Raw genomic sequence first — 139,258 nt, 5'->3', positions numbered from 1 at the left:
TTTTCTTCAGGGGACACTCAGAGGAGCCCATTCCTGCTGGGCTGTTTGCCTGTGGCTAAACAGAAATGTTCCCCGCTGTTAGCCACAGGGAGGGGGGAAGGTTGAGGGGGTAGTCACGCGGTGGGAGGAGGCAAAATGCGACCTTGTAACGAAAGCACATGTGCTATGTATGTAATGTTAACAGCAAGGTTTACCCTGAAAGAGTATAGCCACGGTTTTATAAAATGTGTCTTTTTAAATACCGCTGTCCCTTTTTTTTTCTCCACCAGCTGCATGTGTTTCAATGATCACAGGATCTTCTCCTTCCCAGAGGCTAGTGAAGCTTAGAAAGAAAAAAAAACGCACTCGCGATGAAATGTTCTCCGAGCTCATGCTGTCCTCCCACACTGACAGAGCACAGACGAATGCGTGGAGGCAAATAATGTCAGAGTGCAGGAAAGCACAAAATGACCGGGAGGAGAGGTGGCGGGCTGAAGAGAGTAAGTGGCGGGCTGAAGAGAGTAAGTGGCGGGCTGAAGACAGGGCTGAAGCTCAAATGTGGCGGCAGCGTGAGGAGAGGAGGCAGGATTCAATGCTGAGGCTGCTGCAGGACCAAACCAGTATGCTCCAGTGTATGGTTGAGCTGCAGCAAAGGCAGCTGGAGCACAGACTGCCACTGCAGCCCCTGTGTAACCAACCGCCCTCCTCCCCAAGTTCCATAGCCTCCACACCCAGATGCCCAAGAATGCGGTGGGGGGGCCTCCGGCCAACCAGCCACTCCACCACAGAGGATTGCCCAAAACAAAGAAGGCTGGCATTCAATAAATTTTAAAGTTGTAAACTTTTAAAGTGCTGTGCTTAAAGTGCTGTGTGGCATTTTCCTTCCCTCCTCCACCACCCCTCCTGGGCTACCTTGGTACTCATCCCCCTATTTGTGTGATGAATGAATAAAGAATGCATGAATGTGAAGCAACAATGACTTTATTGCCTCTGCAAGCGGTGATTGAAGGGAGGAGGGGCGGGTGGTTAGCTTACAGGGAAGTAGAGTGAACCAAGGGGCGGGGAGTTTCAGCAAGGAGAAACAAACAGAACTTTCACACCGTAGCCTGGCCAGTCATGAAACTGGTTTTCAAAGCTTCTCTGATGCGTACCGCGCCCTCCTGTGCTTTTCTAACCGCCCTGGTGTCTGGCTGCGCGTAACCAGCAGCCAGGCGATTTGCCTCAACCTCCCACCCCGCCATAAACGTCTCCCCCTTACTCTCACAGATATTGTGGAGCACACAGCAAGCAGTAAGAACAGTGGGAATATTGGTTTCGCTGAGGTCTAAGCGAGTCAGTAAACTGCGCCGGCGTGCCTTTAAACGTCCAAATGCACATTCTACCACCATTCTGCACTTGCTCAGCCTGTAGTTGAACAGCTCCTGACTACTGTCCAGGCTGCCTGTGTACGTCTTCATGAGCCATGGCATTAAGGGGTAGGCTGGGTCCCCAAGGATACATATAGGCATTTCAACATCCCCAACAGTTATTTTCTGGTCTGGGAATAAAGTCCCTTCCTGCAGCTTTTGAAACAGACCAGAGTTCCTGAAGATGCGAGCGTCATGTACCTTTCCCGGCCATCCCACGTTGATGTTGGTGAAACGTCCCTTGTGATCCACCAGAGCTTGCAGCACTATCGAAAAGTACCCCTTGCGGTTTATGTACTCGGCGGCTTGGTGCTCCGGTGCCAAGATAGGGATATGAGTTCTGTCTATGGCCCCACCACAGTTAGGGAATCCCATTGCAGCAAAGCCATCCACTATGACCTGCACATTTCCCAGGGTCACTGCCCTTGATATCAGCAGATCTTTGATTGCGTGGGCTACTTGCATCACAGCAGCCCCCACGGTAGATTTGCCCACTCCAAATTGATTCCCAACTGACTGGTAGCTGTCTGGCGTTGCAAGCTTCCACAGGGCTATCGCCACTCGCTTCTCAACTGTGAGTGCTGCTCTCATCTTGGTATTCATGCGCCTCAGGGCAGGGGAAAGCAAGTCACAAAGTTCCATGAAAGTGCCCTTACGCATGCGAAAGTTTCGCAGCCACTGGGAATCGTCCCAGACCCGCAACACTATGCGGTCCCACCAGTCTGTGCTTGTTTCCTGTGCCCAGAATCGGCGTTCCACAGCATGAACCTGCCCCATTAGCACCATGATGCATGCATTGGCAGGGCCCATGCTTTCAGAGAAATCTGTGTCCATGTTCTGATCACTCACGTGACCGCGCTGACGTCGCCTCCTCGCCCGGTATCTTTCTGCCAGGTTCTGGTGCTGCATATACTGCTGGATAATGCGTGTGGTGTTTAATGTGCTCCTAATTGCCAAAGTGAGCTGAGCGGCCTCCATGCTTGCCTTGGTATGGTGTCTGCACAGAAAAAAGGCGCGGAACGATTGTCTGCCGTTGCTCTGACGGGGGGAGGGGCGACTGACGACACGGCTTACAGGGTTGGCTTCAGGGAGCTAAAATCAACAAAGGGGGTGTCTGTACATCAAGGAGTATTTCAGGCAGGACTTCACAGAGGGTTCCAATAAGAAATGGTGCACCTAAGTTATCGTTCTTATTGGAACAAGGAGGTTAGCCTGGCCTCTGATTGATACATGGCTAGATTTACCTCGCTGCACCTTCTCTGTGAGTGACTGCAGTGTGACCTAGAGGAATGAGTCCCCTAGACAGGGGAGGAGGCAAATGAGTACAAAACAAATCTGGTCTATTTCTTGTTTTGATCCACTCCATCTATCTTTTACATCTTTGGCTGGCAGCAGACGGTGCAGAAGGACTGCATGCCATCCACATCTCATGGCTGCTCAGCAGAAGATGGTACAGTACGACTTCTAGCCATCCTCATCTCTTGCCTGCCTGGCAGAAGATGGTACAGTACGACTGCTAGCAATCCGTATCGCCTGCCCGCTCACCATAAGACGGTTCAATAGGACTGACTGCAGGACTAAAGAGAATGACCTGGTCATGTCACTCCAAATTTAGTCCCTGCGCCCATGTCTGCCCAGGCGCTCCCAGCCGACGTGGCCAGGAGCACCTCGGACACGACGAGGACGACTACCAGTCGTATTGCACCATCTGCTGCCAGAAGGCAATGGGTTGCTGCTACTGTGCAGCAAAGCCGTACCGCGTCTGCCAGCACCCAGGAGACATAGGGTGACGGTTACCTGAGCGGGCTCCATGCTTGCCGTGGTATGGCGTCTGCACAGGTAACTCAGGAAAAAAGGCGCGAAATGATTGTCTGCCCTTGCTTTCACGGAGGGAGGGAGGGAACGGGGGCCTGACGATACGTACCCAGAACCACCCGCGACAATGTTTTAGCCCCATCAGAGTGCTCCATTGTGACTGCTCTGGACAGCACTCTCAGATGCCCGATTGTTTGCCGTTGCTCTGACGCCGGGAGGGGCGACTGAGGACACGGCTTACAGGGTTGGCTTCAGGGAGCTAAAATCAACAAAGGGGGTGGCTTTACATCAAGGAGTATTTCAGGCAGGACTTCACGGAGGGTTCCAATAAGAAATGGTGCACCTAAGTTATTGTCCTTATTGGAACAAGGTTAGCCTGGCCTCTGATTGATACATGGCTAGATTTACCTCGCTGCACCTTCTCTGTGAGTGACTGCAGTGTGACCTAGAAGAATGAGTCCCCTAGACAGGGGAGGGGGGGGAAGCAAATGAGTACAAAACAAATCTGGTCTATTTCTTGTTTTGATCCACTCCATCTATCTTTTACATCTTTGGCTGGCAGCAGACGGTGCAGAAGGACTGCATGCCATCCACATCTCATGGCTGCTCGGCAGAAGATGGTACAGTACGACTGCTAGCAGTCCGTATCGCCTGCCCGCTCACCATAAGACGGTTCAATAGGACTGACTGCAGGACTAAAGAGAATGACCTGGTCAAGTCACTCCAAATTTAGTCCCTGCGCCCATGTCTGCCCAGGCGCTCCCAGCCGACGTGGCCAGGAGCACCTCGGACATGACGATGACGGCTACCAGTCGTACTGTACCGTCTGCTGCCACAAGGCAAGGGGTTGCTGCTACTGTGTAGCAATGCCGTACCGCGTCTGCCAGCACCCAGGAGACATAGGGTGACGGTTACCTGAGCGGGCTCCATGCTTGCCGTGGTATGGCGTCTGCACAGGTAACTCAGGAAAAAAGGCGCGAAATGATTGTCTGCCCTTGCTTTCACGGAGGGAGAGAGGGAACGGGGGCCTGACGATATGTACCCAGAACCACCCGCGACAATGTTTTAGCCCCATCAGGCATTGGGATCTCAACCCAGAATTCCAATGGGCAGCGGAGACTGTGGGAACTGTGGGATAGCTACCCACAGTGCAACGCTCCGGAAGTCGACTCTAGCCTCGGTACTGTGGAAGCGCTCCGCCGAGTTAATGCACTTAATGCACTTAGAGCATTTTCTGTGGGGACACACACACTCGAATATATAAAACCGATTTCTAAAAAACCAACTTCTATAAATTCGACCTTATTCCGTAGTGTAGACATACCCTTAGAGACTAACACATTTATTTGGGCATAAGCTTTCGTGGGCTAGAACCTACTTCATCAGATGCATCTAGCTAGAGTTTCTTTTATTGTACATCACCACAGATTCTACAAGCCACACAAGTAACTGAAGTGCAAAGTGTTGTCCAGTTGGATGTCACAGTGAATGCTGCTCCCCACCTCTCCTTGGGAGGTTATCTAGAGCAGTTGAGTTTGTTTGTTTTTTTTATTCCCCTCCCACAGACATTCTCTTTCCTCGCCCCATGTTAATGTTTGTCTGTCTTCATTTATAGCTGTATGGCTTTGGTAAACAGATGGGTCTTGCAGTGTGTTTTGAAGGTAGACAAGCCTTGATGTAGTCTCACGTCGTCCTCGTCCCGTAGCTCTTCCAAAGCCAGGTACCCTTGAAAGAGACCCATTATTAAAGAACAACACCCTGACTCAGTTCCCCCGTGTCTTCAGTAGAATTACAGCAGGGATGAATTCAGGCCCCTTGTCATAAATATAAAGGGAATGGTAACCACCTTTCTGTATACAATGCTATAAAATCCCTCCTGGCCAGAGGCAAAATCCTTTTACCTGTAAAGGGTTAAGAAGCTAAGGTAACCTCGCTGGCACCTGACCCAAAATGACCAGTGAGGGGCAAGATACTTTCAAATCTGGAGCGGGGGGAGAAAGGTTTTTGTCTGTCTGTCTGATACCTTTGCTGGGAATAGATCAAGGATGCAAGCCCTTCAACTCCTGTAAAGTTAGTAAGTAATCTAGCTCGAAAATGCACTAGGTTTTCTTTGTTTGGCTTGTAAATTCGCTGTGCTGGGGGGAATGTGTATTCCTGGTTTTGTGTCTTTTTGTAACTTAAGGTTTTGCCTAGAGGGATTCTCTATGTTTTGAATCTGATTACCCTGTAAAGTATTTACCATGCTGATTTTATAGAGGTGATTCTTTTACCTTTTCTTTAAATAAAATTGTTCTTTTAAGAACCTGATTGATTTTTCATTGTTCTTAATATCCAAGGGTTTGGGTCTGTGTTCACCTGTACCAATTGGTGAGGATATTATTATCAAGCCTTCCCCAGGGAAGGGGGTGTAGGGCTTGGGGGGATATTTTGGGGGAATAGGACTCCAAGTGGTCCTTTCCCTGTTCTTTGTTAAAGCACTTGGTGGTGGCAGCATACTGTTCAAGGCCAAGGCAAAGTTTGTACCTTGGGGAAGTTTTTAACCTAAGCTGGTAAGAATAAGCTAAGGGGGTCTTTCATGCGGGACCCCACATCTGTACCCTAGAGTTCAGAGTGGGGAGGGAACCCTGACACCCCTTAACAAGAATGTAGTTTTTAATCACTAACAGAACCAGGCTGCATGCTCTTTTCATCTCCTTTATTTATGAACACTTCAGTCAAAGAACATGTGCAATACAATAATAAACCAGAGACAATTTAGGTTTGCTTAAAGGAAAGCACCCCCAAGATTGGACTTTCCCTTACAGGATGAGAGCAGGAGAGGGAAACAAATGACTAACTTCCATCTGCGGGGCACCATGATTTTATATTTCAGAATTCATTGGGTCAAATTCCTTCCTCAAACACACGCACCCAACTCCTACTGACGTCAACAGACACTGTCCATGCTTGTCTCAGTCTGCGATATTGACTTTAACTGCAAAGATGCACCAACTAGTGTAATAAACGGGTGTGCCATTTTCTTGTTTCTAGAAACCTGGGTTCAAATCCTGACTCAGCTCTTGAGGGATGAGGATTTGGTCTTGTCCTCTGGGCACATTTTCTTAAAGTTGCATTCAATTCAGCGTGCTTCCCAGCCTCTTTTCCAGACAGGCTTAAGCACTGGAACCATGGGAGTTTGTAAGGGTCAGGACTGAGGGGCACTGGCAGAGCTGCGTGGGGCCCAGGACTGGAATAGTGGAGGGTATTTCAGGTTAGGTCTAAGGTTTATTGACAGAGGTGTGAGGGCAAACCCACTTAAACCACTGGTATCCCCGACTTTCACAGGCTCTTAGTTCATCCCCATCGATGTGACGGGACAGAAACGAGTGATAAAAATGAGCCCCTGAAAACACCTAAGGCAAATGCACGTTTGGAGAACATCCAAAACCTGAAACACTGTGGAAAGGGACAGCAACCTCGGAACCGGACTGGGGCTCATGGTGCCTAAACAGCAAAAGATCAGCGGGGTGCAGAGAAGGACGGAAGGCAGGTGATGCATTTGAGACCTGGACTCAGTCCAGCAACACCTTCCTCCAGCAAGGCTAGGAGGCACTGCTCTCCACCCGCCTCTGTCTCTCTTGGAAATATCGCCGCTGTTCCTGTATTGCCTGCTCCAGCAAGGGCAGATTCATCCCTTCCACGCACGTCAGCACCCGAGCCTTCAGCACAGGCCCCTCACCTGCAAATATAAAATAACAAATGCAGCTTCTCAAGAGGAGAAGTGTTACATAGCATCTTTTGCAAAGACTGAACCCCCACTGATACATACTATGACTTGAAAGAGAAATTGAGAGAGAGGCAGGAGAGAATAAGGCCTTCAGCTGAACTTCAAAAATAGGCGGAGAGCGACTGAAGCAGAGAGTTAGGGGGAGATTGTTCCATAGAGCAGGAGCTGTGGCAGGCCAGGAGTCCTGCGTTCTGAAACTAGCCCTGTCGCTGACTAGCTGCGTGACTTTCTGGTCTTAGTCCCGTTTCATTGCCTCACCCGCAAAATGGGAACAATTCCCTGTGGTGCTGTGAGACTGAAATCATTCATGTTTAGCCTGTGCTTGGAGACAGTCAGCTGGAAGGCAATCCAGAAGGGCACGGTGTTAGAAAGCATGTCTGTAACAAGTCTCAAACTAATTAAGAATTCCAATCATTGATCATTATGATTACAAGGTGTTGCCTGGGACAAAGCCGCTCAGCTTCACTTGGCAGTCGTAAAGCCAAGCCAAGATTTGCTTTTTACATCTTATAATGCAAATGAAATGATCCTCAGGGCACCAGAGCAAATTATATATGCTGCCCTTCATCACCGAGCTTGTCGGATTGCTTTAACTCCTCACATTCCATGCCTTGGAGTGAGGATGTATTTGTGATGCTCTGAGGGAAGGAGAAGAGACACAAAGATTTCTAAGCTGTGGCTCAAGGTAAACAGCTTGTTGCAATATAGTGAGTTAAATGTGTTTGCAAAATACAAAATACAGACAAGGAAAGGCAATTACAGGCTATTGAAAATTTATTGAAAATTATTGAAAATTTAGAGTTGGGATAGAAAGATGGGGTGTGTGTGTGTGGACTTATCCTTAATTTCCCTAGGGTACATGTGCAGATACACATCCCTGCTGCTTTAGCTGTGTGGAAACTGCACCTTGCTCACTGTGTTGGCTGCTCAATGCACAAGCATTGGGTCTTGTTTGTGGAGCTATGTGAATCCCAAATGATGAGGACAGAAAATATTAATTTGTCTCTGTGGCACTTTTCCTCAGAGGATCTCTAAGCACTTTATATGCTAATCAGTCCTCACAACAACACTGTTAGCCTAATAATTATCCTCCTCATTTTACAGGTGGGCAAACTGAGGCACGGGGCGGGTGTAGCCAGACAGCCAGCCCCCCCCTCTCAGACCAGCATTGCTGGAAACACAGGAGGAAGCTGGAACAGGGCACTTAACATATATTCCAGCACAGCCCTTGAAGCTGTGAAAGCACAGGTGTGCTGCTACAATGTGCCTCTGGGAACAGATACACGATTAAGCTCACAGCAGGCAGAGGCCCTGTGACAGACATGGCTCTTAGTCCCTACTAAATAGCGTGATGCACACACACCAACATCCTAGGTGGGAAAATATTTACCCTGATAAAAGAAATGTCCAGTAGTCGAAACTTATTGTTTCTCTCCCTTGCAAGTGTAAACTACTCTTGCGAAAGCTGGTGTCACCCAGACAGACCAGCCTCAATTTGGCATAAGAAAGGAGAAAGAGAATAAAGGAGTACAGAGGTATAAGTAGGGGACCTACAGCACCATGATTTTTGAGTGCTTTTCACTATCTATCTGCTGGTCAGATAAGTGACAGCCTCCCAAGGCTTCTGCAGCTAAGAGGGTCCCTACGCCTTGTCCCTTATTCGTCTTTCCGCGGAATTGAGTGACCGATCCTGGCTTGGCACCGCTGGAATCGAGAGATGCAAGGAGGGTAAGAAGCACCCACACCTGATCTCCTACCTTTAGTGTACACATATTTTGAAATAGAGCTCTATACTTTGTTTTCTTTCTTTGGGATTGTGGCTTCAGTTTTGTAACTTGTTTGTGTGTGTAACATCTCTACATTTAAATAAGTAGGCACTAGCAATTTTGTAACCACATGATTAGAATCGAGCTTAATAAATTTTGGTAACCATTTATACATAAGCCTGACTTGTTTTCTCTGGTTTACTGTAAAGCAGCCAACACAATTAAAGAACCTCAGCCGTTTTGGCTCTAAAGTCTGGCCATTAGGTGAGAGTACTAAGAGCCTAGCGTTGAGTTGTGCCGCCTCCACGGGGCAAACTCTTGGGGCACCTGTCAGTCAATCCTGGCTGCCCGCTGCGAAGGAGCTCTGAGCTCTAGCAGTTAAAGTCACGGGTGTGGAGAGGCTCTTAGTGCTGCCATTGGGGCACCTGTCAGTCAGTATTGACTGCCCGCTGCGAAGGAGCTCTGAGCTCTAGCAGTTAAAGTCACGGGTGGTTAGGACCTTGGGGCATCCGTCAGCCTAGCCCGGGCTGCCCGCCGCGAAGGGACAGTGCGTCCTAGCGGTTAAAGTCACGGATGGTATAAACGGGCATAGCTGGCACCTCACCAAACATCCTTGGCCGTCGGCTAACAGCGGGGCACGACTTTCCCAAGGTCACATAATGAGTCAATGACAGAGTCAGAAATAGAACCCAGATCTCCTGACTTTCAGTCCTGTACTTTAAAACCAACCTTCCTCCCTATAACATGAGTTCACCGCAATTCATTTCAGCTAAAACATTCATTTTAAAATACACTCGTTGGTTTTAACACCTATGCTTTAAATGAGTGAAATGATATCACTCCAAGATCAAATGTGTCTTCTAATGTTGCCACTTCCTAAGCCTTTGAAACACAAACACACTGAGCTGCACTTGGCCATCCCAAGCCTCCACCGAGTATACCAGTTTTCCTGTAACCAACTGATTAACTGCATAGCACGATCAAAGAGCAGCAATCATAGGGTTCAGAGATAAGGCTATCTTATAGAGAGGAAATGTCCTTTATCATAACCACAAAAGTAATAATATTTGGCATTTCTATAGCATCTTTCACACGCCAATCTCAAAGTACTTTATGAAGGTGGATAAGGATATTCTACATGGGGAAACCGAGGCATGGGGCGGTGGCGTGATTTGCCCAAGGTCACACAGGAAGTCAGTGGCAGAGTTGGGAATAGAATCTGTTCTAACCATAAAACATGCTGTGTCTCACAATGAGTTTGAATGATTTTCTTCACCTAATACAACAGTTGCTTTGGGTGGAGATGGAGAGCAAAGGAGGCCAGAGGCCTAACCGGTGCATGGTTTTTTCCTTTCTCCACCCCGCCACAGACAAACAGACAGCTCCTCCTTTCACATAAGGAGAAAACAAAGAGGCACTTACCATCCCTCTGCTCAGTCTCTCCCAGAGCCACATACAGGGATCCAAGCTGGGCTTGGAATGGTTCCACAAACTTGGTGCAAACACAGACCTGGTGCTGGACTGAGCTGCGCAGGGCTGTCAGGATGGCTTCAGACTGGACCGTGTCGTAACAGTATAACCTGAAACACAATCGATTCAGTGAACTCAGCATCAGGGACCCTAAAAAGTGAGTTGGGAGGCTGCAAGGAAGAAAAAAGGAGAAACAGACGTGATAGAGACACTGTTGAAAGTAGTGTTGGCCTGAAAAAAGCTGCTCTCACCTGCCAAATGTTCGCAGTGTCTCCCCATCTGCGACTGATCCAGAGTTAATCTCCCAAGGAAAATAAAAAACACCAGGACTGGGCAGCATCTTGCACGTTCCACAAGACGACACAATTCTGGCCAGGTATTTAAAGGGATGTTAGTCAACCTTCATAGGCCACAAAATGTACCTACAAAAAACCCAATGGATGCGTTAAGGCCTTATGTATAAATAGATTTTCTCTCGATTGAGAGATTTAACAATAATCGCTAAGTACTATCTTTAAAGTGCCACACAAACTTTAATTCTCACAACAGCTCTGAGACAGGAACAGACTTACCCCATTTCACAGATGGGGGTAAATTGAAGCGCAGAGAGAATAAGATGTGCCACACGGTGGGTGAGCAAAAAAGCTGGGATTAAAGGATTTGGGAGCTTCTTGCTCCCAGCCTTGAGATCAAACCACTAGATTACACTGCCTCTCTGAATATTCCTTGGGTCCTGAAGAGCCTACACAGAGGTGATTGTGGTAGAGTGTGTACACAACACTGTAACCTCCACAATAACTAAGGCCCCAAAATTGAGTTAGTGCTATTTAATACCCAGGCAAGTATTAAAACCTTTTAGTAAAGACAGAGCAGAGAGCTGACAGACGAAAAGCCCAAGGTCTAACAGCGAGATTTACCCCATAGTCTGCAGAAACCCGGCGTGGCTCCAGCCTTTCACAAAGCTCAAGAGACTTGCGCTTTTTCCCTGTGAACTAATGGACTGAAAATCAATCGCAGAATATCAAACCCTGATAGCACAGGATGTGCCACGTATAGCTGTAAAATGGGGGACCGGATGGATCCTAAGATTCTAATTTAAAATGGGTACAACAGGCAGTCCTCGAGTACAAAGGAAGTCAACTGTAAGTAATACAGCTTTGGGCAAAATACTGTAAACTTTAGGAACAGGATTTGTGTCATGGGAAAGAAAGAGGTTGAATTCCTATTGGTTTATTTTAGTTAAAGTAATAAAGTAAAGCAGTAAGGCTAAATAAGCATGCTTATGCTATCAAGTTGTGAAATACACCTGTGCTAAAAAAAAAAAAGGCAGTAAATAAAAAGAAACAAGTCAAACAGTGTGTTTATAATTATCAGGACGGTTGATCACCCAGTGGAATAATCCAAAATGTAACTGTTTGGTTAATAATGCACAGACTCCGCTCAGCCATACATGCTGAGGTCCAACCATTGTTGTTAAAACAAGGAGAACAGAAATAGAAGATGGATATGCTGTTCTGGCCTGCTGGAGAACCACAGTTCTTGAAGTGACTTTGCACTGCGTAATGGATTGCTAAAACAACCTTAAAGAGCATCAAAGAATATGGAAGGTCTTTGTATAAATTGTATGAACTTTAAACTGGACTTTTCAGCAGCTAGCAGAGTGTTGACGGAGAAACTGCAACTTGAGCAAGCATAACTGCAAAACTGGCCAAAAGTATGCACCCCAGATGGAAAGCAACTTAGAGAGAGTGTTCAAGGTATGTCCCAAGGTGGCTGTACCAATAGTTCTGGTTACCTTGTCTTACACAAGCTGGTCTGACAAGATGCGTTGCACAAAGGGACTGGAAAAATTCCAGTTCCAGCTGCAAGAACACAAAAGCTCGTATTTTGTTCCCTGGCTGGGTTGTGAGAGAGCGTGACTCACTTTGAGCTAATATTTCAAAACTTCAGAAGGATGGGTCACCAAATGATTAGTCCATGGCAATACTTCCAAGAGGAACCAAGGTGGACCACACAGCAAAAATAGGCCTGTCTCCTTCAACACATAGCTTCCCGAAAGCTGAGGACACTGAGAAGGGAGAAGACTGAGGTCCTGGGCCAGCCATGTGGAAGCTCTCTGACATCAAGTACTTATCTCAGATAGGCACTTCTAACTGTCTTTCTATTTTCCAGGCATTTCCAGCCATATTGGGTGTGTGTGTGTGATAAGATCTGGTGATAAGTAATGTGACAGACTGACTATATCCTGGACAAACCTTATGGAATTAAGCTAAACTTTACTGAATTAAACATTATTGAATTAGGTTGAATATCTTTTGGTTCTATTGTATTATTTAAAATGCAATTGTGGTGTTGTAGGATTGTATGTATCTTTTCTGGGGACTTGACTAATGTAAATGTTAGGAATGTCAAAGGACTTTTTGGGACAGTGCGTAGAAAGAGGATTTCCTAGGAAATACCTGGGCAGTGAGGGGCATGCAAGTGACCCACTTCAAATCCATTCTTCTGAAGCTATGACCTGGGGAGAGAAGCTAATGGTCTGCTATTTTACCAGCTCCTGAGATCAAAGACCCCTGAGCTATACAAAAGGTGGACTAAACATGTCACGAGTGTGCCAGTTCTGAGCTGAGGCTGTTAGGAACTTGACAACAAGAGACCCCATTGGAGTCTGAACGACTTGTTTGCCAGTTGTCACTAGTCACTTGTTGGAGACAGCAGGGGGGTGATCTCTAGTAAGCTTATTAGCATGCGTGTAGGTTCTTTTATTGGTTTTAATGTTTCCTCTGTAGTGCTTTTTACCTTAAGAATAAAGTAAGCTTGCATAGGAAATCTTGTGTGGCATCTTATAACTGTAGTCATTAAGCCTGTTAAACATCTTTGAAGAGAAACCAAGCAGGCCTGTTTAAGCAGACTGGCTTTTCTGGGAATAACACTGTGAAGGCAGGGTACAGTTCAGCTTGGACGTACCCTGATCAGAAGGCAGTGAGACGTGGGTTTCCACCCATCGGAGGTGATTGCCAGGGGAGCTGAAAGCCTGAGAGTGAGTGAAAACAGGTGCATCTACCCTGAATCTGACAAGTAACACACAGACTTTTTCTTGGGTGATGACCCAAATCAGTCGGTTGACCACATCCTGAAGCTAAGTACCTATTAGTAAGAAAGCATACGTGCTTGTGTATGTGTTTTAAAGACCATCACAGACGTGTGGGTGTCTTTTTTTTTGTAACAGGTTCCAATCAAGATTGCTGCAGAATAGTTTTAAAACGGAACAAGTTACTTTTGTTAACTGGGATTATAGAACACGGTGCATATATCTACCACAGTTAATGGTTTCACCCAGCCTTTCAAGTTCTAGGTGTATACAGACATAAGACACAGTGTGCAAGCTTTCTGAACTGCACTCAGTCTGTCTCAAACATAGTCAATTATCTTAGGTCGTTAGAAGGGTTAGTCACATCCTTCAACGAAAATAATTCATTGGGAAATAGGCTAAAAGGGTTGCCTAATGTAGATCTATTGGGAAGAAGACCTTGGTGATTTGGCATGTAAGTAACTTACCAAATTTGTTTTGTGATCTAGCGGTGGATGGTTTTTCCTCTGAGTTAGCAGCACTAGAGTTGATAACCAAATGGCATGAGTAAGGCCCTATCCTGAGAGACTCTGTCAAAAATCTAAACAAAGTCACCTTTCAAAATCAGTGATTAGTAATGTTTTCTACTGTGGCTGTGTAACTTGATTCTGAAATCTGAAGGGCTGTACTGACTAATTTTCTAACTTAGTAGTAAACAGAAAATAAATGGAGTTAGACCTACCTACACCCAGTCTGAATTTGACCTATAGGTTCTACAAATGAAGGAGTCCTGGTCAAGATTGTTCCCTGTTGTACATTTACCTCTGTATTGAATCAAATGGGCTTCATGCACTTTCCTTGAGAAATTTAGTAGCTCTCACTGTCATGTTACAGAAAACTTGATTCAGAAGTAGCAGACAGGAAAATCGCACCTTACTATTCTCACCTCTGGCATGTTTGGATCAGGCTATTTAGGGTTTACTATAGGAAATAAAGTTTCATTGTAAAGCCACCTTCCTGGGTGGAGCCTGTATCACCTCAGCTATAATAATACTTTACACTAATGTTGCCTTCCATAAAGGGATCTCAAAGTCTTTTGCAAACATTAATTAAGAGTCTCCCAACACCACTCTAGGGACAAAAATATTTAACCTCAATTTCCCCATGTGTAAATGAGAGAGGTAAAGGACCTGCCCATGTTTATACAGCAGATAAGTGGTAGGTATTTTTATCCTAGAAACCGAACACAGGAGTCTGAACTCTCGGTCTTGTTCTGCAGCCATACGACCTTCTTTCCTCCTGTGACAGACTCTGTCAAAAAGTGGCAAGAACTTCTGGAACATTTGTGAGATCAGCAATCTCCTGCTGCTTCTGTATATGTATATGGGAGTTAGGCTCCTTAACTCCATTTTAAGGGCTTTCATACGAAAAGATCTCTCCCTACAGGCCTAGTCCAAAATCAATGGAAGCTCACTAGTTGGCTTCACTAGATCCCAGGAGCCGAGCACACGGAGTAGTAATTTCTCCTTTCAAACTACACTTCCTGATGCCCTCAGTGGCGTATGTGCAATGTGCCAGCCATTTAAGGGTGTCATCATCAGCCAAGTGGAGAACCAGAAGCCCGCTGTCAAAATAAATCAGTGATGCTCTCAAAGTAGCTCACAGGACCTCCCCCAACACCCTGAGTCACCACCTCTTGCTTAGAGACTAAAACATACCCCTGTCCAAAGTTTCCCCCATGCCACACTTTGCACACCCACACCTCCTGCTGGCAGGGCCCCCGCAGTACGCCAGCCTGTTGTGCACAGGAGCTCCTTCCCCAGGAGACAGTGGGAAGCAGGAGTGAAGCTCCTCATAGCCAGGAGAAAAAGGGAGCAAAGATTCCATCACCCCACCCCATTCCCGATCAGCTTCTTCTCCCCAGGCCTGAAGGGTACATAAGGTCTCTGCATCCCACGCAGCCCCTCTAGGCCTTGGTGAGGAGACAAAGATTGCGGCAGCTGGATCCATTGAAAAGGCTACAGGGCAGCACTAACGAATTTTGGCAGAGAGGCACAAACTGATTTGGAGAGCGGGAAGCAGCATTAGGGTTGCCAGGCGTACGGTTTTCAACCGGAACGTCCAGTCAAAAAGGGACCCTGGCAGCTCTGGTCAGCACCACCGACCGGGCTATTAAAAGTCCAGTCGGCGGCGCAGCAGGGCTAAGGCAGGCTCCCTGCCTCCCCTGGCTCCACGCTCTCCCAGAAGCAGCCGGCATATCTGGGCCCTACACACAGGGGTGATCAGGCATGCTGCCACCGCCCCCAACACCGGCTCCACAGCTCCCATTGGCCGGGAACTGTGACCAATGGGAGCTGTGGAGGGGGTGGCTGCACCTGCAGGCACCGTGCAGAACCGCTTGGCTCCTCTGCCTAGGGGCGGGACACGCCGGCCACTTCCTGGAGCAGTACGGAGCCAGGGCAGGCTGGGAGCCTGCCTTAGCCCCGCTGTGCCGCCGACCGGGAGCCACCTGAGGTAAGCACTGGCCAGAGACTGGGCCCCAATCCCTTTCCCGATCCCCTTCCATCATCCTGATCCCCTGCCCAAGGTCAGAACCCCCCCTTGCACTCAAACTCCCTCCCAGAGCCCACACCCCAACCCCCTACCCCAGCCCTAAGCCCCCTCCTGAACTCCAAACCCCTCATCCCCAGCCCAACCACAGAGCCCACACCCCCAGATGGAGCCCTCACCCCCTCCTGTATCCCTGCCCCAGCCCGGAGCCCCCTTCTCCACCCCAAACCCCTCACCCCCTCCCACATCCCTGCCCCCGCCCAGAGCCCCCTCCTGCACCCTGAACACCTCATTTCTGGCCCCACCCTGGAGCCTGCACCCTCAGCTGGAGCCCTCACCCCCTCCCACACTCCAATGCCCTGCCCCAGCCCAGTGAAAATGAGGGAGGAGGGCTGAAGTGAGTGGGGCGGGCAGGGCCTTACAGAAGGGACTGGGCAGGTGTGGGGCCAGGGTGTTCAGTTTTGTGCAATTAGAAAGTTGGCAGCCCTAAGCAGCAGCAATTGACTGGGGGAGGAGGGAAGCAAAGAGTGAGAGATGGAAGGAGGAGAATGTGAAGGGGGGAACTGGAGGGTATGGGGGAAGTCAGTGAGGGAAAGGACAGCTGGAAAGAGTTCAGGAGAGGGTGTATAGTGGGATCAAGGGGTTTGTGCTCAGACACTACAGGAACAGTGTCTCTCCTCCCCAAAACCTGGTGACCACCTCATGCTCAGGGCTATAGAGCATTAGCCATTTACCTCCTGGGGCTCAGTCACTTATGCTAAGGGGAGCTTAACTCACCATGCAACCTGGCAGGGCTGCTTCTCTCACATTTTGTGTCACGTGTCTGTTTCCTTCCACAGGGTTCCCCTTAGCTCACAGCTGGGGTATGGGGCACCCTATCCCCCACCTTTTTGCCTCCGATTTCTCTTTCAGGGTCTTTGGGGCTTGCTCTGTGGGTTTTTTGACCGTCCTTCATTCTCTTGGGACCCTTGGGGGAGAGGTCATACAATGCACTGTCCCTCGGGTGACCAGACATCCCAATATTATCGGGACAGTCCTGATTTTAGGGGACTTGTCCCGCGTCCCGACCTTACATTGGACGGGACACACTTTGTCCCGATATCGGGACCGTCTGGTGGAGAAGAATCGCAGGCTGCCACCGGCGCCGCTCACCGCTTCTTCCTGGGGCAGCTCCTGGCACCCGCCCGCCGGCAGGAGCCTGCAGTGCAGCCCAGGCACAGAGGTGGCGAGGGGGTCTCTGCTGCGTGCTGCAGGGGTGGGGCTTGCAGGCAGTGGCAGCAGGCAGAGAACCCCCCCGACCCGTGACCCTCGGAGCCAGAGGGACCTGCCTGCCAGATGCTTCCCAGGACTGAAGCCATCCCAGGTAAGCACCACTGGGACTCCCCTCCTCGCCCCCTGGCAGGTCCCTCTGACTTTGGGGGGGAGGGGTCCTGCATGCTGCTGGCACCTACAAGCCCCGCTCCGCGGCTCCAGCAGCTTCCATTGGTGCTTTTCCCGGAGCTCGTGCTTGTGGCGGGCGCAGCACGTGGAGAGTCTGGAGCCTCCCCTCGCCGCTCTGACCCTAGGATCCAGAGACCTCCCAACAGGGCTGGTGAGTACGGCCAGGGAAGGTGGCAGGGTGTGATGGTGAGTGTCAGGGAGGTGTGTGGGGGGTGCTGGGCAGTGGGGGAGGTTTGTGTGTGTCAGGGCACTGGGGGTCTGTGTGGGGCATTGTTTAGTTGTGGTGGTGGGGCTGTGGGGAAGGGCACTGGGAGGGCGGAAGGGGAAATCTGTGTGTACTGGGAAACTAGAAAGGGGGGGTTCTGTGTGGGGTGCTGGGCAGCTGTGGTGGGGCTGTGGGCAGGGGGCGCTGGGCAGGGTGTGTGTGTGCGCACAGCACTCTGAATTTGTGGTGGAAGGGTTGTAGGGGGGCTCTGGACATAGTGGATCCAGGGGGCGCTGGGCAGGGGAGCTGTGTGGCACAGCATGGGCCCACTTCCAACAGGAAGGGGCACGTTGGTAGCACAGGGCCAGGCGGACCAGTGTGCCTCTGGCTCCGGTCGGGGCTGTGCACCTGTGTCTGTCTCTTCCTCTTCCCCTCCCCACTCCCCCTTCCCCTCCCCACTCACCCAATGTGTCCTGATATTTCACTCTTTGCGATCTGGTCACCCTAACTGTCCCTTACCTCTCTCCCTGGGACGTTTGCTTACACACAGACACCAGGAACTTGGAAGCTAGGGAGAGCTCTGCACTAAATCTCCTCCCCCTGGCTTCCCACGTGGTCAGGCGCCTGGCCACATGATTAGAAGAAAGAGCTTAGCCCAGTCTTCCCTTGCTGGTGGCAGCTGCAAAGCCCTGCAGAGGAGCTTATGCCAGTGAATGTGCGTAGGAGCGGGTTCTCGCAGCTATTTAAAGACTGGTTTCAGAGTAACAGCCCTGTTAGTCTGTATTCGCAAAAAGAAAAGGAGTACTTGTGGCACCTTAGAGACTAACCAATTTATTTGAGCATGAGCTTTCGTAAGCTACAGCTCACTTCATCTGTCTCCCTTAATTACTCCCTCTGCTTTGTGCCAATGATATGTTGCAACCCAAAGTTTTAACAGTTACTGGCTCCTTCCCACATATTTCTGAAAATTTTATTACACAGGTGCATAAGACAGGGGGCAATCACAGTTCCTGAAGGTAGGAGACTAGATATGCATCTAAAATGGAGAAATCTAGGCTAGTAATTTATGTTTAGTACCTATACGATGTTATGAAGCTAATGGGCTGCACTTCGTCCGTTTCACCAGATATATTTTATTTGTGTTGATTTTAAAATTAAATTGTGAAATAATCTTCGTGGAGAGGTACCAGTTTGGTGGATAGGGCAGGGGTCTGGGAACGCCACCTGGATTATATTTCCAGCTGTGATGCTACTGGCAGTGGACTAATTTATGGTCAGTTTGAATGCCCATTTATCTAATTTAGTTTGAAAATTGATTTAGTTAAATCGATGCAGTTTTTGGTGTGAACACTCTTAAATCAGCTTAAGAATGCTTTCGATCAAATTAGTTTATTTGGTTTTGTAACTGCATTGCAGTGCCTAGCATAATAGCGCCCAGACCTATTTGCAATATCTTAAATAACAAATGTGCAATTAATAATAGAATGCTATAGCTGTGGTGCAATAAAGCCCTGCATGTTTCTGTTTCTGTTTTGATTTACTGCTGTGCCTCTCAAGGTGTGCATGGGATCTCCAGTAGTATCCTGCTGTCATTGCACAGCTAATGCCCTGCTAAATTGTCACTGTTCTTTGCAATTAATTAACCTGACTGCAGGAACTGCATCACAGAGCCCTGAAATAGTTACTTGTTGCACTGCATTTAGTTCCACCCGTTTTATATGCAGTGTGGGACTGATTGTGATTTCAACAACAACAAAAAGTTGCATGACACATTATGCAACTGATACCAAAGTTCAAAAACACAAGAACCTCAGGGGCCTTTTGGAGGTATATCCAGCAATCTGATCAGGCTGTAGCTCTGTACGTCACTTGTGTCTATTTGTCACTGCTATCCATTCCTGCCATGGCAGCTAGTTCCTTCACAATGTAGATGATCAGATTTAGGGTCTGGTTTTTTCCCCTTGTGTTTTAAGACACAGCCTCTTAACCTGTTGATCTTCCCCCTCCTGAGCACAGTGGCTCCCCGCCTCAACCTTTCCCGGATCTGTAGTGTTCCCCTCAAGGGTTGTCACCTCCTAGGCGTGGGCCCCCAGTTCCAGTCCTTAATTTGTAATGAAAGAGGTGCCGCAGCTCAAGCAATGTTTTTTACTTTCATAACTCACACAGCAAACCCAGGGCCGGGGCCCAGGCCTGGCACACATTTAGCACCCCCTGACTGGCTACTTGGCCAGCGCCCACTCCCCCTTTGCAGCTTGCGCCCGGGGGCAGGAACCGCTGGGGCAGATCACACCCCTGACGGTGGCGGCGCCAGGGAATGAACCCCGGCCCCGCCCCCTGCAAAGCGCTGGGCTGCAACGCAGCCACCGAGCCCCAACACAGGCCCATGCGCATGCGCGCGCCTGACGCAGGGCGGAGGGGGAAGTGGCTTGTCTGGGGTGAGTGACGGAGCCGCGCGCCAATCGCTTTCTCTCCGGGTCGCCGCCCTCCCATGTCGCACGCTAGTGGGCGGGGGCGGGAGCGCGGCTCGCTGCTGGCCGGCAGTTGTCGGCGTTGCTGCTCAGTCACGCTGTGCGAGACCGGGGAGGGGGGGTCGGGGAGTCGCCGCCGCCATCGCCATGAATAAGGATCTGCGCAAGGAGCGTGACTCGGCCTCCTTCAACCCCGAGCTCCTCACCCACATTCTGGATGGGGGCGCCGAGCGGACCCGGCGCCGCAGGGAGATCGGTGAGAGCCTGAGCCCGCCACGGGCTCTGAGGGGACCCCCCCTCCTCCTCCTCCTCACGGGACGGAGCCCCTCGCCCACGGGCTCTGAGGGGACCCCCCCTCCTCCTCCTCCTCACGGGACGGAGCCCCTCGCCCACGGGCTCTGAGGGGACCCCCCCCCTCCTCCTCCTCACGGGACGGAGCCCCTCGCCCACGGGCTCTGAGGGGACCCCCCCCTCCTCACGTTGGGGTGCTTCCCCTGTGCCCACTCTGAGACCCCCGCTGGATCCTGGGCAGCTCCCATTCCTGTGTGTGTGCTATCCCGGGGAGCTCAACTGGCGGGTCGGTAGTATTGCCCTTCTCCCCGCCGGGTAAGTTGGACACCACATATGGGGAAATTCTCCAGCTTCTGTCCCTAGATAAGGGAGGGCTCTCATAAGTATGTGCTTGATATTGCTTCCCGTCCCCCGCCTTATACCTAGGGGCCCCATATGGGACTGTGGGAAAGGATAGTCCAGTGGTTAGGGCACTAGCTTAGGCATGGGTTTGTTTCCTTGTTCTGCCACAGACTTCATGCGTGAGCTTGAGCAAGATATTTAGCCTCTCTGTGCCTCAGTTCCCCACTTGTAAAATGTGGCTAATGTAGCACGTCTCTACCTAACAGGGGTGTTACAAGGCTAGATACACTAAAGATTGGAAGGCACTCAGTACTATAATAATGGGAACCATATGAGTACCTTTGTGCCCAGTGGTGCCATACCAGTGAATTACTGACTAAAAGGTGCTTGAACATACACTTAATGTGAAAATGATCCACGGCAAGAAGTATTTTGACTAGCAAATGCACCTGAACTTGCTTCAGATTTTAGTATTTCAGGGCTGGGCATAACAATCCTTATAGTTTTACCCTTCCTCATGGGATGACTGTCTTGCTCTCTTGACCCTTAATTCCTTTTCTGTTCTTCCATTGTGCCTTCAGAAGCCTTAGTTCTGAATGATCCAGACTTCCAGCATGAGGATTTGAATTTCCTCTCCCGCAGCAAGCGCTATGAGATGGCCATCAGGAAGAGTGCCCTGATGGTGATGAAGCTAAGAGAGTATGGGATTGCAGATCCTGATGAAATCTACTGGTTTAAAAGGTACCTGACTCTGATGCAAAGCAGATTGTAGAAGAAAATTCTTCTGCATCATCAATGAAATCAGATCCTTTTTTTTTTCCCTTCAGTTTTGTAAAGCAAACTAAGAACCTGAGCCAAAGCCCCCATGTCTTGACTTCAGTGATCTTTGACGCAAACCCTAATTCTCTAGGGATCAAATCTATTGACTACAGTGTCCATTTCATCAGACTGCTTTATTATAAACCTAGCAATGATAAAATCTTCTGTAGTGCCAAAGATAGTAAAAATTTCCCTTAAGCTGAAAATGTGGCTCTTAGTCATTCTAAATTAACCATAAGGAATTAACTATTTTGACTGTTTTAATTAATGGGGTAAATGAGACCACTGTCTTTAATGTACTTCTATGAAGCTGATTACTTCACTTTAAATAGAGCCGGGGTGAAAGTGAGCCGGTATGGGCCGGTACTGTGTATCGGTAAGAACCCGCACCGGCCCATACCCACGGCAGCGCTTTATTGTCCCTGCCTCCCCTGTCGGCGGCCGTGCTGGTAGGGTCCATACCAGCAGGGCCACCGATGGGGCGGGGGAAGGAGCAGCAAGGATTCTCAAAGTGCTGCTGCGGCAAACGACTGTTCTTAAAGTGCTGCCAGAGCAACACTTTAATGTTGCTGCCCCTTCCCCCCCCACCATTGGCGGGGCCGCCGATGCGGGGGGGGCGCAGCAATGTTAAGACACTGCCGCAGCAAAGGACCCTGCAGCAGTTTAACGTCCCTGCCCCTTTTGCCCTCCTGGCCATCGACGTGGGTGGGGGGAACAAAGGGAGCAGCTGCCCTGGGACTGGCGATTTAAAAGGGCCCAGGGCTCCAGACACCGCTGCTGCTACTGCAGCAGTGGTGTCCGGAGCCCCGGGCCCGATAAATCAACACAGGAGCCATGGGCAGCGCGGGCCAGGCAGCCTGGAAGGGCTGGCTGGGGGATGCTGACCCCCCCCAGCCCCGCTCCTTCCGGGGGCCAGAGCCACCCCGGCTGCGTACTGGTAAGTGTCCTCAGTTACTTTCACCCCTGAATAGAGCTATTGTATTGTCATTGTTGAAGAGGTTCTAAGACAATTTTCAGACAAAACAACCTTTGGGTTTGAAATGTTTCCCTTTAGCCCAAAGAATTAGTCTGACCTTTCGTTTAGCTGATCTCTTATATTTTTTGCATTAACCAAAGTTGGGGGGAAAAAGTCTTTGAAAACTGAATTAGACAGAGTCTAACTTGCCATGAACTTAGCCCTGAATATGGTTAAGCACCTTTGACACAGTTTAAGAAATTTAGTTGAGAAATCAATTAACTTTCAGTTAACTCCTTCAAATAGTGACTGCAAAGCTGGATACCTAGGTGCAAAGGCATGAGGGTACCTGGAGATGTAATCATTTAAATAAACAAGTATGCATCTGATTGTACCCACTAAAGGCTCAGTCCAACTCCTATTGAAATCCATGGAAATGCTGGATTGGACAGATAGGCCAAATTCGTTAAGATTCACTGTCCCATCAAAAATGGTTGTAGTTCCCAAGATACATCAGGGGACTCTAAATCTCTTGACATAGCTGTTCTGGAAAGTGATTCTTTTGGAAGTGCTCTTTCAACACTGAATATATCTTTTTTTATGTATATTCAATTTCATTGTTGATTAGAAAATTACGGATACTGTATGGCAAACTCTAATTCACTTGTCTTTTTTTTTTTTTTTTTTTGGAGAAGTAAAATACTATCACTTCTCAATTATTCTGATGGAAAAAATAGGCAAGTAGATCTTGTGCCCTTTGGTAACAAATTTTCATGATTTTTTGCAGTGTAAATACTGTATATTGGGAACAGCTGATAAAACTATTTTTACAGTAATTGAAGGAGTGTTCTCAGCTACATGTGTAACAGGATACATTTGATCTTTAATGTACAGACTTGGAGTTATAGATGTATTTGGGGTCCAGTGAATTACTCGAACATAAATGAATAAGAGTATTTAGTATTTTATATATGGAATATAATTCAGATATTTGTACATACTAGTTCCTATCTTCTCTCTTGTTAGGAAGCCCTCTTTGTATATTTTCTGAATTGTACAAAACATTATAATTCTTCTAATGAGGAAATTCAGAGTGGTGGTGGTGTTTGCACTAACAGTCCTATGTTGTTGCAGTGTTATGGATGACAATGTAGGACCGGATCTAAATTCCATTGAAGTCAGTAGGCCATAAATTCAAATGGGTTGCGGATCAGTCTCTAACTGCAAAATTCAGGAAGTCCAAAGTTGTTGTTCTAGCAACAGCCTTAGCTTCTTCATATGTCACACATAATTAATGCAGAAAACTTAGCATATGCAGTAACAAAGTACAATACTATATTTATGTGTATATGAAGTAGGGATTTATGTGGAAACTGTAACTGAGTTTCCAGATACTCTTAGCATTTAAATTGTTTAACATAATATTCTACTAATATACAGGAGGATTTTGGCATTAAGTTAATATACAGAAGAAATTAAGGGGACGATTTCACTTGCTTTACAACTGACAAAATGGGAGCAGATGCTGAAATTTGTGCTGAGCAAAAGTCGTTGTCTCCTCCTCCCTCCCCCTCCACCTCCGTAATCAAAGATAATATGTAACTATACTTGAGGCAAAATATAACAAAGTCCAGTAATTGCTCAGCTGATTTCTGGCTAGAGTTCAGTGTTTGTTTTTGAGTATCCTCCATTTGTCATGTACCTAAGTTATGTACAAGGGCTAGTATCATAAGACTCTGTTACTGAATTGCTACATAACTTTGGGCTACTTTTCACTTGTTACTTCATTTTCCTTATCTGTCAAATGGGAATAATACTTCAACAGGGGTATTATGAGGCTTCACTAACATTCGGGAAATAGTTTGTGGTCTTTTATCTAAGGGATTATCCACGCAGGGAGTTAGTGAAATAGCTGTGGTGCTTTCAGTTCACACCTTAACTTATTTTGTAAGAGCTTCCCCACATAGACAAAAGCTAAGTGCAAAGTTTTTACTATGGTTACTAGTCAGACTCTCAGTTATGGAAGTTGAAATATTTTTGTAACAAACCTTGTTTTCACACACTAAATGTTCTAAAAAAAATTCAGCTTTTTGGTTGAAATTTTCAGTTTACAGGGGAATTGTCTTTAAAAATTTGAGCAAATTCCTTTCAGTAGCTTATGTATCCTTCAGGAACTTTTTAAAAAACAAAAAAATGGCAGAACTTTGAACTTGGGAGTTTGGTGTGTGACTACCCCTTGTTGAACTACCTTTATCATCACGCTGGGAAGGTGGGAAGAACTGATAGGCTAACAATCAATTGGAAAATACTTCTAAACATGCTTAATGAACATCCGTTAAGTCTTAAAGAGTATTAAACCCCTTTGGGGAATCGGAGAATGGAGAGTGCATTTCCAGACCTGTATAGTGTGTCTGGATATTCTGGGACCAACATGGCTACAACTACACTGCATACGTTCAATATGGAGAGTGAGACCAGGTTTAGGAATCAAACTTGAATGCCCAGGATTAGTGGAATTGAGTCAGCTGCCCTGTGTTAGGGAACCCTGGGCTTGAGTGTTTACATTGTATTTTAACCCTACGTTAAGACTTTTCTAACCCAGGTTTGAACCTAGAGCTCTGGCATCCACACTGCAGTGTGCAGACCCAAGTCAAAGTAACCATATCCCAGCATCCCTAGCTTCCCCCACCCCCAGAAATGTGGCTGCTCTAGCTCTGGGGTGGTAGCGCACTGTGGGAAAACTTTACTCCCCTCTCTGCACATTGCCAGGAAGCAGCTGGCTTTGCACAAGGTTTGATGGTTCTCTCTCCATTGCAAACCCAGGAGGCTCACTGATAGTGTGCTTGCAGATCGGTGATCAGAAGAGACTGGGTTAACGCTGACCTGAGCCGTTTACAGAGCAGGATGGCTTCCATTTTCAATCTGGATTCCAGATTGTTGAGATAGAGGATTAAGGAAGTTATTCCATGGAATTGTGGGATACTTCCAGCCGACTCCCGGGACCCGAGTCAAGCAGTGTGGCGTCTATGCTGCAAAGCAATAGGGCTCATATCCTGGGTCCCACCTTAACTTGAGCTCGCACCCTCCAGCCCTGCAGGGTCCTGGGACCCTAGTTCTGAGCCCTGGGTTAGCACGATTATAGTGTAGATGCAAGGGGAGGGGGGGCTTAGGCTTAAACCCAGGCTAAAGCACAGGCTTACATTGCAGTGTAGGCATACGCATAGAACCAGGTGCATTGATTGGAAAAAAAATAATTTCATCCAGTTTATTCATGATTTAGATCAGCAAGCAGGAAACCTTGATTTAAATTGTTTTTTGCGCTTATAGATTTTAGTTATTTTCCTAGAGAACGGTTGACTTTTATTGTTTGGTAACCACTGACAGGGTAACAAGCCTTGTTACTGAGGAGGAAGTGGTAGATGTGGTATTATCCTGACTTTAGTAAGGCTTTTGATACTGTGTCTCATGACTTTCTCATAAACAAACTAGGGAAAATTAGCCTATATGGAGCTACTATAAGGTGGGTGCATAACTGGCTGGAAAACCATTCCCAAAGAGTAGTTATCAGTGGTTCACAGTCAAGCTGGAAGAGCATATTGAGTGGGGTCCGGTTCTGTTCAATGTCTTCTTAAATGGTTTGGATAATGACATAGAGAATACACTTATAAAGTTTGCAGATGTTCCCAAGCTTGGAGGGAATGCAAGTGCTTTGGAGGATACGATTGAAATTCAAAATGATCTGGACAAATTGGATAAATGGTGTGATGTAAATAGAATGAAATTCAATAAGGACAAATACAAAGTACTCCACTTAAGAAGGAACAATCAGTTGCATGCATAGAAAAAGGAAAATGACTGCTTAGGAAGGAGTACTGCAGAAAAGGATCTGGGGCGTTATAGTGCATCGATAGGTAAATATGAGTCAACAGTGTAACACCGTTGCAAAAAAAGTAAACATCATTCTGGGATGCATCAGCAGGAGTGTTTTAAGCGACACAGGAGAAGTAATTCTTCCACTCTACTCTGTGCTGATAAGGCCTCAGCTCGAGTATTGTGTCCAGTTCTGGATATCACATTTCTGAAAAGATTTGACTTTCTCCAATTTGTCCGCAAGGAGAGCAACAAAAATGATTAAAGGTCTAGAAAACATGACCTATGAGAGTAAAAAATTGTTCTAATTAACCTCTGAGAATAGGACAAGAAGCAATGGGTTTAAATTGCAGCAAGGGAGGTTTGAGTTGTACATTAGGAAAAACTTCCTAAGTGTCAGGGTAGTTAAACACTGGAACAAATTGCCTAGGGAGGTTGTGGAATCTCTGTCATTGGCAGTTTTTAAGAACAGGTTAGACAAACGCCTGTCAAGTTATGGTCTAATTATTGGTGCTGCCTTGAGTGCAGGGGAGTAGACTAGATGACTTCTCGAGGTCCCTTCCAGGTCTACTCTTCTGATTCAGTGTTGACTTGCAAATAAATATAGTCTTTGCACTAAATTTGGTAGGTGTGGGGTTTGGGTTTTTTTTTTTTTTTAAACTAACCAGGAAGGTTCACTATATCTATAGACATTTATTTAAGCAATTATATAAGTTATCATACATTTATTCAGAATCTGAATTTGTACAATTTTATTATTTTAGAAAATGGTAAATCATGTATTTCTTATTTACTAGATTAATTTTTGCTTATTTGTATGAAGCTCTGTTTGGATGGAAATTCAAATTCGCTTAAATATACAAAAAACATTTTAAAGTTTTAGTTTTCTTTAACGAAGCTTTCTGATAAGGATAAAAATTTTATCAAAGCATGTTTTGCATTTAAAATTAACTTTCTTTAATAAATCAGTATTATCTGTAGTTGGTGAAATGAACAGATTGCTTCTAATCGCTGTGTCCTTTGAGATTTTTCGAACTAGATCTCTTCTTTCCACCTAGCTTTTATTAATACATTGGAAGAGGGAAAACAAGTTTTCCTGCTTTTTCAACTCTATGATTCCTTAATTTTGACTGAACTAGTCATTGAACCAAACTAGTTGAATTATCTAAATGAAGAAAATATTTTCTCTGCATCTGCAGATGAGGCTACTGCTTTCAAAAGGAAGTTTAGTGCTTCAACAAACTCTGATTGCAGTTACTTAGCCAGCGACTTCCACCAGTTCAGTGGTTTGACTTTCTTTATAACTCAGCAACAAATATGCACTGCTTAGTATTTTTCAAATTAATTAAAATTATTTTAATAGATTGAGTAAGTTTAGGCCTTAATATAGGTTGTCCTAATTTAAATTTAAATTTGTTTTTAAATAAACCTGTTTTTAATTTAAATTTAAAAAATGATTTTTATTGTTTTTAATCTACCCTGCATAGAGAAATGGAAAAGTATTGAACATATTTTAAAACTGTCTAGAATTTCCATTAGGATGTACAGAATGTCTTGATTAAGAGTTTACTGAACTCAGTGCTGAGATTGTTTTTCTCCTTTCTCCTCCCATTATTATCGTTACACTATTTTACATAATACTATCTGTATCTGATCCTGTACAATAAGTAATGCATGTCTAACAAATGATTTGTTGTCCTGAAGCACTTACACCGAAGGGACAAGTCTGTACCACCCAGAGGAGGTGTGTTCGTGATTGCTGGAATGCTTAACAGAACAAATGAATACTGGAGAGCTTTTAGAAAAGAAGGTGCCTTGCAGATCCAAATTAGAGGCCATTTAATCTTGATGACATGCAGGAAACTGGGAGTGGGTGAATGAAGACAACAAGAACAGTTGGGAGAAACTTATCCAGAGTGGAAAAGGAGACCGGGGTAGGGGTTGTGTGTGCACGCGCTCACGCTCGCTCTCTGGTGTCTTGTCTCTGCATGCATCATGCTTACAATTAAGATTCAGAACATTTTGCATCATACAGAACCTCAATACTGTGGCAAGGCCCTCCAATTACCATGCATAGTAGTGTCCCAGTGTCCACCACTGTATTCAGCAATGGTGGATAGGTACATCACTTAGATTTTTCTGTTACTATTCTTTGCAAAACAGTTCATTGCAACAGTTCATTCATTAAATTTCAGAATTAACATCATACTGAGCTCAATGGAAGCAGCTCAGACCTCAGTCCTATCGCTTCAAGCTGTTTGTAGGCTGAGGAAGTCACTAAACTAAGTCATTCGGAGGGTTATCTCAACAATCCAAAAGGCTAGAAAAGATTTTTTTAAAAGCCTATAAGCAAGTTCTGCAGTGGCGATAGGAGGATGGATTTCACTGGCTGTGGAATCTCAGAAAACACAGGGCCTTGTTTGTAACATACTTTGTTCCCAGATATGGAGATTAATAAGTTGTGGTAAGATACCAAGATCATGTATTTTACTGTGGCGGTTGTCACTGGTTGCTTTGAAATTTGAAAAATCTACATTACCAAACAGTGGGATAGAACTTACCTTACTTGTCTTCCTCCCATCCTGCCTTCTGGGGGCTCTAACAAAGAGTCTTGTCTTCATTTTCAGCCCATGATGTTCAAGCAAAAAGCTCTAGTGTATTATCCGTGTTCTCACTTTTATGGGTAGAATTTAAGATGTTTTCTATATACAGCAACATTTTTCTTTGTGAAAGGAGTTGGAGGTGGCATTCACTTCCAGCAAGAAAATAAGTCCTGTCATCTAAGCAGTGTCCATGTTGCTCATTTTGGTTACTCTCTCCTTTCTGGGCCACGAAATCGTGGGTTCAGGTTCCACAGCTGGACTTCAGCTTGTATGTCACACAGATCAGTACTGTACTAGAAGTTGGGGTGGGCTTTAAGCTAAAGTTTTGACTACTTTGTCTGTGATAGTTCCATCTATTTTGTTATGATTTTCATCACAAATTGTCATCAGAGTAGGCCAATTCTTAATAAATAGGTCAACTAATGAATTCTGTCATACATCTTGGGGGATGTATGATGGATCCTCCTGCTCTTTTCAGTGAAACTGAAGCAAAGTGGTGGTTATGGAATTATTTTTCAATTTCAGTAACGTTTTCCTTTATTTGTGGAGTTATACTTAAGTCTTTGGCTAAAAGATGCATCAAATGAGCACTGCACCCATATGTTGCAAGTTTCAGGTTCTTTTCCTTATCTCTATGTATCTTCTCACCTTTGCTGCACTTGCTGCATTGTCAATGACAAAGATATATACTTGACTCTTGAATATTTGTTCAGTTTGTTATAGCTTTTACTGCTGCTACTTTTAAGTATTCTGCTGTATCAATTGTTTTTGTAAGCTAGACAACACCATCTCCTATTGTGACACAAGCACATATTACGGGAGCACTGCCACGCATCATGACTCAGATTAATGAATTTTCCATCAGTGTTTTTTGCACACTGTTCAATTTCCCCCTCAGAAACTTTCTCCAGCAATGTCTGCTCGGCGGGTGGAGTGTAGCCTTGTGGTAATGATTGAACTACGTCAATGAAATGTTAGTTCTGAACAAGACAAAAGGGAGAACTTGTTGCACAAATCAAGGAATCAATATTTTCGTCTATGGAATCTTGCTGGAATTTGCTGGTCCTGACTACAAACTAATCCACGGTTTTAATGAGTGATAAAGACTTTTTTATATATATATACAGGTAATTTACTGTCTGACACATGTTTAGTTGCAGCACTAGTGGTGGAACCAGCAGGTGACTGTAAGGCTGTAGATATTGCAGATGGTGGACATTCATAACCCCTTATGTCTGAGCTTGACCCTGAAAAAAAAGGCTTTTAATTATGAAGCTTCCTGGGTTGCATGGTGTGTAGGTATGTAAAGTCCTGTCCAGCTCCTCAAAAAATACAGGTTACATGTCACCTGCCAGATTTTTTTTTTCCTGTTGTCCCTCGTTTTAATAAAGTGCAAACAGCTCAGGAAACAGCTCAAGGAAAGTGTGGGCCCCTTACTGAATGAGGGAGGCAACCTAGTGACAGAGGATGTGGAAAAAGCTAATGTACTCAATGCTTTTTTTGCCTCTGTTTTCACTAACAAGGTCAGCTCCCAGACTGCTGCGCTGGGCATCACAAAATGGGGAAGAGATGGCCAGCCCTCTGTGGAGATAGAGGTGGTTAGGGACTATTTAGAAAAGCTGGACGTGCACAAGTCCATGGGGCCGGACGAGTTGCATCCGAGAGTGCTGAAGGAATTGGCGGCTGTGATTGCAGAGCCATTGGCCATTATCTTTGAAAACTCGTGGCGAACGGGGGAAGTCCCGGATGACTGGAAAAAGGCTAATGTAGTGCCAATCTTTAAAAAAGGGAAGAAGGAGGATCCAGGGAACTACAGGCCAGTCAGCCTCACCTCAGTCCCTGGAAAAATCATGGAGCAGGTCCTCAAAGAATCAATCCTGAAGCACTTGCATGAGAGGAAAGTGATCAGGAACAGCCAGCATGGATTCACCAAGGGAAGGTCATGCCTGACTAATCTAATCGCCTTTTATGATGAGATTACTGGTTCTGTGGATGAAGGGAAAGCAGTGGATGTATTGTTTCTTGACTTTAGCAAAGCTTTTGACACGGTCTCCCACAGTATTCTTGTCAGCAAGTTAAGGAAGTATGGGCTGGATGAATGCACTACAAGGTGGGTAGAAAGCTGGCTAGATTGTCGGGCTCAACGGGTAGTGATCAATGGCTCCATGTCTAGTTGGCAGCCGGTATCAAGTGGAGTGCCCCAAGGGTCGGTCCTGGGGCCGGTTTTGTTCAATATCTTCATAAATGATCTGGAGGATGGTGTGGATTGCACTCTCAGCAAATTTGCGGATGATACTAAACTGGGAGGAGTGGTAGATACGCTGGAGGGGAGGGATAGGATACAGAAGGACCTAGACAAATTGGAGGATTGGGCCAAAAGAAATCTGATGAGGTTCAATAAGGATAAGTGCAGAGTCCTGCACTTAGGACGGAAGAATCCCATGCACAGCTACAGACTAGGGACCGAATGGCTAGGCAGCAGTTCTGCGGAAAAGGACCTAGGGGTGACAGTGGACGAGAAGCTGGATATGAGTCAGCAGTGTGCCCTTGTTGCCAAGAAGGCCAATGGCATTTTGGGATGTATAAGTAGGGGCATAGCGAGCAGATCGAGGGATGTGATCGTTCCCCTCTATTCGACATTGGTGAGGCCTCATCTGGAGTACTGTGTCCAGTTTTGGGCCCCACACTACAAGAAGGATGTGGATAAATTGGAGAGAGTCCAGCGAAGGGCAACAAAAATGATTAGGGGTCTAGAACACATGACTTATGAGGAGAGGCTGAGGGAGCTGGGATTGTTTAGCCTGCAGAAGAGAAGAATGAGGGGGGATTTGATAGCTGCTATCAACTACCTGAAAGGGGGTTCCAAAGAGGATGGCTCTAGACTGTTCTCAATGGTAGCAGATGACAGAACGAGAAGTAATGGTCTCAAGTTGCAGTGGGGGAGGTTTAGATTGGATATTAGGAAAAACTTTTTCACTAAGAGGGTGGTGAAACCCTGGAATGCGTTACCTAGGGAGGTGGTAGAATCTCCTTCCTTAGAGGTTTTTAAGGTCAGGCTTGACAAAGCCCTGGCTGGGATGATTTAACTGGGAATTGGTCCTGCTTTGAGCAGGGGGTTGGACTAGATGACCTTCTGGGGTCCCTTCCAACCCTGATATTCTATGATCTGGTAGTGTTACGCATTCTGGTTATGGCCCTTCACAGACATCTGCCTAACAATGTCCGTAAAAAGGTCTTTATTCCAGTGGTTGGCCACAAGAGTTTCCCGCACCAAAGCTTCTCCCCAGATGACAATAAAATCCAGTGTCTCAGTGTGGCTCCAAGCAGCTGCTCAAGGCATGTTGTAGGGTTTCTGGAGTATTATCACGGCTGTTCTTATAAACTGGAATCCAGAAGTGAATGGATAATATCTGGCTATGTGCCAGCTTATAAACAGGGAAGGGAACATCCAGTCAACTTGACCGAAGAGGAGGGGAAGGCACACAGGTAAATGGGTCAGTAACGGTCTCCCACAAAGCTGTCTGGGATAGCCATTTGGAAGACTGTCAAAGTAGTTTGCTGCAGCATTGCATGCACATGAACAGAAGACCAGACTAACTTACTTTGCAACAAAGTTAGTTCACTTTGAAAGAGAACTTCAGAGTTTGCAATACATGCAGAATCCGTGCTCTACAATGAATTGCATTGCATGTGTGAAAGCATTTTTGAAGAAGATTAACTCAAAAAAGCTGTGGATTAAACCCCTTGTATAGACAAGCCCTAAGTGAGAAAGAGACTATTTACTTCACTGATATGAAAATGAAACTAACATCAAAATGAAATCTGTCAGGGTCCAAGTAGTTTTTCCCATTCCAGGGGTGTGTGTGTGTGTGTATTTTCTGGTCACTGGTTGGGACAAATGAGAGTGCTCTGTGTTTCTGCTTGTCCTGGACATTCCAGTTTTAGAGGATTAACTGATCAGATACTGATGTGATCAAGAAATGAAAAGAGCACTTAATAAACGTAAGTTCTACAAAATGTCAAAGGGAAAGTAGCCACCTTACAATCCGTATAAATTCTGGACTAACACTTTTCAGCATGTTGTTTGTCCTGTCTGAATTAATTCTGCATGTTAGTATGTAATGTACTCTTGCCTCTCTCTTTAATAGTAATATGTCTGCATTGTCTTCGCTCCAGACCAGTTATTTCTCAAATACTATTCTGTTCAGTTTAGTGAAATAATACCTTGCATTTTGAGTGAAGATGTCTATTCACAATGTCCAACTTTAGAATTCCCTCAAACCCCTCATAATTGGAATGGTATGATTGAAACTGAAGAGCAGCTGTAATGATAAAAGTTCATGATCTTGTCACTGGTGCAAGCAGACAAAGATAACACAATCAGAGCACTTGTACTGAAAGAAGCATGAACCATTCATTAAGAAGCTTCTTCCTTCCTAATCCCTGAATGCTCCTAATTGATAGTGGCCTTTTTAGAATGGCTGCACTTCCTTAAAGCAAACCCCATGCTGGAACGAGACACCCATGCCTCACCACTGTTCCAATTACCAGCTCTATTGGGCTTTGAGTCAGGAAAGCTACATGTTTTCAGTCAAAGCCAGATATCTGAATTTCAGCTGAACTTATTAAAACTAATGGTATGCCCCTCATTTTAAGGGTCCTCAATTCCAGGCTTCCACTGAGTCCAAGAAGTAGAGCAAGATTTTTGTGATTAATATAATAGGAGCCAAAAATTGCAGGAAGAAGGAACTGTTCAGAAGGTATTGGTTCATTCCCCATTAGTACTGCTTATGATTTCTACATGTCTAAGGTTTACTATTGAGACTTTTAAGTGCACAAACACCAAAAGTATAAGTGAGTCTACTGTGTACAGCTGCTGGAGATGGAGGAAAGCTGTTTCAGGAGCACACTTAAAGTAAGGCTGAGACCTTGATCCTTCTTTTTCTCTCCTGCAGAACCTGCCAGGGCTCTTTTGTTCCACCTTTAGGTCTCCACTTCAGCATGTTTACATACACCTTACAGAACCAATGCACTGTTGCTCAGCAAGACAAATGGCTACCTGCAACCTATGGACTCCAGATAATTGGAACCTATGCCCAGACTGAGATGGGCCACGGTTAGTTCCTTTTGGAAACCAGTGGGTAACCTCTGTGCTGTGACTCCAGCTAATAAATTGGTGGTGATGCTCTGTAGTTAAAATCTAAAGGGTGAAAGATACAATAAATAAAAATTTAACAATACCAAAAAAACCCCACACCCCAAAGGCCAGTTGACCATTAAGGCCACAGTAGAGTTCTTCTACCGGTTAACAACACAGTGTCTCACTCACAAATGGCTTTAATTATGACTTTTTTTTAAAAATGCACCTCCTGCTTGCTCACTAACTTAATAGTTGTTAAAACAAAGATTAAAAGATGAGGTTTTTGCCCATAGGAGCTTGAACATTTTGCTGATTATGGTGCCAAGGACAGACAGGAGTCAGCAGTAGCTCTATTTGTGCCTGAATTTATGGTATGTAAGTTGCAAAGTTAGGCTAATGCATTGATGAGCAGCCTAAATAACTCAGCCATATGTCTTTAGGTATAATGTAGCTTGATGAAGTTGTGCATCACATGTTTGTGAAAGACTGGTTATTGCTATGCTCTGTCCCAAGCACTGTTTGTTCTAGGTGTAGCTGCATTTAGTTATATATCTTCATGGAAAGTTCCTGTTTTATAGGGAAAAAGCCCTGTTCCTACTTTCTGAATTTATCAAAACACAAGAACTGATCATGGACCCAGGGAATCCTATTCCCTAAGCAGCACAGTGCCCAAGACTGCAAATTATACAAGTCCCAGCAAGAGAAGTTTCAGTGGCTGAGAAAATGAAATGGTTCTCTTTTTACACTTCCTGAATTCAAACCTGGAATGTTCCCAACATACGGTAATTTGCCAGACCAGATGGCAAAACCCATGGCTTAGATCTCAGTTACTTTGGTTACTACTACATATGCCAGCTGAAAATGCAAAGAAGAGTTACCTGATGGAATTTTTCACATCACTCTGTTAAATCAACAGGCTCCAACTCTAAACCAAACTAGCTAAAGACCAGAAGTTGTGAAACAAGTGGATGATATCCTGTGAATAAACAATTGCTTGCTGATTTTGTTTCCTTTCCCCAACAAGTTTTAAATCAAATCTGTCTTTCTACAAAAGTGATTTGGTTTTGCATGCTTTGTCATTGACCTATCCCTCGGTGACTTTCTTCCCTGGGTGTGGGTCACTTTGCTTGTAATGTTCATCATGTTCTGTGACCAGCATATTGATTGAATGATATACCTAACACAGCTAGTGAGAGTGATGGTATATTGGAGCAACTCACAATTTCAGTGTCAAAAACTGATTCTTAACATGTCTGTAAGGCATTTCTGCTGTGCATGTTGGATAATTACTATATTATTGCACAGGCTGCATTGATGATAACTGGCTTCTAGTTAATATATTTTTTTAGCGTGATGTTTATAGTGGCTTCGGTGATTCATGATAGGTAATTGGATAGGAGTCTTTATCCAGTCCAGAATGGCAGTGATTAATAGGTGTTGGTATCAGGTTCAGTAGCCTACATGAAATGAGTTGGTTTTCAGTCCATTTTATCATGAATAGGTGTTCATTTAAAACACCATATTTGGGGGCAATTGTCAGTCTGGAATGGCACATGGAAGCCTTTTCTCCCCTCCAAAATGGTCCTCTCTAGCACATGGTTGAGGCTCATTGATGAAGTGGAGTTGAGGGACTATTGTATTGTCACCACCTGTACTGTATCTGTCGTGTTGTTTAAATAAGGATTTCAGTCTTCATTACTAGGGCCTTACCAAATTCATGGTCCGTTTTGGTCAATTTCACGGTCATAGGATTTTAAAAATAATAAATTTCATGATTTCAGCTATTTAAATCTGAAACTTCACAGTGTTGTAATTGTAGGGGTCCTGACCCAAAGAGGAGTGGGGGGGGTCACAAAGTTATTGTGTGTGGGAGGGGTGGGGTATGGTACTGCTACCCTTACTTCTGCGCTGCTGCTGGCAGCAGCTCTGCCTTCAGAGCTGGGCTGCTGACTGGGAGCCCAGCTCTGATGACAGAGCCACCACCATCAGCACAGAAGTAAGGATGACAGGGTATGGTATTGCCACCCTTACTTTGGCGCTGCTGGCTGCAGAGCTGGGCCGTCAGTCAGCAGCCACCACTCTCCAGCTGCCCAGCTCTGAAGGCAGCAGCACAGAAGTAAGGGTGGCCTGGTATGGTATTGCTACCCTTACTAATGCACTGCTGCTGGCAGGGCGCTGCCTTCAGAGCTGGGTGTCCAGCCAACAGCCGCCGCTCTCTGGCTGCCCAGCTCTGAATACAGCACGGAAGTAAGGGTGGCAATACTGTGCCCCCCCACCCCTTAAAATAACCTTGTGACCACCACCACCACACCCTCCCCGCAACTCTTTTGGGTCAGGACTCCCAATTTGAGAAATGCTGGTCTCTCCCCATGAAAACTGTAGCGTATAGGGTAAAAGCACACAAAAGACCAGATTTCACTGGGGGAGACCAGATTTCACAGTCCATGATGCATTTTTCATGGCCGTGAATTTGGTAGGGCCCTATTCATGACAGTCACCTGAGCACCTTTCACAGCACTAAACTCACTTAAAAGCCTGATGTTTCTAATGTTAAAGTGACCATTAAGTCTAACCCAGCTGGGTTACTATATAAGGCATGGGGCGTTACAAAATATTGCTGTCTAACAATTTCTTTTGGATCTTCACTATAACAAGCCCAGAAATTGGGGTTGCCAGCCCTCTGGGATTGGCCTGTAGTCTCCAGGAATTAAAGATGAATCTTTAATTAAAGATTGTCATGTGATTAAAATCTCCAGGAATATATCCAACCAAAATTGGCAACCCTACCAGAAATGCCAAAGTAGAAAGAATTGCTGTTACCAGGAAACTCTATGTGTAAAAGAACATACCAGTGTATAGTAAAGTGCATCTATATCTAGTACAGAGAATACTCTAATCCATTCTGTCAAGTATTCCAGACCTTTAAGCGTCTACATTGAGACCAGTGCTTTTTCAGGAACCCAAATCTGTCACCTGAAAAATAGGTTCATTCTATGAATGACTTGGCAAAAAACTACATATTTGTAGAGTGTAAAATATAGGTACCGGACATGTTGTCTTTAGAGGATCAACACTTCTGCAATATCTGCATCCCAGCCACTCTAGTGCTTTTCCCTCTTCACTATGTGCTGGTGTCAGCAGTTGAGAAATAATCCTACCCTCTCACTACTACTTTCCAACAGATGAGGAAATGTTTTTCACCAAAGTATCCAAAATGTCCTTTTGTGAAACCTCTTACAAGAAGTTCCAATTGGATGAATTATCTTGTGAGACTTCAAAACAAAGAAACAATCTTAGGTTATCACAGCTGGGAGATTTGGCGGTCAAAGAGAAACAGTTCTCCAAGTAGTTGAAGGTATCAAAATTATTAAGGGTTGTTAATAATAATACATTACATTTTCTGGTGTCCAAAGACTTCTGGACTCTAGAACTAAAAATAACCTGATAACCAGTATCTGAGAGAATTTGGAGTCGGCTAGATGAAGTGGGAGGTACACATTATAATAAAGCATGTTTGATTGGGGGCAGGGGCTCTGTTCTGGTGATGCCTTGACTGATAAATGTTTTTTCACACACAGCTGCAGTTGCGGTCACTAGCTTTGACTGATTGCTTATGCAGAGCACTGTCCTTTTTTGTTTGAAGTTTTCTAAAGAGCAGACAAAATTTAACAAAAGAGGCTGTGTTGGAGGATGGAGGAGATCATAGTTGGAACTCAAGTCCATATATGCTACATATGTCTAATTTGCAAGTCCAAAGCAAAATCTAAAACATTGATAGCTATGACAAGTTTAAGAAATCTAGATGGAAGCATTGCTCTTTCTGCTGAAACAAGTGGGATTTCGAGTGGTAAGGGGTTTGAGTACTTCCTGGAACCCCATTCAAACCATGAAGATGTGTAGACTTGCCTCAGTTCCAAAATAATCCAGTCAAACTTCATCCAACCAGCTCTGTCTTAAACTAAAACACAACCTGACTCATGCCAGCCTTTTATCCATTTTAAATTCAAATGTGTACTTGCTTCCAGAATCTTCTTTCTCACTGGTTTGTATTAACTCTCTATACTAGCCAATATGATACATCAGAAATAGATTTTCCTCTTTAAACTGGAGCCAAAGCTAAAAAGGGGAGTGTTGCAAATGCTGCCCTGCTTAGCAAAGAGGAAAATGCACTGCAGTGTGGTTGAGTATGCAAGATTTCTTTATAATACAGACCAGGACAGTGCTTTGGTTTTCTGAAATTTGCATGCTAAATTCTTAACACAATTCTTTTTTTTTTTCCCCCTCAATCTTCACCTTCAACATCATGCTTGCTTCCTTCCCATAATATTCCCTTCACATTCCCACCCCTCGGCATTTTGGCACAGTTCTATTCATCGTGGACGGCCTGAGCCTCTGGACCTCCACCTGGGCATGTTCTTGCCCACCCTCCTCACCCAGGCAACCCTGGAACAGCAGGACCGATTCTTCATGCCTGCCTGGAATCTGGAGATCATTGGCACTTATGCTCAAACCGAGATGGGTCACGGTACAGTACATTCGCTCAAGTATATTCACAAAGGTGTTTTCTGTACAGAGGATGTTTATCTGCATGGGGAAAATATCATGCGCTTTCCAGAATCTCTGCAGGTGCAGTTCTGGTCATGGGGAAAAGTGTACACTCTCTGGAATTTTAAATAGTTCACATGTCTATGCATAGTACCACTCTGTTTAATGTTTGATCTCTAAGAGTTTCTGATGTGCCCATCACTGTGGTATCTGGGTGTATTTGATATTCACTTGTCACTCAAATGAGGGAGACTGTGACTAATGAAAATACCCTATTTGTATGGGTGTGTTGATAAGAGCATATTGCAGCTTCTAGACCCACGTGAATTTCCAGAATGACTTCTGCCTCTTCCTGATCAGTTTGGTTGCTCTACTTGGCACTCAGCTGGAAGGCAGGAGTGCAGACCTTTACAGAGCCTGAAAGAGATACTAAAATAATAAGTTAGTTTTCAATTGCGGCTGACCATAGTTTGGAGATCACCTGGGTAAGCCCAGTATCTGCACCCACATTTCTCTTTTAAGTTCCCTCTTTTTCTTCCTACCATGGCATGTTCTTTTCATCATCAAGAATTGAATGGTTTTTCTCCTTTGTCCATCCACTTCTCACTCAGTTTTACAGGTGCCTTTCCTCTGCTTACAGGCTTAGGGAGAGGTGACAGATACTCAATGTTTTCTCATCATCTTTTTTTTTTTCCCCAACCAAATTTCAATGTCCCTGGCAATGACCCAGTTTCCTAGCCCTAGGCACAAGTGAGCATTTGCTGAAGTCTTGCAAGATCAGTGGGGACCATGTGTATGTGTCACACAACTTCACAACACATAAGCATGTTCTACCTGGGAGACGTTTGTTTTCGAAACTTGTCAGTAGGAAAATGTTTTGAATCGTGAGCTTGGATCCATCCTTCACCGACAGTGAGACATCAAGTGACAAAGAAGACTGACTTGCAGATATTTTAGTAGTAAAAGCACAGTCATTTGAAATGAGAAGCGTATGTACAATCAGGTTTGAAGCTTATGATGGTGGGGGTGGCCTGGCAATTCAGTAAGGGAGTATTAAGTTGTCTATGGAGACACCAGAGTTAGATCTACAAACTTTGGAAATTGGTGCATGGACACATCATGGTAGGGTCAGGCCTCTTGATGAAATACGCATGTAGTGTCAATGGTTCTGTAATGGTCTGCCACTTTGGAGCATCAAGTCAGTCCACAGCTGGTCATCTACATCTAGATTTAAATTGACTGGACACCAGTGCAGGGAATGTCATCTGTCAGATATAGCTGCCTTCAGTTTGCGTGAAGTGAGGACTTGGGACGAGGGGAGTGGAAGCAGTTAATGGAACTGTTACCTTCAGCCTATTGTAGGTGCCCGAAAAATCTTCGGTAATCTAGCGTATATGTGCTCTTGTGTTCTCACGTGGATTTGGGAGAAACCGCTCTATCAGATGAGTGGTATACAAGCCCATTGGAGAGGGAATAATGATGGTAGCACTTCTGAGACCATGTTTTGTTAAATGCATGTGACTTTGTTTTGCAACTAATCAGATTCCAGTGTCAGTGTAATCAGGCTAAGATATGACATTGTAGATATGACATTGTAGATCATTTCTTGATCATATGCTTCTTGATGCAAAACAAGCAAAGGGTCAAGGTGGAGGTGCTTGAAAACTAAAGGGCCTAATTTTGGAACAACCTGGATACTGGCACTTGTATCATTTGAAATAATTTTACATTTCTGGCTTGGTGCCCAGGCTGTCAGATTAATAACTCCCATACTTCTAAAATGCCGTGCTCTTAAGTGTACACTGTGGTGTGCCCTCTCTGCCTTTTGGGTTATATCGTTTGTTGCATCACTGCTGGAGTTCATCAATTCATTGTTCAGTTCTGTTTCTGTTGTCATCTGTGACTGTTAAAATATAATGTGCTAACTACCCATAGGAACTCACCTTCGAGGCTTGGAAACTACTGCCACCTATGACCCCGCTACCCAGGAATTCATTCTCAACAGCCCCACTGTGACTTCCATTAAGTGGTGGCCAGGTGGACGTAAGTGAATCACTGTGCATTTGAACTTGGAAGCTAAAGGAGGCACTCTCCTGTCTGTAGGAGGTGGTGATTCATATCCATGTTAGGACTGCTGCATCTGGAAGGTAGTGACTGGAAATGGGTACAGAAGGAAGTTGTGTGTAGAGCTAAATCATTCTTCAGCCAAGTAGGAAACTTATCAAAGTTCAGCTGTAATCTTGGATCACCAAATTTCTTTGGGCATTTTTTTTGAGTTGTTACACAACATGAGTTTAGGATGACTTTAATCTGAAGTTTTATCCCCTGTGTATTTGAAGCCCCTCCTTCATTTCTGTTGTAGGCAGAGCCCCTTTGACTTCAGTAGGAGTCTTGCCAAGGAATTGTTTAGTACTGAATGTGATTCTTGAGAGTCATGAAGCTGCTTCACACACAACATAAGTGACTTTAATGAGAGTTTCATTTGTGAGCCAGCTATGGGATCAGACCCTTAATTAGCATTGAAGAGCTAATATATAGTAGAGCTCATCAAATCTCAGATGGTGTTTTATCGAAGAGAGAGTATTAAAATGATATTTTTTTTCTCTGCTCTTGCAGTTGGAAAGACCTCAAACCATGCCATAGTTCTGGCTCAGCTCTACACCCAGGGCCAATGCAAAGGGCTGCATGCCTTCATTGTACCCATACGGCAGCTGGGCACCCATGAGCCCTTGCCAGGTAAGAGTCTACATTGGGGTTTAGCACTGTTGGGAAACAAAGGGTCAACACATTGTCAGGCCATATAGCTTTGCAAGTATTGTTAACATACATGGCTTATCTTTCAGACTGAACTCAGATAGGAAGTGCATTGCAGAACTATAACACTTCAGCACAAGTGTGTGGATAGATCTTGTGTGGCTCTAGAAGCCTGAGGGCTTTTACCTTAAGACTTAAAATGACAAGGCCAATCTAGTGGTTTAGTGGTAACCGAAAGTGGAGGTTAGTTTGGGATATCACCATGTTGCTGTACTCCCAAGCTGGAAGTGCTGTGGAGACCACATGCTCCTCTCCCCAAGAGAGAAGGAATTCCTTGCATTGTTCTCTAGCCAGGAGTGGCACTGACAAATTTTGGAGAGCGTTCCCCCAATCCCTGTATTATAGGACGGGATGTGGAGTATGAAGATCCTTGTGGGTTTTCATCCACACTCTTGCAATAAGAGGACAGGATAATGTTAAGTCTGCTTATCTGCTGCCATTCATATCAGAATGCCAAGAGCTCCCAGAAATCTAGACTGCCTGCTTATTGAAGGGTTAGGTCTTTCACCTGTTGTTAATTCTGACTCCTTCCCACTGTTCTATGGCAGGTATTACTGTGGGTGACATTGGGCCAAAATTTGGTTATGATGAAATGGATAATGGCTACTTAAAAATGGACAAGTTCCGCATTCCCCGGGAGAACATGCTGATGAAGTACGCCAAGGTAAAGGAGTGAGCTCTGGAGCCAGTCATTAACAGCTCTTTTGTAGTGAGCTGGCACAGAGTTTTCAACATACTTTAACTCTTCCCTCTCTGGGTTAAATCTGTCCCCATTGCTTACCTGTGGGTTCTCTGTGGAATCCTCTGACCATGAGGATCCCCTTATTTTTCGTTTTCCACCCTGAAAATCCTACATCACAGCTATCATCTTTGCTGTCTAGAGAAGCAAACTTGCCTCCTTTAGGACCCTGTCAAAGTCAACCCTTAACTAGCCAGAGGGGTTGCTACTGAGCTATGCGTGGAAGAAATTATACTCTTGTATTGTCCTAGGATCTCCACAGGTCTTCCAGCCCTCTATTATAAAGCCAGGAGCAAGAAGGGTTTGTTTCTTAACCTCCAGAACTTCCTCCAACTCTGACTAAATGGATCTTATTACTAAGGCTATGTTTTAATCACGGGTATTTTTAGTAAAAGTCATGAACAGGTCACAGTCAGTAAACAAAAATTCACATGACCTGTCCATAACTTTTACTCTATACCCCGACTAAAACTTGGGTGGGAGGACAGGGATGGCCTGTGCGGGGTGCCACTGGGGTTGGGGGCACAGCCTGCGGGGCTCCAGGGGTGCTGGGGAGGGGTTGGTAGGGCTGGGGCAGGGTCCATACCCAGCACCTGAGAAGCGGCGACCCCAGCTCCTAGCTCAGAGAACTCAAACTGAAATCACCATGAGGGCCACATGAGGACTAGTACATTGGCCTGAGGGCCGCATCACTGAAACCTTCCATGAGGCCCTGCGTCTGCCCCACCTCTTCCCACCCTTCCCCACCCACATTCCAGCCCCTTCCCCAAATCCCCGCCCTGGCCCCACCTCTTCTCCGCCTCCTCTCCTGAGTGCGCCATGTCCCTGCTCCTCCCATCTCCCTCCTGGAAAGTGCTAAGCACCGCCAAACAGCTGTTTGGCGGCGGGAAAGCACTGGGAGGTAGGGGAAGACTGCCCCAGTGGCAACCAGTGCAACTGGACCAGGGGTTGCCCGAGCTGCTCAGGCGGCTCCTGGGCCAGCCACACCTGGCTGCTGCAGAAGTCACGGAGGTCATGGAATCCGTGACCTCCATGACAAACACGGAGCCTTACTTATTGCTAAGGTTTAACTGACAGTTGATCCCTGTGCAACACTTTGTTTCGAATAACCCCCTTCACTTCACATCCTATGGTTCCCATGAGCAAGTTCAGTATATTTCATTTCTGTAGCTGCTCTTAATCCCAAATCACTCTGAACTATTCACAATCACTTCGCACAACAGGGGTGGATGTGGCAGCTGTTTAACACACACCACCGCCACCATACAATAAGCTTGCTTAGGAAGTGAGGAAGAATACTGCATCCATCAGAAACTAAAGAAGGAATTTAGAGGCAGAATGGAATTGTCCAAATTGGAATATGACCAGCTATGGCCATTAACAGCTCTTCCATTAGGAGAAGTGCATGAGATCTTTAATGACCACTTTAGGACTCATCCAAAAGGCAACTCCTCAGGCAAGCACCCTGTGACTGTAATTAATTACTGACTCAGAGGGAAGAGTGCCATCCACTGAATTATTAGCACTTCCTGTAGAGCCGTGGGTTTATCTTTAGGAGTTTCTCATGCAAGTATTGCTAAGGAGTAGATGATCTCTTTAGGTCCCTTCAACCCCACTTTTCTATGATTCTAAGACCTGTGCCTTATTAAATGTGACTTGATGTGGTTAGAGACCAATCTGATATAGCTGAAGACCATCGAATTATTGCTTGCACAGGACTCTCTAGAATAGTAACTCTGCTCTCTATGATGCACCGAGAAAAATGTCAAAACATTTAGAACAGTAGACATAAGTTTGATCACTTTTACAAGAACGTCTGTTGGTTTGCCTTTTTCTTGAATGTGCAAGGAACTTGAGAGAAACATGTCACTGTCTCTGCAGCCCTCATCCTTTTGCTTGCAGCTACTACAGTGAGAACCATGCTAAAACTCTTCAAGTGAGGTAGGGGACATTACACTCGTGTCATGGTGTTCTTTGACAGAGGCTTGTGAAGGCTAGATGCCACTTGGTAGGTGTGCTCATGTACATTCTGTTCCACAGCAAGGTGGCAGCTGCTGCTGGAATTTAGAAGGCAGGAAACCCCTTGGGTCACCATCCTGTCTTTCTGTTAGGTTGAACCAGATGGCACATATGTGAAACCACTCAGTGACAAGCTGACTTATGGGACCATGGTGTTCATCCGATCCCTCATTGTGGGGGATTCTGCTCGCTCGTTGTCCAGGGCTTGTACCATTGCCATCCGCTACAGTTCAGTGAGGCACCAGTCTGAGCTAAAGCCAGGGTAAGTGTAGTGGCTGCAGTGAAATGAAGGGCCTGCCTGTGTCATAAGTTGAAATGCCAAAAATAAATGGATGTTAGACAAAAGGCAAGCATTTTGGGGAGAGCTGGGGATGCAGATTGTGGATGATGCAATTTACCGTGGCAATTGAAAGAGAAGTACAGATGCCTCCTCACTCCTAGCTGGAGCTGACTGAAATGCAGGATTTCCGGTTTGCAGAAAACGTTGTGGTTTGTAAATGTGATATCATTCCAAATGGGAATGAAATTAAATGTATTTGAAATTTTCATGAACCCAAAATTCTCGGGGGGTGAAAATTCTCATACAATGCATTGTGTTTCCAAAAAGAAATCTACTCCAGGGACCGGGACAGCTGCTGAGTGAAATTGACCTCCTTGTCTTTTTCACCCCTGTTATTAATGGTTAAAATGAAATAATTAATCTGCAGCTGTCTAGGCCTCACCACACGCTTGACTGGCATTGTAGGGAGCCAGCAGGAATCTCTGGGGATCCCCACATACTGGCTGCTGGAGAAGGTGACTGCAGGTCTGGGAGTGGAGCTGGTTGAAGGTTTTTCAGCAGAAAATCAAAGTGACAGTTCTATGGCTCCTTGCGTGGAATGCTCTTGTCAATTCCACTTTCCTGGAGTACTGCCAAGGCAGAGAAGGCCCCATGATGCCCTGCCTCCAAATCTCTGGGAGCCACTGAGGCAGAGAAACCCACCATTCCAGAGCTTCCAGATTACTTGTTGTGGGAAACACGAGTCTGAAAGCTCTGGCTCTAATAGAGCCTTGAGTCTTGACTCTGCAGCAACCAACCTGGAAGCCCTGAGAACTCTGCCTTGAACTGGGACTGTCAGGACTTCCAAGCTCCCTGGCACAGAGCCAGGGTCTGCAGCTCTGGGGCACTAGAATTTACAACCCTCATTATGGACTCCAGTATGTGTAGGTAAGCTCTTACTGTTGTACAGGATGTCTGCAGAAACTTGGCAGCAGTCACAGTAATGACTCTCATGTATTGCTATAGGGAACCGGAGCCCCAGATCTTGGACTATCAAACCCAACAATACAAACTCTTTCCTCTCCTGGCAACTGCCTTTGCCTTTCACTTTGTTGGAGCCTACATGAAAAAGACCTATCAGCGCATCACTGGTGACATCAACCAGGGAGACCTGAGCGAGCTGCCAGAGGTAATTATCCTGTCTGAAAACTGGAGGGTGATTCTGATACTTTATGTAAAAGCTGCTGTGGCCTGCGAGCTAATGGTCCCCAGTCCTCTTGGGCAAGCAATAGAGGCTTTGAGATTTTCAAATCCAGAGGTTCTAGATTCAATCCCTGCTGATAATTCACCCAGAGGCATCATTCCATTTGCATCTATATACTGCACTGCACCTTTAAAAAATGTGAGTTAGTGACTCACCCAAGATCACCCAGAACGAGGCTTTGCTGAGCTGGGAATGAAACCCAGCAGTCTTGACTTCAAGTCCTCTATGGTAGCCACTGGACCATGCTTCCAATGAACCAGGGAAGAACTGCTGTTAATCAAAGATATTGGCAGAACTAAGAACTTTGTGAGAGTGGGGTTGTAAGGTGCAATCACTTAGTGGGTGGCCGAAGGAATACGGTGAAATGACAATATGCAATGGAAACCCATCTTTGTCTTGTAGACTAGACAAAGCATTGGAGTATACACTGTAAAGATTATGGCATAGGTAGAGAGAAATGAGCTGTATGACCTAATAAGTATTTTCTAGCACTAACTTCTGATATTATAACTGAGGTCAACAAAAGGTAAAGATTGAATAACACTATGATAAGCAGCAGGTAGATGGTGCTGATTGTACAGTATAATCATTCTGTTGGCTGCCACTGAAGCCCATTGTGCTTGTGAGCTAATAGTGGAAATGCAAACTGGGTGGCATCTGTGGTAAATCAGTGACCTAATGCAATAGACTTGGCAGCTACCAGTTCTGCTTTTCTCCCTTAGCTCCACGCGTTGTCTGCAGGGCTAAAGGCATTCACTTCATGGACAGCCAACGCTGGCATTGAAGAATGTCGAATGGCATGTGGTGGGCATGGCTACTCTCGTTGCAGTGGCCTTCCTGATATCTATGTTAATTTCACCCCATCCTGCACCTACGAGGGAGAAAACACTGTCATGATGTTGCAGACTGCTAGGTGAGGTGACTTCTTTCAAGAGATCTCCCTACTTAGTCGTTAGTTGCCTGGAGAGATGGTCAGAAGGGCACAGAGACCACCTGTCCACTACCACCTAACTTGCAATATTCCTTCTCTTGGATCTATATATTTCTGTCCCCTTCTCTGGCTTCTGCTATAACTGCAAGTATATGCAACTCCTATATATTGGCTAGTAGTTCTACAGACTAAACCCCAAAAGTTAATCTGTCTATTCTGTATCCAAATGAATGGGGCAATGCAATCTTTCTTTCTTTTTTTTTTTATTCAGGTTCCTGATCAAAAGTTACACCCAGGTTAGTTCAGGTCACCTGGTTAGTGGCATGGTGTCTTACCTTAACGACCTCTCAGGACAACACATCCAGCCACAGCAGGTGGCTGCTAGGCCTACAACGGTGCACATCAATGATCCAGCCAGCTTGATGGAGGTGTATAAACTGCGGGCATCAAGGTGAGTTCACACTTAATGCAAAGAACTATGCATTAATAAAATGCTGTAAAGTGTTTATGTTAGTGAGAAATGTGATAGAGCTAAGCAATTCTGTTAATGCAGCAGCATGCAACGTATGGTCTGCAGACCGCGTCTGTCCAAGTGAAATATCTTTTTAATCTCCAAGAAGTGATGCTTTCTGCTAGGTGTAACCTAATCCCAGCTACTTAAAGTTTCAAAAAACTCTTGACCATCTAAATGCAACACAATTTAAGCACTTGAGCTCCCTGTGCAGCTGGTTTGAGGGTTTTTTGGTGTAAATTCAAACTTGCAGATGCCAAAATTAATCAAACTGCAGTTACCTTCCTGGAGAGGTTAAAATAGTGGTGACTACAGACCTGGTGGGGAGGAGAGTCAGTATAAAGCCCTACATCTGGGAAGGGGAAAAATAAATAGCACAGGTACTAAATGGGGACATGAGGCTGCTTGAGTATTTCCATCTCATTAAAATGAGGTTTATTTTTATCCTGTTTCCTTAAAGCTGTCCTAATACTACTCTGATGTAGCCATGCCATCCTAGTTGCACGAATGAACATGTGGGTTCTGGAACAGCAAATGTTGGGATGGGGTGAGAATTGAGCTCCTTAGTGCCTAATGCATCAGTAAGACATCAGCCAGTTTCTGTGAATTTTCTGTAGTTGGTATGAGGTCACTTTGCAGACTCTGTTTCTCTCTTCACCCACCCTCCCCACACACCTTGTGTAAAACAGACTTGTTGAAGCGGCAGCAAAGAACTTGAAAGCTGAGCTGAACCGCAGGAAGAGCCAGGAAGATGCCTGGAACCGAACCTCTGTTGACCTGGTGCGAGCATCTGAGGTCAGTAATGTCACTAAATAAGCACATTTTGGAAGCATCTCAACTCTACATTCTCCTGTCTTCGGCTTCTGACCTTGAATTCCCTACTGTTGGGTGTTTTTTTTTTATACCACTTTTGCAGGCACACTGTCACTATGTGGTGGTGAAGCTTTTCACAGCACAGCTCTCAGGAATTAATGATGCAGCTGTCCATGCTGTGATGAACAATCTGTGTCTCCTGTATGCACTCTATGGAATCAGTAAGCACACAGGGGATTTCCTGCAGGTCAGTATCACAGTTTAGTATCGGAGCTCAGACCAAGTGTAAGTAGTCTCTTGGTGTATTAAAGGCTATGATTAAGTGTCTTGATGTGTTTGGTCTTTTGGCCCCGAGATGAAAGCCTTGTCTGTGTCTCTTGGACACTGAAGTGCAAACTTTATCTTTTAAGTTATATCTGTTCTTATCAGTTTAATATCCCAGATCTCAAGGGCCACAGTGCTCTGGTCTGAAGTTACCATGAGATGAAAGACAACTGCCATTGCCTGGAGTGTTCAGGCTTGTGAGCTCCAGTGGTAAGCCTGGCATAAGGCAGAACTATTTCAGAGGGGGTGCTAGAATTAGCTTCCTTTTGCAGCCCTCCAAAGGCAGAGTTGGATGGCCATTAGGATATGGTCAAAGATTCATCTCTTTAGACCGGCTTCTTGTTTTCAGGTCGGTGACTGGTAGATTGCGTAGTATCAAGCAGGGAGATAATATGAGATGGATATCATGCACATGTGGTGATGCCAGTAATTGTTTACACACCCCAGCATGGGCGGTACCCATTTGTAAATAAGCACAGAAGAAAAGGGTTTGGCCTTCAAAACCTTTCATCTAGATCAGTCTCCTATCTGAGTATCCAAGTGGTCTGATCCAAGCTACTTCTCTCTCTCTCAACTCCTATGGTGCTGGAGCATACTTTTACAAACAGTGGTATTTGTAAGTTCATGCTGACATAAGTATGGTCTCTCATTGCCACTTCCTCCATTTACAAAACATAGTTATGAAAACAGGAAGGATTTCATATAATGCAGGTGCTAAGAGAACTTCTGATTTTGGGGTTTAAAATACAGGCATTTTCATTCTTTGGAGTCACCTCACTAAGAGGAAATAGGCTGAAGGGATGGTTGTCTTCCTCCTGTCTAGAAGACCAATGCAATTACTTAGCATTTTACTATCTCTAATATTTTGACATACTGGCCTTCCCTGTAGGGGAGAGTTGACCTGCAAAGAACTCTCTCTAGTCTCTCACAAAGAACCATGAGAGTTTGTGCGTGTAATTAGATTCTGTTCTGATAAGTCTCTTGGCTTTTGTCCCAGGCGGGCATTTTGACAGATGCACAGGTTACTCAGGTGTACCAGCGTGTGAAGGAGCTTCTGGCTGCAATCCGTCTCAATGCTGTAGCACTGGTTGATGCCTTTGATTTTCATGATGATCACCTTGGATCTGTGCTTGGCCGATATGATGGCAACATCTACGAGAATATGTTTGAATGGGCAAAGAAATCCCCACTAAACAAAACAGAGGTAAGGATGAACCCTTATTTCTCCCTCCTAGTTCCTACTCCACTTGTCATGGAGCCAAATGATTCAGCACAAAGCAATTGCAGCTACAAAAGCCCTGCTGGAAGATTCTGCAAAAAACAAATGCCTTTACAAAGTGTGACTATTTTTAATGAGGAAAGAAACTGACAGTTGCCCTCTAGGTTTCTGAGAATATCTGCTGCATTTCTGAATCTGTTTGTAGCTGCTGTAGTCAAAAACCAGAGACCTATACAGTAATGTGCCAGGGACAGATCTCCATCTTGGAAAACAGGATTGACTACAGTACCCTGCCAATATACTGTAGCTTTCTTTTGCCTTGTTTAGGTCCATAGTTGATTAGGTATCTTGAACCTGAGGCTAAGCCAGACTTGTAAACACTGCTAGGAATCCCAACAGGGTCAATCAGCCCTTTGTTCTCTCAGGATCAACTGGGAGCATGCAGTTTCCTGTGGGAATTTAATGTTTTTTAAACAGACTTGTCCACTCTCCATGGACATTAAAGATTCCAATGCCCTTCTTGTGAGGAATAGTTGGGGAAGGCAGTTTGTTCCTGTGTTCTGGCCAGATTTCCCCCTTTTTGACTGCTACCAGCATACTGCAGAGGTGGCTGTTTAACTGGTTCTCTATTTGTATAGATACGTTTTGATCCTGCAGGAAATGTGTTTAAAAATAAAAACATAACAAGAAAATTATTTTTATCTAATTTCCCTTTTTTCCCCCCTACAGGTTCATGAGTCTTTCCAGAAGCATCTGAAGCCAATGCAAGCCAAGCTGTGAAAATGTTTTTTAAAAACACGCTATTGTCCAGCTCTCTAAATTGGATGTCATTGCTTTCCGTCAGGCACCTGAATCAAATCTTTGAAATCCCAATAACTGTAGGACAGTAAATAATTGTAGCCTCTCTTTCCATTTTTATATATTGACAGGGTGGGATGGGGGAAATTAGAGAAATTGTATAAGAAGGGGGGTGTGTTTTTTTTAAAGTGCAATTATAATCCTTGAGAAATGTACCTTTTTAAGCATTGGGGAAAGTTGTACAGATTCATGTAAGGCTTCCATTTGTGAAGCTGCTAACTGCAAAGGTCATTCATCTGGAAAGCATAGTAGGATTTTACTACTAAGTAGTTAACTGCATTCAGGCAATAGCTGCTGACGAACAGCTATGTCTTGTTAAAAACACTTTTAACTCAGCAACACCCTTCTGCCAACATGGTGTACCCCTACGTACACACGCAGCTGCTGTCAGAATCCTCCTGCATCTTGCTATGCACAGTGACACCTACATGAACTAGTCAGGATCCAAGGGTTTACACAGGGAGTTGTTGGGTCTTAATCAAAGCTCTGTGATAGTCTCCATTTTAATCCATCTCTCTCCCAGTTTCTTATTACTGTCTCCCTGGGCACAGCACTGTCCTTCCAGCAGGGGTGCCTGAACCTCCCTCCCTGCAGCAGGACCTTCCAGATGCAGTTTGGAATTATATCCCCTTTTTTTCTCTGGAGCTCAGCCTCAATCAAATCATCCACTGAGCTTTCTCCATGGTATTCCATTCCATCCTTTCTTCCTTCAACCTGCAAACACCCTCTTTACACCCCCATATCCCATGTCCATCACTGGCACCCTCCCCTCTTTGAGGCTCTCAGCTAATAGCAGCTTTGGAGAGAAAAGAGCCAGGAGCAAGTTAATGGGAGTTCTGCCATCTTTTTAATCTTTAGCATTTCTACAATACTTCACATCTGCAAAGCACTTAACAAATACTAATATATAGGTGTGGTGTCAAAAGCCAGATTTGCTGGTGGGAAATTGCAAACCTGACCAGTTGTGCAACTAGTGCTTGCCAGTATTTGAAAGCAAAAGTTGGCTGGATTGGGGTCTTTTACCCCCATTGGTCTTGCTCTGTGATGTACTGTATCCAAACGTGTGTTGCATGGAAACTCTCAGCAGTCTCTCCTAGAGCAGTGGTTCTCAAACTTATTTGATCAGGCCCTCCTTTGTGTCTGTAACTCTTTATGCCCCCCAGTATATATACCACCAGCCAGCTCTGAAGGCAATGCCGTGCCAGCAGCAGCACTGAAGTAAGGGTTGCAATGCCCCAGTGACACCCTTCTTGCTTCTATGCTGCTGCTTCAACCCCAGGGCTGACAGCCAGAGCCCTGTCACCTCTAGGTGAGGGTTTGAGCAACAGGGGGAAGGAAAGTCTGAGACCACATGGTGTGGCTCCAGCTGCCCCCTTTATTCCTGCCTCTTGTGTGTGCACAGCCCTTCTGCATGAGCCCCAGCCACCCGGGGCTAACAGCCAGCGCTCTTTTAAAAAAACAAAAACAAAACAAAAAAACCTTGACAGATTCCTGCACCTCCCTTGGGAAGCCCACCCCATAGTTTGAGAACTGCTGTCCTGGTGGAACATCTGTCATCTTTTCCCCATTAACTTCCAATGAGCTTTCTCTGAAATGTTTTAAAATGTCCCTTTTTAGTACTGAAGTGAGACTTACACAATTGCTTTCTGTATTAACGGATTAAAGACTTAGCTTTTAACTACTCCTCTGTGAAATTTTATCTGTCACTAAAACCAGAAAACGGTTTCTTAAGTTTGTCCTTTTACAAAAATCTTTTTTCCAAAACAAGTGAAGAACAGCAACTTTGAGTTTAAAGAGCTCCCTTTAGGATAAACCATAATCCTCTGGTCCCGAGATGAGACTAAACCTCTGGAGAAGGTGGGTCTCTCAGGTTTTGGCACCCTGTTGTGAAAGTGTCTAGCTTTGGACAACATTTCCACAAAGGCATTTTTGCACTAATCTCTTCAACTAGAAAGGGTAGCTCAGTGTATTAAACCTGGACTGAAATACATAATAAAAAAAATCAAAACTTTTTGCTGCTGAACCTTCCAGGTCAAATGTATCTTCTGTGCTGTTCAGTATAATAAGTGTGCCCTTGCCTTCCATTTAATTCAGTGGAACGCTGTTGACAAGGGGCATTGGAGAATCAGCAGGGGAAGGGTTAAAGATTGATAAAGAGAACATCACTAGCAGAATATATGTACAGACTTAAACTACAGAAACTCATTTTCAAACAAAACAGTTGCAAATTCTTTCATTTTCTAACTCTTGTGCATATGTCTGCATTGATTCTTCTAACACATTGAAGTAGAATAGTCTATTAAACTGATAAGATTGGAGCCAAACTGGGCTTTTTTTTGGTAGGGACAGGTTCTAGAGCTGCTGTTATCAACCAGTAGTGTAAGAAATCAGATGACTTCATCTTTCAGCCCAACTTTATTACTAAACTTCCCAAAACAGTCTGTCAAATAAGTTTGTTTTCAATTAACTTAATTTTTAATGTGACCTTCTACTTAGATTGTCAGCGCACTCTAGAACAGTAAACACAATATAGCATGGTACTAATGATAGAGTAAAGGTAGCTAGAAACTTCCTCATTGAGCAGCAGCCTTTTTAAAAAAAAATTGCCAACACAAATATCACCTCATTTAAAAAATAAAAAAGGGCAAAACTATCATAATTGTTAGCAAATGGCGTCTGCTTTGTTTATTTCTAATGAGCTACGACAATTTTAATGATTCACCCAATCTTTTCTGAATTGATTGCTAGTTAATCCTCTTAAAAACGAAATATTACCACTTGGCAGAAATGATAAATTGTAATATTGATAATGGCTGAAGCATGTCAGTTTATAGCTTGTCATGGTGCTCTACCATGTTAACTCATCGCTCTTGCACAACAAAGTTAAATCAAATTGTTTCCTGAAGTGTAATACTATCTGTTTATCTTAAGCAAGTGACTGTTAGGGCCTGGTCTACACTAGAAAATTAGATCTGTTTAACTGTTGATCAGGAGTGTGAAAAATCTGCATCCCTGAGCAGAGCTGTTAAGCTGACATCAGTCCCTGTGTAGATAGCACTGGGTCAATGGAAGAATTCTACCGTCAACGTAGCTACCATCTTTCATGGAGCTGTATAACCTAGGCTGATGGGAGAACCCCTTCCATCAGCTAAGGTAGCATCTATGCCGAAGCACTACAGCAAGGCAATTGTGCCAGTGTAGTATTTTAAATGTAGACAAAGGCTAAGTCAAATAATTACATTGCTTGTCAAAATATATGCTGCTCATAATCATGCAATTTATAAGCTACTGACTTGGGTTTCATTGAACACAAGATCTCTGAGATTTTGCTATTTTAATTAGGGGATGCTTCTCAGCAAAGACTGAAAGTCATCCAACGAAAGCAGCTGCACCACTCTCTCTCCAGACATTTTAGATGACTGGAAAAGCATTAGAAAAACATAGTGAAGGGAACAATTATGTACTTGCCTCAGAAGCTGGACTAGATAGGAAAGACATTAGCTATCTCTTAATTTCTGTTCAATGCTAGTTTGAAGGTAATCCTGTGTTCACGTGAGCTCTGTCATGCTTGTTAAAATGCTGCTTCCAGCAGTTGCAATCAAGTTTGGGGCAGAGATAGGTGGCTTGAACTACTTTTGGCAAACTATATGTCTTGCCCTTTAGATTTGATCACTCTCAACCTGTCTGGTATGAAATTTCTGTTGGAGTGATTGTTTAAGAAATGGATACTGTTTCTTGTAAAAACAGTGCAACATTTAAATGTTGCACTGTTCACAAAAAACATACATTTGCAATTTTTCTATGGTTTTGTGGTAAAGATTTCCCCCATCTGCCATGTGTGTCAGTTCAAGTTGTTCCTCTGCTACATTTGCAAAAGCAGTAAGTACAAAGACTGTATCTTAAGACCCATATACACTTGAGAGCTTTGGCTCATGTAGGGCTGCTTCAAATACCTGATAAATACCTGGTAAAGCCTCCTATCTACTACACAAGTGTTTGTATTGGTTCCCAAGTGTTCATGAGCTAGGCAAGTCTAACTGCTCCCATCAGCACTGGTTCAGTCTAAACTGTTGGTACAGGAAATGGGCAGTGCTGGCCTTACTGCCACCCTGCTTCAAAGGCTCCTGGCTCCTGTACTCAAATAAAGGCCTTGCCTACACTTCCATAACCACTCTGCATCAGTTACATCTGCAAGTTCTATTCACTGTGTGAGGCATTCTATGGGATAACTTTAAGAAGACACTTCCCTGTAATCCCTTATACGTCAAGATAGTTACAGGCAAAATTGACTGCAAAGAGTTACAATAGAGATTTCACAAAACTGGGTGACTGGGCAACAAAAGGGCAGATAAAATTCAATGTTGTGAAGTGCAAAGTAATGCTCATTGGGAAAAAATCCTAACTGTACAAACAAAATGATGGGGTCTAAATGAGCTGTTACCACTCAAGAAAGAGATCTTGGAGTCGTCCTGGATAGTTCCCTGAAAACAGCTTTTGTGACTGCTGTTGCACATTGATCAGATAACAGAAGGTTGGGAACCATTTGGACAAAGGTAATAACAGAAAGTATGGTGTCACTGTATAAATCCATGGTATGCCTGCCCATTGAATCCTGCTTGTAGTTCTGGTCACCTCCTCTCACAAAAGATGTGTTAAAATGGGGAAAGTTGCGGAGAAGGACAATGAAAATGATTAGGGGTGTGGAACAGCTTCCATCTGAGGAGAGATGGAAAAATACTAGGGCTCTTCCGCTTGAAAAAGAGATGAGGGGGGTGGGGAAATACAGCACAGGTCTATAAAACCACCCATGGAGTGGAGCAAATGAATAGGGAAGGGTTAGTTATCTGCCCCCTTTACAGAGCAGAGGGCCACTAGATGAAATTAAGATCAAGTTTAAAACAAAAGGAAGTACCTCACACAATGCACGGTCAACCAGTGGGACTCCGTGCCAGGGGATGTTGTGAAGGCTAAAAGTATAATGGGGTTCAAAAAAGAATTAGATCAGTTCATGAAGGGCAGGTCCATCAATGACTATTAGCCAAGAGGGGCAGGGATGCAGCCCCATGCTCCAACCGTCAGAAGGTGGGACTGGCCAACAAGGCAACACTTAAATTGCCATGTTCTATTCATTCCCTCAGGAGTATCTGATGCTGGCCACCATCTGAGGCAGGATACTGGCCTAGTGGACCATTGATCTGACCCAGTGTGACTATGTTCAATTAATATACTTTCTCCCTAGCATCTGTTTCTGAGTGAGCTCACTGTGTTCTTAAGTAGGCTTCCCCTTTTCTACTTACTGGAGATTAGAGGAGGGCATCTATTCAGGAGTTAATCTAGGTGCTTCTGAACTAAAGCAGACACCAAAGCCCTTGGTGGGCATCTGCATTAATGAACTCCATCACCCAGCTTAGCGTATACCTAGAATTCTTAAATGTGTGTCCTCATCTTCCATCTGGAAAGCCTGCTTTGGGCTCTACCAATACTTGCATCACCATGGCGTAGTGTCCTTTTCAGCTGCCATTTGCTTGTGTGAGCACAGAGTGGACTTAGGTACCAGCTACAGCCTAGCACTTAAGAGAAACCCAATGTCTGAAACTCTTCAATCTGAGGTTTCAGAGTAGCAGACATGTTAGTCTGTATCTGCAAAAAGAAAAGGAGGACTTGTGGCACCTTAGAGACGAACAAATTTATTTGAGCATAAGCTTTCGTGCGCTACAGCTCACTTCATCGGATGCATTCAGTGTCTGTGTGTGGTCATGGCCTCAACTCAATAAAGTTCCTCAGCCAGTAGATACCTGATCAGTTCTGAGAAATCTGTCCACCAGCTCGGCCTATCCTGCCATTTGAGCAAGCCACTTGCAAATACCATTTCCCCAACCCTGGCTCAGTGAGCACTTAGCCGCTGGGAGTCTGCAGCCTTCTTTCTTACTCTGCTCCCAGCTACATACTATTCCACTACCTGGGCACCACCACCACTCCCCAGGCTTGTTTCCCTTCTACCTTGGATGTGCTCCCCAGCCACCTGGTCCTATTCTCGACCTGCTTCCTCTTTCCCTGCTCCCCTTGACATTCCTTTCCCACTGGTGATCTCTCTTCCTTAGGTTAACCTTCCTGAGGTTAACTCCAGTTTCTTTGTCTGCTCCCAGCTTAAAGACCACTGGCGGCTCCGGTCAGCACCGCCGACTGGGCCATTAAAAGTCTGGTCGGTGGTGCCGCGGGTCTAAGGCAGGCTAGTCCCTACCTGTTCTGGCACCGTGCTGCACCCCAAAAGCGGCCAGCAGGTCTGGCTCCTAGATGGGGTCTCCGTGGCTCCCTGTGCTGCCCCCACCGTGAGCACTGGCTCTGCACTCCCATTGGCCAGGAACTGCAGCCAATGGGAGTTGGGGGAGGCAGTGACTGAGGGTGAGAGCAGTGCGCAGAGCCTCCTGCCCCCAATCTAGGAGCCAGACCTAGTGGCCATTTCTGGGGCACAGTGCAGTGTGAGGACAGGCAGGGATCCTGCCTTAGCCCTGCCTGGGAGCCACCCAAGATAAGCTCACACTCCAACCCGAGCCCCTGCCCCAGTCCTGAGCCTGCCCCCCTAAACCCAGAGCCCCCTCCTGCATCCCAAACCCCTCATCCCCAGCTCCACCCCAGAGGCTGCACCCCCAGCCAGAGCCCTCACTCCCCCACCCCACTCTCCCATCCCAGAGCCCCCTCCCACACCCTGAACCCCTCATCCCCAGCCCCACCCTAGAGCCTGTACCCCCAGCCCAGAGCCTGTACCCCTTCTGCACCTCAATCCCCACCTCAACCCGCAACCCCCTCCCACACTCTGAATCTCTCTGCCCTACCCCCTAGCCTGGAGCCCCCTTCTGCACCCCAAACCCCTCAAGCAGGCACCCACAGCCTATACCCCCTCCCACACCCCAACCCCCTTCCTCAACCTGCAGCCCCTTCCCACGTTCTGAATCCCTTGGCCCCACTCCCCAGCCTGGAGCCCCCTCCTGCCCCTCAAGGCCCTCACCCCCAGCCCAGAGCCCCCTCCCACAACTGAACCCACTCCCACTTCTGCCCGAGTCCCCCAGGCAGCCGCAGACCCTGCAGTTAGGTGCTTCTCTCTTCCAGGCCATGGCCTTAAATACCTGAGAGGCCCACCCCCTGCAGCAGGGCCCCCCATTTCCTATGCACCTCTCAGCTAGCAGATATTCATGCAGAAGGTGCAGCCAGGATGATTTCGGAGGCTGGGGCGCCAGAAGTCCCCCAGTCCCTGAGCAGCAGCTCTCCACTCTCCCCCGCCCCAATGAGGGTCTCATCAGCCCGGGCAGCTTCTCCACTCCCTCCCCCTCCCTTTCCTGTTGATAACCCCAAAGGAATGCTGGGAGATGTAGTTCCTTTCCTGCTCCAGAGCCGACCCTCCCGGCAGGGAGCTGGCCAAGGAACTACAACTCCCGGGGTCCCCTGGGCTCCCGGAGTCCCGGGCAGGATCCCTGCGGCCAGAGGGTGAGAGCTGGAGCGTTGTTGCCTGTCTGCGGGCGCCGGGGGTGGCTACAATGTACCAGGACCCTGGATACAATGTATCATATCCGGGGCGGTCTGCGCGTCCCCGGGGCTGGCCGGGCCTGGGGGGGCTGTTCTCTGGGACTGGAGGCTGGGCGCTATGGTAACCAGGGTGCTCCGCCGCCGCGCTGCGGGCGTTATCCAGGGCGGGCCGGGGCTGGGCCATGGAGCCAGAGCCGTGGGGGTGCAGTGACAGAGACCCCCTGCTAGCCAGGGGCAGGGCTGGGGGCGCTCTGAGGCCATCAGATTAGCTGCTGGGGGGCGTCACCTTCTGTACCAGCCCCTAGCTAGTCGGTCGGTGTCTGAGCCCCTGGAAACCCTCCAGCCCTTCCTGCCGCTGGAAGGCGCTTTTCTCTCTGTTCCCCTCCTCCCGCCTGCTGCTCTTCCCTCTCCGCCCCCCATAGCTCCTCTCCCTCTGCTGCTGCTCAGAGCTTTCCCCCGGAGCAGCTGGGTGAGTGACACCCCTGTCAGCAGCGTCAGTTTCATTGCTGCCCAGGGGGTTCTGAAAAGCCCTGGTGGAAATGGACGCGACTGGAAGGTGGAGGGCCCTGAGCAGTAACCGGGGCAATGGAACTGTCTGTCTGCAGACTCAGGAAGAGATCGCTGATCCGGCGCGCAGAACTACCAGGGCTAGAAACACTCCTGAAAGTTTGCACAAGCTGCTAAACCAGATTCCTCCATTCGCTAGGGAAAGTTGCTACTCACTACTGGCAAGTGGACAGTGGGTTTTAACTCCTGTAGGAGGCACTTGCCTCCAGTCGGGATGGCAGCGATAATGACTCGAATGAAGTGTGACCTAAATGCCGTCTGCAGGGCCTGTGTTTACTAAAGAGGACACAGGTCACAGACAAGACCAAGGCCCAGCATTCAGGGTGCCACCCTGAGCCAAGCTGTATGCGGACGTATCAGGTCCCAGCATGCGGTGCTCCATCTTGATGCAAGCGGTAGATGCATGTTGCGCTCGGGAACTTGAAGCCCGCATCCCTACTTCAGGGGTTACTGTTGCTGCAGGTTGTGTTCTGTGTGTTTAAGGGCTGCTTGGCTCAAGGAGCATCACATGGTGGAACTGCAGTCTTTTAAGTCCACATCAGTGTATTACTGGACCGATCAGATCAAGAGCATCTTTGCATGCTGGGATCTGGAGTCTCTGTGGGCCATACCTCTTTAAATCAAATCAAGGGTGATTATAATCTGCTCCATTTTACACAAATTGAGTGTGACCTTCCCAATCCTGGCAAGGTGCTTAATTTAATGTGAGAGGAAGGATACTCTGGGGTTTTGGGCACAGCAGAAGATGTGGATTATATTCCCAGCCTTGCCCGTGGCTTGCCATTTGACTTGATTTACTTACCACACTAATATCTGGGTGCTATTTGACAAGCAATCCAGAAAGATAAGCAGACAGACAAATCACTGATACTCTCTCAGTGCCTAAATTTACATGTATGAAACAGGGATAATCACATTTACCAACAACACAGGTGTATTTCAAGGCTTAATTAACTTGTTAATGTCTTTGAAGCATTTTATGGTTTTCCTAAGGAAATCATGTTATTCTAATGAGTGAGTGAGTTTAAGAAAGCAGAGAGGTGGAAAACTTGACATGTCTCAATTGCAAAAGGAATTCCATTTCACAAAGCTCCTGTTGAACATGAAGGTGAATCAGGAAATTTTAACTCTCCCTTTCACTTAGGTGAGGCTCAAGTACATACGAGCGCTGTACTAAAGGATTCTACAGTATGTGAAGGTGAAGACTGAAGGGCTGTATAAACTGAATCACTGGTGAGGGAGAAGTGTTGGAAGCCATGAGATGGTAAGGATAAAGTAAACACTATTGGATAGCAGTCTCCTGTCCTCTAGAACAGAATCACTTTGATTTCATTTCTGTGACATGCACTGGCTCAGGTGTGCTGGTAGGTTTTGATGGCAAATCCTGTCTGCTCAGAAGGAACTATGCTAGTTGCAGTCTCCTGTAGTAATCTTTGTTCATTACCTGGTGCAGACTCGACTGAGGAGGATTTCTAGTGTTGTTTGGGTTGTGTGGAGGAGTCTGACTTCCTATATGGACAAGTCAGAGTTCACTGTGGTGATCGTGACATGTCAGATGTGGGATGAATCTGGCCCATGAATTATCTGAGCTGCAGTTCTGTGATGCAGAGAATTAACGTCTTGCATGAAAAGCCCAAGTTAGACGACCAGTCTTACTTTCAGTGCTTTTATTCTTGTAACGAGGGAACTTTTCTTTTCCTGTTAGGCTGCAAAACCCAAGAAAGGTTTAAAAGGTATGTGCACTCGTATGTTTCTCACTACGATACCCTTTGGGCTGTTTGAGAAGAGGTGGGGTAGAGGTAAGCCCACACTAAGGTGTCACTGACACACCCACAGGTACAAGGGGAATCCTGGCTACTGGCTTCAGGTTCCTTGTCGCCAAGATATGAACATGCAAAGTGTTAGTATTGTTTGTGTTAAGGCATTGCTGAATCAGCAGTGAAAATCAGCTTCCTCTTAAATCAGGCAACCTTGCACATAGGGACATGTTTCCCCTCCCATGGGGACTTATGCAGATCCAGTGGAGACTATAACTTTATCAAACTCAACTTGTTCTTTCCCTCCCATCAGCCTCAGTTGATATGGCAGAAGCTGTCTCTCCCCGTTGTATGCTGCCACAGTACAGAACAACTTCTGGCTTTCTAAGCCTCTGTGGGTCCTTCGCATATTTTAGGATGAGAGCCTCGTTAGATTACTTTAATCTCTCCATGTGCCAGCGACTGAGTAATGGGGAGCATCTTGCAAATCTAGTAAATAAAGAAATCCCCTACTTTGGCCAGGTGAGGGCAAACTTCTCTATCAAGAGCCCCACCTGGGCCACACTTTCTTATGTTCAGAATATATCGGCTGAAAACTTGGCCCTGCTGAAGTCAGTGGAAGTTTTGCCATCAACTTCAATGGGGCCAGCATTTCACCCATCATCTTTAGGCTGACCAGGAGGAACCCCAGACCTTACGCTGGTGATGCGTATGACCAAATGTTTGTCCTTGAGATTGGAGGCTTTCAATTAGACCAAGTGCTCTCTGAATGTATGAAAAAACTGCTTTTATTCCACATGTTGCCCAGCTCCCCTAATGAGATGGCCTTGCTTTGTTTCATTCTAGGTTCCATCCAGGACGTGTTCAGTGACCTCCTGGGAGATGATGGTAAATGCTCTTTCACTGACATTGAGAAGGAAGCCTCCCTCCGCCCGCCCGCCCCCTCCGCTGGATGTAGAGCTGGTGAGATGTGCTGGCTTGGCAGCCTTGGAGAATGAAGCCTTCCATTTATTCATAGAGCAGCTACAGCATTGGCTGTGGAAGCACGAGCTTCCCCTGCCACTGTGCATCAACCCTGTCCTCTAGGGACCCCCTCTGGGTAAATGGGATGTTCAACTTCCATGAAGTCCGTTCCGTCCTTGGCTCCTCAGCTGACCTGGACATCAATTGAGGGGGAGGGGTCAGTAGTGGACGTGGTACTTGATATGCAGCTTTTGGAGCAAAGGTCTGGATCAAGTTCCATATTCTCCATGATTTGTTTCTAGATGAAATCCCCATTAAATCCAACAAGCCTTCCCAGCACTCTGGGGGCAGTGGAAGGAGATCCAGGGAAATTGTCTCCAAAGCCAGCAAAAAGTGAGTACGTCTGAATCACGCTATTAAATAAGAGATTGAAGAGGGAAACTTTGCTGTTTGCTGGTGTCCCAGCACCCCATGAGCTCCTCAGCCATGTCCTGTGTTTCATGTCTTGCTACTTGTCATTTATTTTTGGACTCTACAGTTATTGCTTTAGGGGGAGATATTTCAAGGCACAGCTAGGGAGTTTGGTGCCCAAACCCCTCTCAAATTTCCATCCCTCTGACTGGTGTATTCTTCCCTCCATTACACCTGCACCAGGCTACTGGAATAATAGGACCCCATTTAATAAGGTTGTGCAGGTGGTGCTGAGGGCAGCGTTTAGCTCTGTCTGAAGAAATAGCCATCCTAGCACTAGTATAACTCCACCTAAACTCCTCTTGTACGAGTCAGAATAACTCCCGTTCTGCAGGGCCGTCTCCCAGTCTTCTCTCCCTGTCAGTGAGACATGTCCCACCTTCAGACCGCAGATGGCTGCTGCAGTAAGCTCCCACCAGACCTCCTTTCTTGGGATTGTGTGCCGCGAGTCGCAGGGCAGTTCCTAATTCTCCTGCTTCTGTTGCAGGTCTGGTTTGGAGGATGGTGTCTTCAGCAAGATGGCTGCAGAGGACGGTGCAGAAGCAGAGGTGAACCAAGGCCTGGGGGGGCTGAGAAGGGGGAGAGTGTGTGTGTGTGTGAGTGAGATGAGGTTCCTAATGAACACACAACCAAATTCAGCCCTGCTGTAATTTCACTGAAGCCAGCTGAGTTCCCGTAGGGATTCCTTTAATTCTAGGAGTCCCATTGACTGCAGATCTTATTTGGACATCCCTCTAGTTGTTGCAAAATGAGGACGGATGCTTGCATGGACGGTGAGAGAATGAGAAGCAAACATCCTAGTTGGTGCTGAGCCCTGGTGGGTGACTTACACTGGAATACAATTAATGCCTGTATCACATAGCACTATTTGGTGGTAAGCAAAGCAAAGCAAGAATCCAGATTGTCTTCCTGGTGTAGTGTCGCTTCCACCAATCACTGTCCAATGACACCAAGGAAACAAAGTTCCTTGGTTCCAGGGTTTCCCAAACACGCATGTTCTCCTAAGGAACTGAAAAATTTCCAGGTCTCAGAAGACATAATGCAAGGATCTCAAAGCACTGTACAAACAGGACTCAAATATGCCTTATAGTGCTCCTGGGAGTTGCGTGTGTATTATTACCCCTGTATTACACATGAGGAAAGCTGAGGTGCAGAGAGTTGAAGTGACTTGCCCAGGATCACAGTGAATCCATGGTAGAGTCAGGAACAGAACCCAGAAGTCGTGACTCCTAGGCTCCTTGTGTAACTGCTGTAGACACGCTACCTCCACTGTAACCTGGTCAATCTGAGTCCCTGGTGCTTTATTTTAAATGCAGACAGGACAGCCTGTCTGATTTACTTACTGGCTCATTTCCACGTTGGACTAGATATAGAATAGATGGCATTTCACAATGAATGCAGAGTGTGCCAAGGCAAGTGAAAATACTTAAGCAAAATAAAAACATTTTATGTGTATTGGGCTTTCTTGAGCCTCCTCTGGTGCTACATGCGTCAGACTGCATGTTAGTGCGATCTCATCTCTCCTGACTTTGCATGCAGGGATCTGACCTCTCAGATGTAGACCCACAAGCTTTGCTGGAGACCCTGAAGGTAAGTGAATAAAACATTACTAGTCTTCGAACTGCACTGAACGTGGCTGTGACATGCTAGACCTAACCTCAGACTTCTCCCTCCTGGGGTACGTCTACGCTGCAGTCTGAGAGGTGACTGCAGCACGCGTAGATGAACCAAGGCTAGCTTTGACCTATCTAGCTCGAATAATGATAGCAGTGAAGCTGCGGCAAGGCGGGCTAACGGCTTGAGTACACCCACAGGAACCCGGGCAGGCTTGTGCTGTCCCTGTTGCCACCTGTGCCCCCACTTCACTGCTGTGGTTACGCGAGCTAGCTAGGTCAAAGCTAGCTTGGGTATATCTGTCTAGGCTGCAGTCACACCTCTGATTGCTGTATAGACGCCCTTGGTCTGCATCCCAGTGTCTCTGAATCAGTGTTTAATTGTAACCTCTTCCTCCAAGAGCTTTTCTTCGTAGAAACCCATGTTTCTGAGACCCGGCAATGAACTTGATGTGCGTGCAGAAGGCTTGCAGCGTCAGGCCTCCATTTATTTTTCCTCCTTAAGTATTTCCCAGCCACATCCAGTTACAAACCTCCCCACTGCTGAGTATTGGAAAATAGGGAGGCCAGCACATTTGCTGGCGTTGACATGTGCTTTCTGTGGCAGTCTTTGTCACTCCCTGTGGGCCCCCACCCCAGGTGAAGAATGCAGGCTGGGTGGGTCTGCTGCCCTTGCTTCTCTGGGGAGTGATTTGGATTAGAGCTGGACTGGGAACCAGGTCGGGGATGAAGGTCCACTGGCCACCCTGTGGATAAACCCTTCCAGAGCAGATAGGAGGGCCCTGAGAACACCATCCCTGGCCAGCAGATAAGAAAGGCAGCATATGTTTTAGTTTAAATGTCCATATTCACGTGTTCAGGAATATCCTGTCAAAACAGGGCGTCTCCACCTGCTCTGCTGCCTGAGCACCAGGGCATCAGCTCAGTTCTTCGTGCTCCCATGTATGTTCTTTTTATTCCCAGGAGATGGATGACATGGAAGCTGATCTCCTAGGCATAAAGAAGTCTGGTTCTGGGGCTGGGAGGACAACAGCAAAGGGTTTCGAGAACCTTGAATCCTCAGGTGACCTGGCAAAAACTGCAGGGAAGCTAACGACTGTTGAGAAAGGTGAGTGCGATGAGCTAACCCTCTGCTAGCGCTTCTTTTATACCTGGCCTGGCCGATTGCGAAAGGGCTTTGAATGAAGCTGTTGCCCTCTGGGGCTTTGAATCTTTGATTCTAGAATATCCTCAGGGACAGGGACTGTCCCATGACCAAAGCTGGATTTTATCTGTTTTACACCAGATCCGGGGCCTAAAAATATGTTCAGTGGCTCGCGTTCGTAAACATTAAAAACATAGAGTTTTGTTTGTGTTTGTACAGCGCCTAGCACAATGGGGTCCTGGGCCATGGCTGGGGCTGCTCGGCACTACAATGTTATAATAAAAGAGTGATGGTTCCCTACCTAGAACCAGCCCTTGCTACTCTCTTACGTGCAGTGATAAACCTAGGGGCACCCAGACTTTGCCCAGCCAAGGGCCACACAGGCTCCTTGCCCAGAGTCTGTGGATTGCACCTTATTCTCATGCCATGAAGCAGACTGTAGCTGTCATCCTCTTCAGACACAGGTGCTGCACCAGGAAACTACAGGTCCCAGTATGCAGTGATCTCTGCCTGGATCCAATCAGACAGGCTTCCCGGGGGAGATGGAGCACAGCTCCCTGAGACCTGTAGGCTGTGTGGCACTGTACACCTGCGTTAAAGATGAATGTGGCTCTGGATCACATTGTAGCACTATAGGTGGCATATGACCTGCTGGCATGCATTAGCCGTGCCTGGAAACACTTATAATAAAGCTCCATGAACAGTGATATCCAGCCTCTTAGGGTGGGGCAGCTCCCAAACAGATCGTGTTCAAAGTGGACTTGACGTGGGTCCTTTCTGAGCAGTGTGGCTTGAACCTACTGTAGAAGACAGTTGGAGGCACAGATTATAATGAGAGACAAAATGGAGCTGCAGCATTCAGACCCACAGCAGAACATTGCACAAGTTGGTGGCTAGGTTTTCGGCCTCACTGGTCTATAAAGGGTCCATCTACCAACTAAGGGTCAGGATCAGAACACCACCAGAGGGGAGCTGTTTGCATGAGGAGCCCTCACCAAAGATATTCCAACCCTTGAATCCCTTGGGGGAATTGTGGGTTGTTATATGTACTCTGCAGCAACCTGAGAGAGTAAAATAGGCTCCTAGCTGGAAATAACACCCTGTATTTACTCTGAATAGATTATTTCCATACGTGGGGAGAGGGTGGAGCATGCACAGTGAAGAGGCTCTGCCTGTCTGTCTGCAAACCCCCCTATCTGATGTTTTTTACAGGAGAGTCTGCCACTGGAATTGAAAAGAAACCCCTCTCCACTCCCACCACCCCCCAGCGGCAGTACAAGAAGTTTTCCTTTGAAGGTAGGATTTGGGCGGGTACAGTTGTGGGCACTCAGCTCTCACAGTTTGACTCTCACCTTTAATTTACGGGGAAACTAGTAGATCTTCATCTCCTTTAAGGATAAGTTTGCTGGAAGAGTCGCCAGGTAACAGGGCACAGACAGAGTCTTTCTCCTTTAGATCACCAGTTTAAACCTCCTCCACCTCAAAGTACCACGAGGGTGACGTGTGGGAAATGATCTCCTACTGCGGTTCCTAATGTGTCCATAGCACAAAAATCATCTGTCGGATTGGTAGAGTCCAAGGACTACATGGGCCATGAACACCGAGTGCCTTCTCGTGCCCAACAGCGCCCTCTGTAGGTTGGAGCTGAGGCAAACTGGGCTCATGGGGCGCTGTGAGAATCCGATACATGTTCTCTAGGCACCACTCTCCAGCACTAAATTCACATAAATCTTGCTGCCAAAGGTATATGAGAGGAACATACGGTAGAAAAAACTCTACAGCAGTTTGTCATGGTAACGTGAGAAAACCATGCCTTAGAGATAAAGGACTGTGGGGGTGTGAATTTGACTTCAGTTCATTACTCTGCCCTGCATCTTCTTCCCTCCCATTTCTCTTTACTCAATAAATGATGAGGATGAGTCTAAAAAACAACCACATAAGAGAATAGGGAGCCTGGCTTAAAAAATATCCTATAGTGGGGTGTGTGGGTGGGCTCTGGTCTCTGGATGGGATTCCTGGGAGTACTATATTTAGGATTATATTGTCACATGTCTTTTTAAATGATAATCGATGTAACACACTGAGATCTTTGTATAGAACGTTTTATAGAGATATAGTGCTTGACAAGCATTAATAGTTTAAATGCCCCCTCCGCTGTGAGGTGTTACAGATGATGAAACTTTATAGATGGTGAAACTGAGGCGCAGCACCTGGAAATAGAATCCACGTCTCCTGCTTTTCCAGTCCTATGCTTTAACTAGGAGTCTATGCTCCCTGTTCTAGGGCCTACTGAAATCAGTGGAAAGAATCCCAGTGACTTCACTCGGCTTTGGATCAGGCCAATAGACGGCTATCTATGGGGCTGAGATAATGTGAGAACTGGCCTTCTCGTGGCATTTCCATACTTGGACAGGGCAAGTGCGAAGAGAGGGCCCGATCTCAAGTGATTGCTGCCCCATAAATGATCCCTTAAGGGAAGACAATAGGGTAGAAAATCATGAACATATATAGAACTCTTGAGATACTGGACGTCACCCAAATCCAGAGAGATTCAAGTGTAACGGGTTCCTTGCAGAATCTGAATTCACAGCTGTGTTTTATCACTAGTGGAAGTTGCCATCCAAGGAACAGGCATTTTGAGACTGTCCAGATTCACATGGCACCGACGTTGAGGCCATAGGAGAGATCCAAGACTTTATGGCAAAAATAGGCTAAACTGTCTTTCCCAATGACAATATAGCTCAACTTCCAACTCCAGGTACCCCTAGGAGGAGTTTGCTCCCAAGCACTAATACTGACCCAAGGACCCACTGAATTTTGCCAGTAACTCCAACAGGAGCAAGATCTGGCTAATGCAGAATCCCCAGTTCTAGATGATGGTCTCAATATTTAGCTCTTCGCAGATAGTCCAGCTCCAAGAAGACAATTTCCAAAGGCCAATTGTTTTTTCTTCTTTTATTCCCATGGGGCGATTGCTAGATTTAGACGATCCTTTGGCAGGGCTTTTATCAGATGAGGAGGAAGATGCTGCTAAGAAGTTACCTCCAACAGGCACCAAAAGTAGCCCTGAAAGACATACTGGACCAGCCAAAGGTATGGAGTCACGCTAGAATTATACCCTATCCACAGAACTAGTTTGGGCTGCTCCATAATTTGCTTCAGTAGCATGAACACCCAGCTTTTTCCACCTTTTAAATCATTGACCTGTCAATTTTACTGGGGCTCCCTGGGTATTAGACATTCTCACTATCGACAAGTGGAACAGTAGATTAATGAACTCACCTTTCGCCTCTGTGGACTTGGGTTCAAATCCTAGCTTTAGTCTCACCCCTAATGGATTTTTAATCAAGGCATATTTAGTATCTCTGGGGTGGCTCTGGATTGGGATAGTGAGGGCACTGCAGGTCAAGCTGAGGTTCTGGTGGTAGAGCGGCTGGGAAAGAGGGGAACATCCAGGACTAGTATCGCGGGAAGTGCTGCAATTCAGGACTGCGGTGGGAGTGCGAAAGGAAAGTCTGGAGTAGCCGGGGCTGCTGTAGTCTGAGATGCATTGGTAGAGCTGGGGGCAGACTGAGATAGCAGGAATCCTACAAAGCAGGATTGAGAGCCTGCAACATCCCCAGTGCTAACAAGTGCTAAATAACGTCTCCTTGTTAATGGTCACCAAATTCATCAAAAGATGCAATTTACAAAAGAGCGAGAGAGCATGCCGCAAAGCAGCGCGCTAATGCTTTGTCACTTCCCAGTGATTTGTTCTTTGGCTTCAAAAGAACAATTTACGGGAGACTGTGTCAAAGATCCCAACCCTGGGACGAGCGTTATGTGTCATTTAAACTAGCGCCGTAGACCCAGTGGTCTCTGCTAAGAAAGATCTTCCTTCCATTATACAGGGACGTCTCTCTCCTCGGCTCCTGGCCATGCTGTTGCTCCCGTGCGGAGGAGGGAGGAGCTGACATTTGAAGATGATGGGGATGACCTGATGGACGCGCTGGGGTTTGGCGAGGGTCCGAGGGGAGAGCTGAAGCAGGAGAGGAAAGGAGAAGAGTAAGGATTGCTAGGAAATACAGAGTGACTCATGAGATAGTCACACTGGGTTTCAATCATTAAGGGCCTTGGATTGAAAAAGTGCAGAAGAATATTACACGTACTTTGTTACCCCAGATCTACGTGGGCATGAAAGGCATGAATCACCTGAGCAGACTCACTGCGATGACTATTCTGTATCACTGCAGTGGTCTCAAAGGCCGGGTCTGCACTTAAAAATTAGATCGGCCTAGCGATGTCCCTCGGGGCTATGAAAAATTTCTCCCCCTGAGCACCGTAGTTAGGTTGACCTAACCCCTACTGGAGGCACGGCTAGATTGGCAAAAGACCTGGTGACCACCTCTCAGAGAGGTGGATTAGCTACATTGACAGAAAGCCCCTTCCCTCAGTGCAGGCAACGTCTGTGCTGAAGAGGTGTAGTTGCAGAGGTGTAGTTAACTTTGAAACTTTGAAATAGTTAACTTTGGTCCCATTTAAACTGTTGTGATTTTTAATAATTTGTATTGCAGTTGCACCTAGCAACCGCACTCATGGAGGCCCAGGTCCCCATTGTGCCAGGCGCTGTACAAAAACAGCACAAAAGGACGGTCCCTACCCCAAAGAACTTCCAGTCTAAGTAACACCCTGTTGAGATGAACAGGAGCAAATCTCACCCTTCAGCGCTATTGTTTCAGGCTAGCTGGCTGCAGACTCATTCAGGCTGTCCTGCAATGGGTCAGGGTTGGAAATATTTCCTTGCAACTGTAAGGGCTAGAAATTTAATTTCATAGATATATATATATATAGGTGTATTTAAAAAAAAGAAGAACCAGAAGCAGCTCAGACTGTGAGAGACGTGCTAGAAGGTCATGCCAGCCACTCCCACGTCAGCTCTTGAGCGCAGCCTCATTTGCCCGCAGAGGGAAACAGACAGTGCTTCAATGATTTCCACCCCCGCCTAGACGCTTGTAATTCTTTTTGCCCTCTGGCAGGGAAGAGCCCCGCCCTGCCCGCTCGAAGCTGGAGGAGTTGTTGGGAAGTGGGACCGCAGCCAAACTTCTGGAGCAACCGACCACAGGAGAACGCAAGGAGTTCAAACTGGATACAAAATACCAACAGCAACCTGGTGAGTAAAGCCAGAACCTTGCCGGTTTAGCAACACTGTGGAGGGTGGCAATTTTTTGCTATGTTGCTATACTGGTAAAAGCGCTAGCATAGACAGTTATACCAGCATAAAAGTGCTTTTGCGGGCATAGGGTATTTTGCTCGGGGAACTAGTATAAGCTATACCAGCAAAAGCACTTTCATGACTGTCGGTCTGCATTCACACTGGGAGGGTGTGACATACCCAGGGTATAATCTAGACTAATGAATAGCTGTGTCACCCCTGCTCTCTTACCTGGCGTGCCCTTCACATTGCTTTGCTGCTGTCACTTCCAGTCTGGAGTGCTCCCAAACAGCCTCCAGCATGTAAATTACTCCCAGCTACATCTGCCGGTGAGTAACTGCAGCCAAACAGCCACGCCTGGGCTCATACCAGCTCTGGGTGTAGTACAGGATGACCCCAACTCACTCCCAGTTAGATAAAACAGTAAAACAAAGGCATTAACTACAAAGAGAGAAAAGGAGTACTTGTGGCACCTTAGAGACTAACCAATTTATTTGAGCATAAGCTTTCGTGAGCTACATATGCATCCGATGAAGTGAGCTGTAGCTCACGAAAGCTCATGCTCAAATAAATTGGTTAGTCTCTAAGGTGCCACAAGTACTCCTTTTCTTTTTGCGAATACTGACTAACACGGCTGTTACTCTGAAACCTACAAAGAAAGAGATTTTCAGTGAATAAAGCAATGAGGCGTAGAAGCCAGAAATGGTTACATGAAAAGTAAAGTTAAAATGTAACCAGTGCCTAACCAAGCAACCTATGTTAAATTCGAAGCAAAGTTTTTCTCGCCACATGCGCTCAAGTCTTACTGGCCAAACTTCTTAGGCCTGGACCCCTTCTTCGGTTTAATGGCTGCTTCCTTTGTCTCTTCTTGTGCGGTGAATCAATGAGCAGAGAGGAGAGGGTACCTTGGGGGGCTTATTCCTCCTTTTTATAGTGTCAGTCCCTCTCTTGGAAAACATTTCCTGCTGAGATTCAGGAGACAGAGTGTCTGCATGTAAGGATGTTTCCTGCTGGTTTTCCCCACCTGTTTGAACTCCCTTTGTCTCTCTTCCTGCTTGATGACTCTGTTTACTGCTTAAAGGCAAATGAAGCAGAGCACACATTCCTTTGTTTGAGACAGACCGGTTTGCTAACCTCAGTTTGGAACATATGTTAATAACAGCTTACAGGGAAATCTGATAACTTCACATACAATGTTGCCACACATATTTTATCAAGTCAATATTGACCAGCAAATTATGAGTCTTCAAATGACACCTTACAAGACGTACCTTGTACAAAGATAGTTACAGTAGGGTGTGGGCATGGGGTACATTCTGTGGGGGTTTGCCAGCATAGCAAGACCAATATAGCTAGACAAGCCAACTTTTGTAGTTTAGGCAGGGCCTAAGCAAATTACAATGAAACTCCCATACAACAGACCAAAAGCGAGAGCATGTGAGTGTGTACTGATGCAGCCTGCTTGCCTACTGCAGACTGACTTTAGTCTCCACTTGTCTAAACAGATAAGGAAAACATTTGGGACAATGAGGATTTCACCTTCGGAGCCTACCAGCCCACCCTGGCCTCCACACCCGAGGGCCGGAGGTCAAGACGACAATCTGTCAGGTATGTGTTTTATATCTGATGCCTGCCTGTGTCTGCCGCACTAACCACTGGCCCATGTTGCCTCCCAGCAGGGAGCTGCCGAAGTCCTAGCACACTCAGCTTTGTGTGTTCATCTCTCTCTTCCGTTGCAGGTTTTCAGCAGAGAATATCAATGAACTGAAAATGGACCAAAGGTCCAAACCAACCACTCCAGCCATCACGAGCCCCATGCGAGGCAGTAAGACTGGCGCTGACTGGCTGGGCTTGAAAGATGAGGACTTTATCGATTTGGACCCTCCATCTCTAGCCAAGGACGCCGCCAAAGGTAGTCCTGCGGCAGCCCCTTTGAACAAGCCATCCAGCTCCTCAGCCACCAAGCAGCCCAGCCCAGCCAGCCAGCTCCTTCCTGGGACAAAGCCAGCTGCAGAGGAAGCAGCAGCTAAACCCAGACCACTTGAGGAGGAGGATGATAGCTGGCTGAATAACGCCTTGTCTCGAAAAAAATCCCAGGTGCAGGGGAAGGTCCAGGAGAAAAGGGCTGGGGCCTCGGGCTCCCTGAGACAGGACGACGAGGTGGACCCCATTACTGTTACCAGGTAAAGACATGCCAGTGGGCTGCTTTTCAGAGGTCTAGAGCTCCTGCAGCTCCCACTGGCTTCACTGGGAGGTCGCTAGTGCTCAGCACCTCTGAAAATCTGGGCCATTTTTAAGGGCCTAACTTTAGGCACCCAAGTGTGACTATTTTTGCCTACAGAAATAGAGCTGGGATAAGAACGTAGGATTTCCTAGCTTCCAGGTCAATTTGGAGTCCAGACCGTGCTGCCTTTCATTTCAGCTGCAATGGACATTATGCAGGCTGCCATTGTAACTGTGTGAAGGCTACAGTGATTTACTTTGGGAAGCCTGGGACAATGATCCAGAAGCCACCAAAAATTCAAACCAATTTTGTTTTCTGCCTTTTCCATGATTCAATAACTCTTGCCCTTAACTTGTAACTTACAAGCAAAGTCCCTCCACCCTTCTTCAGTTATATGATCCTAGTCGCTATGATAATATAAATAATAATAATAACAATGAGCATGAAAAAATTATAAGAAAACTAAGGAAATTCCCAGGCAAAATCTTCGTGAACATAGAGTTAAGGCTGAGAACAAATTGGCTATGGCTTGTGCTTCCCAAAGCAGGACTGATGAGTATAATTAGGAAGAGCCTGTCAGACAAAAGTGAGGTATCTTGGTAGCTTATAGTCACAGTTTACTGTTGTGTGCATTTGCTCCTTCAGCCTTTGAAATTAAGGACAAATCTACACTGCAAAATTAAATTGATTTAATTTACGTTGACGTAGAGCCACCGCAGTAATTAAATTGTTTTTGTATGTCCACGCTAACTCCTTCTGTTAGTGGTGTGTGTCCTCACCAGGAGCGCTTGCTCCGGCTGTCAGTGTGGGGCACTGACAGCCGGAACAGTCTGATGTAAGCAACACAGTGTCTAAACTGACACTGCATCGACCTAAGCGCTGCTGCTCTCACAGAGGTGGAGTTATTAAGTTGGTGTAGTGGGCAACTGACATCGGCGGGAGCAACATTGTAGTGTAGACGCTTACAGAGTTAGGTCAATATAAGCTGCCTTACATCAACCTAACTCTGTAGTGTAGGTCAGGCCTAAATGTTTCAAACCAAGTGAATGCTGAATACTTCCATAGCTCTGTTAGGAGGAAGAGATTGCTTTTGACAGAAGGGAGACCTTCACTGTCTTTGAGGTTGCAAGATACAGTTGTAGCTGACACTGGAGGATTGTGGCCCCCATCACTGTCAATTTATATTAAGATTCTTTGCTCTTTCATATAAGTGACTCTTGTTTTCAGCCAACAAGCTCCCTCTGTGAGAGAGCCTCAGCGGTCTGCTGTCCCAGAAGATAAGTCCACCAGGATGGAAGACTCAGGGTATGTCTTCACTATAGCTATACCTGCTAATCTGCCTTTTCAACAGGAACTGCTGAAATGAATTAAAACGGTGTCAGACGTGAGAGTGTTGGGGGTTGAAATGTGGTAAATAAAAAACAATTATTTAAAAAAAATTTAAAATAGTTTTTTTATTTAAATCGGATTTTTAAACTTAAATCAGATGTTTTTGATTTACGTTAAATGCATATTTTTTAAAATAAACCTATTCAAAATTAAATGTGAAACTGATCATTTATGTTAATTCCTAAACTTCTTATAATTTATTAAAATCATTTAAATTAAATACAGACATAATTAAGCAGTACATGTGTGTTGTCAAATTTTAAAGAAAGATCACTGAACCGGTGGAAGTCACTGGCTAAGAGCATGGAACCAGAGTTTGTTGAAGTGCTAAACCAGCTTTTGACAGCAGTGTAGCCTCTTCTGCATGTGCAGAGAGAATATTTTCTTCATTTCAGATTATTCAACTAGTTTAGTTCAATGACTGGTTCATTCAAAGTTAAGAAACTTTCAACTTTTTGGAGTTGAAAAAACAGAAAACTTGCTTTCCTCTTTCAATGTGGGAATAAAAACTAGGTGTTGAGACTATGATATCTACTAGTTCTAAAATCTTGCAGGACATGGTGACCAGAAACAATCTCAAAATACAGATATTACTTGCTTTGTTTCATAAATTAGTTAGTTTGAAATGCAAACTGTTGTGATAAACTTTTTTTCTTATGTATCCAACACATTTAAGGTCATTTTATTAAATTAAAACCAATTAAAATTTCTGGTTTTGTACATTTTTAATTAAATTTAAATTTTCATCCAAACAGAGCTTGACACAAATCACAAGTAAAAAATTAATCATCAGCTAATAAATAAGTAATGCCTCATTCACCATTTTCTAACATAATAAAGAAATGTAAAAATTAAGACTCTCTGAATAAATGGAAGTTTAAGCTGTATAATTGCTTAACTAAATATGTACAGATATAGTGCATCCTCCTGCGTGGCAAAAAGAAGCACCAAATTCAGAGTCAAGTCTATACAATTCAATATGTTTTAATGGTTACCAACCAATGAGAATCAACTTCTCTTTAGGAAAATAATGAAAAATTACAAATGTAAAACATAATTAAAATCAATTATTTAAATCAAAGTTTCCTGCGTGCTCTGATATAAATGGATGATTTAAATTACTTTGATTTTCTGGTTACTTATCTAAATCATTTTGATTTAAGTCAGTCCATGACTGCCTGAGGGTAGGCAGGAAGAGAACTTTGTGGTGGCTTTTGATTGTTATAAATCCGTGATGTGCGTGAACAGTGAGATCGGGTGCAGTATGTTTTAAAGAAAAATCACCTTGGATTGACAACTCCAACTTTTGACCTTTGAACACCCTCCCCCTTTGTGACTCCACGTGCAGGAATCCATACGCCTGGTGCTGTACAAAACTGCTGACCGGATGTTTTGTGAAACACTCTTCTTACAAAAGCTATGCATGTTAACTGGAAAATACCTCTTTAATCTCTCTTTCCCCATACGCCCTGCAATGAGGCTATATAATAGCATTCCTAGTTACTTATCTACTCTATGCATCCCACAGGTATCCTGGTCCATGGCTAACCACTCAGAAACAAGCCTCATCTCTTACATCTGAGTCCAGGAAAGGGGCACCTCCTGGAGACACCAGTCACGCCGGTATGTTTCACATCCCAAATCGTCCCAGCTACTGGGGAGGCAACACGCACTGTTGACGCACCTAGCTGAGTGATCAGGAGCCAGAGAGAGACATTGTGTAACCTGGAGGATTCCCAAATTCTACTCTCTCTCCCAGGATGAGAAATACAAAGTTGTATCTTTTAAAGTGAAATGATCTCTGCATCATTGCCCTTGAAGGTGAGATGAAAATGGGGAAAAGATGGGCCTAGCAAGGTTTCCAGGTCGTGTATCAAAAAGGTTTCATTACGAATTCTGAAAAGTCCAAACATATTTGCTGTGATGTCTGTAGGGACCCTTGAGGCTTGCCCACAATTGAATGGTAGACGAATGTGTGGTTGATCACATGTTCGTATTCTCTCTCTGTCAGCTGGAAGGGGTCAGATCCCCACAGGTCTCAGCCCCCTGCCATCCCCACACTCTCTGAGTGTGGACAAAGTCCTCTCCAATTACAGCCCCTGGATGCTAGTTTAGTGTCTGGCATTGCTTCTTTCCATCACCCCTCTAGTCTTGAGGAAGGGCCAGACCTGAGCAGCCATGCTTTCCTTGACACGCTAGCAGTAGGATAACTAGTCCTCAGCCTTCCTCAGTCACCTCTGCTCTTCATCCTCCTCTTCCACAATCCTCTCACCTCCTTGGATTACCCTACCTAAACATTCAACCTCATCCCTTCACTGCTTTGTATCCCAGTGTTAGCCCATTAGGGTATGTCTACACAGCAAAGAAAAACCCACAGCTGTCCTGTGCCAGCCGACTCAGGCTCACGGGGCTTGGGCTGCAGGGCTGTGTCAATGCTGTGTAGACACCTGGGCTCTGGCTGGAGTCCAGGCTCTAGGACCCTGCAATGAAACAGCCCCACAGCCTTAGCTGAGTTGGCTGGCACGGGCCAACCGCGGGTGTCTAGTTGCTGTGAAGACATACCCTCGTTGTCCTACGCACCCCCAGTCCAAGGATGCGGGGACATGGGTAACCGTCAGCCATCTGCAGCCACTACCTGTTATTCCCATCTCAGTTCCAGCTGTTACAGAGCACTGCCCCCTGTTGGCGCATATGTGTAACTTTTTGTCCATTAAATATACAGTAGAACCTCAGCGTTACGAACACCTCGGAAATGGAGGTTGTTCGTAACTCTGAAATGTTCATAACTGTGAACAAAACATTATGATTCTTTCAAAAGTTTACAACTGAGCATTGACTTAACACAGCTTTGAAACTTTACTATGCAGAAAAAAATGCTGCTTTTAACCATCTTAATTTAAATGAAATAAGCACAAGAAACAGTTTCCTTACTTTGCCAAATCTTTTTTTAAACTTTCCCTTTATTTTTTTAGTAGTTTACATTTAACACAGTACTGTACAGTATTTGTGTTCTGGGTTTTTTTTGTCTCTGCTGGTGCCCAATTATGTACTTCCAGCTCCAAATGAGGTGTGTGGTTGACCGGTCAGTTGGTAACCCTGGTGTTCGTGATGCTGAGGTACTACTGTATTAAAAGAGATTGGACATTATGCAGTCGGGAGGTAGCAGACAGTGGCCTCAGTGGTGTGTCAAAGGGATGACATCAAAGCCAATGGGGGTGGGAGACAATTAGGTGTCCAGGTGGTGTTGGGTTGGAGCCTGGAAAGAGCACATAACATGAAGGGTTCAAAGCAAATGCATGTGGTTAGTTGTGTGACTTAAGGGTAGCTGTGCAGGCTGTGGGAGGCAGATGCTGGTGGGAGCCAGATGCCCCTTTCTCTTGCTACTGGCGGAGGGCTGGCACGTCACAGAGGAAACGCACTGGGCTTGCGCGTGGAGGGTGATGATGTCCTCTCTTTCCAGCTGGTTGTCTCACATGAGGTCAATAATCTGCCTCCTGTTTGGAGGGTGAGCACCATGATGAGGCTGGCCAAGCAGGAAGGAATTCGAGGGGGGTGCAGAAATGGTGGCCCTTGGGTTAGAAGGAAAGAGCTTGCTGACCGGGCCAGGACCTGCACTACATGCCTGGGTCCCTGGGAGCAAGTAGTATGGCCTGATTTCCTAGAGGTGCTGAGCACTTGCGGGTCTTAGTGATTTTGGTGTGGGATGTGAATGAAAATCAGGCCAGTGCTGCATATCAAGCACCTGCCATGTGTCAGTCCATATGCACGGAGTAGAAATCTGTCCCAGTCAGCTCCTTGGCAGGGATGTAGCAAGGCAGGTGAAGGGACGAATGCACATAAAGCATTCAAGGAGGCACTTGTGGGGTCCAAGGGTTTCATTAAAGATGCATCTTTCTTTAGTGCCCAGAGGACCTTCCAGCCCCTCAAGGCTCCACTCTGCCCATGTGGTCTGGAGTACCTGCCCCCCACTGCTTCAGTGGCTGGAGCGTTTATGACACTAGCATGTCCTCATCATGCTGAAGCAGCACACTTATGGAAGGGCTTCATTTATTTCTGCCAGGCTTCCAATGCTACTGTCTCCCTGAAAATGCCTAAGTCCACTGCCATGTCTGAGTGTTAAATGTGTTGAATTTTCTCCACCTGCAGCTTCTCTCCAAGGACATCCAGAGGGTCTGGGGTTTTCCACACTAACTCCGGTAGGTGTGAGATGCTACAACACCGATCATGGTGTATTGGGGATAATACACCCCTACCTGTACAGTCATTTTTCAGTGGCTAAAATGCAGGAATTGGGAATGGGAAGTGGGAATCGGGAAGTGGGAATCGGGAGTCTGTGTTCTGCTCCCTGCTGTCTCACTGATTAGCTAATGTGACCTAGGTCAAGTCACTTCTATTTCCCCATGCCTCAGTTTCTTCAGCAGTAGAAGGGGTGAAATAACACTCCCTTACTTCCTTTCCAGAGGTCCTGTGAGGTTTTAAGTAGGGTTTACAAAATGCTATGAGGCCCTTCACTAGAAGTGCTCAGAATACATTTGTGAGTGTAGTAATTAATAATGAGACTTGAATTCTAGCTAATTATTGGGTTTTACATTGCCAGGTTTTCTTAGTTTTGAGGTGAAAGGACTGTGTGTGTGTGTGTGTGTGCAATTGAAGGGGGAAAATTATCAAAGCTTTTAAAAAGGAGTGTGTCCTGGAATCCTTACTTAGCTTTCAAGACCTCACTGAGAAGCCGAAGCTGGACCTTCTGGGTCCTTTTCATTTCCTGCCCTTCATTATGGGGGGTTGGGGGGTGTATGTTTTAATTAAAAAGAATTGATCCTATTACTCCTGAGTCTATCTCCAGCAATAAGACCGAACTAAACTCCGAGTCTGTTCCATTGCCTGCTCTGGGGCAGGTTGGAAGTCTCCTGTCCTGTCCATGCTGCCTTCTGGGGCAGGACCCTTTGGAGGTTTCATAGAGAGGTATTCTTCTGGAAGAAAGGATCCAGATTTGCAGTGGGGTAAGATCAGAGAAGGACTGGCAAGCCTGGAGGAGGGGCGCAAAGTAGGACCAGAATTAATGGCAGCCATTGTAGGGGTTTCCCAGGCTCAGTAGAGTTAAGATGTTCCCCACAGGGGTGGAGGCCTTTAAGAGGAGAAGGTGGCTGAGCTTTTCCCTGTTTCATTGCAGGTTGCCCTGTCTGGGGCTCCTCTCCAGCAGGTTCTACTGCCGCAGCAGGTGAGGACAGGGCGTGGCTTCTGCAGAGGAGGACACTGCATCCTGCTGGGCTGACAGGGTGCTTCTGCCACTCTTCATTCTAAAAGGGCTTGGTTTTGTCTCCCCACCCCTCGGTGCTCTCCCCTTGCAGCTCCTGCAGGCCGAGCCCCTGGCCCTGAGCTTGCTGAACGCCAGTGAGTACGAGAAGAGGCAGGTGGCTTTGCAGGCACAGCTGAGGGAGAATGCAGCAAGGCACCAGGCGGAACTGCTGAGTGCCCAGACTCGTCTCGCTGAGCTGGAGAGCCAGGTGAGGGACCCAGCCTGCTGGGCTGAGGGCAGAGGCAGGATTGGTCTCTCTGTATTCGCACCAGTCTTGCCACTGGGGCCAAGCTAGGAGTGATTGTACTGGGCTGTGATAGTAACAGTTAGGAAGGAAATACCTGGGCTCCAAAGGGCAGCAGGATTAGGGGTGCCAGAGACATGGGGTAACAGAGGGTCTGTCTGCTGAGGTACAGTCTGCTGAGGGCCACAGGGAGGGCTCACAGAGATGTTCGAGCCACACCCCTCCTAGTAAAGCCTCAAGATTCCTGCTTTCTGTGCACACCTGCTGGCTGCCACCCAGTGAGCTATCCCTGTACTAAGGGTGAATGCTGATGTCCTCCATGTGTACTGGTTTGCTCTGTGGGGACCTGACTGCAAGCCAGCCGACATCCCTCAGGGTATAGTCCGGACTATTGAACCACTGGGTCCCTTTAACTCTCCAGCCTGGTTGCCTTTTACGCTGCCTTGCTAGTGACAAGCAGCCTCTGCAGGCTATGCTCACACACAGCCATTAGCATGGATGCTCTCCCAGACACTCACAAACTACATACAGGGCAAATTCCCCAGCTTTGTACCCCAGGAATGTGTTTCTTGCACTGCTCAGGCCCCACCCCCATCCCCCGCTCCCAAACAGTGCAAGCTCATGGAAAGTCCATCATTCCATCAAAGGGAATGGTTATGCACCAGCCCTTGTTAACCTGAGTAGAGATTCTCCAAACACTTCAATCAAAATATGCTGGTTTAGGTAAAAGAATAAAACAAGTTCATTAACTAGAGAAAGATAGATTTTAAGTGAGTATAAAGGGTAAAGGCATAAAAGTCAGAATTGGTTACAAAAGAAATAAAAGAGAAACACGCAAGCTATTTCCTGACTTAAATGTTACTAAGCTAAACAAGATTTGAAAGCAAAAGGATTTCTCTGACCCAAAACTTTCAGCAGCCCATGCTGACTGGAAAGCCTTCCAGGCTGGACCACTCCCCTCAGTGCAGTGATGGTGCTTTGTCTTTCAAATGATCTTGCTACCATGAGCAGAGAGTAGGAGGGGAGAGGTAGCCAGATGCCTTCCCCCCACTTTCTTATATCCTGACCCTTTTCACTGGAAAAGTCCTTGCTGGTGTAACGCCAACAGACCCCAGTCGTCGGCAGGCGGGATCAAACCTGGGGCCTCTGCAGCTTAGTGCACAAATTTCTACCACATGAGCTGTTACCAGACTCATTTTATCTCTCTCTTTAAGTGGTCTCGGTGCCACTAGATGGGACAGACTACCACACCCAGAAGGTATGTGGGTTACATACTTCCCCTGGCTGAGGAAGCAGGTCCCGAGCTTCAGAGTCTCCCCAGTTGAAATCCCGGACAAGCCCCCGCTTGTTACACTGACAGACCCTGGTCATCAGTGGGTGGAGTCTAACCTGGGATCTCTGGAGCTTAGTGCATGAGCCTCTACCACATGAGCTAAAAGCCAACTGGCTGTTAGCTAAGGCTGTAAAGCAGACTTGTTCGTTTTTTTCTCTCTCTCTCTCTCTCTCTCTCCATCTATCCAAGTGGTCTTGGTTCCACGAGATGGGACAGAACACCACACCCAGGAGGTGTGTGGGTTACACTGGGACAGGGGGCCATGTAGTTCTATTGCGTACGTGCCCTGCCAGCTGTCCTGCAGATGAACTGTAAACGCTTTGTTTATAACTCCCCTGCTGGTGAATTTCTAATTGAACAAGTAATGGCCTTTTAGCACCTGGCTGGCATGCTTCAGAGTCTGAAAGTGATGGTCTCAAGGAGGAACTGTTCCCATTATGTGGCGTTAATTCAGATGGCATCAAGAACTACAGTATCCAGTTACCCAGCACTACAGTATATTTCAGTAACAATCCTAAGTAAAATCTCATAGCTCCATGTACAATAACCCCATGTACAACGCTGATACACAAATTTAACATGACAATGATGTGCAGTAGATTATGCATTTTCAAATGATACCTCACAATGCATACTTTGTACAAAATATATCCTCATCCTATAGAATTGGTGAGCTTGGGTTCCAGGGTGTCACATGGGGTACAGTGTCTCACCCCAGCCAAGAAGGGGTTTTTTTTAGCTCATCTTGGTGACTTTCCACATCAGGTGCGGAAGCTGGAGCTGGAGAGGAATCAGCAGAAGTTGCTCCTGGAGAGTCTACAGCAGCGTCATGAGGAAGACTTGGAACTTGTTGACAATGCACACAGGTATCGTGGGCCTCCACCCCAGGGACATGCACACCAGGGACATGGACCTTTGCCCCCGCACTCAGGGTCCTGCCTGATGCACAGCATACCTGGGGTGTGTAGTGCCCTGCTTACAGCAGTTGGCCCAGCGTATAGTTGGAGCAGGGGACCAGGCATCAGGGTGCTACTTCCAGATCTCCTGCTGACATGCCGTGTGACTTTGAGCACGACACGTCACAGCTCTGTGCCTCAGTTTCCCAACCTGTAAAAGGGGATTTGATCCCCTTTGTGAAGTGCTTTGAGATCTAGTGATGAAAAGCGCTATATAATATATATACAAAAATATAAAGAGCTGGGTATTATTATTTATTTACTGTTAAATCAGCAGCAGATACCTACACTGGCACTTAAATTAGGGTCCTGCATTTGAAAGTTGGCCCCTAAGCATCATATTTCAGATCAGAACCACCCACTAGCACCCCAGCCCAGCAGGCACCGTGCCAACAGCTCCTCCAGCCTCTGTGTGTCTCCTCGTGGGCAGGAGCCGTGTGAAGGTGATGGAGGAATCTTCCCGGCAGCGCGAGGCGAGGCTGCGGCAGGAGAACGAGGAACTGGCAGCGCAGTACCTGTCCCACTGCCAAGGCGCAGAGCGGGCCAAGTCAGAGCTCCTGGCACAGCAGCAGCGCAGGCTGGCAGAGCTGGAGCAGGAGAAGGTCCAGGAGGTGGAGAGGCTGCGGGAGCTGCAGCGGTAAGGAGGGCCGGGGAGGGGACAGCCAGCCTGGCAGGGGGCATCCGGGGTCCGAATTATTCTCCTCCCTAAGGGGCCAAAGCTCTTGGAATCCGTGTCCGAGCAGATGGGAAAATGGGCCCAGCTGGGATCGTGGTGTCAGGACAAGTCAGGCTTGTGCAATGGTGTGAAGAATAACCCCAGCCCTGGTGGGAAGCGATTAAAGGTTTGTCCCGATCTCCTGAGTTATTCAGCTAGCCACGAGCATTTGCATCTGCTTGTGAGGAGGTTGAGCTACTCTCACCGGCAGGCAGCAGGCCCCTGGGCACGGGCTCCAATGGCCTGCATCACCCGAGGCAGGTACGCCTGGGACTGTCACTGCACGGCACAGGGACCTGCACCTGCGTAGGGTCCTTTGGGCTGCACGGCCGTTATTTTCCCCCATCCACCCTTCTGCTCGAGCCTGGGCAGGAAGGAGCAGATTTCCTCTAGGAATGAGTTGTCTCCATGAGCTTACACAGTGACCATCCACAATCGCCTGCAGCCGGGGGCCGAGATCAGCCGTTCAGCTCTCTCTGTGTGTTTCTCTGGGCTCTTGGCAACGAGGGCCGTGTGTCTGAGCACCGACTGCGGCATATGCGGCAGGGAACGTAAGTAACTAGATGTGGTTAACGGGCTCCTCCCCTCTGAGTCCTATAGGGCATCCATTCTGGAGATGCGCAAAGACCATGAAGAGCAGCTACAAAGGCTGAAACGACTGAAAGATCAGGAGATTGACGCGGTAACCAGTGCTACCTCCCATACCAGGTACCGGCTGCCACCCAGCATGGTCTCCTTCCCTTGGTCCTTCAGCTCCCCACCCGCCCACCATAGACCGTGATGGGAGGTTGGGTTCCTCTTCTGGTTCTGAAGGAGAAGAGCAAGCAGCTGAGTAGGTTGCTTCTTCCCTTCAGGGCTCAGAGAGTCTCTGAAAAACAGAGTTGCTACAGAGTTGGGATGCTCTCTCACAGCAAGCTCCATAAACCTGACAGCTCTCCATGGGACGGCTGGGGAATAGTCACACGCACCCAGACTCGATGGTCACAGTGGTCCCTTCTGGCCTTGGAATCTATGGGCATGGTCCCCAAGCGGAGGGCTGTCTGCAGGGGAAGTCAGGGCTGGGGTGCTGGGAGGAACCCAACCAGAGGGAGAACACCTGACGTCAATGATGTGTTTGCACAGAAGCCACTGGCTCAGCGAGTAAATTGCCCTCACCAACTCTCAAGCTCTGTCAGTCAATAAATGAGCTTTGTTTGAAGGACTCTACATTACCCCTGAGAAAAAGTAGCTCCTGTCCTTTGCTGCTACCGAGGGGAGGGGTTAACTGAGCAGGAGAGGTTCAGGACAAAGCTATCGTACCCACTCAAGCTCTTAGGCAAGGCAGTGCATATTTATTGCCCAGGAAGCCACCCCTTGCCCTGGAGTTGGGCTCAAAATCTAAGGTTTTGTTTTAAAGTAAATCTTTCTAGCCCCTCATCACATGAAGATAACGTTGAAAACATGAACCCAGTGTGAACCGATGCAGCTACCACATAACTGTGGCCCTGCTCCTTCCTCTTGCAGATCTTTGAACGGCATCATTGAGCAGATGGAGAAGTTTTCCAGTAACCTGAATGACCTCTCCTACAAAGTGGAGGCTACCCACCACAACACGTCGCAGGAGCTCGAGATTGGAGCCCGTCAGCGGGATGAACAGCTCAGGGGTACCTGCTTTTTATTTTTTCTATCAATCTCGGTCGTGGTTATTTATTACAGTAGCAGCTAGGGGCCCCAACCTCAATCAGAGCCCCATTGTATGCACACACAGTCACTGCCCCCAAAGAACTTACAGTCCAAAAGGAGACGTGTGTGGTGGAAGCATCTAGGAGCCCTAATCACAGACCAGGTCCCATTGTGCTAGGCACTGTACAAACATAGAGCAAGATAATCTCTGCCCCATTTACACACAAGAAACTGAGGCACAGAGAGAGATTAAATGACTTGCCCAAAAGCACATAGGGAGTCTGTGGCAGAGAATTAGATCCAGATCCCTGTCCAGTGTTTTAATCACAAGATCATCCATCCGCTCCAGCAGATGTTCCCATCTGTGTGTCTCTTACGCCCTTACCTTTCTGAAAAGAACAGTGGCTTGCCCAGGGCTGTACCTGAGCAAGTCAACTGCGCCAAAGATCCTCTGTGCTGAAAGCGGCTCCCCAGGAATGTCCTGTAGCCAGACAACACTCCCAGCGGAGGATCCATCCCAGCTAGCTGGGACTGAGGGTCAGTTCCCAGCTGTTGTAAACCAGCACAGCACCATTGGAGTGACACTGATTTAAACCAGCTGAAGATCCGGCCCTGCAACTTTTGTGCAAGACGGACACAATGGTGGCTTGCGCTGGACTGTGGGATTAGCCTGTGAATGGCTGCAGTTTGCTGCACGGTGGTTTTTCTCCCCTCAGTGCTGCAGGACAGACTGACGCGGCAGCAAAGGGACATGGAGGAGGAGCGGAGCCGGCTGCAGGAGGTCATCGCTAAAATGGAGGCCAGGCTGAGTGAGCAAACTCGTCTCCTTGAGCAGGTGAGGCGAGGCCTACAACCTGTGTCTTCAGCCTGTGTTTGATTATGGCTCTGGCCAGGAGGCCTGCATGTTCTGTAGCCAATACGGGAACACCCCTTAACCTACGGACAGCCATGGCGAGAGGCCAGGTTTTTTTTTTCCACAGGTGAAAAACTGTCTTCCTGTTTGGTGGGGGAAAAAATCAGGGCCAGGCCTGAACCTCCAAGGCTCAGGCCCTGCCCTGAAGTCAAAGAAAATAGAGGTGGTGGTGGAAAAATATCTGCTTCTGTCAAGGTTCCTTCCCCACTCTGAACTCTAGGGTACAGATGTGGGGACCTGCATGAAAACCTCCTAAGCTTACTTTTACCAGCTAAGGTTTAAACTTCCCCAAGGTACAAACTCTTTTACCCTTTGCCCTTGTACTTTCGCTGCCACCACCAAACGTCTAACCGGGTTTCTGGGAAAGAGTTGTTTGGAAACATCTTTCCCCCCCAAAATCCTCCCAACCCTTGCACCCCACTTCCTGGGGAAGGTTTGGTAAAAATCCTCACCAATTTGCATAGGTGACCACAGACCCAAACCCTTGGATCTTAAGAGCAATGAAAAAGCATTCAGTTTCTGAAAAGAAGAATTTTAATAGAAGTAAAAAGAATCACCTCTGTAAAATCAGGATGATAAATACCTTACAGGGTAATTAGATTCAAAACATAGAGAATCCCTCTAGGCAAAACCTTAAGTTACACAAAGACAGGAATATCCATTCCATTCACAACAGCTTAATTTCTCAGCCATTTAAAGAAATCATAATCTAACGCATATCTAGCTAGATTACTTACTAAATGCTAAGACTCCATTCCTGTTCTGTCCCCGGCAAAAGCATCACCCAGACAGACCCAGACCCTTTGTTTTTATTTTTCCCCCCCTCCAGCTTTGAAAGTATCTTGTCTCCTCATTGGTCATTGTGGTCAGGTGCCAGTGAGGTTATCCTAGCTTCTTAACCCTTTACAGGTGAAAGGGTTTTTCCTCTGGCCAGGAGGGATTTTAAAGGTGTTTACCCTTCCCTTTATATTTATGACAGCTTCCGTTTAAGGCATGAATGGACCATAGGCTCACGTAACCCATGCATTGCTTTGCCCCTACCCACTGTTGTCTCCACACTCTAGGAACGCTGGAGGGTGACAGCAGAACAAGCCAAAGTGGAATCTCTACAGCGTTCGCTAGAGGAACAGCGGAGGGTGATGACCCAGCAGCTGACCATGGAGAGGGAAGAGCTGGAGCGGGCAAAGGTCAGGTGTCCTGATGTTTAACAAAGGTGATGGTCTCAAGGAGGAAGTGTTCCCATTATGTAGCATTAATTCAGATGGCATCGAGGCCAGGAGAAAAATCCTTTTGCTGGTAAAAGAGGACAGGACAAAGGGCAGGATGGAAATAATAGATTTTAGCATAGCTCAGGGAGATTAACCTAATAGGAGTAGAAGATTTGGGGGCGGGAAAGCAGTTCCCCTTGGAGATTAACCGCTTGGGACTTCAGTGAGGCATCACGGTACCGTCAGCTTTACTTGGCAGTATCTTGCCCTCCTGCTCAATCAGAACCCTAAGCCAGCATGTGAACCTGTCCGACTTCACTTGTCACTCTTGGGCAAGGTGCATGTGCTCCTGGAGCTGGAGCATTTCGTGTTTGCTGGGGTAGCACCTATCTGCTCTTCCCAGAGATGTGGCACGGTGATTGACAGCGTGCATGACAGAGGCGGCGTCAGGATGGCATGAGGTCAGCAGGAAGGTGGTAGGCTTGTCTGGGTTTTGCAGACATTGATTGTTGCACAGAGTAACAATGACATGCACTAGGTCACGTGTGCGAGAGAAGCCACAGATTGTGGCTGAAGGCAGGAAAAAAATGTCAAGTGGAGGGTACTAGTCGCTCGGTACTTTTAAAACCCACTGCTGTAACGCTTCCCTCCTGGAAAGCACTCCCGTTTAAACTCAGTAGATGTTTGATAGAGACTTCACCAAAGGGTGGTGACATCTGTCACTACCTCTGCGTCATTGCTGTGTTGTGGGAACAGTGCAAAACCCTGCCCCACTAGTACAGAGAGGGGGTTCCACTGTCTGGATACAAGAATGTTACCCAATCCACAGGAGCAGCAGCAGGAATCTTAGTAGCAAGAATCCTTTTCAGTCTGTAGAGCACCGTAAGGAGTCCCTTTTCCGCTTTTCCTGGTGGAAGGGGTACTCTCTGTGACCTCAAGCCAACCTTCCCTACATCTCTCTGGTTTGGAGGACTTGGTTGCATCTCTCTCATGCTTTGCTCCGGCAGAATGTCTTGCTGGAGGAGCAGAAGTCGGTCATGCAGAAGTGCGCGGAGGAGCGTCGAAAGCTCGCCATGGAGTGGTCGGAGTTCCATACCCAGCAGAAGCTGAGCAAGGAGCGGACAGAGCGTGACGTCGACCGCGCCCTGCAGATAGACTCCCAGAGGGAATGTGCCATCATGACCCTGGCAAAGGTACCCCGGTGAAGCAAGTTCCCGTTTCAGTCCTTCAGGGCTTGAATTCAGCTTTGTCAGCTGATGGGTTAGAGCAGCTGGACAGACTGACAGAGCTTCGCTGACATGTTTCTTCCCCAGCCACTCAGTGATTCCACATGGTAACGATGTAAATTCCTTCCTGCATCCTCCCCCCTACCTCCGTGTGGTCCCTGCTCCGCCCCCTTTGAGCATCACCATGGGGAAATCTCTCTCTCTCTCTCTCTCCAGGTATACAGATGATGGCAGTGTAAGAGCAGATCTCATTGTCGGAGTATTCTATAAATCGCTGGGTGGTGACTCGTAATTCAGTGCTAATATTATTACTGCTGACAAATTACCAGCATTGGTGCATGTTCTCGGCATCAGGGACGTAGCTGCTGGGGCAGGGAAGGAGGGGTGCAGTGTGTGATGGTCTCCCACCCCACTAGCTGTGGGTTGTTGAGCAGCACAGCCGTCTCAGCAGGGTGAATGCAGCACTTTGCCTGTAGCATGTGTTCCTGCCATGGGAAGGAGTCTTCGTGGGGGGAAATGGAGCCCTGAATAATGTAGGTGAAGTGAAACCTTCCAACCCTTCCTCTGACTGGCCCAGATCTCTGAGCCAGCTGCTCTGTCTGGGCAAGGTGAAGGAAAGAGCCTGCACACTAATGCTTGGGGATCTTCCCCTGCACAACAAAGCCAGCGCTCTAGTAAGTGTACAGCAGGGAACAATCCTCCAGCGGGCCAGGAGTTTGGGGGGCGGGGGGGGGCTCTTCTATCATGGATCTCTTGGAGCACTTCGGTTGAGTGCTCGGGAGAGGAGCCAATATAGAGCCACCATGGATGCTCTCTTCCTAGGAACAAGCAGATCTGAAAATCAAGGCCAGTGAGCTGCGGGCTAAGGAGGAGCAGCTGGCTAGAGAAAGGGAATCTGTGGAGCAAGAGAGGCAGGAGCTGAGAGTCGAGAAGGAAAGGGTGAATGCAGCTGCTTTGCACGTCAGACAGAGGGCAGAGGAGATTGACAGCATGAGCAAGGTAGGAAGGACCACGACTCCTCCTCTCTTCACCCCTTGCAGTCAGTGCACCCACAGTCCTTCCCCATTAGAATCCAGGAAAGGCCACACAGGAAGTGGAGGCAGCGGTGGTGTAGGGGCTTGAGAATGGGACCTCAGTTCCCCACTCTTCCACTGACCTCCTGCGGGTGCCCTTGGGCCCTTCAGTTATCTCTCTGTGCCTTGGTTCTCCATCTGTGATGGGGGAGAGTGATATCTCCCTCCTTTGATAAAACCCGTGGGAATCTCTGGCTGAAGAGCTATAGAAGTCAGCAGCCAGGAGCGATGGTTCTTGACATGAATTTTCTTTAGTTGTTCAGCACTTTAAAACAACAAAGGGCTACAGAGACTTGCTTCACAATACAAGGATCTGTGTGTCTGATACATAGTGAGGGAGGGGGCGGAGAGTACCCGGATGGCTCAGGAGGTAAGAGATGGGATACAGAGCCCTCCACCTCTGACACAGATTCAAATCCAGGCCAGATCCCTGGCAACCAAGAGCCATTCCTATCTGGTGGCTGTTGGGTGGCCTGTGTGAAATGAACTTGGTCTCACTTGAGTTCCCAGTGGAACAAGCCTTGGCAGAGGAGCCATGGCGATGGAGCAACCCACTCAATCCTTGAGAGATCCCCCAGGTCCTGGTTGAGACCCATGAGTGGCGTGGCCTGGGGGAAGCTTGTCCTGCTGCTGCACCTGCCTTACTAGCGTGGTGGGTAAGCAGAGGATGAGCGTGTCCAGGACGTCATGGTCTAACACAAAATGACCCGGGGTTTCCAGAGGCGTTTCCACGGCTCTTTCTCCTCCCCGCTGGGCGCCGTCACGCCCTTGCTTCCCTGGCCCCCGCCCACGCTCTGTGTTGCTGTGTCCCCCAGCTGTCCTCGCAGAAGTACGAGGAGGGGGAGAGAGCCCTGCTGGAGGCGAAGAAGGTGGAGTCAGAACATCAGACGAGGCTGCGTACCGTGCAGCAGCGGCTGGAGCGGCTGAGGCAGCAGGAGCAGCACCTGCACCAGGCAATCAGATCCTCGCGCGTCCCCTCTTGTTTTTTTTCTATGTGCTGCAACATGCTGGACCCTATTAAACCAGCCTTTCTCCCTCCCTCTCTCTCCTCGGGCGGGGTAGGAGCACCAGAACCTGGCTCATCAAAGGAGACAACTTGAACAGCTGCGAGAAGAGCTTCCGAACAGCCCGGTGCAGTTCCTGACCAAGCCCCGGGTGACACACCCAGGTGCTCAAACCATGAGCCTCTCCGCCATGCACTGTAAGCTGCTCCTTCACACCTGCCAGCAGAAAAGCTCTTGAGTGGTTGTTCTCAGTAATTGCTCTCTATAAATACAGCAGCGGGGAAGCCCAGGAAGGAAGAAGAGCTATTTAACCTAAAGGACAATGTTGGCTCTAGAATAAATGGGAATAAACTGGCCATGATGACAGTTAGGCTGGAAATTTAGAAGCAGGTTTCTAACCATCAGAGGAGAGAGGTTGGGGAACAGTCTCCAGTAGGAGGAGTGGAGGCAAGAAACCAAACTAGTTTTTAGGTGGAGTTTGATAAATGTGTGACCAGGACGATGTGCCGGGGATGTCTGTGATAGCAGGCGACTGGACTCAGTGACCCAAGAGGCCCTCTCCAGTCCCGTGTTCCTGTGAGCAAGGAAATGAGAGGAAAGGCATGTCTACACTATGGCACTGCAGCTATGACGCCGTAGTGCAGACACTTCCTATATCAACGGAAGGAGGTTTTCCGTCAGCGTAGTTAATCCCTCTCTCCAAAAGTGAGTCACAAAGTCAACAGAAAAATTCTTCTGTCAGCCTAGCCGGGTCTACACCAGGGGTCAGGTCAACCTAGCTACAGCGCTTGGGGCACGACATTTTTCGCAGCCCTGAGCAACAACCCTGGGTCGATCTAATTTGTAAGTGTGGACCAGGCCGAAGGGACAGCACCTCCTGCATCTTTGTCTCACAGCCGGGGTGGGGCATCTCTGTGGTTCAGCTCTCTGGCTTTCAAAGGATAAAGACCTGAGTCGAGTTCTGAAGTCACCTCTTCACAAGAGGGAGCTGGGCTCGTGGTCAGAGCAAGGGATTGGAGTCAGGACTCCTGGGTTCCATTCCTGCCTCCGCCACTGACTTGCTGCATTGGACAGGGAAAATTGGTTAACTTCCCTTAATTTCCCCTTCTGTAAAATGGGACCCATGAGTTACGTACTCCAGAGGGTGAACTAAATGTTTGTAAATTGCTCTAGGATTCTTGCATGAAAGAGGCTATAGAAGTGCCAGATAATCATTATAATCAATCCCCACAATTTCCTCAGGTTCCAGGCTGGGAAGAGGGGCTGCCATGCTCCACCAGGACATGAAAACACAGGAACAGCAGTAATACTAGGAAAGCTTAGTGGGTCCAACTTCCCTCCCTCCCTCTGAGTCTCTCTGAATAGAAGACACGTATGTCCCACGTTGCTCTAACTGTGTGTGTATTCTTCACTATTGTGCTTCCTTGGCAGATTTCTCCCCTCCTGTTATCGCGTTACCTTGGCACAACTCTGGCAGTACAGGGGGCACCCAGGGCACAGCAGGAGCGGGACCCGCTGAGTTGTATGCCAGACTAGTGCTGCTGAAGCACACAGCTGAGCGGGTAAGATGAGCTTCCATAGCATTTGGTCAGAGGTAAAAGGGACCCAACATCAGGTCTGCTCCTGAGCTGTGCTGGAAAGGTTTTGGCTTTGAAACCATTCGGACTCTCCCAGGAAGAGAGAAAGTGAGGGCTCAGTGCCACCTGCCGATGGATGGATTTTTCTCTGAAGGTTGTTGCTGGGCCGTGAAGCTGTTTGTTCTGTGCTGTGCTGCAAAAGGGTCATTTTAGAGACCAGCCACCCTGGTGTTTCCCTGATACACTTAAAGCAGAAGTGGATGAACAACAGACGTAATGACTGTCATAAAGTCTTGGACAATCAGATCGTCAAAGCTACCAATTGGCTTGCCCCATTTGGGCTGCAAGTTATCAGCCTTATTCACCACTGGAGTGGGGTGCATTTACTGCTCCAGACCCAGTTTTCTGACATCCTCAGATGGAAGATGCTACATCAAGGTGGTTAATCCCTGTTCTTTTGGTGCTTTGAGGTTCCCATTCTCTCCAGATTCTCCAGTCACTCGCCTGCTTTTCCCCCCACCATCCCTGCATAATTGGGATTCTGCTTTGATCCCTCAGAATCCTCACGTTCCTATAAGAAAGGTTATTCACGTTGTCTGTATGGATCCCATTCAAGGTGCACATGTGCCTCATGCATGCCTTAACTGGGATCCACACAGACAAGACATTTTGGAGAACCACAGTTACTATAAAGTAAGTACCTGTGCTTGCTGGTGCACTCCCCTCTCAAAGCCTAGGCTTTGACTGCTTTTGATACTTCCCTTATATGTCAGTTCCCAAGACAGTGATGATCTATCAGGCATGTGGGTATCTGTACTCTACCTTCAGGGAGTTCCAGCCACAACCAGTGATGGCCCTTCCCATCTCTCTCTGCAGGACCGGGATTTCTTGGAAGACGAGCAGTTCTTTCTAGAGACCCTGAAGAAAGCTTCCTACAACTTGTCATCCCAGACAGCATGAGGAGTTCAGCCCCATGGGCAGCACTGGGTGAGCTGGCTTTTTCTACGAAGATGACAGGGGATTTTGTAATGTAAAAAAAATCCAAAAGTGAATGGATGGAAAAACAAATTGTCAGATACATTCAGCCAGGCAGCAGCTAGTTTTAAAAACAAAACAAAACCAAAAAACCCCTTTGCGTGTGAATTTTTAACTACGTCCGACTGAGAGCCCTACAGCCTAAAGCCTTCCATTACTTCAGCTGTGAGCCCTTCAGAGCCTGAACTGTCTTTTCATTATCTCTCTCTCTCTTGGTTTTATGCTATTGCCTATTGCTGTAGTGTCGAAGCACCTTCCGCGTACAACAGCCTGGCAATAGCGAAGTCCTTAGGGGTCTCCATGGAGTCACTGGCCCATGTGAGAGCACCTAGAGATCTTCACACACACCACCAGGACAGGTACAGCATGGGCTGAACCAGTGCAAACTTTCCATGCATTGCCCTGCATTGCACTCAGTCATGACCAGCAGGGACCACCTCCTCAGCCTGAGAAGGTAGTTCGGTCTCCGTGGACCATTTATAATTTATCCTGTCTCTTGGCACCTTTGTTGAGAGCCTCAAGTGTGGTAGTGGGTTATGGTGATGTGCAGACTTGTGTGCTGGGAAATGGCCTAAGACCCACCACGCTCATTTCACATTAGCCATGAACCAGCCAGTGGGTGGCTCATCCACTGCTAGGGTTGCCAACTTTCTAATTGCACAAAACTGAATACCCTTGCCCCGCCCCCACTCACTCCAGCCCCTCTCCATCCATTGCTCGCTCTCCCGCACCCTCACTCATTTTCACTGGCAACCCTATCTGCTGTACCATGGCCGTGTCGAAGGCTGGATGTTGAGTGATAAGGGAAGAGGGAAGGAGACAAGAAGGAACCAAGTTCTTGTGATTTAGGAATAGTTCACTTCACTTCCACTGCATCTCGGTGTTTTTGATGCTTTGCTATCTTCCCTCTGCCCTTTCATAGCAATCATGGGCTGGGTTAGAGCCTTGCAACCTAACCTGACCCTAACCCAACAACACCTGACTTCAAGTGCCAGTGTGACACTGCCTGAGGGTACCCAGGGGTGTGAGGCACCTTGCTACCCCTGCCCTTAGCATGAGAGAGCCTGATCTATGCCATAGGATCAGCTCCCCAACCCTGGCCATGGGCAACAAAAGCACTTCTCTCCAGGCCTATGCAGGCCCCACTCTCTCTACAGGCAAGTGCTGGGCACATTCCAACCCTCGCATACCCAGCCCCTATTCCACTGGGGACTTGCAGAATTCACAGGCATGCTGCTTCCACAGAAGAGTACTGCCCAGCTTACCCATGTCCCTTCAGATCACTGCTCCGTTTAACACAGCACAGATATTTTTGTAGTGAAAACAAGTAACAGTTTATTTAGCGAAATATAGTCCTGTAGTAACAAGTAGAAGTTTTGGAAGCAAATGGTTATATGTAAAATAGGGCTGTAGATTAATCGCAGTTAACTGATGCAATTAACTCAAAAAAAATTAATTGTGAGTAAAAAAATTAATCGCAGTTTTAATCGCACTGTTAAAGAATAGAATACCAACTGAAATGTATTAAATATTTTGGATGTTTTTCTACATTTTCAATTTCTAACACAGAATACAAAGTGTACACTGCTCACTTTATATTATTTTTATTACAAATATTTGCACTGTAAAAATAACTCTTTTCAGTTCACCTCATACAGGTACTGTAGTGCAGTCTCTACCGTGAACGTGCTGTAAGTGAAATCAATATATTTGAAAATGTAGACGACATCCAAAAATATTTAAATAAATGGTATTCTATTATTGTTTAACAGAGCGATTAATTGTTTTAATCGATTGACAGCCCTAATGTAAAATAAAATCATAACCGCATGCTAGAGCCTAGACTGCCATGGCTAGTTACTTGCATGTCTTATAGTATTGCTCACCAACGTTTCTCAGCCAGCTAGGCTGTGAGCCCTTTTGCCTCAAACAAGTCACACGTTCAGCTTGTCTCCTCCATGAAGAGTGTTTTTCTGCACCCTAAGTTACACCACCTCCAATCTCTTGGCTTTACCTGTAAACAGGATCTCCCCTGCTATTTTTCCTGTGTGCTCCTTTCTTGTCAACTTTACAATCTCTTCAGTAGCGTCCGGCTTAGTCAAGCAAATAGACTTACAGCGTTAGACATGCAATACACCATGACCAGCCAGAGACGCAAACATTTCCTCCCCTCTGCCTGTTCAAAATCTGTTTTTCACCTTCTGGTGTCCAGTTTTAACTTAAGAATATCATTTTCAGTACAAATATCTCTTAACTATCCTCCGTACGTGCATTTTGCAATGATTATGGTGCCCGATGGGCCACTGGCTCTCGGTAGAGACCTTGCATGCCACCCTTTGGCAAACAGTTATGCATGTACCTGGCCCAGGGGATCCCTTACGCGCTCTGCCAGTTGGCATCAAGAGGTCCCTGGGTCACAGTCAGGTTTGGGTTGAGTCTGAAATACAACCTGATACTCCTGGGCTTGGGTCAGGTCGTCTCTGATCCCCTCCTCCCACCCATGGGGTCAGTGCGGCAGTGGCTGTCTGACCAGGCGGTGCTCTGCCTGCTGGGGAGTGCGTTGATGAGTCCCAGCACCTCTCACTCCACAGCACAGCGAGGCAGCGGTAGGCCACAGGCGTGGCACATACAACGGCTGCTGCGTTCCCTGCCCCGACAGGAGGCAGTTGGAGACAGATCACTGGCCCCAGGTGTGGGGAGTAGGAAGCCCCACCAGGCTGAGCCCCACAGGTGAGCCAGCAGCAGTGCTGATGAAGGTTCAAGGGAAGGGTTGGGTTTGAATGACTCAGGGTTGGGTCAGGTTTGGGTGGCTGTGGTCTAGACGGGTTCGGGCCAGGCTTTAGGCCTGAGCAGGCTAGCAGAGATGCTGTGGGCTGCTGGCAGGTTCCGTACCTTTGGAGAAGAAGCTAGTTTGATTGGGAAGGGGAATTACGTTATTGGGGTTGGTAAAGGCGCATAGAGCCTTCCAATGCTGGGTCACTGCTTCAAATCCAGCCGAGGACCCTCGTGTCTGCAACATGTTGTGGATTCTCTCTCGGCCACGCATGTTCCGATTAGCCTGGCTTCCTGGCTGCTGATGCAGCATGGGAGGTGTCTCTTTGTTGCCGTCATGAGTGATTTAGTCAAAGAGCCATGGTGCTGCTCTCACATTAATACCAGAGCCGTTCTCCCACTCTGCTGTAAGAACACGATGACCTTGGATAAAGAACACAAGAGCCTCTTAGCTGCTAACGACGGGGAAGAGTGCTCGCCGTGCCAAATGTTTTCTGCTAGTCTGAAGACAAGCTTCAATTTTCATAACTCTCAAATGCAGCATGTACCCAAAGGGAGAAACTGGTCTCTTTGCATCTGCTCCTCACCACTCCCAGCTTTTGCGTTTATATTTTAAATAATACAGTAAAATCCAAATGCCTTGTAAGAAGAACAAAAGCCCTAGCCACTGAACAGAAGCTAGCGAAAGAACAGCACTCTTTCTTTTTCTTGGCTGCTCAATGGAGTAATTTACAGGGGGCTGTGCATTTAACCGCCCTTGTCATGCTCCATTATCATCCATTTGCCAACCCATCAAGGAGAGAAATGCTGCTTATTTGGGGTGCCATTTACGTGCTGAGTGATTGGAAGCAAAGAGAAGGTGAAGATAATGGGGATGGACAGATTCAAATACCACAGATTGGATTCTTATCTCGTTACGCCTGTGTAAATCTGGAGCAACTCAAATTGACTTCAGCGAAGTAACTCTAGATTGGTGTCAGCTCAGAATCTAGCCCTGTGCTTCTGTCGGAGTGAATTAAGGTGCAGCAGGGGACTAAGGGGGCTTGGACAGCGCCATGATCAGCTTCTGTGCCTGTGCATTATCGATCCCACAGTCTTCGAGTACAGCAGTGGCCCTGGCATTGTTCTGTTAGAGACAAAGGAGGAGACTATTTGGGGGGGGATGATTGACCTTTTTGGAGACAAGGCTGGTTTGATTCAGGGTCTAAATTGTTTCTGTGACTCCTCCTGTAATTGAGCTGTTTGTGGCCTTTGTTGCAGAGATGAGCCAGAGAGGATGGCAGGTGCTGCTCTCAGTGATATCAGTGCAATGCTGCTGAAGACGGAGAGGTGGAGTCAGTGGTGGAGCTGAGAAAAGAACCCAACAGGCTCATCTAAACCCCTGTGCACCAACACATTCAAATTAATCCAGATGCTACTTTTCGCATCCACCCCCGCCCCCCAATAGTCTCCTTCTTTGTCTCTAACATTCCTCAACTCTGTCTGATTCACACATAAGCTTCTGCCCAGTACAGGAGCCTGGCTGTGACAATTCCCCTTGCCACCTTGCAGAGATTGATGCTCTTGTGTGAGTGGAAGCTCGCCAGCATTTGATGCAGTTTTACTAATTCTGGCCCCGATCCATGGGTGTGGACTGCAGCACAGAGCTCCACTATAAACAAAGGGGCTCTCTGCAGGTGCAGGGGGTCTGTCTGCATGGGTCCCATTTCAGGAGCCTTAGTGCATAGTGGAACTACAGATATAACCACAAAGCAGTTAATCTTTGATGCATGGAGAGGACCTAACTGTATCCCCCTTATTTATTTCTGTAATGGGCCACAAGGGAGATGGTTTTGCTCTGAGTAGTTCCTCACACTGCTCCCTTCATCTCAATTGACCAACTCTTCATTTAATTACATCCCTTCCTAGCTCTTTTTATTTCTAATTAAGACAATGTGTCAGGTAATTACAATCATGTTTGTCTTTGAGACACTCAATGACCTGGGCCCAGGGTATCCAAAAGATTGGAAAGCTCCAGGATGAAGACCATAGTTGTCAATGGCACTCCTCTGGCTCAATGGAATGGCAGGTTCCAGCTTTCCTGTGTCGGAAACTCAGCGTTCTTGGGGGCCAGTCCCAGCCTGTGAAATGAACTGGCCCAGGAACTAAGGACCACCACTCACCTCACCACCTCCACTCCAAGTGTAAGGCACCTGTCTTCTCAAACACAAACCCAGAGCAGCGTGTACATTTAAAAAAAAATCCTCCACAAAATAAAGCCCACCATTGCATAGACAGTTCTCCGCCGAGAGAGAACAAACTGAGTGTAACAGATGTTAGTCACAGTGCTCAGCGGAAGGCACATTAAGGTGAGAACCTATATAGACGAGGATAGTCTGCAGAGCCTAAATTCCTTCTACTAGGACAATACAAGGCTGTTCTGTTCTAGGACAGCGCTGAATGATACAGTAACAGGAGAGATGGAGAAGACCTTTAGGTCATCCAGTCCATCCCCTCTGCTACTGCAGGACAGAGTGGTACATATGGTAGTGAGACATGAAAAACTAAATGCCACATTGCACATGTGCTCACACTGGAGCTGTGCTTTGTGCTGGGATTTCTATGCTAATGAGGGGCCCTGAAATGCACACAGTATTGCAGATGCAGTCACATCAGAACCCCAAAGTGGAGGATTACTGCCTCTCAGCTCTGTGAACTGAGGAGTCAAGTAACATGTACTGTCCACAATTGGGACATAAAAACTGCCAGACTGGACCAGACCCATGATCCATGTGGTCAGTCCCGTATCCTGTCTCTGCCAGCAGACAGCATCTGGGAGTGAACCGATGAAGTGAGCTGTAGCCCACGAAAGCTTATGCTCAAATAAATTGGTTAGTCTCTAAGGTGCCACAAGTACTCCTTTTCTTTTTGCGAATACAGACTAACACGGCTGCTACTCTGAAACCTAGAGGGGATGTGATCCGTGTACTGCTTTGGGATGAAGGCAGTATTGCCAACCTCAAGCATTCAAATATCATATCAGGCCCCCAACATTTCATGGGATTTAAAAAAAACTAATAATGGGGGAGTTCTATTAATTTGTCATCTGGTTTCTGAATCTTTTGGTTGCACTCACTTCCCATTTTCAAGTTTTTCTCTGACAAAAAAATCACAAGGACTAGAAACTTAAAAAAAAAAAGAAAAGGACAGATTCTCACATGATCACCTGACTCCAGCAGTCCGAGCTTTACGAAATATATCAACAAGTGTGGGATTGGTGATACAATCACAAGACCTAGCAATGCTGGAAAAGGCACCATCATCTTTACCAAGCGTACTACAGGCAGCAGCTAGTAGCCCTGCTTGCAGGTAAGATTGCCCAGCAGTTCCCTTTATATAGCAATGAGAATGACTCAACGCTCCTCCCAGGCTCCTGGCGTGGTCTCCACCAGCAAGCCCACTGCCCTTCACTGCAGCCTGCAACCCACCAGCCAAACTCTTCCTGTGAGTGACACGCCAGCCTGCAGCTGTTAATCAGGACCCCATTTTGTAGCTGGCAATCTTACTTGCCTTGGTGAAATAAATACATGGCAGCGCTCTGCCTGGGGTTGGGAGTGTCTAGTCCTTCACCCCATAATGAGGCTGTACCTGCTTTTTAGGTATATTTTGTAACATTTTCAGTCAGGCACTAGCTCGGGCAGCCCTTCCAGCCCCATCTCTCGCACACGTAATGCGGGGCATGCTGTGCCCCGGCGGGGGCTTCTAGTCATTGGCGTCGCAGCGCTGGCAAAATGGCGGCGCCCATACTGAGCGCGGCGCTGTACGGAATACGGACCGGGCGGGCGTTCAGTACCGCTGGTGAATGACCGCTCTTATCCCCGGAGCCACGCGGCGCTCGGGCCCCTGGGGCTGACTCGCCGGGCGGAGCGGGAGCACGGGGGCTGGTGCGCCCGGGGTGGGGGGCTGAGCTCTCGGGTGCCTGAGTTCCCGAGATACATATGGGGGCAGCCGCCTGTTCTGGGATTCCGGGGTGGGTGGGCTCTCGGACACCTGGGTTCCCTTCTCCCTCGCTGTGTGTGGGAGGCTTGTGTCCCAGAGTTTCAAAGAGGGGCAGCGTCTCGGACGCCTGGGTTCCCTTCCCAGCTGTCACTCGCTATACAGGGCGGCCATCTGTCCCAGGGTTTGAGAGGGGCAGCGTCTCGGACGCCTGGGTTCCCTTCCCAGCTGTCACTCACTATGCAGGGCGGCCATCTGTCCCAGGGTTTCAGAGCGGGGACAGCCCTTTGCACATCTGGGCTCCCTTCCCAGCTCCCACTTGCTGTGTGGGCGGTTGCCTGTCCTGAGCTGCCCCAGTCCCTACTAATGACAGACATGCAGCTTGCTGGATGTTCCGGGGCCTGTAACCCCCTTTAGGGCCATGGTGGCATCAGAGTGCTGGTTCAGTGTGGTGGTGACATCTCTCTGCCTGCTGCAGTTTCTGCGAGTGACATAGCAGGAGTGCAGTGGGATGGGGAATTGATGTAGCATCTCAGCACATGGTCACCCCGTTGCTGTGCTGGCCATTGGGGGCTCGCTTCCTTCCTTACCCATTTGTAAAACATGCATAAAGAACACTGGCCTGTGCAGCTACAAGTAGGGTTCCCACCTGCTCTGAATTTGGGAGGTAATATCAAACTTACTGCACTGATCCCATGGTGTGCTGGATCACCCCCAAAATTACTAGGGGCTGAGAATAAGCAACGTATTTTGATCTTAATATAAATTCAAAGCCCTCCACAGAACTGGCTCAGGTTACTGGAGAAACAATCCATTTCTGCGTGGCCATGACTATCCTCAATAGTTATGTAATGGAAAGGTCCACTTGTAAGCACGAGGAATGGCGCTGTCTCAGCAGCTGGCCGGGACGGTAGAACTTGGTCCTGGAACCCATCGGAGTGTTCACATATTTCGCTGCCTTGAAAACAATTTTTTAAAAGTGTATGTGGGGGAAGAGGGGTAATTTAAAAACACACCAAGGAGGAAAATTTAACCTACCCTTCCCACAAAATTAAACTGCCCAGGTACCATGGTGATGAGCAGAGTGTATAAACCTCAGTAGAGTGTGTTGGAAATGGTAGAAACTTGTCCTTGATATCAAAGTTTGGTTTTTTTCGCACTTTTCCCTTAAGGATGTTAAAGTACTGTACAAAGGTTAATGGACTGAGCCTCACATGCACTGCTGTATATCATCATCTTACGGATAGAGAAGCTGAGAGAACAGAAATTAAGCTTCTGGCCCGAGGCTACAGCAGGCTGGGGGTACAGCTGGGAATAAAACCCAGGTCTCCTAACTTCCAGGGCTATGCTGTAGTCACAAAACCATCCTTGTACTGTTCGTCCAGTCTAAGCCTGCTCTGATCTTGTCTGTCTAGCATGTGATTGTCAGTGTCTTTGGAAAATGAAAACCTCCTGTGTTTTCAGCTGCTCTCTGCAAGCGGGCAGCCCCTCTAGGGCCAATGCCTAATGAAGACATAGATGTCAGCAACTTGGAGACATTGGAGAAATACCGCAGCTTCACTCGCTATTTCAAAGTGGCTGAAAAGGAGAGTAAGAAGACTCACTGGTGGCAAACATACAGGAAGCATATCGCACCAGAGCAAGGTACCTAAGGGGAAGGAGATGAGTTACTTTCCAATTCTGTTGCTGGAGGGAAGGGGGAGCTATTTGTAGGCCAGTAGTTATGCATGTAGCACCAAAATGTGCTCCACAAGGGATTGATCAAACACTTGTGTGGGTAGTAGACCCCTTGCTGCTGTAGAAATTTGCAAAGGCTATGCTCCCTTCAAGGAAACTGACTAGAATTTTCCTCTTAAAGGAAAGGGCTTGCCAGATGCAACTAAATCTTTGTCTTCCTTTGACTCAAAGATTAAGGAGGAGAGTAAGGAAGCTATTTCTTGGGGCTCCTGTAATACAAAGGAAAATAAATGATAAGGTCTCCAAGCTCTCCTTTTGAAGTTTGTAGGTTTTTAGTTTCTAATGATGTATTATATTTATTTTAATTCATAAAACAGGTAGTGAGCACCCACCCTGTGCTCACAGTCCCAGATCCTCAAAGATAGGAGCTGAAATGCCTTTGGGCCTGAGTGCCTTTCCACCACTTAGTTTTCAGTTAACCAAGCCAGATAATGAGCTGTGTTTCACACCTAAAAGTAAATAACCACCTACAAGCATTGTAAACTCAAAATTCCCTTCTTGTAAAAGGCATAACAGCTCATAACCTCTCCAACCCATCCCTTCCCAAATGCTATAGAGCAAAGTCATCTCGAAAGAGCATCTGACTTATTATTCTCATTTATCTAACAATAACCCTAATAGACAAAGATTGGTTTTATATAATGCCATAGTGAGGTGAAAGACACATCCAGCTGTCCTTTGTAAGGAGGTAATATTATAAGCCAGATATTGTTTGAGTGCTGTCAGTGTGCTTGGCATTGTATAAACATAAGGAAGATACAATCCCAAAATTTAGTCTAAATTAGACCTACAGTACAGCTTAGGTGATTGTAAAGCAGGGAGTGGAAATACCCATGGGTGTATCTGTAGACCTGTTTAACGGGCTTGATACTTACTCAAGCAAAACTCAGTCTTAAATGAGCTTCAGCGAGAGTGTGAGGTACTTTTTATCGTTAGATGTCTCCAAATCTTTTGCAAAGCATTGTTAGATACTGGGGTTGTAATGGTTGCATAGACAGAATAGCCAACACTCATGCACTAGCTCCCCGATTGACTAGAGCATCAGAATCAGTTGTACTGAGAAGTCGTGGCTAACGTTCCACTTGAGTTATTCCTTACGTGCTTTCTGGGAAAGTGCCTTGGGATTTTTATCTTCTACGAGAGACTGGCAGAAGGGACCCTGTTCCATGTCCCACTTGAAGGAGGGCACCTGTAACAGGATTGTGCTTTAGTAGTAGCACTGACAACACTAGATGTTTCAGTGGTATCAGAGTCTCATTTGCCGGGCAGCTAGAATATATGGCATGGACCAAATACTATCCCAGTCTTGTTATGAGTTCCATGCAGGCACAGGGCTCTGTCTGCACAGAGCTCATTGCAGGATCAGGGCTTATGTCTGTAATTCATCTGATTGTTTGTATCCCTCATGCATTTTTGGTTTGTCTGTCACACTTGCCCATGACTGCTGGACAGAAAGAACAGAATGGGGCTTATTTTAGGTTTCTCACTTACATGATTTTGACCTTAGATGAAGAGGCAAAGATAGACATTGGCCTGCCTTACTACAGACCACCACGGGCAAAGCAACTGAAGGAGAGAAAAGAGATATTGAAACAGAACCGCCAGAGTGTGGAAATGGAAAGAGCATCCCGCCTCAGGACATGTATGTACCCTGCAGTCTTGGTTTCCTCTTCTTCTGTATCTGTGGTGGCTTTGACAACCCTTCCACGTATCTCACTACTCCTTATTTGCAATTGCAGTGGTGATTCCACTTGACGAAGTCAAGGCAGAGTGGGAGAAAACCAATGGCCTGTTGCATAAGCAGCGTGTCGCTGAGCACTACGGGATATACCGCGATATGTTTGACAAAGCCATATTCATCCCCAGAGTGGTTCTGCGAGTAGAATACAACCTAGATGATGAGCATGTCATGCCAGTATATCATGGGAACTTTGTGACGCCCACCGAGGTATCTTATAATTGATCACTAGGAAGTGTGCCCACACAAGGTTTAACTAGCCTGACAGCACAGATGTTTACTTTAAGAGGAATGTTCTTTTACAATGGAAAATCATATGCTTTAGAAATACTTCTAGTTAAGATAAGGAAAGAGCATTACAATGGATTCATTTTTAAATGAAATGGCAAACTTGCTTTTAATAAAACTCCCCTGCCTTTCCTGATGGAAATTGGTTCGTTCTGTGGCAAAGCCAGATTTGATTTGTTCTGTCAGGGCTGTTTTTATTGTACAGGTTATGTCAGAGTGACTAATTCAGATTCTCTGGTTTTCAAAAAGAAACTAATTTTAATGCAAACAATCCTTTGGAGCTTTTACTGGGGATTCTTACGTTCGCGACTGTCTCGTTACATTGCTTATTTAGGCTTCCAGTCCCCCAGAAGTGATATATGAGGCAGATGAAGGCTCCCTGTGGACTCTGCTGCTCACTAATCTGGGTGTGTATCAAGACTTTCAAGAACTGCCTTAAACTGGATGTTTCTATCCTCTTTTTGTTTTGAAAATCTTATTACTTTGGGCTGCGTAACCTGAGCAATGCAGTGGGGTGGTCATTCCGTAGGGATTGTTCAGCCACACCTGCAAAATCACTCCAGAAACTGTACATAGAATGATTAGAATGGAAAGATCTGCTTGGCAGAAGGTGGTGGAGCTGTATGAAGGAATAGCAATACTCTGCTCCTCTGGCCCACCTTTAATCGGGGGGATTAGTCATTTTGCAAAATGACATGTGAATGCTAAATAGTGTCACAATTTTCTTTACATACACTGAAGAGTTCAGCCTTGCAAAATCTCTGTGAGGATGGCAATACTGTGCCCATTTTTCAGGCAGAGAAATAGAGAATGGTGAAATGATTTGCCCAGTGTCTGACACACTGAAAGGGAAGCCAGGAAAAGAAAGCTGGTTTCCTGACTCCCAATCTTGTGTGTAACTGGAAGACTGTCCTCCTCTGCACGTCTCATACACAGAGCTTTATATTTCCAAAATGTTCTTACCAACATTAACTGATTTCCACAACATCCTTGTGAAGTAGGTAAGTCAGTATCTCTGTCCCCGTTTTATGGATTAGGGAATCGAGGTGCAGCAACGTTAAGTGACTCCCCCATGGTCACGTAGTGAGTCTGTGTCGACACAGAGGTTGGAACTCAGGGGTTGCTGGCTCACAGCCTTGACCTCCATCCTCTGGGGACTTGTTCCAGTTGTTCTTCTGACACAATAAAGGGTTGGTAGAGAGCAGCTGAAAGGTCTGGAGAAATCATCCCCTTTTCCTGTTGGACCTAGGGAATTCTGGCTTTGGAGAAGATCCTATCAATAAGGCAGCAGGCGAACAAATAGTACTGTCATTAAGACATGTTTTTCTCTGTGTGTGTGTGTGTGTGCAGATGGACACCTGCGAGACGCTGATTCTGAGTACGTCCACTGGCTGGTGTGAGTATTGCAAACCAATACATCTGTGCAATGCATGTGGATCAGGGACTTCAGCCCCGGCCTCCTAAGCCCTGTGAGAGGAAAAATGATCAAAGAAATGGTGAAAGAGCTTCCCAACAGAGCTTTGAAATGTTGTTGCCACAAAGACAAAATCTGTCAAACATCGACCTGGCTTTTCCCTGATCATCTGGCCTGCGTAGCGCTGGTCAGACATCTGTCCTGGAGCACTGTTAATGCTAAAGCTAGAGTAGTTCCAGGAATGGTTACTGTTTTCTGTTTAGATCTATGGATGTGATTTGTGGCTTCCCTTGACTAGGTCTGTCTCCAGTAGCTGTATGCTTGCTATGACAGGGAATAGCCCACAGCTACACAAGGGGAGAGCAGGCCACAGATCTTCCCACGCACAACTTCAATGCTATGGTTTTGATTAGAGATGGCGAAAAGAAAAGAAAACCAGTCACTTGGATAATGACTGAAAAATTTCTTGCACTTCACAGGACTAACATTCCAGGCAACAACGTAGATTCGGGGAAAGAGATTTGCCATTACTTCCCCCCATTCCCTGCCAAGGGAACTGGCTACCACCGCTTTGTCTTCCTCCTCTTCAAGCAGGACCAACCAATCGATTTCATTGAAGATGTTCGGCCGACCCCATGGTAACTTTGAATCTTGAATCCCTGTCAGGTTCTTGTGCCCTGTGTGATCATAGCGCACAAAGCTGATCTCTCAACTGAAAAAATCCCGCTGCTCTCTGAAAACATTTTACTCACTGAGATTACTTGTAACAATAACTGACCGTAATTGAAAGGTGATTTCCCTCTGTTTCAGCTTGTTTCCTTTGCACTTGGGACAGTGCTGGCTGCATAGTCAGTTTTGCTGTTTCCCTTGCTTATTTATTTCCACTAACAAAACAAATTCTCCGCAGGTTGTATGCGCAGCTGGTCTGTGAGGACACATGATGGTATTACTGCTACCACAGCCTGCCCCATTTCACCCACCTGTTATACCTTTCCTTAAATGAAGGCCCCAGTCCTGCAGGGGGATCAGTATGGAAGACGCTTGCACCTCCATGGCATCCCATTGACTTTGCCGGTAGAACAGGATGTTAAGAAAATGACTTGCCAGATTGAAGTGACAAGGCCAATTTATGTATGGCTGGTATGCTTCCACCTCAGGCTGCCTAGGGAGTTTGACTTTCAATAGCCATGTAGGTTTCTCTCCTGGGGTCTGTTTCTTCTCTATCTCTGCAGAATCTGTGGTGATGCTGGCTTGTTAGCCATGAAAAAGAGAGACCCATCCCTGTATTCCTGTCTTGTTTTCAGCCACAGTCTCAAGATGAGAACCTTCAAGACATTTGACTTCTACAAGAAGCACCAGAACGATATGACGCCAGCTGGGCTGGCATTTTTCCAGTGCCAATGGGATGATTCCGTTACTAACATCTTTCACAACCATCTCAGTAAGAAACTCACTTTATAGGGTTACAGGGCAGTGGCTGTTGCATGGGGCGGGGGTCCCCAGTCAAGCATAACTAAATGTATCCTGTAGGAGACAAAGTCATTTGGTAGGACCTGGAGTTGGGAAAGGAGGACAAGGGGATGAAAGCTGTTTGCTCAAATGTCATACACTTGACTTAAATCAACCAGGGCCATGGGGGCTCTCTGTGATGGAGCAGATGAGGGTTCCTGGAGGCATGGGCGTGTCTGAGCGTGGGGTGAATGCTAAGGTTGGTTCTGAATGTCCCCCTTTGGGACAGTTGCTCTAACTGGTTTCTAGATAGCCATGTATCACTAGCACTTTAGTTTGACACTGGGGACATTTACAGTTGAGAATTAAAAGCAGTCGCCTTCTCTTTCAAAGGTCGCAGTGTGCCCATGGCAGTCTAAGGGAACAGCCTTACTGTGGTGGGCTTTGAATCCCATTTCGACTGGGCACTTTAAAATAACAATGGGAGATCACATGGTGGAGAGAACTACACGTGTGTTTTTGATCTATCGTTAGTCTCCCGTTCTGCCCAACGAGGGAGACGTGGCATCTTCGGAACGATGGAGAGTGGGCGGAGCCTGGTGTGTTGGTGTGCAGGGTTAGATTTTGAGCTGTCTCTTGGCTAACGTTCAGCATTGTCCCTTTGCAGACATGAAGGAGCCAGTGTTTGAGTTTGTGCGGCCTCCTGTGTATCACCCCCCTCAGAAGAAGTTTCCGCACCTGCAGCCTCTGAGGTACCTGGATAGGTACAGGGACAGCCACGAGCCCACGTATGGCATTTACTGAGGAGTTTGCCACCTCTCCAGGAGGTCCAGGCCATTGGGGCAGGAATACTCTATCTTCTCCAGATGCGTCAAATGACTGTGCTGTGTGGGATGCTCCATGTCTCTGGGAGAGGGGAGTGGGGACTTCTGGAATCACAGCATTGGCAGTTACCTGGTCAAAAGCCTTGTTAATAGAGAGTATTTATGGCCATGAGAGGGTATCCATCTCCCCTCTGAAGGACTTTGAGCCAGATGCTAGTGGTAGCTGAATGGCCCAGTGTCCTCCAAGGGCACCGTGTCTCATGTCACTGCAGGAGCCAGAGCTCTAAGCATAGGTTTACCAAGGCTGACTCAGTCTGGTTAGCCAGTTCAGATCATGTATTTGTGCAGTGACAGAAAAATAACCTCATCTAAATCCAACCCAGTGATCTGTGCAACCTGGCAGAGGCAGAACTGTCCATCCGGTCCGTCTCCTCTTTCCCCTGCCATGAACTTCCCAGGGCTGGGATCCTGAGCGGCATCCTTCATATTTTCATACAGATATTTAAAAAATCTGAATAAACCCTTTCCAAGCGAAGCTGGTGACGTGACTGGGTGAGAGTCGCTATCAGCTTTGGGGAACCCACAGGGATCCTGCCAGCAGCTAATGCAGCAGTTCGAAATGTATTGGGTTCTTTGTGCATTTCAGGACTGATGGGATCAATGCTCGATGCTGAACGGCAGCCTCTTGCTGCTCTGGACCCTCACTCCCCCGCCCCTCTTGGTCACTGCCATGTGGGAGGAAATGCTGGTACAGCGGGGGTTTGAAATAGAGGTCACATTAGGATGACCAGGCTGCCTCGAGTTTGAGAATGGGAGTGAAGGGGCTGGGTCCTACCCCCAAATGAAGAGAACACAAACTCCAGGTATGGTCCAAACTCACCTCCTTCCTCGTAGGCCATGGACGAGGTCTGTATGTTGTTAGTAGATATGGATCAAAACCAGAACTCAAATCTGCCTGGGTTTGGGCTGAGACCCGTTGGCACACCAGTGGGTACGGGATGCTTACATCACAGGCAGCAGTGCGTCTGCTGTGTAGATACACGGTGCCTTCCAATCACCAGTACTCTGACTCCAGCACCTATCCCCAACCTTAAATTAACCCCCCCACCCCCCCATAATATCAACACCCCTGCTCCAACTCTCCAGGACTCCAGCTGCATATTCCCTGCAATACCTTCTGTTCACAGGGGCTGCCTGTCACTGTATCTGAGGTATCCCTCTTGTTAAAGGAGTAAGAGTACCGACAAAAGACATTTAGTGGCTGAGTATCCGCCCTTCTCCATAACTACTTCTGTGCCACAACGATGGATGCACCAACGGCCAGGCCAGCAGGCTGCCCTGGGATTTCTTCTTTCTGCCGCCTCAGGCAGCCTACAAATCTCTGCTCAGAGTGCAATACCTCTCTGAGGGTGGGACACGGCTGCTGAGGGAGCACAGGGAGTTTATTGGCCACTCTCTGTCTGTATTGGGATACGATTGGCCTGATTTTCCTCTAAATCAAACCACAGACCACCTGGTGCTGCAGGGAGAGTACAGGCAGCAGCTTACTTGATATGTGGGGAGTCTGTGTAGCCTGGAGTCTTGCAGAAATAAGAGCCTCAGAGAGAGGTCTTTAGGGGGGAGAGTGGAGGCCTGGGGGGAAGAGTAGGGAGCAGGGACATAGAGGGGGTAGGTGGGGAGGGAAGCAGCCCCCTGGAGTATGGAGTGGTGGTGGGGGAAATCAGGGACTGTTTATAACAAACTCTGGGTTTTTCAGCTCAACCTCTGCAAATATTGACCCTGGTAGGAGAAGGACTGGGGGTCTCTGTGTATGGCGTTGCCACTGGTTTTGCAAGGGGCAGAATTCTGGCTGGGGCTGGAGCCAGTCACCCTAGATGTCAGACTCTCCAGCCCAGTTGTGCATTTGAGACTTTGGAGTGGCTGCCTGTCCCCATTGCCCAACCTGGAGCTAAGCAGCCAATCAGAACCGCTGCAGGAAGAGCTCTTTCCCCCTCCTCCAGCAACCCAAACATTTTCAGAAGAGGGAGCTGCGGGGGGGGGGTCCCCCTTTCCTCTCCTTTGAGCAATGGGGACAGCTCTTCTGGTACCTCCCTGCTACCAGCCGGCCTAGGGCAAAGGGAGATGACGAGCCCCTGGATATGCCCCCTCCCAGCTGCAGCCACGGAGCAGAGGTGAAGCTGGCAAAACTGGGGGTGGGGTGTGTGAACTGATGGGGACCAGATTAATTGCTGGGCAGGAGGTGGGTTAGATGGGTGGAAGGAGCTCCTGCACAAGGGCTAAAATTGCCTGTCCCAGTAAATTTGGGAGGGTGGGCAACACTAATTGTGCACACACACACGGGGGTCAGGCAGGGGGAGTTCAACAATCAAAAGATGGGACAAAAAATTCACAATACCATGTAATCTTTTTCTTTAAAAATCTCATGATTTTTGATGTCCTGCGGTTGGCAAGGAGCCCTGGGTTTTTCAGCTCAGCCTCTGCAAATATTGACTGTGGAAGGAGAAACACCGTGGGGGGGTGTGTTTGGGAGGGGGACAGTGATTCCCAGCCGCAGCTTGGGCGGGGGTTGGGGGGTGAGGTGTGGGGGAGTTCAGATGGGGGTGGAGTGTGAACTCCTGGTGCTAGGCGGAAAGGGGATGGGGGGCAAGTTAATGATTACCTGGAGCAGGGGTGGCCAACCTGAGCCTGAGAAAGAGCCAGAATTTACCAATGTATATTGCCAAAGAGCCACGGTAATACGGCAGCAGCCCCTCATCAGCTTCGCACCCCCCCCCCTGCTCCTAGAGCCTCCCACCCACCAGCAGCCCTGCTGATCAGTGCCTCCCTGCTCCATTCCTCCCTCCCTGCACCTCCTGATTAGCTGCTTCCTGGCGAGGGGGAAGGAGCGAGGGCAGCGCGGGCTCAGGGGAGGGGGCAGGAAGGGGTGGAGTGGGGGCAGGGCCTGTGGCAGGGCCTGTGGCAGAGCCAGGGGTTGAGCAGCGAGCACCCCCCGGCACATTGGAAAGTTGGCGCCCGTAGCTCCAGCCCCGGAGTCGGTGCCTGTACCAGGAGCCGCACGTGAAGAGCCGTGTGGCCTGGAGGGTAAAGGACAAAGCAGCTAGCCTCTGAGTACCATACAGAGGCAACTGGCTTTTTATTATTTCCAGAGCACTGTGTGCAAATATAAGAAGTAGTAAGGAAACCAAGCAAGTGAAGCTCTCCTCCCGCGACAGAGCGTGACTACACTGCCCACGTCCCAGCGCCAGCCGCAGCCATGCTGTAACATAGGCAGTGTGGTCACACCCTAACAAACCAAGCGGAGCCCTCGCTGAGAGATCTTGCAGCCTGAAGGCACTTAGGAGCAAAACAGCAAGAATGTACAGCTGCTGGCATGTGTTATGGCCTTGATCTCATGGCAGGAGGGGGAAGTGCCTTGCATCATGCACCAGCAGCTCTGTCTGCACCATTCCCCCTCTGACTCCTCCCCGGAGAAAATTAAAGTGGTAACAGCAGAAAGATCATAGGGTCCCAGTAGAACACAGGCTGTTTTGTTACCTAGGTTCAGTAATTCCACTTGTTAGTGAATTTGGGGCCCACGCTCAGTCGAGGCAGTGCCTCCGAGTTAGTGATCTGCACTGCTGTGCTTTGTTATTATGGGGGCGGGGTGGGAGGGATTGCCCCGAGGTTAGGCTTTGCAATGATCTCCCAAATGCATGACGCAACCTTTTGCAGGAGCTCTGCCTTCCCGTATTGACGGAACATGGGGGAAATGCAACATCCTGTTATGAAGCTGCATTGAAACGCATGGTACATTTCAGCTTTGCTAGCAATCAGTCCCCAGTGATCAAGGCACCTGACCAGTGCTAGGGTTATGTATGGCTAGAGATGCTCTGTGCAGGAAATTTGGTTTTGCCAGGCTCAGCTTCCTCACACCAGCAGGGGGCAGGAGTGCTGCATTGAAAACACATGGAGAGTGTCTAAGTGGACCTCAGGTATGTCCTCTCTGGTTTGCCAAGGGCTCTGACAGGGGCCCAGATTGTGGTCCCTGTAACAGAAAAGTGGGTGGTGAGGGGATGCAGGGATGCCTGGATTGTAAAAGACATCCCTGTCCTTGTCCCCAGGTCAGGGGTGGCCTGCCTGTGGCCTTGGAGAAAATAAGACATTCAGGCTGAAAGCTGAGACTCCCGTCAAAGGCTAAACAGAAAACAAGGGACTCCAAAAAATTAGCCAGCAGCACACTGCTGAGTGAAGACAGCTTTTTCAGACACCCAGGCAGCCGGCAGGCTGTGGAGTTGTGGGATATGAAAACCACAAAACCCACTTGAGAGAGCTGAGAACATGCATTGATAAACCACAATGCAGCTGGCCTGTGTGTCTCTTTAAGAGCTTGCTTGGCTTTGTGCCATCTCTGTGCCCGTCCCTCCTCTCTGTGATACGTAGCTCTGTCCTAGCCTCCTCGCACGCTGCTGTCTGTGAGTTCCTTCTCTGCCTCATCAGGATGGCCTCTCAAGGTCCCCGGAAGTTGGAGGAGAAGCTGGTCTGCTCCATCTGCCTGGAGATGTTTGGGACAGCGGTGACCATGCCCTGTGGGCACAACTTCTGCATGAAGTGTATCAACAACCACTGGGATAAGGAAGAGAAGGAGGCTTCTCCGGACAAGAAGGACTACACTTGCCCCGACTGCAGGCAACACTTCGAGAAGCGGCAGGAGCTCAGGAAGAACGTCGCCCTTTGCAGCGTGGTGGAACTGATCAGGTCTGGGGAAGTGCAGGCCTCCAGCACCGAGAGGAAAACCCCCGCCAACGGAGCGAGGTGCTCCAGGCATGGGCGGCCCCTGGAGCTGTACTGCCAAGAGGACAAAATGTGCATCTGCTGCGTGTGCACAGTGAAGGAGTGCCGGGACCACCACAGGGTCCTGTTTGAGGAGGAGCGCAAGAGAAAGGAGGTAGGTCTCCCCTGTGATCTGCTCCCAGTCTGCAGGGCCATGGCGAGAGAGATCAGCTCTCCTGCCTGCCTCTGTGTCAGTCCTGCAGGTGGGAGGGTGGGTGAGTGTGCTCTCCTCGTTGAAGCAGAAGTTTGGTGCCTGGGATGCTATTCCTGACCCTGGCTTGTGGGGCTGTGTGGCCTTGGCTAAGTCGTTTACCCTCTGCATGCCTCAGGTTCCCTGTCTGTAAAAGAGGCAGTGAATCCATGCCCCTCTCTGATGACCCTTGGATGAAAGGAGAAAGAGATACAAGCGTAAAGTATTCGCATATTTTAACTAGACCAAGGCTCAGCAGAACTGGCAGCTATTACAGCGTGTTTGGACACTAAATAGTTAATATGGCTGGTATGCTGTCTGGAAACCAGCTCCTGGTCTTCCTCCCAGCTTCCATGTGCGCGCGCACCAAGTCCCGAGCTGTACAGGGAGACGCAACAGACCTTAGAGCATACGCAGCACCAAGCTGAGGAGGTTTGACTGTGATGGGGTGTTAAGCCATGGCCAAAGGAATAAGTTTTATTTAGGGATCAGAGTCCTCTGCTGGTTGGATGCACCTGCTGCCCAGGACATCAGGGGAGAGACCCAGGCTTGCACAGGTGGAAGGACTGTGTCCAAATTCCTATTGCCTGGTGCTGCCTTTTAGCAACACAGTGCTGTAGCCAGTACGCGGCATCCAAGCTGAGCCGTTTCCTCTGAGTGTGTGTGTAAGGTGGAGCTAGGAGAATTTGCAGAAGGGAAATAAAAGGGTTTCTAGGTCAGGTAGCCCTCTTCAGAGACCTGCATTCTGTTCCCATGTGACCCAGGACAATGCCCTTCCCCCTCCGTGCCTCAGTTTCCCCCGCTGTAAAATTAGAATGCTGATACTTACCTTCCTTTGTGAGGTGCTTTGAGACCCGTGCACCCAAAGTGCTGGAAAAGAGATAAATATCCCCATTGCTCAGGAGGGTGGAATAAAGGAGGATGTGAAAGGCTGTGGGAGCTTTTGCTGGGGAGTGGGGTTTGCTGGGGGATCTGTGCAGGGTATATGGATATTTGCAAAGGGGATAAATGTTGTCAAAGTGCTGAGGGTGCCCTGGGTGGCAGGGGCACGTGTTATTCTGTGCACACTGATGGATAGTAATGGGTGGTTATTGGAAGCGAGCTGGTCAATGAGGTAAAGTTACTGTACTGCTGTGGTGGGTTGTTAGAAAGTCCTGTTTGAATGTATCGGGGAAACTCAATGGGGGGCTGTGGGCAGGGCACACAGGAAAGACACACACCAGAACCTGTGAACAGGCCCAGGCACACACTTGGAAGACACCATTGCAAACTGGATCCTGTCCATGGGTGGCAGGTGAACCGCGGGCTTGAGGAAGCTAGCCCCCCACCCTTCCCCAGTCCTGGAGGGCCAGGCAGGCAGTGTGCCCCCCACCCCCAGCTAGGGTTGCTAGATGTCCGGTTTTCAACCGGAACACCCAGTTAAAAAGGGACCTTGGTGGCTTGGGTCAGCACCGCTGACTGGGCCGTCAAAAGTCTGGCCGGCGGCACAGCAAGGCTAAGGCAGACTCCCTACCTGGCTCTGCGTGGTTCCCCAGAAGTGGCAACATGTCCCTCGGCTCCTAGGTGGAGGCGCTGCCCCCATCCTGAGTGCCAGCACCACAGCTCCCTTTGGCTGGGAATTGTGGCCAGTGGAAGCTGTGGGGGTGGGTGCCTGCAGGTGAAGGCAGTGCGCAGAGACGCCTGGCCATGCTTCTGCCTTGGAACCGAGGGACGTCGCTGCTTCCAGGGAGCCGCCCGAGGTAAACACCCTAAACCCCTGCCCCAGCCTGGAGCCCCCTCCCGCACCCTGAATCCCTCATTTCTTGCCCCCTCCCAGAGCCCACACCCCCTCCCATGCCACAACCCCCTGGTTTCAGCCCTGAGCTCCCCCCTGCACCCCCTAGCGCACCCTAACCCCTCAGCCCCAGCTTGGAACCCCCTCCCACACTCCAAACGCCTTATCCCCAGCCCCACCCCAGAGCCCGCACCCCCAGCCAAAGCTTTCACCTCTCCCATACCCCACTCCCCAGCCTGGAGCCCCCTTCTGTACCCTGAACCCCTCATTTCTGGCCCAATCCTGGAGCCCTCACCGACTCCTGCATCCCAACCCCCTGCCCCAGCCCAGTGAAAATGAGCAAGTGAGTGAGGGTTGGGGAGAGTGAACGACAGAGGAAGGGGGGATGGAGTGAGTAGGGGTGGGGCCTCAGGGAACGGGTGGAATGGGGCGGAGCCTCAGGGAAGGGGCGGGCAGGGTAAGGGTGTTCGGTTTTGTGCGATTAGAAAGTTGACAGCCCTACCCCAGCCCGAGCACCGGGCAGGCAGTGTGATCCCGAGCGCCAGAGCACTAAGCAGGCGACACGAGCACCAGCTCCAGTTGCCCAGAGTCCCTGGCCACAGGCCATCCCCCACTAGCCCCAGCCCTGGCCACGGGGAAAGGAAGAGCTGCAGCAGAGAGTGGCAGGAAGCAGGAGAGGTCTGGGGATGAAGCGTGGGCAGTAGGCTAACCAGATAGCAAGTGTGAAAAATCGGGATGGGGGTGGGAGGTAATAGGAGCTTATATGAGAAAAAGCCCCAAATATCAGGACTGTCCCTATAAAATCGGGACATCTGGTCACCCTAGTGGGCAGAGCCATGCAGGACTGTCTGGGGAGACTCCACCTTCCCCAGCCTTTGATACTTGCTGCCCATGATCATATCTCCAGCAAGCCACAAGCCTCATTCTGCCAGGCTGGAAACTAGGGAGCCAAAGGACATGAGGCAGTCAAAAAGCCCGTCTTTGGAAAGGAGGAGCCAGGTTACTGTCAGAAGCTGTCCAGGGAGACAGGGTGACAGAGAGAGAGACTGAGGAGGGGGTCTAAGTAAGACATTGGGCCTTCACAGAGCCAGGCAATGGTGAGCCTCAGAGCAAAGCCAGAGACGGGTCCACTCTGGGCTGTTCTGTGGTGTTTAAGATCTGTTTTCTCGTAAATGCTTTTAGCCTCCTGTGCTGTAAGGAGGCTGTTTGGTCACTGCATTGACCACTGTCTGTGCTCTCGAGGGACCTGAGCTGCAGGCTCTGAGCCAAGTCCTGGTTGATCACAGGGGACTGGAGCCCAGAGCCTAGTCTGAGAGTGGGAGAATCGCGTGATTCCAGGTGACGAGAACATGGGGAGATCAGAGGGGCAGTTTGCCCACTACCTGTGGCACTGAATATTGTCTCACATTACACTTCGGGATCTGGCCTCTTTTGCAGGTCCTTTTAGAAGAGTCTCTGGCGAAAACCCAGGAGGAGACCGTAAAGACCGAGGAGGAGATCTACAAACTGGAGGAACAAACTGGCACCATAAAGGTAGTAAGGCAAAGGCAGTCACCCCTCCCCACAGCTGGGATGCCAGGGGCTGGCGCCAACTGCTTCTCCCTCTGGATAGGGCTCGGGGAGGAAGCCACGCAACTGCTGTAACGTCAATTCTTTGTTTCATCATTTCCAATGATTTTTTTTTTCTACCCAGGATTCTTCAGAGAGGCTGAAATCGGGGATTTTGCAGAAGTTTGCCCACCTGATGAAAGAGCTGGAGGAGTGCAAGAGGGGGGCCGTGGACAAGATAGAGCAAGAGCAGGCCACTGCCCTAGGGCAAGTGGAGGAGAACTGGAGCCAGCTGCAGGATCATCTGGCCATGCTCACCCAACACCAGCAAAAGGCCCAGGAGCTGCTGACCTGTGTGGACGACATGAAATTCCTAGAGGTATTGATGTCCGCCCAGCCATGAGTGGGGGAGCTACGACTACCCTGTGGCCATTGGCCTGGCCACGTGTAGGCCAAAGGCAATTTCACTTTGTGTATAATGCCCTGTCCACACAGGCAGCTGAACCAGTCTCAAAGCTAGCTAAGAGGGTACATAACATCTGCTCACGAAGAGAGCCTCAGGTGTGTGGAGGATAGGTCCATTAATGCCCATCAGCCAAGATGGGCAGGGATGCAACCCCATGCTCTGGATGTCTCTAGCCTCTGACTTTCAGAGCTGGGAGTGGACGACTGGGGATGGCTCACTCATTGATTGCCTGTTCTATTAATTCCCTCTGAGCACCTGGCATTGGCCACAGTCAGAAGACAGGATAGTGGGCTAGGTGGACCATTCATCTGACCCAGTCTGGCTGTTCTTGTGTTCCTAGACCCTCTACACTATGTCCAGCCAGAACCATTTTAGAGACAACTCCCCCCCCCCCCACACACACCCATCTCTCCCTTTCCTACACGCGCACAGTGGAAACTGAGTCTGAGTCTATAAAGTGGTTGGCTGGCAATTTTAACGTAGAGTATGGACTAGAGATGGGCCTAATCGAATTCCTGACTCTGAAACATTGGTGTGCCCGAAACGTGACCCTGGGCAAGGATCCAGCGGTTTATGAATAGCCCCCACTTTTCCAAGGAGTGAAAGTCAAATCCAAGTACAGAACAGCCCTGCACTTTTCAGTCAGGATCCAGAGTCTGTTTGCAGCTGAAAAGGGCCCATTGTCAGCCGAATCCAACCTTCTTCCGCGAGTGCCCTTGACACAGTGGGGCCTGAACTCTGAGAAATTGCATCTCTGCCCTCCTCTGGTGGTTTGTAAAGGACTCTTGTGCACGGGTGTGCGGGCAGAACCGAAGCAACCCCATGCCCATGCTCGGTGCTCTTCAGCTTTGCTGCAGCTGCTCCTGGGAAACACCTTCTTGCGGGAAGATGGTGCGTGTGAGCTCCCCCTAGAGGACTGCATGAGGCATTGAGGCATGCAAATGATGTAACTAATTCTATGGAATGCCATGTTACAAGCTTCAGAGTAGCAGCCGTGTTAGTCTGTATCCGCAAAAAGAACAGGAGGACTTGTGGCACCTTAGAGACTATTTGAGCTGTAGCTCACAAAAGCTCATGCTCAAATAAATTTGTTAGTCGCTAAGGTGCCACAAGTCCTCCTTTTCTTTTTGATGTTACAAGCTGACAACATATCCTTGCTTGGGGTGCTGTGTTCAGTTTGGGTCCCTCCCTTTCCAGACAATACAGAAAGATCCAGATGAGGGCAATGGAAATGGTTAGAGGCCTGTGGGAGAAGGAAGAGGATTCATTTTAGGGTTGCCAACTTTCTAACTGCTGAAAACTGGGCACCCTGCCTCACCCCTGGCCCACCTCTTCCCCAGGCCCTGCCCCTGCTCACTCCTCCCCTGTTCTGGGACTCACCTGCCACCTGCAGAGCTGGGCTGGGAGGAGCTGACATGGAGCCTTCCCGCCTGCCCAATTGTGGCAAAGGGGGGTAGTTGGCCCCCAGAGCAAGGGGCCGGGGTGGGGAAATTGGGGCAGATAAGATCACACACACACACCCCCTCTCTGCCAGAGAGGCTGGAGCCAGTTGGGAGCAGCCAGCCACTTCTGTCCATGAGCAACTCCGCCAGGCTCCAGCTGCAACTGCTGTGCATCCCGCCCTATGGAGGTGGAGGCCAGTTACTGTGGGTAACAGGACTTTTCGTGTCCAGTCAGCACTGCTGACTGGACACTGCCAGGTTCCCTTTTTGACCGAACTTTCCAGTTGAAAACCGGACACCTGGCAACCCTAATTAGACTGTTCGACCCCAGTGCTACTCCATAAAGGCCCCTGTACAGAGGAACATCACCCATTCTGACCGTGATAGGAGCAGTGGGTGCAGCTGAACACAGCTGAGCTACCGAAGTAGCCCAGGACAAGCCGTTCAGCGCCATGAAGTAGCAGAGAGTTCCTGGAGCAGATGACTTGGGGAAGTGGATGCAGAAGCCAGGGGACATGATGACTGTGCCTTCGTGAGAAGGGGGTTTCTGAGCTGTTGTGCCATTGAGCCTCAGATCTGAATGCCGGTATGTGCTGCATTTCCTCTCCTCTTCCTGTCCCATGCAGGAATTCCTGCTGCTCCCTTCTCCGGGCAGCCTGGGAGTTTTGCCAGCTGTTGAGTTCAATGTGGCCAGCACGGTGGATCCCACTGCTAAGATCCTCACCAAGGTCTCTAAGCTTTTGCTGGAGGATTTGCCCAACTCTCTGAACCCAAAGGCGGCTGATGCTGAAACCAAAGGTAAGCTCTTCCCTTGGGGACCTTCCCCCCACTGCCCAGCTGGACACCAAGTCACTGTCCCACCCCTGCCTGTATAAATCACCTCTCTGCAGTGGAACTGCTGTAGATATGTTGGGCCAACGTGCAAGGGGGCGTGGTGGAGGGGACGTCTCACCATTCATATCACAAGAATCCCCCCCTACCCCCACACGTGGCACTAGAGGGGCCCCTTGTTGGCTTGGCCAGGTTTTTGTTACCAGATCTACTGCAGTAGCCTGAAGGTTGGGCCCCGTTGTGCTAGGTGCTGTACAAACAAATAGCAGATGACAGTCTGAAAGACATAACAGGCAGATGACAGAACAAGACATAACAGAACAAGTTGGTGTCCGGTGCTTAGCATCCATTACTTTAGCATCACACCCACTAATGGATTTAGAATCGTGGCACCCCTGTGAGTAGATTAAGTGACTTGCCCAAGATCACACAGGGAGCGTGTAGCAGAGCAGGGAACTGACCCAGGTCTCCCTCCAAAGTCCCAGGTTGGCATCCTGACCACTGGGCCATCCATCCCCTCAGACAAGCAGGCTGGGTGGGGCGGGGCCAGGAGATGTAATGGGATGTGCCAGTTCTTAGGGGGTCAGGAGATTGATTCCAGCTCCCCAGTTTAGCTCTGATCAGGGTCTGCTTTACTGCATGCACTGGGGCTCTTGCGTATAGACATGGGCTCCCTGGCAGGCCTAGCTGGACCCACTCCCTTGGCTGTAAGAACATCAGAGTGACAGAGCTGGAGTTTTTGTTAAACCCTCGTTTTCTTCCTCCCACCACAGAGACACAGACACAGATGGGTGGCTGCGACTGAGCGTCAGAGCCAGGCTGTGCTTGTGAAATCCCGCCCAGATGCCTCTGTCTGTGGGAACAGTTCCCTCCTTGTATCTAGAGCTTTCCCTTTCTCTTTTGCTCTGCAGAGTCAACAGAGCCAAAGGCGCTTGCTGTGGTGAAGGCAGGTCCAGCTCTGCCCGAGTGTGAATTAAGAGCGGAGCTTCTGAGGGGTGAGGCAGTTCTGGGTCTGAGTGCAGCTCAGAATAACACGTGCTGGGAGCCGGCCATGCGGCTGGGTGGGAAGAGTAGGAAAGTGTGCCTGTAACCTATGAAGGGGACTGGTGTTTCCTTCTTGGACTGTTAACAATATAGCAACTTAGCAAGCCAAGGCCGTGCCTCAGGGGGCTCTGAAAGAGGCTCCAAAGAGTTACCATTTTAGAGGAAAATCTGCAATCCCTAGGCAGGATGGCTTTGTGTGGCAAAAGTGATCTGGATTTTACCCCTGCCTCTGACACGGGCTTCCTGGGTGAGTTTGGGCACTGCTGTTATCTCAGCTGCCCTAACAATAGGGGATCAGAATACTCGGTTGCCTCACAAAGGGGCAGGGATTTCAGTCATCCACCACCCCCTCCACCCCACCCCGCTTCTCTCCCTGGCAAGCATCAGGTGCCTGCTCCCGCCCAGCCATATTTAGGCACAGAACTTTCCCAGGGGAGTGCTGAGAAGTTCAATCACTGCAAGCAGCTGCCAGGCTCCTGGCACAGAGCGGGGATTCGTCTTGGCTGGTCACATCTGAACTGCATGCCTCAGGGCACAGCATAGAATTGAAGTGAAGGGGCAGCCAGTCCACAGAGAGCTGCTCCAGACATAGGGGAAAGGGGTAGCACCCTCCCAGTACATTTGACCCTCCCCAACCCACCCTGCCTCAAATCTTAATTGATCTGGGCAGTCTCCTGGACTCTGCTCCCTTGTTTTAAGAACTTTGTGTCTCCCTGGATGTTATCGCTTTACATCTTTTCCCTCTGAACAATCACCCCGCTGGGTCTATCAGACGGTCTCCAGTTTGGCTTGTTTAGCTCCTGCTTTCAAATAATGGGCAGTGCGGACTATTGTGCCCGGGTCCACAATGAAAACCCGGCCCTCTGAGAAAGGGACATAGCCCAGTGGTCTGAGCAAGGGGCTGAGAGCCAGGAACTTCTGGCTTCTGTTCTCAGCTCTGATGCCAATTCCTAGAATGCCCTTTTAACCCTCTCCACCCCAGCTTCCCCATCTATAAAACAGGGATATTAGTATTTACTACACACGTTTCTAATATACCCATCACCACAGTGCCTGGAAGATCAATCATTAATACTTACAGCGCAGGGCTGTTACAGGGATTGGTTAATGTCTGTAAAGAGATGTGTTAATAAGCAGTGCCATATAATGTTTGAAACATTATTAATTGTAATAATGTTATTTATTATTAATAAATAAAGGTCCATAGGAGCTAACTGAGCAAGGTTATCTCCAGGCAGGACTCCAGTGACTGGGGAGCAGTAGCACCCCAACAGGGGTCAGTGCATCTACTGGGAAATGCTGGGGATAGTGGGAAATGCTGTGAAATAGTTCTTAGTACCAGAACAAAGACAGTGCTGGCAGAAGGCCACTGGCAGCATCCTCTTCCTCCTCCTCTCAGAGGATCTCAAAGCACTTTGCAAGAATTCATTAATTTAACCTCCTGATACCCCCCTGAGTATCTCTATTCCCATTTTACTGCTGGGGAAACTGAGGCATGGGGAGGGGATGTGACTTGCCCGAAGTCACACGGTGTGCCCATGCAAGAGCCAGGAACACTCATGACTCCCAGTCCTGTGCCTTACCCTCAAAATCGCTTCTTCCACCCAAACGGGCTTTGCGTTTTCCATCTTCAGAGAATTTTACATAGCTGAGGGATGCCCGGGCTGGACTCCTGACATAGGCAGGGGGTGGGGGTTGGGGAGGAGCAAGGTTAAAGGAAAATTAAATTGTTTTAGTCCCCCTGGTTTACACTGTGGATGTCCATGTTGCCCACAGATCATCAAAATTTGACCTTCGACCCAGACACAGCCAATAAGTACCTGCAGCTGTCCAATCAGAACCAAAAGGCCAAGCACACTCATTCTCCTGATGGCCTTTGTCAGGATCATGCCGACAGGTTTGAGCTGTGGCAGGTTCTGTGCAGCCAAAGCTATAGCCAAGGCCGCCACTACTGGGAAGTCAGGATCTCCAGCCACTCCATCATCCTAGGTGTGACATACAAGAAAATCCAGAGGAAGAAGCAAGCTGGTCGCTCCTTCAGCATTGGGCTGGATGGATTGTCCTGGGGGCTGCAGATCCGGGAGGACTGCTACTTGGCATGGCACGAGGGCCAGTCACATAAGATCATGGAGCCCTTGTACAAATGCCTCGGAGTCAGCCTGGACTATGGCACAGGCGTCCTGACGTTCTATGGCATCGGGGACAAGATGAAGCTCCTCCACTCTTTCCACTGTGTCTTCACTGAGCCCCTCTACCCAGTCTTCTGGCTCTGCGAAGGCAGAACTGTCACCCTTTGCCAACAGAACTGAGCCAGCAGCTGGGATGCAGAAGCCAAGCCATAGCCAGGGGGGCGTATCCTATCTTGCAGCCAGCTGCCTGGCTTTATTCGGTGGGCAGCCTACTAAAGCTACAGCCAGGACGGGAGGTGTCACAATGCAGTTGGTTTGACAGGGCCGAGGCGACGGGGTTGCAATGAATTAAAGACGGGCAGATGAGGCAGGGAGCCTGAAAAGCACAGAAACATGACTGGAATGAAAATTGCCCAAGTAGTTCAGCCATATGTAAATTAGAGTTGGGTGGCAGGAGACCTGCTTCCTTACCTGTCACAAGGATCCCCTGGTGGAAGAGCTGAAGCTAGTGGGAGTCACAAGGCACCTGGCATCAGTCTTGTTGCGTGTGGACGGTATTGCCTGTCTCCAGCCCCCGTGACGTAACAGGGAGAAGTTAGGGTCCTGTGGTGGCACCAGTGAAAGGGCTGCTGTTTGGGAGGCTCTGATGAGATGGTGGCAGGAGGGGAGATAGCACAGCTTGGTCTCCCAACCCTCACTTTCTCTGCCTCCCAGAACCTTGGACGGTCACCTCCTGCTTTTTGTTCTGCAGAGCAGTTGCTGTCAGAGAGGAGCCCTTGCATAGGCACCGACTCCATGGTGCTCTAGCCCCGGAGCAGCCACGTAAAAAAACCAGTGGGTGCTCAGCACTCACCGGCAGCCTCCCGGATCAGCTCTGCCTCCTCCCCCTCCCTCCCAGCACCTCCCGCCCTCCTCCATCAGCTGTTCAGCTGCCTGCAGGAGGCACTGGGGAGGAGCGGGGGCAGGAAGAGGCTGGGGAGGGGGCAGAACGGGGTGGGAAGAGGCAGGGTGCGGGAGGGGTTTGGGGACTCAGAACATTCAGAGCACAGCAGGGGTGGGGGATGAGAGGGAAGTGGACTTTTCCCTCTGCTCCAGGGACAGTCAATTCCCATGGTTGGGTTCTACTTGTTTTTAAAAGTCCCCGTCTGCAATAAAGCTCCATTTTCTAATGCTGTGAGAGTTCGCCTGGGAGCTCAGGCCTGGTGAAAGGTGCTGGATCGCCAGACAGCCTGGAGGAGGAAGTTCTAGCTATCCACCAACCAGACCCAATGTGGGCAGCAGTAGGGTGAGCTTCCCATCCCCCTGGCCTGGCCATGTGCCTCCCCAGGGGCCCCGTCCCATCCCTTCTGTGTGTGTCCTTGTCTCGGCTGATGGACTCCCCGAGGGAGATGAATGTGTTTCTTCATTTCAGCCAGCGTGGTTTGGAAATGTAAGAGTTTAAAAAGGAAAAAAAAGAAAAGGAACCTTATACCCCACAAAACAACTATCCGCTCCAGCAGCCCCTGCACTGGGCAGCATGGGGCTGTTCCTTTAACTGGCCAGGACTTTGCTCTTCCCCATCACTCAAACTAGGCTGCGCTGAAGGGTGAGGCTGTGCCGTGCTGGGTGGCACGGGAGTGTTGTGTAGCGCCGGTGCTGTTACCCTGCTTTGACAGGCCACCGAGCGGTTGAAAGCAATGGCCGACCAGTCCAGCCTGTCAGCCTGCCCCTCATCCCATCCGCGTCCTCCACAGCTCCCTTCCCGCCTGCACAGCTTCATCTCCCAGCCATGTGGTGAAGTGACCTCTAGGGGGCGTTGGCTCGGTACCTTTTCCAGGATAAAGATTTGTTGTTCTCTTGCAGCTAGCGGGTGTCTGGTATCAGGGCCCTGGGTGATGCTCAGCAGAGAGGCTCACGGAAGTATTGATGTACTAAATCTCCAGGGAAGTCCCCTACCCACATCCACTTTACACCAGGAGTGGATTTGGCCCAATGACTCTGCTGTCGCTGCTGGACTCTCACAGGTAATTTCCCTCTCCAGCTGCCCTGTTTGAAATGAGTTTGACCCTGATCCCGTTCCCAGCGGCCAGGTATCCACATCCCAAAATACCACCACCGCAGCTGGCCTGACTTGGTGCCCGTGTTGGCAGCCTCACTGGAGATGGTAAAGGCTGAATGGGCCTGAAGCCTGAACGCAGTCTCCCGCCTGCCCCCCTACTTCACAGTGGACAGAGGTGCATGAGTGGGGAAGCCTCCGTTGCCACTCCCTGAGCCATGCCATGTCTGTGCATCAATACAAGGCAGCTACGCCCTGTCTCCTAGCTCCCAAAGGGTCCATTATAAACCCCCTCTGTCCATATTCCGCTCACACCTGTCCCAAACCCATCCCTCATGGCTCTGGGGCAATCAATCACCCCCTCACCCACCCCTCTTAGCAAACATGTCCTGCTCAGGAAAGATGCCTCCTGGTCCGTGAGCTCGTCCCAGACAGTGCCTCTCTGAGCCCTGGCACTACCCCGGGGCTGCTCCCTGCCTGTGGAAGATGTTGCTCTGCCCCAGGGCAACTCCTTGAACAGCCCTGTGGCTTGGGCCAGCAAGGTGGATTTGCAGACAAAGCTGAGACTGAATTCAGATTCCCCCCCTTGCCTCAGCTTCCTTCTCTGACCATCCTGTTTCCCTCCAGGTCAGGGGTGGCTCCGGAGCCACATGCGGCTCTTCAGAAGTTAATATGCGTCTCCTTGTCTAGGTACCAACTCCAGGGCTGCAGCCACAGGTGTCAACGTTCCAGTGTGCCGGGGGGTGCTCACTGCTCAACCCCTCGCTCTGCCACAGGCCCTGCCCCCCCCCCCCCGAGCCTGCACTGCCCTTAGTCCGCCCCACTTCCCCCCCAGAGCCTCCTGCACACCATGAAACAGCTGATCCGGAAGTGCGGGGAGGGAGGGGAAGGTGGTGGGGGGAGCTGCTGACGTATTACTGTGGCTCTTTGGCAATGTACATTGGTAAATTCTGGCTCCTTCTCAGGCTGGCCACCCCTGCTCTAGGGTTAGTGCTTCTTTCTTCCCCACCCCGCATCCAACTGGATCTGCATGGGAGGAAGGGAGTCGGCAGGAAAAAGGTGGGGAGTGAGTTCACTAGGCCCCTACTGCCCCATCTGTGCTCACCTCAAGCAGCCCCTGCTGCAAACGCTCTCCTGTCCGGCTTTCCATCCACCATCATGCTTCCATGTCAATGTCCAATCACTCCCTCGCAGAGGTTGGCTCAGGCAGGGTCCATGCGAGCTGGACCCCAGGGTTGGGCGGGCAGGGCTGCAGAAGGGAGAAGGGAGCTGGAGCAGCAGGGCTGCCTGACTTGGGAGGAAGCTCAAAGACTCGGGTGGGAGGAAAATGAGCCAGTTAGGGTGAAGGCTGGGAGGGAGGCTCTGCCCTGCAGGGAGACCTGGGCTGCAAGGGGGATGGGAGGGGGGAGAAGTGGCAGAATTTTGGGGATCCAGGTCTCCATATAGCTTTTATTTTTCCCTGTTCAGGAGGACAAAAGTTAAGCAGCAAATCACCTAGCTCCTTAGCCTGGGTACTGCCCCATAGCTCTGGCTCTCCACAGAGCCCCTGTCCAACTCCCTTCACCTGGGTGGCATCTGGAGCAGCCATGGAAGGGGGCACCCTTCCTGACACTGGCTGGCCATTTGCCTCCTGCCCTCTGCTGAGGCTGCACTGTCCCCTGTCACACCAGCTCCCATGCTCGGAAGAACATGAATAGCAGATGGCCATATTCAACACTGGCGGCTATTGGCTTCAATGGAGCAGCACCCGCCTCCGCCAGCAGTGATTTTGGCCTGGGGCATGCAAGGTGCCAGGCCAGGGGGGCTGACTCAGAGAGGGAGGGAAGGAATCTGTCTCACACCCACAGCAGAAAGGGTTTGGGACGACATGAGAAGGAAAAGGCCTGTATCTCATTGCTCTGCTTGCTTCGAAGCCAACCAGGGGTGTGGTGTTTTCAAACCTTAAAAGCAAACACACAGAAAACTGACTGTCCAGCAGGAGATATTTATACAACTGACCTGATACTAGAGAAATAAAAATGGCCTGATATCAATGGCTGGCCTAGTCACTGGATTCCAGCACACAGAAATTCGAGAGACTGGCACTGTGTAACTACCCTGGGCTGGGATCCAATCTCGCAAACTCTTACACACATGAGCAACTGGAGGCATGAGAGGAATCCTATGGGAGACTTGGTGCATTGCTCCCCGGCTGTAGGTAGGTTGATGCAGATTATGTTTAATGGGCTGAAAATGGTGGATTCTGAGCAAGCAGCAGTTGTGACCAGATGTGTCCAAAACCCCATACGCAACCCCGAATCCTACTAGCACTGATGCCCAGGCCAAATCCTCCAGGTGCACATAGTCCCATTAACTCCAGAGGGACTGCTCATGCTGTGTGTTTGCAGGGGTGTGGCCTGTCTGAGTCACCATGACATTTGCTGCTATTATTTGTATTAAGGCAGCACCTAGGAGCCCAGTCATGGCTCACAGCCGCACTGTGCTAGGAGCTGTACATGCACGGAACAGAAAGACAGCCTCTGTCCATGACAATGGGCCTGGAAAGTCAATGTGCCCCAGATTGCTCTGAAGCCCTCCTCTCTAGGGGAAGGAGAGTCGCTCTTCTTTGGTGATGGAGAGAAGGCTTGGTGGGGAGGAAACTTGCTCTGATTTTTTTTTTTTAATTCTGACACTTAAACTGACCTTTTATTTAATCCCCGCCCCCCTGTTGTCAGTGAGTGCACTGGGGGTGGATCCGTGCTGGAGGGGGGCTGTCCCATGATGTCACTTTCTCTTGAGAGATCCCTCCTGGAGGGGGTACCCCCATGTGACTGTCTCTGAGGGGATCTCCACTGCAGGGGGTACCCCCATACCACCGTTTTGGGGGATCCCTGCTCCAGGGGGTACCCCCATGTCTCCGTCTCGGGCGGATCCCCGCTGCAGGGACCTGCCCCCCACCTCCGTTTCTCTTGGGGATTCCGCGCCCCCCGCCCCCTGGAGCCGGCCCCAGGGCTGCCGCTCTGACACCAGTTCCTGTTGGGCGGAGCTGGCCGCCCTGCTCCCGGCTGGCGAGGCCCCCAGTTCCTCGCACTCGCAGGGAGCAGCCCGTCGGCGCGGCATGGAGGGCGGCTCGGCGGGCGGCGGCGGCCTGCCCAGCCCGCAGGACTCCCCCTTCGGCTGCCCCATCTGCCTGGACGCCCTGAAGGACCCGGTCACCATCCCCTGCGGCCACAACTTCTGCCTGGGCTGCCTGGGGGCGCACAGGCACCGCCCGGGGCCCGGGGCGGGCGGCGGCCAGGGCGCCCCCCGCTGCCCGCTGTGCCAGGAGCCCTTCCCGGCCGACCTCCAGCTCCGCAAGAACCACACGCTGTGCGAGCTGCTCCAGCTCCGCCAGCCGCCGCCCGGCGCCCGCGGCCCCGGGGCCCCGCCGGCGCCCCCGGGGGAGGAGGCGGCCCCCGGCCCGCCGGAGCCCTGCGGCGCCCCCCAGCGGCAGGAGCCGGAGGAGGCGCGGGTGCTGTGCGACGTCTGCCCCGAGGGCGGGCGGGCCACGGCGGCCCAGTCCTGCCTGGTGTGCCTGGCCTCCTTCTGCCCGCCCCACTTGCAGCCCCACCTGCGGAGCCCGGCCTTCCAGGGCCACCGCCTGGTGCCCCCGCTGCGCCGCCTCGAGGACAGCCTGTGCAAGCTGCACCTCCGGCCGCTGGAGAGCTTCTGCCGCACGGACCAGGCCTGCATCTGCCAGCTGTGCCAGGGCCAGGAGCACCGGAGCCACGAGGTGGTGGCGGTGGAGGTGGAGCGGGAGCACAAGGAGGTAAGGTGGGGGCACAGAAGGGGCTGCGGGGGGACCTTGCTACCTCTCTGAACAGCCCTCGCCACGCTGGGCGCCCAGACCCTTGTGGGGTTTGCTCCCTAGGGCCAGGACAGCAGGGAGAGTTGCCTTGAGGGGCATCAGGGCTGGGATAGCATGGGGCTGTCCTGTGGGTCAGGACTGAGGGGCATTGACAGGGCTGGGTGGGGGGAGCCCAGCACTGGGATAGCAGGGGGCTATGGGTCAGGACTGAGGGGCATCGGTCAAGCCGGGGGGAAGCGCAGGGGTGGGATTGAAGGGGGCTGTGAGTCTAGATTGAGGGGCATTGGCAGAGTGGTATCCCAGGACTGGAATATTAGCGATGCTGCAGGGCAGGATTAAAGGGCATCGGTAGGTCTGTATGCGGGGAGCCCAGGACTGAAATATCAGTTAAGTCATGGGTTGGGGAGGGGGTTGTCTGTTTTCCAAGCTGGGAACACAGTTTGGCCCCTTTCATGCATGTAGGACCAAATCTGTTAAAGCACAGTGCTATGACATAGTCAATTTCACAGTACAGTGCTTAACAGTCAAGGTAGGATTTTGCCAGTGGAGGGAGAGGGAAGGGGAAAAAGGTGTCAAAATCCCAGAACACTTTGTGCTTGTTAACTTGAAAACTGTGCTCTGTTCTCTGCAATTCCCTGGAGCTGCAGCCAGGCAGGGGGAAATCCGCATTGGAAAATCCACTGACAAGATGGTTTTAAGTAAAAATAATAGTTTAACTGGACTGCTACAAAGGGTTCCATCTGGGCTGCCAGATTACACACATGCAAGAGATCTGGTAATGTAACTGATTATGTGTGGGTTTGGGGAGGAGACAGAAACAAAAGTTTGGGCATATACAGGTTCCTTTGGGAGGTACTGGGCCAAATCCATCCCTGGCCTCACTCCATCGCCTTCACTTGAGTTAAACTGGGAGCAATTTGTCCACTTGCGTCTCTTTCCCACAGTATCTTAAATCAGGTCCTTTATTTCTTTTGGCTCCATTCCCAGACTCCAATCCTTGCTCCATTCATCTTTTGTGTTCTGTCGGCAGGCATTTTTCCATCACTCCCGTTCCCAGATGGGTTTGACTCATCGACCAAATTCTCACCCACAAGGTTTCCTTGAGCTGTCAGTTTCATTCTGGGTCATCTGCAGTAGTTGGGAGAAGTTCCCAAAGTGAGAGAGGAGGGGCAGCTTTGCCCGGTTTTGCCATGACCTGGTTAATGGCCACTGCCCTCTACTGGTTAGAATCAGAGTTGCTGAAGTGCCTGTGTTATGGCTCTTATACTGCTACCACTTCATGGGGATTCTCCTTCAGCTCAAGTGGCAGGGGACTGTGCTATTGGAGCAGATGGATCTGAGTCTGATTCCCGCTGGTGCTAGGAAGCTCTGAGTGGGCGTAGTTGTTAGAGGCAAACCTAGGCGATCACAGATCTGATATATTGTGGGGAGTACTGGGGTGGAATTAACACATGCTATTTCATCTGGTTCTTGAGGCCACCCTCCTGCTGCAGAGAAATCCTCTTGCCTTTTATTATTGAGTGCCATCGGTGTGATCTGCATGGTGGAGAACACAGAGGAAGGCAGGATCTCCAAGAAGCTGCCAGCCTTAGGCAAACAATACTCTGCCCACCGGATCTAGCATGTTTAAGGCAGATCATATTGGAGGCACAATCTACTGGACAGTGTTGGCTCTTTCATATTAATGTAACTACTCACAGTGGTTTGACGTGAGGGATGGGAAGGGGGGTAATGCTAAGGATCATGCTTCACCACCCCCCATGCATCAGGAAGATTAGTCCAAGATGCTACCTGGCAATGGAGGAGGGTGGAGTCAGCTTCTGGGGGCAGAGGTATCAGGCAGCTGCATTAGGATCTGAAGTTGCCATAAACAGCCTGGATCGTGTCAATGTCAATTTCATTGACCCTCCCGCTCCCTCCCGTGGGTTCTGCAGCTTCCCAGGTAAGATCTCTCCCTGCTCTGGTCTTCTTATGCTCTCAGCCACTGGCATGTGCTGTGCTGTTGGTGTGGTTTGGCGTGTGGCTGGCTTTTTCACTTCATCGAGTGACAGCATATCGTGCCTTGCTCTCAATGCGCCTCTCTCAGGCCGATGTTTATCCAAACCCCGAGAACGTTGCTCGTGTGCAGCTGTGGCTGCAGCCACATACTGTGCCCCTCACAACCTTCACGAAGGGGAGAGTCTTCTTCTCAAAACTCAAACCTCAGACACCCAGGAAATGTGGAGTCAAGGGCCCGCCCCTCATGCCCTTTACAGGTGCATTAGCCTGAGGACACAACGCACACTGCAGCCATTAGAACACCAGGCAATGCAGAGTTAAGGTGATGCTTCCAACACACCCAGCACAGCTGCACATGTTCTAATGTGTGTTGTGGTGAAGCTGACCCTCTTGTATGGGGCGCACAGGGGCCTTTACGCAGCATTTCCTGGTTATCCAACCTTTGACCTTCAGGAGCAGTCCTCTCCCCTTTGAAAGGATGCTGGGGAATGTCAAATCCCCGCTCTGGAAGGGGATGGGGTGCTCACTACACTGCTGTGAGGCTGCAGCTGTTGCTCCGTGTTTAACAAAGTTTTTTGCATTTGAATTTCCATTGTTGTTAAAGTGGGAGGTAGCAAAGGATGGGGGTGTGGTCTAAGGGAGATGGGGCTGATAGGACACTTAGAACAGAACGACTCCCCTGCCTGGGGAGTCCTAGCAGGTCTGTTGGGACCGTGCCACTGCCCTCTTGCTTTCTCCTACTCCTTCGACACCCACCTGCCCCTAACCCTCTTTCCCTCATATGCCACCATAGCCCTGCTCACCCTGGGGGGGCCATTAATAGGGGGCCCCATAAGAGTCCTAGATGTGCAGGACATGGGTCAGGTGCGGGGGAGGGAAGCAGGACGAGATTGCTGTTGAGGGAGTCATCTCTGCCCTTCCATCCACACCTCCCCCTCCAGAAATTCCCCCTCTTCAGCTCCAGTAAATATCCTCATGCCCCTGGCTGCCAGTCCCAGTCTGACTCACCAGTTCAAGTGGGGGATCTGTGCAGTTGGGCCTGGTTGGGATGGGGCAGAGATGGTTCCCTGTCTCCCTAACTACAGTACCCCTTACCTCCTGCATGCCCCTTTCGCTCTACCCATCCACAAAGCCTCCCTGACCCCCCCCCATCAGTGCCAATGAGCATGACACCCCATCCCTGCCTCTGCCAATAGGTGTGCCCCTCCCCTCCCTGCCCCCTGTTGCAGGAGCTATTAAGACAATGAGCACAGGAGTTGAGTGGAACACCCTGCATGGTGAGTTTCCCGCCCTGCAAGGTGCTGACGATGCACACGCTAGCTGTTCAGAGCATTGGTTAATAGGGGGCACGAAGGTGCGACTGGCGTAACGGGTGTCCATTGGGTCCGTGAAATGCCCCATCCAGTTGGGCGAGCCCCAGGAACTGCCATGCTTCGACTGGCTTGCTGTAGGGGTCGTTCCCACGCGTAGTGCTCAGCAGAGTGGCGCAGTGGAAGCTTGCAGTGTTGGAAGCCAATGGGGTTGACCTGCACAAGTTTGAATCCTGCTCGCAGCGAGCGGCTCATTTAAACAGGTTGGACAAACACCTGCCAGGACTGGTGTAGGTTTACTTGGTCCTACCTCAGCACATGGTGCTGACCTCACTGACCTCTCAAAGTCCCTTCCAGCCCCACAGTTCTGGGATTTTGTCCTTCTAGAAAAGAACCCCAAATTTCTCCTGGGCTGCTCGAGCCCCAAGGGAAGGCGGAGTCCATTGGTGTCTCCATCTCTGCTGCAATGTGAGGACGAAGGAAGGACTCAGCATTTGCAAACGGACCGCCTGCTTGATTTCTGGAATCCCCTGTTCGATTTGCCTGAACTTTGGTAGAAAAGCTCTGCCTTCGCCTCAGAGGCATCCTCCTGATTTTCAGCTCAGTTGGTTTTTATTGGCAGGCTTTAGAGGGGTGGCTGTGAAAAATAAGGGTTATCGGGGAAAAAGTGTTTGTAACCTTAGTGATGGAGCGAGTGCTGTGGCTCCCTGCAGGTGATGTGTATAAGCCGCACCCATTCGGAAGGCTCAGGTTCGGAATGCAGTCCCGGTATGGCAGCTAAATGCACCTTTCAGCAGGGCTGGTTTCATCCTTTTTGTTTTAAAGGCCCAGCGACCCAAGATCCTGAGCTGCGTGGAGAACCAGCTGGATGAGCTGGGAGTCACCGTCGCGCAGACCAGGAAGACCGTGGAGCTCATCAAAGTAAGATGATCTTGTTGTTATCTTGCCCAGGGCTTGAGCTGAGCTTGGAGCATTTTCTTCTCCCTTCCACCTCCCCTCTGAACTTCGTCCTCTAACAAATGCCCTGGAGAGCCCCCCTAGAACCGAGAGCGACTTCGGAGAGACTTCTAGAGGCGGCTCTTCCCAGTTCGGGAGCGCTCAGGTGCTTTCGGAAAGCATGGTGGCCACCCAGCCTGCTGGCATCTGACTTCCCCGGGGCCATCTGACCTGATACACGGCCCCCAATCTGGAATGTTGTCAGGATAGGAAATACTGCCTCTGTGGAAACGGTTTCTGGGACTGAGGTTGCTCCCCTGGAGGAACTCAGTTGGGGAGGTATTTCCTTTAGCCCGATCAGTCGCCATGGCAGCCACATACCTAAGCTTTTAGCAGGCTGATTATACTCCAGGGTTGCTTGTCTGTCACCCATTCACCTCTACCGTTCACCTCGCTTTCTGCTCCCATTTGGGGAGGTATTGTGCCTGTTCGATGCCTTGATCACATACCAGACTGTGGATTTGGCATTAACTGCATCTCTGCATGGGACAGCAAAGCACAGCCTGAGGGAAAGTGCTGAACTGCCATTTCCTGTGGAGTGAGGTGGGGGAAGTGAAGGGAGAGGTGATCAAAGTGAAACAAGTTGGACAAGTGCAGCCATGCTCCATGGAAATGCAAAGGGACACAGTGGAGTCTGTTGGGGTCTATTCCTGCCTCTGTTACTGCCCCTCTGTCTGACCTTGGTTCACTTCACCTCTCTGTGCCCCCGTTTCTCCCTGTGTAAAATGGGGGCAGTAACACCTGCTGACCTCAGAGGGGTGGGGTGTGGCACAGGTCTTGTCTACACTGCTTGGAGTGCGTTTTGTGGCACCACGTCAGCTGCACTGTGCAAACCCTTAATGTAAGCACAGTGCCCTAGTGCAAGTGGTGGTTTGCTCCGGTGCAGCTACATTGGTGCCAAAAACCCCAGTACAGGCAAGATCTTAATGAACTGCCGCTGTTGGTAAAGAGCTTTGAGATCCTTCCGTGAACTGAGCTATAGAAAGGGGAAAGCTGATTACTAATAATGCAGATGCCCATCTTTGTGTGCATAGAGCGCCGCCCTGAAGGAGAAGGAAAATGTTAGCAGGCTCTTCAATGAAGCATCCAGAGCTCTGGTGACCTTCCAGAAAGAGGTGACTGGCTTCATTGAGGATGGCGAGCGATCCATGCTGATTGAGGCTGAAGGGGATCTCCGGCAGAAGGAGGAGAGGCGTGCCAAGCTGGCTCAGTGCCGGCAGAACCTGGAGCGGGTTCCGAGCACGGATACCATTTACTTCCTACAGGTGCGCAGGGACTGGCCAGGAGCAGAGCAAGTGCTGGGGCAGGGTTAAAAGTCACAAATGACCTGAGGTACTGATCTCCGCTAGCCCTTCTTGGGGAGCTGGAATGTGACACTTCCAAGCCCCTCTCCCTCCAAACTGCAGTGCAGCTCTTGGCTAATCCATTGTTCAATCAGGATCTGACCCAAAGCCCACTGCAGACAACAGGCATTTTTCCATTGCCTTCAGGGGCTTTTGGGTCAGGCTGCTAGGGAGCAACTTGCCCACACTCATGGTTGCAAATGGAAGATAGACAAACACAGGGAGCAGAGGTTCACTGTCAGCAACGGGCGCTGGGAGTGAGTGGGAGCGGCGGGGTGCTGGGAGCGGCGGGGTGCTGGGAGTGCATGCTGACCTGCACCAAGTACATAGCTAGATACTTCCCAAATTATTGTTAACACTAAACCTTTGTTATAACGGAGGGCATGACTCTGTGAAGAACAAGGGCCCAGGAGCTGGCAAAGGTTAAACTATGCCAGCGATCCCTGCTGGTATATGACAGCGCATGTGTAACCCACACACCTCCTGGGTGTGGTGCTCTGTCCCATGTAGTGGCATCGAGACCACTTAGAGAATAATGAGTCTGCTCTACAGCCAGGTGGCTTTTAGCACATGCTGTAGAGGCTCATGCACTAAGCTCCAGAGGTCCCGGGTTTGATCCTGCCTGCTGACAATCAGGGTCTGTTGGTGTTACACATGCATAATAGAGGGTTCAGATCTGCAATGCAGCAGTGTGGGGACAAAGCCTGTAGACTTGGGCCTCCTAAGGCCATGCTAATCGGGTAGCAGGTGAACGGAAATAGGAGGTGAAGAGGGTGAATTGTTGGAAAAGGCCCAGTTCAAATGACGCCCTAGGCTCAGGCCCATAATTAAAGGTCACTACAGTGAGTTTGATATTGGGTTTTTGGGTTGCATGTGAACTAACTCGCCTCCTTTCATTCACTGGAAAATTAAAGGGGGGGAATAATGGGCAATTTATTGTGGGCATGCACAAAGCAGCCCCTGGCATGGAGGCAATCTCTGCAGCGCGAGCAATCCTCAGCTGTGGAGCTGGGGCAATGGTCCTTGATGGGAGGAGATACTGTTGTACGTGATATTCTTGAGTCAGATTTGAAACTGACTAAGGGACACATGGCCAGAGAAGTCGTTCCCTCCCTGTTGCATGTCTGTCTTCATGCTGGGTCCTGGGAACAATCACTGCACGAGTGTTTCGGGAAGGGGTGTGGTGGTGGAACAAGACGCATCCCAAGATTCTTTAAGTCTTTTGATCCCTGTGTCCTTGGCTCAGGAGTTCCAGGCGTTAAAAATGGCAGCTGAGGAAAAGAGTTCCCTGTGTCCAAGCTTCCAGAAGGAACTGAGCTTCACCAAGTCTAGCCAGGCTGTGTGTGCCATGAAGGAGCTGCTGGTGACTGCATGCAAGAACCAGTGGGACCAATTGCTGGGGAAGGGGTATGAAGAGTCTTGTTTCCATGGGATGCAAGAAGGTGTGTATTTAGCCACCATGCACTAGCTCCTTGTTGTGTGGGCCAAGGTTTATATTGCTCCCCAGCGTGCACACGGAGCACTGAGGCTCTTTGGAGTCCCCGTTTAACTTTTATAACTAGCAAATGAATGTGAGAAGCCAGCATCCTCAGGGCAGAACCGTGAAGAGCTCCCTACCCGTCCCCACAGCCTTGGAAACTGTACAGCATGGTTACGCTGCAACTGCATAATCAGCCTCTCAGTCAGCCTCTGCCATCTGGGCTCACACCTCGCTCTGGCGGTTTTATGAAGTTTCCACAACGACTAGAAAGTCAGAAGACAACAAACAGGCTTGGAGCTAGGTGTGGCTGGGTGGTTTGGGGAACTTCCCCCAAGAGGCTTCCTATGAAAGGGAGACTTGTCTCCTCTGAACACAGACCGACCACTTCATTCCCGGACTCTCCGTCCTGCCGGGGTGAGGGGGGGAAGCCGAAGCTGCTGGTTGAGTTTCAGACAGACTCAGGCAGCTCCATTTTAGCTTTTAATGACTGGTTCAGCTCTCCGTTGTTTGTAATTCTCCTGGAGACCCATCAAAATCATTCCCTTCCCAGCCCCACCCGTCTCCTCCTGCGGAACACATGTGGCCATTGCCTGCCATTAAGCCCAGTCCAACAGGGATCTGCCTTGTGTTGTGTATACTGTGTTCTGGCCTCAGCCTAGGAAGACAGGGCTGGGTTGTTAGTGCCCCCTATTGGCTGGCTGGCAGTGCAGCAGCAGGACCATCTGTCATAGGACCCTGCATGAATGTTACAGAGTCCCAGGGATGTTCCTTTTTTGGTCTTTGTTTTATATTTTTAAATGCAGGAGTAGCACGATGCACCCTGAGCTGTGAGGCCCGGGGCTTTGCACCTCCCTCTGAGATTCACGCAGCATCCGTTCACGGGGGCTTTGTTGCCTTTGCTGTTTAAGTAGCTCGATGGTGACGCCTTTTATTCCTCTCCTGGCAGCAGTCGCTGAGCTCCAACCTTCGGACAAATCAAACAGTCCAGCCTGCTTGGAGACAAGAGACTATTTCCTGAAATGTAAGACCCTGACTTTTGCTTTGGCTTCTGTTGCTAAGGTCAGTTACTGGATTTCCCCTTTCTGCTCAAAGCACTGATGACATGTAAACTTTCTGTACTGGCAGCTGCGTTTGTATGTCTGCTCCCTGGCAGGGTCTGGTCCATGTTGTTGGGATAAATACCATACAGCTAATAAAGGGAGTCCATTTGCCTTCTAGCTAAAGTCTTAAAAACTCAGCCTATATGTAGCTCTGCCAAACCAGTTCGGGGAGACCTAGCCAAGACGCGGTTGCACTTAAAGCGCTTTCCACTTAATTCAGGTACAGATGAATTTGATCTTCTGTTTAATTAGCTCGGAACCTCTGGAGTCAAATAATTTGTAATCAGAAGAACACTAATTCCGTGCTATGTTTTGAATCAGTTTGATGGCTTCAGGCAGGTGGATAATTCGGTTGCTGAATAGATGAAGTTGTTAAAGCTGGACAAAATTCTGAATCAAAAGAGCCCAAGGAAGAGCCAGGCTAACCGAAGAGGGCTACAGTGAAAAGTTGCCTGATTCAGACACCGTGACTGACACTCAAAGCACTGTGCGGGGCTTGGCAAGCTGCCACACAAAGACCAGCTGTAGAACCAAAAGGGCTAGAAAGAGACTCGATCTGACAGACTGTGCTCCAGCAGCGCATGGTGGAGCACTAGCTCGCAGAGGGGGGAGAGGGATTGAGCTTGCATCCCTCCCAGTGAGCCATCTCTCGCCTTTACACTACTGTGGATCTCTGCTCTCTTCCCCCGGCTTTGTTTTCTGCTCCTCGTCTGTTCACGCAGACAGGGTTTTACTCACAAATACAAGGGCGATTTTCTAGTGCTTGTCAACAGTCTTCTTGGAGGAGCTGCTGCACCACTCTGCTGGTCACTCTCTGCAGGGAAGACGGGCCTGTGCAGATATGGATCCAATCCACGAACGCCTCATCCGGCGGGAAATTCAAGGACCTTCCTGTTCCCCATGACTCCTCTGCATCTCACTAGCAAGCTGGATCCCCTGGGCTTCGTGGATCGACACTCTGCCTTATTCCTGGGCGTGGGAGGGTGGCCTGTACTCTATCCCAACTGAACTCCTGTTTTGTAAACACCCAACAAGGCCCCAGGCCATAACCCTCCTTCTGACCAGACAGAAATCCCTTGGGATTAAATATTATCCTTCTGGGGCCAATTACTGCTGCTCCAGTATTCAGTGGTAGGAGGCCTATTGCTTCCATGTCCCCCCAGCCCCTTGCTGCCCTAGAGAACAAGACCAGCCATAAAAAATCTGTTGGTTCTTTCAAAGTCAGTATCCATGGTGGGTACCTGCTCAGCTTCTCAGTGCAAGGGCATGTGGTCAATTTATTGGGGGTAGGGTTGAGTCTGTGCAGTTCTCTACAGCATTAAGAAGCTCTTAATGGATAAATCTGCTGCATGGTAAATTCAGAATACGCCTCTTAACCTCTCTGCTAGACAGAGAGAGCTGGTCTTTCATGTTGTTTCTGGCCCTGCTAATAATCTGCTGCCTTAGTCTGTGACTAATCACCCTAACATGCCCCATCCGATCAGACACTGTATGTTAGCTGCAATCAGCAGGAATGCTTTTACTTTCTATAGGCAGGGTTGAATTCCTAGAGGGGTGGGGGTGGGGGTGGCGGGAAGTTCTCGGGGCAGGGCTCTCAGCTCTGGAATTCTCCTAATGATCATCCAGCAGCCAGTAGGACACCGTACTAAGGGCATGTCTACGCTGCAAGGGAAGGTGTGATTGTAGAATGCATATGCATACCCGCACTAGCTTTACTCCAGCTAGTACAGGTAACAACAGAAGTGGAGATGCAGTGGCATGGGCTAGCAACCAGGCTGCCCAGCAGGCTCCTGCTCTATAGCTAGCCTGTGTTGAAGCCCATGCCATCACATCTACGCTACTATGGTTATCCGTGCTGGCTAGAGTAAAGCTAATGTGGGTATCCCCCTCCCGCATTGCTACAGTCACACCTCTGCTTGCAGTGTAGACATACCCCAAGACGCACCTCTTTAGCTTTGCTGATTTGGGTCAATAGCTGGGTGGGTGTTTATTGTCATTTGGGCCAGGGGGTGGGAAATACCTCTGCCCGGGTATTGGAGAGCGATAATACGGAAACAGACCTGGTAACGCTAGCCACTGAAACTCACTACTTGGGGCTAAAGGGGGATGGGATGCTCTGTGCTAAATTCTATTCTGATTCTCTCTCTTGTGTTTGCTTGTCCCCTCCTTCACAGTTGCCTTCATCATCGATTTGGACAGCGACACCGCGGACAAGTTCCTCCAGCTGTTTGGAACCAAAGGGGCCAAACGTGTATTGAACCCCATCGGCTACCCCGAGAGCCCAACCAGATTCATCAACTGTGAGCAGGTGCTGGGCGAGAACCTGATGAACCGAGGCAACTACTACTGGGAGGTGGAAATCATCGACGGCTGGGTGAGCATCGGCGTCATTGCCGAGGACTTCAACCCGCGGGAGTCCTACGACAGAGGCCGCCTGGGGAGGAACGAGAAATCCTGCTGCCTGCAGTGGAATGGACAGAACTACGTGGCCTGGTTTGGTGGCTTCGAATCTGTTATCCAACAGCCCTTCTTTCACACGATCGGGGTGTACCTGGAGTATTCGGAAAAGGCACTGACCTTCTATGGGGTCAGGGACTCCAAGATGACGTGTCTCCAACAGCTCAAGGTTGCCCGCTTCAAAAAAGGCCACTTTGACCCCTTCCAGAATAAGATCAACCACCAGTTCCCATTGCTGTTTGCATATAACCTCAAACCAGCCTTTTTCCTTGAAAGCGTAGATGCCCATATGCAGATTGGGCCGTTGAAGAAAGATTGTGTTTCAGTGTTAAAGCGGAGGTAACTTGCAGAGAAGACTCAGGAGTCTCTCTTGTAATTGTTTACCAGCACCATGGCTTATATAGTCTTCTCTCTGGAATAGCTAATAACCCACTCTAGCCCTGTGCTGTTTGTAACCCAGGGGTTAACAAACAGAAGTCGCCCCTTAGTGAATAGAGACCTGGACTGGGACTCAGGAGACCTGGGTTCTGTTTCTGGCTCTGCCATTGCATGACTGTGGGTAAGTCATGTCACCATTCTGTGCCTCAGTTTTTCCCTCTGTAAAATGGGAGTAATTATATTAACCTGCTTTGTAAAGTGCTTTGAGATCTACTGAGGAAAAGCAATAGATAAGAGCTAGCTATTATTATTATCTTTAAAAAACGGGCATTTTATGATGGCCTATCCCTGCCAGCCCTCCGTTCCTAACCAAGAGGATATAATCTTAGTGACCACTCTGATCGTGTGATTCCACAGTTATTCTGCTCTGTGCCTTAGTCCACACTGCAAATGCGGGATGGTCGTTTAATATGTGTTAGCCCCCCTACGCCTTCAAAATCTGCTTTCTGGGCGAACGCCTCCTAGACAATGCTTTAAAAACAGCAGGTACAGCATGGGCTGCACAAATACAATGCTCTACACGGAACAGTGCATGCTTCCCCAGCACTGCACCACCAGCGTGCCTCAACCTTATTCTGGAGGGACCATATTTAAGAGTGAGAGTGCCCCCTCCTGCCCCCCCAAGCCATAAATGTGCTGCTCATAAAGACACCTCATGTCCCAAAGCAGGGAGGTGATAGACCAGCACCGATTAGATCACACCTAGAATGCTCAACTGAGTCCAACACGCCTCCACACCAGAAAGAGGGAGACCGGAATTCAGGGAAAACCAGCAAGAATAACTCAGGGTGTGGGAGGGCTGGGCTGGTTGAGGAAAGATGAAAAGAAGTCCTGGATTGGCTGCAGGATGACGATGGGGCATGACTCCGATGCACAAGGATGTAACCTCCGTTTAGTAAGAATTGTTAGGGGTGGTAAGGAGGGCTATAACTAGGAGGAAAGGGATGAAATTAAGGATAATGAAAGCTGAATATCAGGGAAACTTCGTAATAGCGAGATCTTTTCTTTTGTGGAATAGTCTCCCAAGGGAAATGGTGGAAGGCCCCATCAGCTGAATTATTTAAAAGCGGTTTGGATAAAAGACTGAAAACTGTACTGTGTAGAACAATCTCGCATTAGTCAGGAGATGGAGGAGGTGAACGAATGTTGTAGAACTTATCCCTCTCTAGCTTCTGAGAGAGGTTCATTCAAGTCTTGGCTTCTTCAGTGGGACTGCCAACTCGTCTAGCCCCCATTGCGATGTCACCCGTCCACTAAAACTGGTCTGGGACCACCAAGCTCATTTTTACATAGTCCACCAAATAACCATCCAGATGGTAACAATTTTCAATATGGGATGGATTTGAACTGGTGACACAGAGATGAAATATCCCAAATCCCATTGCCAATCCCCTGAACAAAGTGATGTTATATGTAAAGGGAAACGAATGACATCTGTGATGTTCATGCAAACCATCTATATATGCATCATGAACATCATCTTCTGCAGATGCTTTGAATGTTGGTCTGTTGCATTTGGGAAAGAAAAATATTCCTATGGGCATTATGAGGCCAGTCCTGAACACCTTTCTTAGGCTAAAGTCCAATTGACTTACACTGGAGCAGCTCTGGGCCCTCCATCTGCTTCCCAGTACTATAAAATATCCCAGCCAGTGGGATGAAATAGCTGCTAGTGAGAGACTCCAGCACCATTTACTGGCTGGAGATCCTGAAATAGCAGTAGTGGTATTTATGAAAATTCACTTTTAACAGATAGCTTCTTATCCAGGAACTATTATTTAGTTAATTAAGGCATCGCTGCAGGATTCCTTTTCTGTTATAATCACATCCCTACTTTCTTGGGAACTTTAGTAGCATTAAAATCCCAAACTCCTAAAAGACTCCAGTTAGTGCAGTTCCTTTTTAGTTATTAATATACCCCAGTGTAGTTTATAAAGGGTTTTAAATGATTAATAGATGTGATAAGTTGTTACAGATATAAATAGCATGTGTTATAGAAGATGGTTATCAGCACCTTAGTAGAAGCTGTTCTAGGTGGTTGTAAGTCCTGGTTAAAAACAACCTACTGACCTGTTGGATTGTGACAATCTGTAACCTTTCATTAACTATATATTAAAACATCTGTTAATTATGTATTAACCATTTATAAATGTATCCTTAATATAAAGGATGGTGAAGAATCCCTTCTGAAAAAGGTAGAAAGGAAAAGAGAACTTTCAAGAGCACATTTCTCAAGCCACCTTCTCAAATATACCCTGGAAATATATAATAGCTGGAATGAATTACTGTCACATCTATGCACTGCAGTAACTTCATCTCCTACATGTCTCAGTGTTATATGCATTGCTATGAGTTCATTTTCTCTGATATTAGTTTATCACCTACCTCCTAGAGCTTGCATTATAAAAAAAAAAAAAAAGAAATCTAGTGTACTGTATATATGTAGAGAGAAAGTAATTGGGTCAAATTCACCACAGATGTCACCCGCTTCCAGTAGGGATGAATTTGGCCC

The 139,258-nt window shown here is 48.4% G+C and overlaps 6 protein-coding genes across 17 annotated transcripts; 5 read left to right on the top strand and 1 right to left on the bottom strand.

The window, feature by feature from the left end:
- Nucleotides 1-5,880: 5,880 nt before the first annotated feature.
- On the bottom strand, nucleotides 5,881-18,068 carry TEN1 (TEN1 subunit of CST complex). Of its 3 annotated transcripts, none has more exons than XM_084648607.1 (4): nucleotides 17,931-18,068; nucleotides 10,454-10,624; nucleotides 10,155-10,312; nucleotides 5,881-6,918 (listed from the first exon to the last, which is right to left on the bottom strand). In XM_084648607.1, the coding sequence occupies exons 2-4, from the start codon at nucleotides 10,540-10,542 to the stop codon at nucleotides 6,782-6,784; spliced, it is 384 nt and encodes a 127-aa protein (XP_084504733.1). In that variant the 5' UTR covers nucleotides 10,543-10,624; nucleotides 17,931-18,068; the 3' UTR covers nucleotides 5,881-6,781. The 3 variants fall into 3 exon arrangements, with proteins under 3 accessions (XP_084504733.1, XP_084504732.1, XP_084504734.1); XM_084648606.1 differs by having other exon boundaries at nucleotides 17,987-18,062; XM_084648608.1 differs by lacking the exon at nucleotides 17,931-18,068 and adding an exon at nucleotides 16,600-16,805.
- A 1,955-nt stretch (nucleotides 18,069-20,023) lies between these two features.
- Nucleotides 20,024-51,932, top strand: ACOX1 (acyl-CoA oxidase 1). Of its 3 annotated transcripts, none has more exons than XM_084647228.1 (14): nucleotides 20,024-20,191; nucleotides 21,150-21,309; nucleotides 38,320-38,480; nucleotides 40,436-40,543; nucleotides 41,117-41,236; nucleotides 41,863-41,978; nucleotides 44,165-44,334; nucleotides 45,358-45,520; nucleotides 46,318-46,508; nucleotides 46,798-46,977; nucleotides 47,727-47,832; nucleotides 47,954-48,097; nucleotides 49,172-49,378; nucleotides 50,123-51,932. In XM_084647228.1, exons 1-14 carry the CDS (start codon nucleotides 20,083-20,085, stop codon nucleotides 50,171-50,173), a joined length of 1,986 nt encoding a protein of 661 aa, XP_084503354.1. In that variant the 5' UTR covers nucleotides 20,024-20,082; the 3' UTR covers nucleotides 50,174-51,932. The 3 variants fall into 3 exon arrangements, with proteins under 3 accessions (XP_084503354.1, XP_084503355.1, XP_084503356.1); XM_084647229.1 differs by lacking the exon at nucleotides 38,320-38,480 and adding an exon at nucleotides 33,771-33,931; XM_084647230.1 differs by lacking the exon at nucleotides 38,320-38,480 and having other exon boundaries at nucleotides 20,042-20,191.
- A 5,714-nt stretch (nucleotides 51,933-57,646) lies between these two features.
- On the top strand, nucleotides 57,647-92,773 carry FBF1 (Fas binding factor 1). 6 transcript variants are annotated; one of them, XM_084646913.1, is made up of 31 exons: nucleotides 57,647-57,733; nucleotides 59,484-59,603; nucleotides 60,045-60,072; nucleotides 60,943-61,059; nucleotides 61,362-61,452; nucleotides 62,018-62,078; nucleotides 63,070-63,120; nucleotides 64,107-64,251; nucleotides 65,500-65,583; nucleotides 67,267-67,380; nucleotides 68,178-68,331; nucleotides 69,303-69,436; nucleotides 70,984-71,086; nucleotides 71,218-71,661; nucleotides 72,930-73,007; nucleotides 74,620-74,714; nucleotides 77,238-77,287; nucleotides 78,262-78,309; nucleotides 78,440-78,595; nucleotides 80,730-80,830; nucleotides 81,351-81,557; nucleotides 82,236-82,343; nucleotides 83,139-83,278; nucleotides 84,014-84,132; nucleotides 85,275-85,397; nucleotides 86,426-86,611; nucleotides 87,467-87,643; nucleotides 88,533-88,670; nucleotides 88,780-88,918; nucleotides 90,153-90,283; nucleotides 91,175-92,773. In XM_084646913.1, exons 2-31 carry the CDS (start codon nucleotides 59,601-59,603, stop codon nucleotides 91,256-91,258), a joined length of 3,609 nt encoding a protein of 1,202 aa, XP_084503039.1. In that variant the 5' UTR covers nucleotides 57,647-57,733; nucleotides 59,484-59,600; the 3' UTR covers nucleotides 91,259-92,773. The 6 variants fall into 6 exon arrangements, with proteins under 6 accessions (XP_084503039.1, XP_084503043.1, XP_084503042.1 ...); XM_084646917.1 differs by having other exon boundaries at nucleotides 60,943-60,984; nucleotides 91,175-92,772; XM_084646914.1 differs by lacking the exon at nucleotides 57,647-57,733 and adding an exon at nucleotides 57,753-57,893.
- A 5,051-nt stretch (nucleotides 92,774-97,824) lies between these two features.
- On the top strand, nucleotides 97,825-106,065 carry MRPL38 (mitochondrial ribosomal protein L38). Its single transcript, XM_084646922.1, has 9 exons — nucleotides 97,825-97,942; nucleotides 99,545-99,724; nucleotides 101,325-101,459; nucleotides 101,557-101,765; nucleotides 102,178-102,250; nucleotides 103,194-103,239; nucleotides 103,737-103,895; nucleotides 104,562-104,698; nucleotides 105,374-106,065. The coding sequence occupies exons 1-9, from the start codon at nucleotides 97,876-97,878 to the stop codon at nucleotides 105,508-105,510; spliced, it is 1,143 nt and encodes a 380-aa protein (XP_084503048.1). The 5' UTR covers nucleotides 97,825-97,875; the 3' UTR covers nucleotides 105,511-106,065.
- A 1,206-nt stretch (nucleotides 106,066-107,271) lies between these two features.
- Nucleotides 107,272-123,185, top strand: TRIM65 (tripartite motif containing 65). 3 transcript variants are annotated; one of them, XR_014713971.1, is made up of 8 exons: nucleotides 107,272-107,701; nucleotides 110,007-110,454; nucleotides 113,741-113,836; nucleotides 113,997-114,230; nucleotides 116,386-116,557; nucleotides 117,502-117,585; nucleotides 119,411-121,766; nucleotides 122,489-123,184. XR_014713971.1 is itself a non-coding variant. In XM_084646921.1 (7 exons), the coding sequence occupies exons 1-7, from the start codon at nucleotides 107,652-107,654 to the stop codon at nucleotides 119,941-119,943; spliced, it is 1,617 nt and encodes a 538-aa protein (XP_084503047.1). In that variant the 5' UTR covers nucleotides 107,301-107,651; the 3' UTR covers nucleotides 119,944-123,185. The 3 variants fall into 3 exon arrangements, 2 of the variants coding, with proteins under 2 accessions (XP_084503047.1, XP_084503046.1); XM_084646921.1 differs by having other exon boundaries at nucleotides 107,301-107,701; nucleotides 119,411-123,185; XM_084646920.1 differs by having other exon boundaries at nucleotides 107,607-107,701; nucleotides 109,631-110,454; nucleotides 119,411-123,185.
- A 21-nt stretch (nucleotides 123,186-123,206) lies between these two features.
- TRIM47 (tripartite motif containing 47) lies at nucleotides 123,207-138,885 on the top strand. The gene is made up of 6 exons (XM_084646919.1): nucleotides 123,207-125,585; nucleotides 129,758-129,853; nucleotides 130,963-131,193; nucleotides 132,518-132,713; nucleotides 133,698-133,772; nucleotides 136,026-138,885. The coding sequence occupies exons 1-6, from the start codon at nucleotides 124,689-124,691 to the stop codon at nucleotides 136,649-136,651; spliced, it is 2,121 nt and encodes a 706-aa protein (XP_084503045.1). The 5' UTR covers nucleotides 123,207-124,688; the 3' UTR covers nucleotides 136,652-138,885.
- The last annotated feature ends 373 nt before the right edge of the window (nucleotides 138,886-139,258 follow it).

The sequence above is a fragment of the Lepidochelys olivacea genome (genome assembly GCF_965140295.1).
Source record: "Lepidochelys olivacea isolate rLepOli2 genome assembly, chromosome: 14".
In the NCBI taxonomy this organism is placed as follows: Eukaryota; Metazoa; Chordata; order Testudines; family Cheloniidae; genus Lepidochelys; species Lepidochelys olivacea.
The sequence above is the reverse complement of the archived record's forward strand: the minus strand, read 5'-3'. Positions and strand labels throughout refer to the sequence as shown.

Excerpts from the sequence above, each read along its gene's own strand:
- TEN1 (XM_084648607.1), bottom strand. The coding sequence starts at position 10,542 with ATGCTGCCCAGTCCTGGTGTTTTTTATTTTCCTTGGGAGATTAACTCT. Across the intron at positions 10,313-10,453 it reads ACACTGCGAACATTTGGCAG|GTTATACTGTTACGACACGG; the intron begins GTGAGAGCAGCT and ends ATTGTGTTTCAG. Across the intron at positions 6,919-10,154 it reads AGAGACTGAGCAGAGGGATG|GTGAGGGGCCTGTGCTGAAG; the intron begins GTAAGTGCCTCT and ends TTATATTTGCAG.
- ACOX1 (XM_084647228.1), top strand. The coding sequence starts at position 20,083 with ATGAATAAGGATCTGCGCAAGGAGCGTGACTCGGCCTCCTTCAACCCC. Across the intron at positions 38,481-40,435 it reads TCAAACCGAGATGGGTCACG|GAACTCACCTTCGAGGCTTG; the intron begins GTACAGTACATT and ends AACTACCCATAG. Across the intron at positions 41,237-41,862 it reads CACCCATGAGCCCTTGCCAG|GTATTACTGTGGGTGACATT; the intron begins GTAAGAGTCTAC and ends GTTCTATGGCAG.
- FBF1 (XM_084646913.1), top strand. Across the intron at positions 63,121-64,106 it reads CTTTGCTGGAGACCCTGAAG|GAGATGGATGACATGGAAGC; the intron begins GTAAGTGAATAA and ends TTTTATTCCCAG. Across the intron at positions 81,558-82,235 it reads AGGCTGCGGGAGCTGCAGCG|GGCATCCATTCTGGAGATGC; the intron begins GTAAGGAGGGCC and ends TGAGTCCTATAG.
- MRPL38 (XM_084646922.1), top strand. The coding sequence starts at position 97,876 with ATGGCGGCGCCCATACTGAGCGCGGCGCTGTACGGAATACGGACCGGG. Across the intron at positions 102,251-103,193 it reads TCTGCTGCTCACTAATCTGG|ATGGACACCTGCGAGACGCT; the intron begins GTGTGTATCAAG and ends GTGTGTGTGCAG. Across the intron at positions 103,240-103,736 it reads GAGTACGTCCACTGGCTGGT|GACTAACATTCCAGGCAACA; the intron begins GTGAGTATTGCA and ends TGCACTTCACAG.
- TRIM65 (XM_084646921.1), top strand. The coding sequence starts at position 107,652 with ATGACGAGCCCCTGGATATGCCCCCTCCCAGCTGCAGCCACGGAGCAG. Across the intron at positions 110,455-113,740 it reads AGGAGCGCAAGAGAAAGGAG|GTCCTTTTAGAAGAGTCTCT; the intron begins GTAGGTCTCCCC and ends CCTCTTTTGCAG. Across the intron at positions 116,558-117,501 it reads GGCTGATGCTGAAACCAAAG|AGTCAACAGAGCCAAAGGCG; the intron begins GTAAGCTCTTCC and ends TTTGCTCTGCAG.
- TRIM47 (XM_084646919.1), top strand. The coding sequence starts at position 124,689 with ATGTCTCCGTCTCGGGCGGATCCCCGCTGCAGGGACCTGCCCCCCACC. Across the intron at positions 125,586-129,757 it reads TGGAGCGGGAGCACAAGGAG|GCCCAGCGACCCAAGATCCT; the intron begins GTAAGGTGGGGG and ends TTTGTTTTAAAG. Across the intron at positions 131,194-132,517 it reads ATACCATTTACTTCCTACAG|GAGTTCCAGGCGTTAAAAAT; the intron begins GTGCGCAGGGAC and ends TCCTTGGCTCAG.